The sequence below is a fragment of the Ammospiza caudacuta genome, chromosome 20 (assembly GCF_027887145.1).
Source record: "Ammospiza caudacuta isolate bAmmCau1 chromosome 20, bAmmCau1.pri, whole genome shotgun sequence".
In the NCBI taxonomy this organism is placed as follows: Eukaryota; Metazoa; Chordata; class Aves; order Passeriformes; family Passerellidae; genus Ammospiza; species Ammospiza caudacuta.
This window is the reverse complement of record NC_080612.1, coordinates 8,851,114-8,952,273: the sequence shown is the minus strand read 5'-3', so window position 1 is coordinate 8,952,273 and position 101,160 is coordinate 8,851,114. Positions and strand designations below refer to the sequence as shown.

Here is a 101,160-nt window from a genome sequence, read left to right as displayed (position 1 = left end):
CAGTAACAGCAAACTCTCCATATTTCCTTGGGCCAGCCCAAGACTTCCACATCCCTGAGCGAGCAAATATCCAGGATCTGCCTCCTCCCTTTCCTCTTCCTCTCCCTCCTCCTCCTCCTCTGCCTTGTGCCAGTGCTGTGGCACTCAAAAGGTGGTTACTCAGGAGCTGGGGCTTTTGCCTCACCACACTCCATAGTGCTTCCAGCCATGGAGCAGGAATGTGATTTTCTCCTGAAGATCAGCAGCAGATTGTCCCCCATGAACTGCAAAGATGGAGCAGCTCAGTCCTGGCAGATTCCTCACAGAGGGAGCGAGGGATGACCCCACAGCAGGGAAGTTAAAGCTGCTAATATTGTTTGGCAGCACTTCACAAAATCAAATCACCACTTGGTTTTCCAGCAGAGAGCACTTCCAAGAAATCCCACTGGTGATGAAAGTTCCTAGGTACACAAAAATATCCGAGGTCCAGGCTGTAGAGCAGCCACAGCAGAAGAGGGTGTTGAAAGAGAAGCAGCTCTGGGAATTCTGCTCAGGAATGTCCTGTACTTGCCATCAGCATGAAGCCGGCACCAGGTTTAGCAGCCTCCCCAGTCATGAGTGTGGCTTCAGCTTTCTACAGGATTTCCTGCCTTTGAGCTCCTGCCAAGGTGATCCCAGGGATCTCAGCTGGTTTCCAGAGCTACCAGGTGATTTTGCTTCCCTTCCGTGGGTGGGTACCCAGCAGGTGGCATCCACGTCCAACACTTGTGCTGGAGCCTCACCTTCCTGAGGGCTTCTCTTCCACTTTCTGGATCCCAGGATCTGTTTCTTCATTAATGCTTATTTTCTATTTGAATTTATTTTAAAATTTCAAAATATTCACTGATTTAGTATTTCTTTAGTTATTCCTGTTCCTTCCCAAAAAGTTCACTCATAATTCCTCTGTGTTCAGTGGCATGGCACGTGAACTTTTATATAAAGATCATCAGGAAATAGATTTACTATCAAATTTATGAAAATATACTTGAGATCTCTCCACCTCACCAGTGAGAAATATGCTGGATCTAGGCTGGGAGAAATCAGGGCACATCACACCTCCATAATGTTTTTTAAAAACATTGGAAATATAGGTTTGTGGGAGGGAACAGGAGTGCTGAGTAAGTTCAAGCAGCATTCCCGGACAGCCTCAGTTTCCAGCCCAGTTATCTGGCAAGGAGAGGCCCTGGATTTGGTGTTACAGTCATCCTCCAACAATTGAAATGTTGCAAAATATGTATCACCACATTTTAAGATGGGATTAGAAGTGGAGAACCACAAAGAGTAGGAAGACAGGAGCAGCCTTAGAGCAGAGCCTCAGGCACTATTGCAGAAATGTTTTCTGGAGCAGCATTACAGCCACGTTCCAGCCTTTGTTTGCTTGACAAAACCATAGATACAACCCTGGGTTTCCACACGTCTGTGCAGATCCTGCCATGCCCCTGACTCCAGGAGCAGCCACCAACCCCCACAACTGCTGAGGATAAATCAAGATCTCACCTGCCAGTGAGAGTGTGGAGGATTAGGAATTGTGCTTCCTGCTCCTGCAGGCACTGAGGAGATCCACACAGAACCCATAGAACTGCTGGGAAGTTTGGAGCTGGAGGTTAAGAGACCAGATGGAAAAAAAAAAACACTTCTGCTCAATCTCTATCATGTTCTAAATCTTCTCTGCTCAGGTTTCTAAGGCTTGGATTACACCCAGGAATAGACTGGTGCTTATTAATTAATTCCTTTGAGGCTGTTCAGAGTCATATTTAACAACAGTCTTATTCTGGGTTTGTTGGTTGCCATAAGGATGATGAGCAGGAACCGGTGTGGTGGATTACTGACTCCAGCCCATGGTCTGTCTAATCCAGCCTTGGCTGTGCAGATCCAAGTACCCCAAATGTGAGGGTTGGACCCTTTGCTGTGGAGAGTTATGGAGTTCTTGCCTCCTTGAAGAGGTTCCTCCCAGTCTGAGTCATTAGTGGCTGCTTTGCATTCTGGAACATGAGGTTTGTGTCCCTCCAAAAAACGTAATGGAAAGGTGGAGAATGCAACCCACAAAACTCTAGAGCTCAGTAATTAGACACCCACAAGATTAATTACACCCTGTATGAAAAGAAAAGTGTAAAAAGCCATTGCGAAAGTAATTCTTACCTGGTCTAAACAGCTGCCTTCCAGTGCCTCTGGCCAGGCAACACCTTGATTTTCTAGTCCCTCTTCCTTCAGCAGATCCTGAGCCCATTGCAAATGAGGACAGTGCCGTTGCTCCAGATGAACCTCAGCTCACCTCAGTGCCTGTCATGGACCTGCTGGGACAGAATCTGACCCAGGTCCCAGCTGGTGCTGGGTCTCACATCATAACAAACCCCCCCAGAACAGCTGTGGTCTGCCAATCTTCTCCCCTACTGCAATTTCTACATTAAAACTCCCAAATTCCACTATTTCCTTCTATACATCCTCACTTACTCCAAACCACCTCCTTCTTCTCCAGAGTCTCAATCAGTGCAGTGACCAGAGGGAGCACAGACTTCACTTTCCTGCCTTTGGCTCACCTTGTGGTGGGAGCACATGAGCCATTTCCCAGTCCATTCCTTTGAATCCCTCTCTATTTCAACTCAGTTTAATTCCAAACCACAGGGATTACTTTACTCCTAGGAAGAGCATTTGGATTAAAATTTGTACTGAATCATAAGCCAACATTTAGTTGAATTCTACAAGGACAGGACAGTTTTTTAGAAAGGGGACTGAGAACTCTCTCTTCAAGGGATTTTTGTACACATACACTTTTTAAACCAAGAATTATTTCCTGTTGGTTTTAAGGGTAAACCCATAAACACAGAAAGAATTCTGTTAAGAAACACTCAAAGGTGACCCTTGTTTGCAGCAGCCCCACAAATAAGCAGTGCTGTGTGCTCCTGTGCTGTGTGTGCAGGCAGCAGCCCCTGAGCAGGAGCCTTCCCTGCCCATTTCTGTGTCACTGAGCTGGGACACAGCGTCCACAGGCCAAGAAAACAGCAAGGACACATCCCAGGCTCCTCCTGCTTGTGAAATGCATTTTATGGCTCTGCTGAGCCCATTCCTGATGAGTGATGTGCCTGCAAGGACACTGGCAGCAGTGACAACGCGTTTGGAGGCTGTGAGGACCCTGTGCTTTGTGACCACGTCACCATCACCCTGCTGGGGTGCAAACAGCAACCCCAGACAGATTTCCACATAGCCAAGTGCTTCAGTTGTGCCCTGGACACACAGCCCAGGCACAGCTGTCCCAGCAGAGGGGACAGCAGGGACAGACCCCCTTGCTCTGTGCTGGGGGGTGCCCAGGGCTGAGCCAAGCACAAGAGCAGCCTGGGGGTACACACTGGTGAGCAGGACAGTGTCTGCTCTCTCCTCTGCCAGCATGCAGTTCAAAGTCTGAATCAGTGAATTTTCTCATTTTCCACTCAAAGGAGGGCATGGCAATGGGGCTTTGGGCAGAAAGGGACAAATCAGAGTCTACTCCTGCTCTAGAATAATCTAGAATAAAATCCCTGTGGCTTGAAACAGTGCTGTGAACACACGGAAAGCTGGGGGGAAAAAGGTATTATTTTTGGCTGAAAGTCTTTATGGCTGATGCAGGAACTCTCTCATTAGTTACTCATTGCCTCAGAAAGTCTCATAAAACAGCCAGCAGAGCCCAGCAAATACTTCAGTCTTGTGGGAGCTCAGAAATCCAGGAACTGAACGAGGCCTTGAACCCATTTTATAGACTCACTTCTTACTGAACGATCATAAAATATTAAAATTCAGACCTTATAAATAAGGAGGGGAAAGAACTGTCCATTTCCCAGCAGAAGCAGCCTCTCCAGAGACTCTTCCCAAGGTAAGTCCAGTGCTACCTGATCCAGAGATGGGTTCCCCTGCCTGACAGGTGATCAGGGACAGCAAACTCATGTAATGGAGATTAGAGACATAAAACCCCTAGAATCTGCTCTGGAGTGGAAAATGCCCTGCAACAATGGACTCAGTTCATTCCCTGGTGACCCTGTGCCTGCTGTGGGGCTCTCCCCGGGGTTCTGATGGCTGCAGGGATTAACCCCTGCGAGCCCTGGGCAGAGGCAGCAGTGCTGTGATTCTCTCTCCAACAGAGCCAGCTCTGCTCCGAGATGGTGCAGAGACACAGCCTGACCATCCCCCATGGAGTGCCCGTCCTGGCTGTTTCCTTCCTGGCATGTGTAGCCACAGGTAAGCAATGGAAAATCCATCCTGCCTTTGTCCAGGCCCCATCACACCAATTATTGAAACTGCCCAGGGCTGGGTGATGTGCCACAGCAGCATTTTTATGTTCTGGAGATCATCCCCAGAGGACTGTCTGAAAACTGACCTCTGATTTGAGAATAGCAGAGCAGGGAATGGAGAAATGTCAGTGTTTTCCAGCATTATTGCAGTAGGATGATGAAGCCACAGTTTCCAAACCTGCTCTAAGCAGTGATAAGTGTGATAGGTTTGGCCACCTGGGAACACCTTCAGACAGGGAACTTCAGGCTTCTTTATATTCACAGGACCTTAATACCTTTATAATCTGAGCTATATTTTTAATTTATTATTCTATGGCCCAGGTTGCAGTAGCAAGTTCCATCCCATTACAATAATTTATTTCCCATACTGCTTGTTCATTTAGGATGTCCTGAGGTTTGTACCTTTGACAAATTGCAGCTCTGCAACAGCCAGGATACAGCTGAGGGGCTGATGAACTCATTTATACTCCCAAGGGCATCCTGCTCCAGCTGAAAAACAGAGTATCAAACAGTGAGCACAGTGGGGCTGCAGCAGTGATTGGCAGCAGGAGGGTGATGGGATGGGAATGACCTTTTGCTGGGTGTCACAAGTCCTGGCTTCAGACATTTTGTTGTCACAGGTCAGGCCTTGTTCTGGCAGCCAGCTGCAAAAGGCTGATTTTTATTTTAAATAACTGGAGGGAGATTTGAGATGAAGACACCTTCTTGTCTCAAAAACTAACATTCCACCTGAAAACAGATTGAAACCTGAAAGTCTCATCCCTCCTTCAAGGTGGAGGCACGGAGAAGCAAGCATGGCAGTTTTTGTGGGAAGAGTATGGCTCAGGATGCTTAAATGTCCTTGTCCTCCTTCTTCTGCAGGTGTGGAGCTGTTTGTAAATAACCAGGCTGCTGACTTCACCCTGTCCACAGGGCTCAGCCCTGCCATCTCCCTCTCCTGCCTCGTGCACAACAGCAGCCAGGCCGAGGAGCTGCTCTGGTACCGCGGGGATGGGCAAGTGGATCTGAAGGATGGGAATAAAGTGAACATCAGCAACATCTGCATCTCCCCAGTCAACGAGTCTGACAACGGGGTCACCTTCACGTGCAGGCTGGCACGGGACAGGGCCGTGCAGGTGTCTGTGACCCTGGATGTGCAGTGTGAGTTGCTGTGGTGGATTCCTGTGTGGAAGGGCTGGGGTGGGATGGAGTCCTGGGCACAGCAGCTCTGTCTGGGGCTGGGCAGGTGTCTGTGACCCTGGATGTGCGGTGTGAGTCGATTCCTGTGTGGAAGGGCTGGGGTGGGATGGAGTCCTGGGCAGAGCAGCTCTGTCTGGGCGGTGTTTTGCACCCTTGTACGCTGTCTTCACCGAGAAAAAATGCGTTTAGGAGGAGATAAATCACGTGATAAGGCACTCCCTTCCTGCACTGGTGCTTATGGCTGATCTAAGGGCTCTTTTATAGGAGTGGGTGGGTACCTTAAGAAAGATACTCTGGATATTTCCCTGCCTCCACCTAGGTTATTTCCCAAGGATACAAGTCAGGGCAGAGGAAATACTGGAGTGAAAGTCTCTGCCAATGACTGCCCTCCTCATTCCCAGGGATCAGGAAAGGCTGTACTACTGTGATCTGTTAGACCACTGAACAAGGAGCACGAGGGATGTGAGAAGGGAACTTATTTTGTGGTAAATGTGGGCATTCTATGAAGTTGGAGCAAGGTGGGGTCAGCCTCTTCTCCCAGGTAAAAAGTGATAAGAGGAAATAGCCTCAAATTGTGCCAGAGGAGGCTTAGATTGGGTATTAAGGAAAATTCTTTTACTGAAAGGGTCATCAATTCCTGGCACAGGCTGCCCAGAGCAGCAGTGCAGACACCATCCCTGCAGGGATTTAAAAGATGTGTAGATGTGGCACAAGGGGACATGGTTTTGTGGTGGCCCTGGCAGTGCTGGGTTAAAGGTTGAACTCAATTTGAAGAGGCTTTTCCAGCCTAAATGGTTCTGTGGTTCTATGAGCAGCATTACTAATGACCTGTTGAAATGCATTCCTGTGAACAGTCCCTCCCCATCTGAGTGGAGAGGAGACCCTGCACGTGGAAGAAGAGAAAGATGTTACCCTGACCTGCAACTCCAAATCCAACCCTCAAGGCCAAAGCACCTGGTTGAAGGACAGCCAGAGCCTGACCCTGCAGCAAAATCGGCACAAGCTGTACCAGACCAGCGAGGTCTTTCAGCTCTCCATCAGCAAAGTGCAGAAATCTGACAATGGGACCTACACCTGCCTGGTGGAATCACGCCTGGGAAATGGGACAAGGGATTTCCACCTCATCGTTGAAGGTAGCAAGGCTGCTGCTGATTAATAAGCTTTACAAATGACTCTCTGTTCTCTTTTATAATATCAACAATCCATTTCTATTACGTAGTGTAAGTGGAGTGTGAAAATTCCCTGTGTGGATTTCTGAGGGCACAGCAACAGCAAGGAGCTCTCCCTGCACCTGTGCCTGGGACCACAGCACAGGAAGGGCCTCTCCTGCTCTACCTGTTGTTGTTCAAAAGCATTTGGCAAGTGTGACCTGGGGCAGGCTCATCCCACTGCTGCTCCTCCCACGCTGACAGGGCACACTCAAGTGTGGGTTAAAAGCACCTCAGGTCTTGTGTGAAGCATCTTACTGTGGCCACAGGGTTCTGTCATGCCCAAAGAGCTGCTGAAGGCAAGAGAAGTTGTGCTCCAGAGGTGACTCCAGGGGCTGGGTGCTCAGGGCTCAGACTGGTGACACTAAATCACCTCTGTCCCTTTCATTTCTGTCCTCCTGGCACAGGGAGGGAAGCAATGTTACCTGTGTCAGTGGTACCTCTGGGCTGCCTTGTTTCTGAGCGTAACACTGCCTGGGGGATCTTCTTCAGGATCTGATGTTTCAATCCTTCTTCAGTTCACTAAAACACAGGCTCAGCACCCTCCTCTCCAGGGGACTAACACACAGAGTCAGTCTCTGAACAGCAGGGAGAGCAACAGTTAATTCAGCAGTGACAGCTGTGGGAAATGTCTTTCCACAGTCCTGTGAAGTGTTCTGGGTTATGTGACTGCACAAATTTCTCACATATCCAACTACTTCTTTCCTGACAGATAAAAAACCTGTTTTTCCCAAGGAGGCTGTTATTGCTGCTGTCGTGGTGGTTACAATCACAATACTTTTTGGAATTGTGGCTCGAATAGATAAATTTCTTAAGGTATGGAAAGCTCTAATTTCATAGGAAAAAAAATAGTATTGTTTGCTGCAGTGCCCTGTGGTTTTTTCTACCTTTTCTATTCTATTTCATAATGTTGCTTTTCACAGTTAGAAAACTGCTACAAACTACCTCTTGCTTTAGAATTACCAGTAGACAAACCAAGCATTAGACATTTCATGTGGAAGGCATTATGTACTTGCAACATTTGTAACAATATCCCCACGGCCAGGAAACGTGAATGATAACAGGGCTGCTTTTTTTCTTTTCTTTTCAGTGCTTCAAGAAACCAAAAGAAACAGCTCTGTAAGTATTTCACTGCTTATTCACACCTATTCCAAATGAATTCCTTCTTTAAAATTAAGTATAATAAACCCACCCTGCTCTTGCTCTGGCTGGTGAACATCAGCCCTGTCCCAGCAGAAAGGGGTCCCTGGGAACATGACAGGACACACAAAAATCCTGCCCTTTTCTGTGTGTAACCACTGGAAGGGAAAAATCCCTAATATCATATCCTCAGCCTGCTGGCAGCTTTCTGGAGCTGAACACAGCCCAGATGAATTCAACTTACTTGTGTTTTTTATTTTTTTCTAGGAGGTGATTTTTCATTTCTTCTGTTCATTTTGCTGCAGGTAAAGAACACCCAGAAAACATCATTTCTAGTGGTCAACCAAAGCCATTGTGTGAGATGATGAGATAAAGCACCGAAACTGGTTTTTTGGGATCAAGTTTATAAGGTTTTTTTAAAATATAAGTGGTTCTTTGCATCTGTTGATTCTAAGCTGCTGCTTAGAAGGTCAGAACTGTTAGAACTGGTCACTGGGAACCTTTCCTTGGAGCACCATTCATGAGGTGATGCCAGCTCTTGCCCTCCAAGCTTATTCCAACAAGGAATGCATGTGCAGTCAGGCATGTGGGATGTGGATCAGTCTGCAGAGCAATCTCTACTGCATTGTGATGGACACAATAAAGTGAGGTGTTGTGCTGACAGCTGCTCTCTGTCCTTCAGTGCCATTCCACAGGGCATTGGGGTGATGGCCACCCAACTCTCTGCCCCTTCCCAATGATCCTCTGGGCATCTCAGCTTCTCTTGCCAGGGCAAAAGCTGCCTGGCACTCAGCACTGCTGCTGCATGTCCCATCTCTGTGGCTCACCAGGGCTTGGGGCAGCCCCAAGTGCTCGATGACACACGGTGAAGTCCCAGTGTGATTGCTCCAGCGGCACGATGGGTGGAAAACATCTCCATCCATCCCTTCCCCCAGCAAATGTGCCACTCAAGCACTTTTCTCAAGGTCCTGGAAAGCTGTTGAGGCCTCATCATGCCTTGGAATTGTCCATTACTAATGCTGTCAATAAACACTGCGTGCTGTAAATCAATTTGAGGCAGTGAAGCACCAGCATTCTTCTCAGAGGAGCAGGCAGTTCCTCAAGAGGAAAATTCAGCAGCTTGATCTGGAGTGTGATCCAGAGCCTGTCCTTGACTCCTCAGTGCTCAGGGAGGTTCCTCAAGGTGTCACAGCAGTGCCATCTCATGTTTCTGGGCTCTTGGCCTCAACACCACGAGCCGTGGAGAGCTGTCCCAAACCTTTCTGGTGACATAGTGTGCCCAGTCTGTGCCCCTGGCACTGACACGAGCTTGTGCCACAAACAGCCCCCAGCACTGACCCTCTGTGGGGCGGGGAGATGATGGACTGCAGGAAGCGTGGAAGGGTCTGGAGCCGGGGCTGTGTGGGTGTGAGGGCTCCCTGTGAGGGGCCCGTGTGAGGGGTCCATGCAAGCGGTCGGTGTGAGGGCTCCCTGTGAGGGGCCAGTGTGAGGATCTGTGCGAGGGGTCCCTGTGAGGGGACAGTGTGGGCGATCTGTGCGAGGGGTCCCTGTGAGGGATCCATGTGAGGGGACAGTGTGGGCGATCTGTGCGAGGGGTCCATGTGAGGGGTCCCTGTGAGGGGCCGGTGTGAGCGATCTTTGCGAGGGGTCCCTGTGAGGGGCTCGCTGTGAGGGGCCGCCGAGAGGGGTCCGTGTAAGGGGTCGTTCTCAGGGATCGCCGCCATGCACCGATATCAGGCGCCGGCGTGAGGGTTCTCTGTGGGGGACCGCCCCACCGGCACTAATCCTGTCCCTCGCCTCTCGCCGTCCGCCCTCCCGCCGCCGCTCCCCCCCTCGCCCCCGGCCGCGGCCCCGGGCCCCTCTTCCGGCTTCCGGTGCCGGCGCTATAAGAGCCGCTTCCGCCTGGGACCGTGCTGCCGGTGCCGCCATGAACGCCCGCGGTGAGGGGGGGCCGGGGGTCCGTCCGTGAGGGGCGGGTGCGGGCGGAGGGGGCACAGCGGCACCTCAGCGATGGAGGGCGGATACCGGGGAGGGGGGGATTTTGTCCATGGCGGGGATGGGGGCGGGGGGGCTCATCGGTACCTTAACAGCGAGTCAGGGAACGGAAATTCCCGGGGAAGCGAGGGGCTTACCGGCCATTACCGAGGGGTGGGAGACTCATGGATACCTCAGCAATAAGCCGGGCGGGGGGGGGGGGGAATTACCGGGGGCAACGAGGCATTCCGGGACCTTACCGGGGCTGTGGGCAGGGATAACGTGCCCATTGTTACGGGACCGCAGGCTCTCCGTTATCAGCGGTGGGAGGGTGTGTGCGTGTTACCGGGTGCGGTGCCGGTGGCCCGGCCGTGACCCTGCCCCGCTGTCCCGCAGGGCTGAGCACGGAGAAGGCCGTGGCCTTCACTCGGCGGCTGCGGGCCGAGCCGCAGTTCCTGCTGGCCCAGAACGTGGCCACATGCAACGACCCGCTGGAGGTGTGCCTGCAGCGGCAGGTGGTGCAGGACACGGTGCAGGTGTTCCAGCACGCCGTGCCCAACGAGGGCAAGCCCGTCACCAACCAGAAGAACTCCGGTGAGGGCGCTCGGGGCCGGGGGCGGTGTTTGGGGGCTGACTCCTAATGCTGATCGTGCTCCGGAGCCCTTTGTCCGGGCTTCGGGGAAAAGTCGAATTCCTGCAGCATCCCCTTGAGTTAATAACACACGTTAGACTCTCCTTAAGTTAATAACACACGTTAGACCCGCAGCGTTTGCCTCCTTTCCCTCCTGCATGGTGTAACTGAGAGATGTGCTTGCAATGAAAGATTTCAGAACACCTTCAGAGCTCTTTGGTGTTGCCAAAGGCTCGAGGCAGAACTGTGTCATGAATCTCGTGGTGAAAGGAATTGTCGTGCAGCTCCTGAGCACAGGTGTTCCACTTTAATTCCTGTTCCTTTGATCTCTCAGGGAGATGCTGGATCTTTTCCTGCCTCAACGCAATGCGTCTTCCTTTCATGAAGAAATACAACATTGAAGAGTTTGAGTTCAGCCAGTCCTATCTCTTTTTCTGGGATAAGGTACAGTTGTGTAGGTTGTTGTAGGATTGCTTATGCAATCAGGTGTTAGTGTTGGGACAGAGCTTTTTTTAGGCTGCATTGTTTTAGCATGTATGAGAGGAAACTTCAAAAGTTCCTTAAAAATGTGTTTTAAATGCAGGTGGTCGAGCACAGTGGGACTTTCAGCTTGAGAAGAAAGTTGTCAAGATGTTGATGTTTTGGAGTAGTAGAAGACTTTTTTGTCAAGAGTTCTGTATATTTGGTAGTTCAGGGGAAACATGACTGTAGCTCTGAGGTTTCAGTTGTGCTCGTGTGTGCCTGCTCCTCCCCCTAAGGGAAATTAAGCAAATCTAGTGCTGGTTTGGGTCAGGCTTCATTGCATAACTTCTGCTCCCCATTTCCTGTTCCCCTGTCCTCAAGCTCTGTGTGAAGTCACTCCTAAATATTTGTTCTAACAAAGAATTTTATAGGGTAGCCCCTGGAATGCTGGAGGGGAAAATGAGGATTTCATTGGATGAGCAGAAAGTTGCTTCATGTATTCTGTGCTTGCAAAGAACTGAATACTCAGCAATTAATTAATGCATAATATATCAGACTTACGAGGGTTGGGGTTGTTTTACCTGTGTGTTTCAGGTTGAGCGTTGTTACTACTTTTTAAATGCCTTTGTGGAAACAGCTCAGAAGAAGGAGCCAGTGGAAGGGAGACTGGTGCAGTTCCTGCTCTCCAACCCCACCAATGATGGTGGACAGTGGGATATGCTGGTCAACATTATTGGTGAGAGAACTGCTCACAGGGAGCCCTTCCTGAAACTGCAGCCTGCTTTGAGAAATGGGGGATGGAATAGAGTAAAAAATTGACCTTGAGACCTGGGAATTGGCTAAGGCACATGATGCCATTAACCACTGTGGGGTTTTTTTTAATCAAAGACTTTTTTGGGGGCTAGATTATAAATATTGGGTTTAAATCTTGTCTGGCATCGCTTTTGCATAGTTCTGTTGATGATAAAAGCTCAGGTGATGAACAAATAATTAGATAGCCCTGACTTTCAGGTTAATAACAGTGTTCAATCCCCTTTTCCTGCAGTCATCAACTCAACCTCATTTATTTATAGCCATGTACAGTCTTTAGGGCACATGGTAAGGGAAAAGCCCCTGCTGGACCCAGGTGTGTTTACAAAGCAAAACTGCTTGGAATTGCAGCCTGAAGTTGGTGTAAAGATCAGTGAGAAGGAATTGATGTGGAATGTGGCACTGCTGGTCTTACAGAGCTCCAGGAGGAACCCACGCTGCTGGAGATACTTAATTACAGCAGCACTTGCTCTCATTTGTGTTGTGAAGCAATGTGACACCTTTGTAAATCAACAAGGCAATAATATAAATTTAGAATCACAAAAGGAATTTGTTTCTTTGAAGCCTGGAGGTTCCTTTTTTTCCTCTTCCCATTGCTATAAATACTTAATCAGGGCAGAGATTTTGGCTGCTGCTGTTACATCCAGAGCCTTGCATGGTGAGATCTGTGAGTGGTGCTCTAATGTAGGAAGCCATGAGCTGCTGCTGGTGTTTTATAAATGTTGAGCAGGAAAGGAGACTGGGAAGTCAGTTTTGACCTTAGATAATTTACATGGAGTGATTCACAGGAGGCCCGGTTCTTTAGAAGGTATTTCAGGAGATTAATTTTAAAGTAATCAAGGTTTTGTTTGTTTTTTTTTTTTTGGTTTTTTTTTTTGTGTTTTTGTGGGGTTTTTTTGTTTTTTGTTTTTTTTTTTTTTTCCCAGGGCAACAGGACTTCTTAAAGCACTAATTAATTCAGAACTTTTAACTGTTGAGTTAAATAATAGTGAGTAGTTCAGGGATTCCACTTACTGGGATCCCTGTGGAATGCAGCTCAGAGTTCAAGATTCAGTCACAAATTAAAAAGTAAACTTTGGGTACTTGTAACCTTTAAGCAAGAGCCTTTCTGTTATAATCTCTGCACAAACCCAGACTCTCTTTATCGTTCATGTAGATATGAACAGTAGGGGCATCTATTGTGTGAAAAAGCCAATTGTTAACCTGTAGTTTTATTTCTTTTAGAGAAGTATGGTGTTGTCCCCAAGAAATACTTCCCAGAGTCTCACACCACAGAGGCTACCAGAAGGATGAATGAGATCTTGAATCATAAGGTAAAATTGATTTAGATGATAAAATTTAGGGGAGGGGATGGGAATGAATCTGCTCCAAATGTTCCTAACCACCTTATCCTTACTGGCCAAAGTGTTAAGTGCATTCAGCAACTTTCAGCAACTTAAATTTATTTACAAGCAGCCTAAAGTCTCAGCAAAGTCTGATGTTCATCTTGAAACATGGAGCAGGAAGATGAGATCATGGAAGTAGTCCATTGTCAGGCTTCAGTACCTTGAAAGCACCTTTTGTGGTTTTAGTAGCAGTTATTCCTAATCCTCAGATTTCCAAAGATTTCCTGACATGTGGCTGCTAAAATCTGTTTCTGCAAAACCAGCACATGGTGTCTAAGTGTCTCTTTCCCACCCTTTCAAGTATCTCAGCTCCCTGTGTGCCAAGGTTTCTAGAGATGACTGCCAAATGTGGTGAAAAAGATGGAGGAAAAAAATGTATTTTAAAAATGCTGCATGTTAAAAATCAGCTTTCAGTATAGAAGTGCACAGCTTTGTCTGAAGGAAGGTGTTAACTCCCTCCCTGAACTGCAGAAATGAATTAGCCTGGGAAGAGGCTGGTGTAGGTAGCTAGATGGAAAAGGCAATTAAAACATTTTTTACAGTTTGCTACATTTTTTCCAGTTCATATGCTGCATGCTCAGGGAGAACTGCCTGCTGAAATCCACATAAAAAATGCAAAATACGTGGTGGAATGAGCTTGGACATTTTAAATGTTGTCAGTGTTGTTCTAATCCCGAGCATGGCCAAGCAGCTGCTCCTGAGGGAGCCCCATCACCGTTCCTGGCCTTATGGATGGTGACACTAATGGGAAGCTTGTGCTGCTCTGACTGCAGCTGTGCATGCAGTGGGGAAATGCCCCTTTCTTTTCATCAGCCAGGAGATCAATTATGCATTAGAATTGCAAAATAAATGTGACAGTGTGAGGAAAGTGTGTTCTGTGAGTCACAGGCGTGCTGGTGTGTGTGGATGTTGTGGCATCACTTGTGGGACTGAGGGAAATCAAGCTTTGAGAGCTTAATGGCTGCAAGCCTCACATGGAGGTGGTTGGAAATGGTAATTGAATTGTGACTATTTGTTAATTTTTTAGTTGTATTTTACTTCAACAGCATTCAATTATCTTGTTATTTGGTAATGAATTAATCTCTAATGACACCTCTGAAAGGTCTTTTCATCCTGAAAACTTTTTGTGAAGAGTAAAATAGGTGCTGGAAACAAGCAGATGGGAAGTCCTGAAAATGATCAGGTGACACCTTTCACACCCTTTATAACAAAGTGACTTTCTCTTTAAACAGATGAGAGAATACTGTTTGAGGCTAAGAAATATGGTGGAAAGTGGAGGAAGCAAAGGAGAACTTTGTGCTGCCATGGACATGATGATAGAGGAGGTAAATAAAGTGGTGTGACATGAATCTTGGAACACAAGGCTGGAATGGATGAGATTGCTTCTTTTCTTGTTGTGTAGCCAAAACAAGTGCCTCTTGTTGCTTAACAAAGTGGTTTTGGAGCTGTTCAAGTGAATTTGTTTTGCAGTGGCTTGTTGCTTGCTTCATCCTGAGTTTTTCTAATCCTTCCAGACAAAGATTTTGAATCCATAGGTTTCAGAATGATATTTTACAGCCATTTGCACCTTGCTGTAGGAAAAGCAGCATTTTGTGCCTTGAGAGATCAAAAGGTTGCCCTGTCTGGCTCTTAGAAATAACAGGAAAGGCTGAAATTTGCATTCTGATGGCTTTGAATGCAAATCTTGTAGCACGAGTGTTGTGCAAGGATTCCCCACAAGAGAGCAGAAAAGAACCACAAAAGGGAGGTGCCTGCCCAGGGCTGAGCCCAGCTGAGGGCTGGTCCTGGGGGGCAGCAGAGCAATGAATTGCAGCATGGGTTTGGCTGTGAGCTCACTCCATCACTGTCAGTGTCTGCAGTGCCTCAACCTCCTCCTGCTCACACAAACCCACATAACTTTTCTCATCCTGTGCTGCTCATACTTGATTCCTAAACTGCCAAAAATAACTTAAACTTGGGGCTGCTTTAGTGTGACTGAGTTCATGCACTTTAAAAAAAGTATTTAATTTGTTTCTCAAACATACACTGCCAAGTGACCCAGTGGTTAATGTATGTCTTTAGATGAGTCAAGAAATCAAATGTTTTGGTGATGTGTGTTGGCTTTTTCTGCAATCCACTCAACATCACTGTTAGGCAGAACATACCTTGGGCTATCTCTGTAGAGTTTTAGTTCCACAGTAATGTGTTGGTTTAGGTTTTGAAAATTCATCTTTGCACCTCATGTAAAATTATGTAGCTTTTTATAATCTAATTAAGGTTAGGGTTGCAGAAGAAAACTGATTTGTGTTCCTTGGGTTTCATCAAAACTGTTGTGAAATTCATGCTTTAAGAATGCTGTGCTTTGAGCCTACCCCAGAATGTTGCCAATCTGCACTTGGTTCAAAGGTGAATTAATGCAATGTACATGCAGTGTGTGTCCAAAAGCCCTTGGGGATTCTGCAGCAAACATCAAAAGCTTCCTAGAGATGGTCGTTCTTAGGGCATGGACACACAGTTCACTGCTAAATATTTCCTCATTGATTTAGAGCTTCTTGCCCTCTGACAAGAGATGCTGGAACTGGCATGAAAGGTTCTTCACTGATTGCAGTTTCTGTTCTGTAAATGGTTGTGCTTCATTCTCTGAGGTTACCACAGCCTTTTCTCCTGCAGTAGTACAGGTGGTTTGCATGTGTTTGGATGTGTATGAGTGGTGTTGCCTCTGTATTTGGTTTTGTTCTGGGAGGTTCTATTTGCATAGCAAATCTTGGTTTGCTCCTGCTGGGAGCAGCACTCAGCTGAAATGGGGCAATTGTTATGGAACATGGGATTAAATATTCACTCCAGAACTGTATAAACATTCTTATCAAACCAGTGCACAGTGGGTCAGAAGCTGAAATCAGTGCAGTTCATGCAATAGAATTTTTCTTCCTTTGCTGTTCTCTTTGTAGACTCTTCCTTATCAGGAGTGTCCTCCTTTTCCCCTCCTCATTTGTTTTGGGGTTTAGCACAAGCCACTCTATCTTTGCCTTATCTTGCTTCTAGTTGTCACTAGGGCAATGTAAGTCACCTTTTAGTTTAAATATGCTTATTTTATTTATTGGCAGAGGAAGCTTGTGAGATCTGAAGAGAGGGCCTATGTTGGGTGTGGTGGCAAAACAATTGAGGGAGGCCATTCCAGGCTCCAGTGCCTCTGTTCACTGGAGACTTCTGTCTCCATCGTTTTCCTTCCTCTGGCTTGGTTGCTGCTCTCCTTTCAGGCATTTTTCTTGCTTATTTTGTGTTCATGGCCTCATCTCTCAGTGCTTGCAGTTATCTGAGGTAATGTGGGTGTAGCCACAGCAAATGGTGCCTTTTGTGCAGTCTGTGCAAAATAAAATATTTATAGTAGTTCAGGGGTTTATATTTGCTCTTTACCATATTTATTGAGAAATGTGTGAGTTCCTGCAGTAGAAGCCTTATGCCCACACCCTGGTTTCAACCTGTAATTAATCTTTTCACTTGTTTTCTTAATTTGCTCGGAGCAAGAACACCTTTATTTAGCAGGAGCACTGCACTCCTTTTGCTGCCAGCACAAAGAGCACATTAACATACAGCCAGTTCCCATGGATCAGCTCCAGAAAGAGTTAAATCAGCTTTGGGAAGGTGTTGTGTCTATTCTGCTGTGTAAGTGTGAAGATTGCCAGGCTGGGCAGGCTGGCACAGACCACAGGAGCTGGATCCCAGTGCAAAAGGTGCAGCTGAGATTTGACTCCCTCTCCTCTTATTTAAAGTAACCTGAAGGTTCCTTGCAAGGAAGAGGCTTGTGCTCAGGACATGGACAGAGCTAAAGATCAGTGTCAGCTGAAATAAAACAGATTCAAACCTGTTTAACTGTGATTAAATTCCCTGTCCCCAGAGTACCTGTGGCAGGTCCTGCTCTGTATCTTTAAAGACACTCATGTGGTTACACTGCCAGTGTTGGCACATTTTCTGATAAGCCCTGTGAGAAAGTACAGTAGTGGTTCTGAAGTGCAGCTTTATATTCTGATGTTCAGGGAGGCTGATGACTTGAAATCTGGTCAACTTTTTGTGCTAAAAATCCAAAGATAGCTGCCAGCTGCAAAGGATGTCACAGGCAGCAGGCAGGGAGATGGAATTAAATTGCATAACCTGCCAGCTCAGCCCTAAACAGATGCTAAATGTATTAAAAGAGATGAGGAGATTATTCTGGGGTTTTGAAAATAAGCAAAGGCCCATCTTTCAAATCCAAATGAACATTACAATAAAAAATGAATTAGTACAGGGAAACACTGGGATAAAATGCCCACATTAAAAGGTCTGGTTTGTCTCTGCATGGGGCAAACCAGCTGGTGGAGCAGGTGATGCTGAATGATCAAGCCTTTAGAGAATCAATTTGAGTAAGTTTCTCTGTCAGTGTTGGAGGAGCTTCAGAATTACTGATAAAATGTTGTAACGAGGCTGGGTAGTGTCCTGTTTTTGCTTTGGGCTGCTGCATTCCTAGGGTAACCTGGAATCAGTAAGCTTCTGTTTTGCCTGGCGGTTTACCTGAGAACATGGAGTGTGAGGGTGGAGAAAGAAGCTCTGTTGATTTTCCTGAGGCCTTTCAGATTGGTTTTGAACTGCTGAACCACCAAGATTTCAGGAGCTGAATCCAGATATTGATGTGTGCGTGTTCAAAGGCGACCATTAAGATCTCACTGGTTCTCACATGGAGAAATCCAAGCTCCAGTGGCATTGCTGTGGTAGGAGAGGCACAGCTGCATGTCCAAGCAGGCTCACAGCTGTTTGCTTCTCTGGGCAGGTATTCAGAATAGTGAGCACTTGCCTGGGCAGCCCTCCGGAGACTTTCTGCTGGGAGTTCCGCGACAAGGAGAAGAATTACCACAAGTACGGCCCCATGACCCCGGTGCAGTTCTACAACGAGCATGTGAAGCCTTACTTCAACATGGAGGACAAGGTTGGGCATGCTGAAAACTTTCCAAGGCCTTTTTTTTTTACTGCTAAGCCATTTATTTTCCACTGTTGCCAGTGTCTGCAGCACCTGGGATGGGCACAGCTTGCCCAAGTCAGTGTGTTTATTCTCCCTGTTTGTGCTGTTTGTGCTCTACCCCTCAATTATCTGGGATCTTGTGTTGCAGTCCACAAGGGTTTTGTAATGATAAAATATGCAGTGATCTAATCAGTTGTAATAGGTCATAAGGCAGGCATTAGAGAAGGAATTACACACAGAGCTGCTCTGCCACAGTTACGAGGTGAACTTGTGAAACAAAGCAAAAAAAGCCCAACAAGCACAACCTTAAGAAACCTCTTATTTCAGCCAAGTGGCTTGTTTGCTAATGGGGCAGACAGCTGGCTGGGACAAAAGCCATTCCCTGAAATCCTTCTAGGTTCAAGGATTGCAGTTATGTTGCACCGTATTTTATGACATCTTGGTTTTTTGGCAGATTTGTCTAGTGAATGATCCTCGACCCCAGAACCCCTACAACAGGCTCTACACAGTGGAGTACCTGGGCAACATGGCTGGAGGGAGGAAAACTCTCTACAACAACCAGCCTGTGGAGGTCCTGAAGAAATTGGCTGCAGCATCTATCAAGGATGGCGAGGTGGGTTTGGTTTCTCTTTGTGGGTGGCACAGTGCAGCCCATGCCATGTAAAGCTCCTGGGATTTGGCCCAGACATGACCCTTCCTTCTCTCTGCAGGCTGTGTGGTTTGGCTGTGATGTGGCAAAGCACTTCTATGGCAAGCTGGGAATCAATGACCTGAATATGTGAGTAGAGAATCAAACCAGGCTGTCATTTGGGATCCTCAGTGAGGATATGAACAGTGCTTTAGTTCTTTCTACATTGGATTATAAACCCCAAAAGAGTATATTTAAGTAATTCAGCAGCAGAAGAATTTTTTTACTTGTTAGTTTAATCTGAATCCTATTAAGATGCACTATGAGTAGCTGTAAATATTCTTACTTATATAAATGTCTAATATATGGTGAGCGAAACTCCTAAAGGGATCAGGTTTTGCATTTATTCTGACATTAAAATTGGTTGAACTTGTATGTTCCTGGCACAGGGCAGTCTCCTGATCCCCTGACTTTGTCAGCACTCCCCCTGCATCCTTTCTCATCTCTCTCACCAGGGGACACCCTGCTCTCTGGAAAGTCTTGCTCCCTGACTGTGCTTTGTGTTGCTCTGGGAGTTCCCTGGAAAAGTGCCTTGATAGAAAATCCCATCAGAGTTAGGAAGCTTGCCTCTATTTCAGACTGGCTTATTTGTCTTTCTGCTAGATTTAATCATGAGCTGGTGTTTGGTGTCTCCATCAAGAACATGAACAAAGCAGAACGATTGATCTTTGGGGAGTCCCTGATGACCCATGCCATGGTCCTGACAGCTGTCACTGAGAAGGTAGAGTCTCCCTCCTGGAGTTCTGGTGCTGGCAGGGATGTGTTGGAATATCCTGAGAGATTCTTTGTGTCCTGGGCTCACTCAAAGTGTGCCACAACCCCCTGGTGCACAAGGCTCGTTGTTTATTCCCTTTGTGTTGTTTGTGTCTGAGTGTTCAGAACTATAAATATTTAACAAGGAGTGAAGAATTTTAGACATCTCAAAGGACTTTTTTCCTTTTGCCCGCAAACTTGGATTGGACAACCACTGCATGGTTAGTCCAGTCTGGTTTAGAGCCTGAAGCTCCTGTTAAAATGCTGGCAGGAGGCATTTGCAGCAGGGTTAATCTCCTGCAGCTCCCTGGCATGTGATCTCTGACCTCTAATTAGGGAGGGGAAGTGGTGTCCAGCATAGCTCTGTGGCAAACAGCAGGCTGAGATGAATCCACAGTTAGATCTGCTCCTGGCACCATAACAAAGCACATAATGAAGTAAAAAGAAGCATTCAAAAACTTACAACTTGGGGTTATCTGCAGGGTTGATGTTTCCATTTATTTCCAGAAGCTGTCATTATTAAAGTTTCTTTGAAGTGATCTCTTCCTGTCCAGCTTGACCTTGGCTTGAGAAATAGCAGCTTGCACAGCACTGAACGAGTTTGCCTGAGCTGTGGAGTTTTGAGACTTGAGGTGGAACTGCTGAGTCATAAGAACGTTCCAAGTTACTTTTTACAGCTCAATTTTTTCCTGTTTTCTGCATTCTGAGCTCTTAATGTTTCCACCATGTATCAGATTGCACAAACACCTCTGTAAATATCCAACTGAAAAACAAGGAAAACTTTGTAGGTAGTGCTTAAAAACCTTAACTGAAGGTGCTTTGAGAATCTGAGTTGTAAAATGTAATATTTTGGTTTTACTTACTTTTTTATTAAAAGGCTTTGAAGATTTAAAAAAAAAATTACAATTTTACATCATCAAAAATTGATGTGGATTAAATGCACCTTTTTGTTAAAAAGTTATTCTACATGAATGTGCTCTTCCCAATTTCTGAGAGCATCCAGAGTTGACATTCTTGGTCTGGGAGCTCTCAAGTGTCCCACCTTAAGGAGTGTTCTCTTTTCAAGGGAGAATAGAAGCATTACACCAATAATCCATTCAATATTAAAAATGGATTTATGGGGTGTTTTTTAGGTTAGTTTTTTGTATTAAAATATTTTAATTGCACAGCACCAGACTTGGAGCTGTGTCCTTCAGCTGGATTCTTCAAGGGTTTGCACTTCTCTTACCAATGCTGTTCTGAATTCTGACATTTCCTTATTCCTTCCCTCTGATTTCCAGTTCAGGCAAGTTGTGCATCCTGTGTTTAATTTCCCTCATTCCCTGATGGGGGACAGGGACAGCAGCTGAAATTCTGTGAGTCAGTTAAGTCCAAACTAGAATTTAGTTAAATTTCAGCTGCCTGATGAAATAAATATTGACTGCAGACTCTTCTTCACCACATTTTATCTAAGTAGGTAGATGAGTATTTTATAAAATGGCATTAGCAAGAAACCATTGGGACTCTGAGGAGCAGAGCTCTGTGTGTTCCTGGTGCTGGGTTTGGAAGGGGTTGCCTGCTCAGGTGTGGCCTCTCCTTCACCACTGACTGTCATGGGCTTGTTTTGGCACAGGATGGGCAAGAAGATGCATTTGAAAAATGGAGAGTGGAAAACTCCTGGGGAGAGGACCGTGGCAATAAAGGTAATTTATAGTCATGAGAGCAGAAAGCTGAATGTTTGGAAATAAGGATGTGGCAAGGACAATGAGGCAGCTCTTCCTACGTGGAGTGGAGGGGAACTCCATGATTTTTATTATCTCCTGAGTGAGAGGAGATGTGGGCTCAGCCATGGCACAGCCTCAGTGGTGAGTGTGCCAGGCCAGACTCTGTGTCCCCAGGAATAAGTCACTGCTGGCCACATTTTTCTGCTGCACATTAATCCCAAACGTTGTGCTTGTAAGACTTGGTGTGGCAGAACTTTCCCAGGATGTCTTGGCTTTCTTCTGGGAATAGACTATTTTTGGAGAACTCTGTTTTAGGATGTGGTCTTATTTATAAGCTTTTCAATAACATGAACAACTCAGAGGAAAACATAGAGTATTCTAGGAAGTGTCTTAATTTATGTTGTGCCCTCTTGGTCTTGCAGTAGTTTCTGTTCTGAGTTAACTGTATCCATTCACAGCAAAGTATTTCAATAAAAATCTTCAGACTTCACAAAACAATGAAACTGTTGATGTCCAGCCTTCAAGGCTCAGCAATATGACAGCAGTGAAATGTTCTTTGGAATGTTGGATTAAGTGAAGAAGCCAAATCAATGCTGAGGGGTAACATCAATGGCTCAGGGCAGCAGCTGAACCCTGACACTGCTCCAGGTGGTGCCTGCTGGGCTGGGACTGAGCTGTGGCACTGCTGTGCTGCAGCATCCAAACCCACACTCACCTCTCCAGAATGACCTTTAGAGCTGTGAAGAGGAGCTGGTTGTTCCTTTGAAATAAATAAAATAGGAGCCCAGAGTGACTTGAATAACCCTGCCCTATCTTGTCCCCATGGCATCTGTGTGGCTTTGCAGGCTGAGTCACTGTCCCTTATGTGCCTCATGTACCAGGGGACACCCTGCTCTCTGGAAAGTCTTGCTCCCTGACTGTGCTTTGTGTTGCTCTGGGAGTTCCCTGGAAAAGAGCCTTGACAGAAAATCCCATCAGAATTAGGATGCTTGCCTCTATTTCAGACTGCTTTTTTTCCAGGGAACTGAATCCCTGAATGATTTTCTTGGGTATGGCCAAATGAGCTGCTCTGGAGCAAGAGGCAATGGGACATGTCCTCCAGGGCTGCTTCCCAAACCCTGGGAGAGGTAACTGAGAGTCACAGAACCATTTAGGATGGAAAAGCCCTTTTAAGGTGCAAAAGAGTCCAACTGTTCACCCAGCACTGCCAAGTCCCCACTGAACCATGGTCCCCAAATGTCACATCTACACATCATTTAAATCCCTTCAGGGACTGTGACTCAACTTGATGGGGTTTCTTCTCCTTGCTGCCCTGATTTTCCACTCTGCAGTGTCCAGGAGTAGCTGTGTAGGAGGGTGAGGACTCAGAGTTTGCCTGAGCTGTCTTTTAGTGCCACTGAGTCTGTATCTCACTGTGATAAGAGTTAAGATTTTTATCTTATCTGCCTTGTTAAGGAATTGGGAAGCTGTGCTTGGGTAAGTCCAGCACCAGAAACCAGAGTCCACATCAGTGAAGAGTCAGCCAAGAATGATGCTGAACTTGGCACATCCCAGCTGGGTGTGGGGATGGGATGTGCCCCAGCTCCCAGGATTTCTTGGCCAGGGTGACCATGGGTCCAGCCTGCAAGAGAACACCAGGGACTGCACTGGAGTCATTGAACAATGAGCAAAGAAATTATTTTTTTGTGAGGAAAGAGCAGGCTTTTTTCATGTGGGGTTCCCTGTTTTCCCAAGTACAGTCCAGGGTGCCAGGTGCCACCTGTTTCCCCTGACAGGAATGGTGAAAGACTGGAAAGGTTTGGGAATTATGGGATGGTGTCAGTTATATGCTCACACTCCAGAGTGGCAGAACTGAAATCTTGTGGCTTATCCTGGAGAAAGGGAACCCCTGTGAACCAGCCCAGCTTTGCCTCTCCTAAACATTTAGTAATTCCATTTATATCTGTTGTATAAGCGTTTCTGGAACCCTGTGTGTTTTTCCTCCAGGAATGAACACAGCTGCTGACAAACATTGCTTGTTTTCTGAGGTAAAAAAGTCACTTCCCAATCAAATATTTCCTTTCTGTTTTATTGGCTATTTTTCAGCCACACAGGCAAGTTGAATTATTCTGAGTAGTCCTTTGTTCTGGAGACACACAGGACGTTATTGCCTAACTTTGAACCCAGCTTATCCCATCGGATATCTGTTTTTAAAAGCAAGGAAGAGGAGAGTACTAAATCACACTGTGGAGAGGGGTCCATCTGCTTGTTTTGGCATGAGAGGAGCTTTTTTAGGATTCATCTCCAGCTAGAAGTCAGCTCCCTTTGGGCTTTTCATGTCTTGTCTTGGCTGTTGCTCCCCTGCAGGAACAGACACCCCGTGTCTGTGTGTGCATCTCTCATCCCAAAAGTGCCCTGGGACAGAGATGCTGTTTGTTTGCTGTCCCTGGGCAGGAGTTCCAGCTCCAAGGCTCTTTGGGGACTTTCAGGGGGTTCCCAGGTGTGTGTAGGGTGTGTGAGTGTGGGTCTGCAGTGCCCAGGCCTCCCCAAAGCTGAGTTATTTGCATGTTCTGCAGTCGTGCTCGGCGCTTCCTCCCGCTCAGACGCCGCGATCCCAATCGGCCGCGAGGGACAGGATGTCAGAGGCAGAGTTCATTAATCCTCTCAGGGTGCAATTACTTGTTGGCTCTTGGGAGTGAGAGGTTTTTGTGTGTCCCAAGAACTCATATCCTGAAGAGAGGATAATCAAGGCAGCTCCCTTTGGCAGTGTTTCCAAAATGGCTTCTAGCTCGGGTTACAGTTGATAGGGGTTTTAATTTATGGGATTATCTGATCTCTTGCTTTAGAAGCAAGATGGTGGAGATAGATGCATTTATTGTCCACATTCTTTGAACATTTTCTTGTTTCATTTGATTGTGTGATGATACAATATAAGGACACAAGGAACTTTATTACATAAAGCCTTCTCATCTCTCTCTCCTAAATGCTTCCTTTCTCACAGCCACTCTTATATTCCCATTTCACCTGGAATACCTTGTTTCCAGAGGCAGCTCTCTGCTAAAACCTCTGAAGTGACTTCCCTCACTCCCAGTTCAAGGGTGCTCACTGTCATTTTCATATTAAGGGAGACAATTTGCTTCAGCCTAAGTGTGATTTAAATGGCTTTCAGGAAAGCAGTGGCTGCCTCTTACTGCAAAAACTAAACCAAGAAAGTTTTCTTAGAACAGGTTGGTATTCACCTGAAAAATTCTAAAGCTTCAATAGATTCAAATGTAATGTTCTGTCTTAAAGGCTTTGTAATTCCCTTGAGTATTCTCAATGCCCATTTTAACAGAGCAAACATAAATTATGGATGTTCTGGCTCTTGTTTTTCCTGGTGGGCTTCTTGCCTGACCTTGAGGTGCACACAAAGTACATCCTGTATGTTAACTTCCTCGAGATATTTTTTGCTGTGTTTTGAGAGATAACCAGGGTGACCAGGCCCTGTTTAATGCATCACTCATAGGTGAGGCTTATCTGTGGCTGCTTTCCTGCAGTGGCTCTGAGCTGTGATGCTCTTTTCCCCCAGGTTACCTGATCATGACCGACGACTGGTTCTCCGAGTACGTGTACGAGGTGGTGGTGGACAAGAAGCACGTGCCCGAGGAGATCCTGGCCGTGATGCAGCAGGAGCCCATCGTGCTGCCAGCCTGGGACCCCATGGGGGCCTTGGCCAAGTGAAGCAGGGAGCATTTGCCTCGCCATGGCCATCAGAAGTAGCTGCAATAGAGAATTCCAGTGGTCGGAAGCCATAGCCAAACGATAACGAGACCGAGCCCTCGGCCTGGTCCCTATTCCTGAAATGTAAGTTAAGGATCCTTGGGAAATAGCGCTTCACTGATCCCAGCTCTCAGACAGGCTGCTCCAAAACTCACAAGGGAAAAGGAAAAAAACCTCACAATGAAAGCAGATGATAAGTGCTGTCAATGGCAGTTTGATTTTACCTGAAATTTTTAATGCGAATCACCGTAGTAATGTAGTAAAATTATCTTTACTGATGTTTTCCCTAGGAAAAATGGGCATTAAAGGCCCTTTGGAATTAATAGTTAGGTGATTGTTAGAGCAAACATATTGAGATAATTAACCAATTATGATCTGGCTTGTCCTATAAAAACTCCCCAAAAATATTTTATATATTTACAGTTTAGGTTTTGCTGAAGTTTTGGAGGGGATGTATGAATTGAAACTGCTAAAAATGACCTTTAGAAAACTTTCTCTTCCAGCAGAATTGGGAAGGGGAATGGTTTCCTTGAGGTATCCAGTTCCACTTGGTTTTATTCTTCCATTATTGAGCTGGGACTGGATAACCCCCCCAGGGGCCAGTGCTATGTCTGTGTGCACAGGAGCGCTATTTTTCAGTTATTTTAGCAAGAACAACCATAAATATGTTCACAGGTGGAGTTAGTGTCATGCTCAACAGAAAAAACAATGTTTTAATTGCTGCATTTTATTTGGTTGTTTTAAAAAACAAGATGGTGCTATGAAGCTTTTGAATAAACACTTTCTAAAGTGACTGGGACGGTTCTGGTTTCTTTTTTTGAAGAGGTGCATGGAGCTGATGGAATGGGAAGATGTTGGTGAGCTGCAGTGAGGGTGTGGTGCCTCCATCACAGACCTGGTGCAGAAATGGGTACACAAATGTCAGAAATGGCACTGGTGGAGCTGATCCTCCTTTGGGCAGGGGGATGGAGCAGATGATCCTCCAGGGACCCTTCTGGGATCTCATGCAATCTCCACTTTGTGCTGTTACTTGAGTGAAGGCAAGCAAACAGTTCTTGTACTCCCTGGTGGATCTGACACGGAGCCAGATCTCTTGGAAAGCTGTGCTATGCACAATATTTTCATTATGACTAATGCATGGGCTGTTTTGGGGGCTTTTTCCTCCTCCAAAAGGTCAGTAATTTTAGTCCTTCAAGATCTTTCTACTTATGACTTTAACACCAGTTCTTCTGTTTCCTCTCTGCTATCTGTGAGTGTGATATCAGCCAAGGAGAATTAACTTTTTCTCCAGAGTTTAACTGACATTTTTGTTGCTGGTGCTAGCACCGATGAGGATTGAGCTTGATAAACTCAAAACTGATTCCAAGCCAGTTTTTGTTGGTTTCAGTGTTTTAAGGTATTGTCCAGCCTGTGCTTATCTCCCCAGTTCTTGCCCAGATACTTCCCTGTACACTTTATACAATAGTGCTGTGATTTTTTTTCCTTTCCTTCAAATAAGCACAGAAAATCCACATGGCTGAAACACATTATGGGGAACGAAGCCAATCTGGCAGCAGCACTTGTGCCTTCATGCCCTGTGATTTTGTAAGTTCTTTCCATGGTGGAATTGGGAAGGGAAAGGGGGAAATGCACATGCCAAGGTGAGAGCTGTGGTTTTTTCCTCTGGGGACAGTTGAACAAAGAGGTTTTGAGGTTTGTGCTGGTGCCACCAAGTCAAGGACATTCCTCTGCCTGTGGGAGACAGCCACGGAAACTTTGGTAAGGATTGGTGCCTGCAGGCTCTTTATCCATAAACACCTTCCAGGTGGCTGCTTTTAACCTGTGGTTTGAAATGTGGGTAAAATCTGTGGGTGGAATGATTCCCCATGAACTGATTCCCTCCTGGTGTGACTTTCACTGGGTCCCTCTGCCCCCCTGTCCTGAGGGAGAGCTCAATGATGAGATCAGCAGCCCTGAGATAAGGCAGGAGGCAGCTGGGTGATGATGGAGCTGCCTGAGGAATTCTCAGGGTCCTGCTCAGCACAAGGCACAGCTGGATCCAAGGAGAGCCTCAGGCTCTCCCAGGTGTGTGGGAGAGACTTCACAGCCAGGGATTGCTCCCAGTGAATTGTCCCAGCGTTTCTGCTGAGGGTGTGCTGGAGGAACAAGCCACTTAACCCCTCTCAGTACACAGGAGATGCTTCAGAGATGATAAAAAATTAAACTTTCCAAGGGATGGAATAGAAATAATGTGGGAATAAGCCGGGCTTGCTGCTTTGTTGTCACTCAGCAAAGAAAGCTCTGTGAACTGTAAATCCAGACTATGAAAAAGTTAACATACTAAAAACATGCTTTGGTTAGAATAAAAAAAATTAGTGCCCACTGTATTCAATGCTGATTTCTCCCTTAGTTTATACATTATATTTATCCTTTGCTAAGCTTGATCTTTAGATTGCTGAGGAACCAGCTGACTTAATAGTTTCCATTTCCAGTTTGTCAACAAAACCATGCAGTTTTCATGTGAGAATTCGAAGACAGTTCCCCTGACAGGTGGTAAATATTGACAGATAATATTATGAAAGTCAACTCTCTCAGATTTGAGTGGCAGAAAATAACAACAATTCCTAATGAGGGAACTGAGGAGAGTTGTGTAGTGGTGCTTTGTGGGTTCTAGGAATCAGATTTCCCCATTGGAATGTGCTCTTAAAGCAGTTGTAGTGGAAATAACAAAACCTCTCCAAAACTCATCCCACTGCCAGATGTGCATCCCAGCAGTGTGGAAAATAGCAGGAAAGGGCAATCAGAATTTCTTTTATCCCAAAGCCAATTGTAATAGCTTCTAAATGCAGTCTGATTGCTAACTAAGGAAAGATATGAACAAACAAATATTGCAGGATTTGTTTGGTTTGTGTTATTTGGAAAATTGTTCCAACCCTTTTATTGGCAGTGAATCAGAGTCACTTGCAGAGCCATTGCTGATCTCACAGAACAGTTGGTACTACTTTTATGAGGTCATTTAAATGATGATTCCCATCCTTGTGCTGCTTTATCTGTGTGTCTTGTGTAAAGTCCATTTTCTTTCTCTTTTTTTTTTATACTTTCTCTAAATCATCAGAATTTCAACCAACAATGCCCAAATTTCATGAGAGTCCGGATCTGGCTCAGTTACAGCCCCTGAAAGTTTTTCACTTATGAGATAAATAAGGTGTTACAAGGTTAAGGGGTTTTGCCTGACATCCCCAGTCTGTTATTTCTATTATGTCCCAAAGGCTCCAGACTGTTTGGCAAGAAATTCAAAACAAAAAATCCCAACACAACAAAACCAAACCAAATAACTGCTGCTGAAGATAATGAAAAAAACACCTGAACCAAAAGGCCTGGGTAAGGCATAAAAAACCTACTCTGAGCAGAGACTGAGATGGAGAAAAACATCAGGCAAAGGTTACAATCCCTCTAAAATTTTTTAAAACCCAAGATATAATTATGCAATGAGCAGAAGGGCTTTCAGCAGAGAGAATTCATTTCTTGTAAGCAGAAGGAAAAAGTGATTTTGGAAAACCCCTTCCAGTCTCCCAGCAGTGGTGAGCTGGAAATCTGTTTGGAAAGTAAAGGTGCAGACTCCTTGTGCTGCCCATCCTCTCAAGAAAGAAAAATTCTGCTCTCCAGAGCCTGGGGTCTGACCCACAGCTGGATATTTGCACATTAAACTCTGTGCTGTGACCTCCAGAAAGGTTTGCTGGGTGAGGCATGGCAGGATCTGTCCTTGCAACCCGTCTGGAATAGCACAAAACAGAGGAGGAATATCAGAGGCAAGGACACGAACTGGGGGGGTTTTCCTGCCTGCAGCCAAGGGAGGCGAGCACCAATCCTGATGATTTTGGAAAGCAGGACACAGGAGGGAAATCCAGCCCAGCAGACAGAAGGTGAGTGTTGCTGTTTGCACGAAAAGATCAATGAATTTCTACAGCAAGTGAAGGGGGGAAAACTCAATTTGACGAAACGGCCTTAAGACAGTGCCCAGGGCGGTAAATGGGAAACAAAGCTGATTCCAGTGCGTTCCCGTGTGCGGAGCTGCAGTGCCCGAGCTCTCCTTGAGATGGTGCAGGAGCCTCGCCCTGCCTGCCCACAGCTCCGCCGGGGACCGGGGACAGCAAAGTGCGAATTGCAGCTCTTCCGTTTCCAGTTTATTTTATTTTCAATTGTTTGGAAGAAGTCTCTGAAAACTGGCAACTGCTTACAGCAAAGCTGCTGCTGCTCTAACAATCAGCTACTCCTACTTATTGCCCCTATTCTGCTTTTCCACCTTTTTTCCCCCCTAAATCTGCCCCCTAAACTATGGCATTGACCTGTGATTATGACCTTTTATAAACAAGTCGTGGAGTGCAGGAATGAAGAAATCCTGGATGAAAAACACTGGAGAAAAAAAAAAGTGTTAGAAGTGGAGTGAGGTATTTGAAGTAGTGGTAGGAAAAAAGGAAATTACTTGTTGAGCTTATTGAGGCAGCAAAACGCTTGTAAAGAATTTGTGCTTCAAGCTTTAGAACAAAACTAAACCTTATTTCTTTATTAAAATAATGTAGCTATTCAGGATTATTGAAAAGAAATTATTCTTTTCAAGAATTTAAGAGAATTGAAATTATTCTTTTCAAGCCCTTTTATTGTGATAATATCCCCGTCCTTCCTATCCCCCTGTAATCTACACAAATTTCTAATTCATTGACTCCCTCAAAACTTCGTTGTGTCCGTCCTGTTAATTATATTTATAAAAACACCCAGCAAAGCTGTCCCTTCCCAGGAAAGCTCCCCTTCCTTCTGCCTCTGCCTTCATTGGATCCTGCTCGCCAGAACAGATCAGAGCAGGCAAATGTAGCCACCCACCTCTAGGAGGAAAACTGAGCTGCAGCCCTGGTGAAACATAAAGTTTATTTGACTAAAGTGACGCAAAAATTCTTAAAGAGCTCTTTGGCAGCAGATTATCTGGCAATCAGACCATGTGAGGGGGACTGGTGTACAAAAAGCTGCCCAGGATGCTGAGGTGGCCACAGGCTGAGGTAAATGTGGCTGAAGGGGACTCGAGCTCGGATCTCCGCCAGGGCAGCGCTTGGGACCCACCCCGCACACAGGTACTGAATCGTTTTGTCTTTACACAGCCATGGCTCGGGCACTTTTACACTTTTATGAAATTCAGGCAGGCACAGAGAGAGCTGCTCCTCAGAGCTGCCCCCCTGCAGCAGCCGCAGAGTTTCATTAACTTTCCCTCCTCGCTGTGTTTCAGTTATAAAATCTGAAATATGAGTGACAGGCTAAAATCCGTACTCTGGGTTTTGTTTGTTTTTAAATCAGCTTTAAGGGCTTTGACAATTTCTAAAACATTTTTCATCTAACAAAGCTTTGGGGGCAAACAGAGATACATTGATTTTAGTTTGAGTTTTCCTTGAGTTTTTAAAACTTTTAGTGCCTTTTATTTCTTTCCTGCTGTTCCATGCTCTGCTCTGTCGTGTTCAGGCACTTGTCCAGCAGTTATGAATGTTGGGAGTCAAATGCCTGTAGCAGAACATGTTCTGACAATCTAAACTTCAGAGTTTTGGCAGTCCACATAACTGCATTACAGATGTAAAGTTATTTAAGGCTTACAAAAAAGCATTAATCTATAAGGAAAAATGAAGGAAAACAGCAGAATCTGAAGGAAAAAGAAGAAAAAAATAGGCAATTTGGGCTGTTATTTATTCTGAAAGGGTGAAGTGAGCTTTATTAACTATATTGTTATATTTTAAAAGGTAAATGGTTCCAGCACAGTAAATTATTGAACTCAATGGGACAGATTTATTGCAAGTAATAAATCTGAAGTGTATGTCCTACATATATTTATAGTCAATCACGTTTACTGAAACCAACAGGCTTGTTGGGTTAGTTCATAAGAAATATGGAGTTTAATTAAGGAATGCAATGCAACTGAATATATAAATAGGCAAGGAAAACATGTTTTGATATGTTGAGAAAGCCTGGGGGAAAAGGGATCAGGCATTTAATGGGTTTGGATTCTTGAAAATGTTGTGGCATTTTTTAATGTGGGTTGTCAGACATTTACCAGGGAAGGGCTCAAACACTTGGGCTGCATCTTCTGGTGATTTTGATGGTGAATTAACCATAATTTTCTTGGAGAATACTTTTCAAACTTCTCATATAGCAAGTGGCTGTTGTGACCATTTTCTAATTGGACAGGGTGTGATGAATTTCAGATGGTTAAATTAAGAAAAACTGCCCCAAAACTAGAATTTAATAACAACACAAAATTATTCCCACACATGGAAACGTGCAGTGTTTAAGTTTGTTCCAGCTTTCCTCCATGGAAATATAAACTGCTGAGTTTTCATCAGTAACAGCCTAAAGAAATGTTAATTCTGTGTCTTGATCTCCTTCCTGATGCCCATGTTTGAACTCTTTTCCCAGCCTGTGTGTTTGCAGCTCTTTATTTTACAGAACTGACAGAACACAATGAGCCCTGCCTGTGGGGTAAATGTTCCATACAGAACTTGAGTGGAACTTGGAGCCTGAATTCAGGGCTGTAATTTGCAGATAGCCATTAACAAATCCCCTTCAGAGAAACATCATCTGTTACCAGGGGATGGTGCTCCATTTATTTACTATTTAGCTTGCTGTGTTATGACCCTTCCTTCAAGTTTATATAAATAACTGGAGGAAGAATACAAAAGCAATATCATCCCCTCCAAGCTTATCTGTTTCCTTGCACTACACACAGACACTCTCAAGCCAAAAAAAAACATTTCCCCTCCTCCCTGTTCTTTACATGACTGACACCAGCTTGGCAGCACTCCCACTACAGTGCAGTGCCTGTCTTCTCTACGCAATTGTAAAGGTAAAAATCTCTCTGTCCTGATGAGTTTTTAATTTCAGACTGAGACAGGGACAAGATTGTGATGTAAAACTCCCAGTGCAGGTTTATATTTCCCCCAAAGTGCTGCTTTCAGAGGAATTATTTTCCCATCCCACTCATGTGCAGCCTTATCTGGGAATACAGGAGTTAACCTCTCCTTGTGCCTCTCTTTGGGAAGCAGCCTTTGAGGGCTTTCAGGGCCATTGTCCCACCAGCAGGGCTTGCTGAGCTCACTCTGCTTCAGCAGGAACTTGAGGGACCCTTGGAGCCCTGCAAATATCCACACAAAGGATATTTTGTCCATTTTGTCAACTGCGTGCTCAAAGACTCCTCTTAAAACACTCCCAGGTCACAGTGCTGCGCCTAAGTACCCAACTTTTGTAACATTTAAAATCATTGGCACAAGTCTCTTACAATTCACTGGACCATTAATTTCAGTGGGGTTTGATCACTCTTTATTTTGATTCTCTTAAACTAGAAAAGAATTTCTAAAAAAATTCCCCTGAATAAATCAATTTTCAGCTGTGGAGGGATGGTCTAGATATCAGCTTAGATCTGCTTTACACCTAATGCCCCAATTCTGTGGCTCCCAAGCAGTTTTGACTATCAGGTTTTGAAATCTGAAATACCGACTGTCACACTTGCTAATGAGCTAACAGGAAAGGACATTCTGGGTACTCATTTTTTAAAGAAATCAGTAAAAGTGAACACATTCAACATCAAAAGGCACCAAATTCTTTTTAGCATTACGAACCTAAATATGACTTGTGTATGACACACAGCAGGCAAAATCCACCATAATTGAGAGCAATGCAATTTAATTGGCTGAAATTTTAAATTTTTTAACAAATCCTCACAGTATGGGGACATCTATTCCGTGATACTTTGATTTAAGGGTTGCTCCTGACCTGTGCAAACTCAGAGGAAAATCATGAGACCTCTCTGGCTCATTTGTGGCTCAGGGGTGAGAACAGGTCCAGGCAAACAGCACAGCCCTCTCCTGCCTGGGGTGAGTGTTTCTATCTTGTCACACAAACTTCTTGCTTGATATTTGAGATAAAAGCAATGTCCTTGGCCTCCTTCCATTTCTGCACAACTGCCTGGGTGAGCCGCACGGTGTCAGGTGAGTCAGGCAGCTGTAACTTCAACCATCTCAAATTCTCTGTGATAAATGTGAGATTTAGGTCAAGTTAACAGGAATCATCCCAGGGTTTCATTCTGTTTGCCAACACCCTGGGCTGATTCTTCCTGAGGTTCAAAGCTTCAATTCCCAGCAAGTGCCTGCATGTGAAGGGCTGGAGGATGGAGGAGCAGGGGAGGGAAGGTGGGACCTGAGTTTTCCTTCAGCCCAGCGAGTGCTGCTTCCCCACTGTCACGGAATCAGCACATGCAATAAGAACTTCATTGGTGTGAAGTGATATTTGTACAAATCTATACATTCTGCAGCTGTGAGGGCTAAAATGGGAGGCACAGGGGTGGGTGAAGGCTCTGCAGCCCCACTCAAACTCAGGAACTCCTGGTGACTCCGGATTTGCCTCCCTTGCTGATTCTGCTCTTTGCTGCTCCTCAACCCCATCGCTTTGCTCTCCCAGACACATGAAAAGCCAATTCCTCCTTTAAAAAGTGCCGAGAGCAGGAAAATCCCGTTGTTGTGGTGTTGGGAAGAGTTGTTTACTCTGTGGCAGAGCATGAAAGGCGAGGGATTCCCGCACTGCCAGGAGAGGTCACTGCGAGCCTCCAGAAATAAACAGGAGATGCTCCAACACTTAAAACTTGAACCGGGCTGCAGGCCAGGGATGCTCCTCGAGGATTGCTCTGGTACAGGCAAAAGAGCCGGATTTGTGCATCAAGGAATATGCAGGGATTTTAATTCCTGCAGTGTTCAAGCTCATCTCCGTGAGGGAGATAAATAAATATAATTTAATTAATGTCTGACTGATGTGAACTGCGTTGGTGGCTGCAGCAGCACGTGTGGGAACACATGTCTTCAGTTATCACCCAAATGTTTTCAGCAAGGCTGGGACAGCTGTGCAGGACTGCGGGGTCACTCCTCTTGAGTCACTCTTTGCTCAGGGAGGTGACATTGCCAGGGCTGGCACCTTCCACGTGCTCCTGGAGGGAACAGCCCCAGCTCAGGGCACCGGGGCTCCCAGAGGAGCAAAGTCACCAAGTCTGCCAAGCACAGATCAAAGGGAAACGAAAGCACACGGCTCTGTCTTCTTCCCTTTTTTATCTCTTTTTCTCCTGCTGCTAATTAGGCCTGATAAGAAGCCAAGGTGCAGTTATGTAACAGCAACCTTTGTGACAGCTCAGATTGAAAATGGGTAATAAACTTATTTCTAAAATCACTGCTGCCATCATTCATTCACCTGAATTGGGGATCTGTGCAGAGAAGTGATGGAGGCTGAGGTGGGCAAAATTGGGGTCATTTTCCCCTGGATATCTTCCCTGTGTACGAGCATATTTCCCACTCCAATTTTCTCTGCAGCTCTTTACACTCTTTGTAGTGCTCACAGCGCCTTCAATCTTTTTTTTCTTGATTTGTAGCAAAGCAAAGAACAATGTACATTCTCCCACAATTTTTTATGGTGTAATGAAATAATCTGAAACTGTTCTGCTTGTATGTGCCAATTATGCCCCCGTGAATTCCACTGTGCAGCCGTGGACTCCATCACTGCAGAGATTTCCCAGGACAGCTGACAAGCTGGAACTCCTTTTTCAGAAATAAATAGTTCTGATTTCAGCTGGAGCCCCTGAACATTCACAAGTAATTTTGCATATTTGAGGCTCAAACTACTGAAAATTCAACCAAAGTATTTCAAACAATGTGATTTTTTTTTTCTATGTGGTGTGCAGAAGAACAGGAGAAGGAATTTAGGTCTGAATGACAACAATCCTGGTTGTCACAAATCTTGGATATCAACAATAACAATAACTCCTTGACCTCCCCTTAGTAAAGAAAGCACTAAAAATGTGCAGAAATAAAGAGTTTTACAAACACAGTGAGAGTTTAGCCTCAGATATGGAAAAATCAGTCCCATGAGATAATGCAGTTAAATCAACATCCTTTACTGTGTTCCCATTTATGAGTGAGAGGTGTAAAGTCCAGAAGGGCTCAGGTTACTTTTCCACATTCCCACCTGGTATTTACCATGCTCTGTACAAGGGGAGGATTGGCTGTGGCCTTCCCTTGGATTTCTCTGTGGCCACCAGGGCTGTTTCCATCTCCAGAACCTCTTTTGGGACATTTGGAAGGTTTTGGACTCCAAAGGCATTCAGGTTTTATAGTCCTGCAGGTAAAAGAGAACCTCCTGTTCTTTGCCCTGGTGTTTTTCTCTGGAACTTGAAGATGTTTCAATCTTTGTGGATAATTAATTAATAGCGGCAAAGCACTTGCTCTTGTAAGAATTCACATTAATGATGCACTGCTTGCTGTATGACAAAAAAGGGAGTATTTGAGTAGAGATAGAATGTAAACCTGAAGAACTAAATATTTCTGAAAGTTATAAGCAATATTTTCAAGTGAATCTTATCTCAAAACCATCCTCCTGTTTGCTCTGCAGCTCAGTAACTTTCCTTCTCTTTCTGCTTGCATTGAGAAATGTTTAGAAAAGGTTTAGCAAACTGTCTTTGTAAAAGGTGGAAAGCTGGGAAAAACCTGAGTTTTCATAGCTCTGATAATCAGCAAATTCTAGAAATAAGCAAGTGATATCCCTTCTCTGCTTTAGTTTTTTCCTGCAGTTAGTTATAAGTAAAATAATGCTTATTTTCCTGCTAGGATGTGGCAATGACATTTATTACCATGATAAAATGTTTTGAAAGGGAAAAATTAGATGTAACAATTTAATCTTGGCATGGTATAGCTTGTGTGACTCTTTGCTAGCAATAAAGCAGGGTTACTGCCCTGGGGAATTTACAGCCCAGGGGATCAGCTCCTGTTCCAAGGTTTTCTTGGGTAAAGGCAGCTGGGTGTTTACCTGAACAAATCAGCAGAAAACAAAACATGACCTGCTCCCAGAATCACAACTCCTTCTCTGTTATCTTTGTTCTGCAGGAAAAGTTAATTGTGTTATACTTTATTTCAGGATAGTTTATTTCCCTTGGATTCTGTTTTTAGCACACCAGAAGAGGGCAGAGCAGCCAGGGATCCTCCCAGGGCAGGAGCACCGCAGCTGTGCCCACCGCCCTTCCCAGGGCTGGGACCACAGTGTCAGCAGATCCAAACTGAGTGAAAGATGCTTTTATTTGCCCAGGGAGTCAGATAAAATCGGGGACAAGTTTTGTCCTTTAGACTCACATGTCAGTTCCTAATGAGAAGAATCAAATTGAAGTATATGACTTCTTTTTCTTATCAGTGTTGACTGAGCCTCAAAAGTTAGTTGATGCAAAACCACTGAGATTTAAATACTTTTCCAAAGTTTCATTTAAGCCTTCCACATTTGCTGCTAAACAAAGCAGACACTAGGATTTCTCAAGAAAGGTGGTTATGAAATGTAATTTTTATATCCTTAGTTATCTCATATTTGTTTAATGAATTCTTTTCCCTTCATACTGGGTGAATTTAGAAATTGCTACAAGATGAGTGGATGAGTTGCAGGATGAACTTAGGAAAATGACAATAAAAGTCCCACTAAGCTCTGCCCTCAGTTTGCAAACTGGGAGTCCAGCAGTGGCCAGAGGAGAATGTGATGCCAGAAGACAGCAGGACTGTGACTGGGTGTGAGGTGTCCAGCAATGCACAAAGTCCAGCAGATCCTCCTGAGAGGGTGTGATCCAGGTACACCAGGTTCTGCTTCTGAAAGAGGATGATTTCTTCCTGCCCTTCTCTGAGCAAAATCCCAGATGATCTATTCTGTGATCCACACTGCATGCTGTGATGGTTAATTACCTCTGTATTTTAATCACAGAATCTGCTGGCTGTAACTTGAAAATTACCAGCATCAGTAAAGTTGTAATGGATTTTCAACTCTTTCTCATTTATTAGATGGTGCTTGTGCCTTCAATCTGATGGATTTAAGTATGGAAGAGGAATTCTAAAAGTGCTGGGAATAAAGGAAGATAAACCCCAAAGGGACCCTGAGGTGCTGCCTGTCTGCAAGTGACCAGAACAAATCTCAGCAAAGATGGAAAAAAAGACCACAAGCAATGAGACAGAGCCCCTGACTTCCAAGAAAGACACCTCAGACTGTAGCAAAGGAGAAGATTGCAAAGAGAACGGACTTGTGGTCAGGAACCCCAAATCTGCCCTGCGGCTGGTGGAGGATGGCAACAAAGCCCACCCGAGCCAGGGGGACAAAGGGGAGGCAGCCCAGATCTCCAATGGCTATTCAGGGGTTCAGAGCTCGGCTCCCTGCAATGGAGAGGGGGAGGATGCCCAGGGCACGGCCCCAGCAGCCACCACCACCACCACCACGTCCACCACCTGCGGGGCCGAGGCTCAGCAGCAGCTGATGGAGCTGGAGGACAGGGAGACCTGGAGTAAAAAAATTGACTTTCTCCTCTCTGTCATTGGATACGCAGTGGATCTGGGAAATGTGTGGAGATTTCCTTATATCTGCTACCAGAATGGAGGAGGTCAGTGCCCACTTATTGTTCCTTAATGCTGAATTTTTTGGTTTATAAATGGATGATTTAGTGGCTTTTGAAAGATCTTGTGTAACAAATTATCAAGGAGAAATTATTCACTGAAAAACCTAAATATTGGGATAGGAAAATCACAGAAAAGCTGTTTAGCACAGTACAACTAGAAGCTGAGAACCAGGTAGGTGCAGACCCACACTCCAACACCTCAATCCCTTTCCCAAGGAGCATTTTAAAATAAACCAACATGTCTAAACCAACTCATGAGGAAGGCTGGGTCTTTGACTCACTGACATAAGAGACAAAATACAAATCTAAAATCTAATCAAGGAGATCTTAGAAAGGACTTTCGTCTCTCTGATGTAACAAAGGCATTTTATTGGAGAAATTAATAATTTTATCTGTAGCCCATCTCACAGGTGTGCGAGTCAGTGGAGTCTTGGTGAATCCTGTGTTGCAGAAATGTGAGAAGTTTGGGCTGGGTGTTGCTTCTTGTTCACACTGCTGAGGAGTTACTCTCATGAGAAACCCCACAGTAATTCAGAGGTGTGCTGGCTAGGGAAGGGACATGCATTTTCCCTGTGAGATAAAAGGAGCTCCTGTTTATGGAGTGCTGGTAATGCTGTAAGAGAAGTCTGTGAAGAGTTACAATCATCTGCTTTCTCTCTTGCAGGAGCATTCCTCATTCCTTACACAATCATGGCCCTCTTTGGAGGGATTCCTCTCTTCTATATGGAATTAGCACTAGGACAGTACCACAGGAATGGCTGTATTTCCATTTGGAGAAAAATATGTCCTATATTCAAAGGTAACAAAGGGAAATGGAACTTTCTGAATAACTGGAAAATCTTCCTATAAAGGTGGCACTTTGGGGGGGAAAAAGAAAATCTCATAAAGCCAAGTAAGACTTGTTCTAAACAAGATTTTGGCTTTATAAACAAAGCTTTCCTAAAACTCCAGGTACACCTGCACATGTGTGTGTACTCTTGTATACACATACACTTTGCAACTCAAATTGATTAGAGAGAGGCTGACCAAGCCTAAAATGATAAAGAATAAAAAGAACTGCTCTATATCCTCATTTAGTCTGGTTCCCAGTGCTGAAGCTCTAATCCTGTCTTTATATATTTACTGAGACTGCAAGATGCCTATTTCTAAATTGTATAAACTTAGGAACACATAGAAAATATCCCTTAAAAGAATGTTCTGTCTTGATTAAGGATACTTTGCTGGAATCAGAGTATTTCTGAAGTCACAAGAAATGCCAATGCTGTAAACACTTGGGAGGGTGTGTGTTCCTCCTGCAGAGCTGCCTTAGACAAATGGTTGTTGATGTGATAACCAATTATTTTCTCTTTTTTTTGTGCCTAAAACTTACACTGACTGAATGCAATTCTTTCCTGCCTCTCCAGGAATTGGCTTTGCCATCTGTATCATAGATCTTTACGTAGCCTCCTACTACAACACCATCATGGCTTGGGCTTTTTACTACCTCATCTCCTCCTTCACGGCGGAGCTGCCCTGGACCAGCTGCACAAACCCCTGGAACACAGGAAACTGCACCAACTACTTCAGCAAGGACAATGTCAGCTGGTCCCAGCACTCCATCTCTCCTGCAGAAGAATTTTATACGTAAGTGCATGTAAGTGAGGATGGTGGTGGTAGCCAGACTGCTGGAACACCAGCAAGGTTTTCCTCAGGGCAGCAGGGCTGATTGTTGATGGCATCCTCTTCAAATCACTGGATTTTCGGAGGGGGTCTAAGCTTAGGGTGCATGGGGTGCGCTCTGTGTTTTAGGAGTTTCCCAGTTGCTGTCTGCTGTCACTTATCATCACTGCTGTGCTGTTAATACCAAACTTTTAAGTAAAATAAAATGAATCCAAAATGTCATGACTTTGAAGGCTGCTTAACAAGACCTCAAGATTCCTTGTAATGCTCAGATCACGATATGGGACTGTTAAATGCACATTTAATGTAAGGATTTGTTTAAAAAGTATCTCTGCTGTGTTTCTCTTTCCTCTTGCAGCCGCCAGGTTCTGCAGGTGCACAGGTCCAATGGGCTGGATGACCTGGGGGGCATTAGCTGGCAGCTGACCCTCTGCCTGCTGCTCATCTTCACCATTGTGTACTTCAGCATCTGGAAAGGGGTCAAAACATCTGGCAAGGTGAATGCAAAAGCACAACACATCAGCTTGTCTTGAGGCAGTTCTGCCTGAGCCAATTAACTGCCAGGGGATCAGTTCAGGTTGTTTTCATGACAGGGATTATGGGCTGAGGTATTTGGGGAGCACTTGCTGTACAGTGACTGCTACTCTAAGCAACAAAATAAAATAAGTGACACCGCTGTTCTCTGAGCAGGACCAACCCTGCCAGGGAGAGGGTTCAGATGTGCAAACTGCCTCTTTACAGACCTGCAGAGAAGCTCATGTGAAGATGCTATAAATGCTAAGACATATTACATGATTAACTAACTTTTATTATCCCTGCTACCTTTCTCCCCATGGCAAACGCTCTCACCACGTTCCCCCACAGGTGGTTTGGGTGACTGCCACGTTCCCTTACATCATCCTCTTCATCCTGCTCGTGAGAGGTGCAACTTTGCCTGGGGCTTGGAGAGGTGTCCTCTACTACCTGAAACCTGACTGGCAGAAACTCCTGGCCACTGAGGTAAAGAACTTTATAAAAGGGAGATTTGCTTTCAGCCTGCCTGTGTGTGTGTCACCATAGATGCATAGAGCTGACTGAACAAATGTCTTAGCCTGAGCCCATGCTCTTTCCATAATCATAAAGAATTTTAAAGATTAGAGTCTACCCTCAGTTTAGCTTGAACTACAGGCAGAGCTCCCATACAGTGGCTGAACAGAATGAGTGATCTGATTAGAAGAAAGCAAGTGACCAAACACTTTTTCACCAGGAAAATGGTGACCAGGCTGGCACTGAGTGAGAAGATGTGAGTGCTCCTACACTGCAACAAATCCTTCCCCTGTGAGTCACACTGAGAAAAGTGAATTTATTAAACCCTAACAAGTGGTAGAGCTGCAGATTTTGGCTTAAGGGGATGAGTACAGCCCTACAGTGTCCACAGCTGCCCCCATTTAAATAGTGCAGGTTACTGGAGCAGAAACTTCTGTCTCCATCCTGTAACAATCTTTGGCAGATGAGCCCACAGACACCAACTAAACTCTGGCCCAGTAACTCATGTAAGTGCCTGTGGAGGAGGAATAAATCAGTCAGGCCTGCATGCACCACCAAAATTTGACAGGAAAGCAGGAATGAGGACAAACTGAGCTACCCAACAAAGCCCAGGCTCTCCAGTGTCTGATCCAGCCTTGAACTCTGTGGATGACAAGCAATCCATCAGGCTCGAGGCTGTGCTCACTCCACTGCCTGTGAAAGTGTCTGGTGAGGAGGGTGATGGAAAAAACCCCAATGCAATAAATACTACAAACACAAAGATTAAAAATTTCCAATGTTTGCAAGTCTGCTGCTGCCCAGCTGATATGGAGAGTTTTGAATGAAGAGGAAATGAAAAGACACCAGCCTCTGATAAAGCAGCATCTCCAATAAGGAACCACATCTTCTGAAAAAGCAATAAAGGGCATTGATATTGTATTGGATGTATCTGGAGTGAGGACAGCAGATTGCAATCTGTGTGCTGGGTGATGACAGAGCTCTGTCTGGGTGATACAGGATGGCCTCACACGATGGGAGAGAATATTAGAAATGAGTTGTAATGAACTCCATGTTTCAATCAAAAGAGAATAAATGAATGAGGACTTTCACCTTCAGAAAGAGAGCTGATATTGTACTTTAGAACATTACTCATTAGGGCTGTGGCCACTTTTCAAGTACAACAAGCTTTTCATAACAAGATCATCACACTTGCATCTGTCACAGCTACAACAAAGCTGAATTGAGCCCCAAGAACCAGAACTGCATCCACACAGCCAAAGGGATTTCCATAAATCCAGGAAAAGTCTACATAGCCTGGAGGACACATTGCCAAGCACAGAGCTATTCCATAACACACAGAGTTTGGAGGAAGATTTGGAAGACTTCAAAATCATGGGTATAAAGTTCTCCATACACTGCAAAACTTGTGTTAAATTGATTACAGGCAATTGACTGAATTAATCTAAGATGCTGGGAGAAGTGCAACAGCCACAACAGCTCTACAACAAACATTCATATTTCAACAGCTCTCTCAACAGTGTCTGTTAGACCAGGACTAGGACATAGGCAGACCAGTGAAATGCCCTTTTGTAGACCTAAGTGATATTCTGAATATGCCAAACTCACTCAAATCTGTTTCATGGCATCTTTCTTTTTGGCCTTCAATATTTTTCAGGTTTGGGTGGATGCAGCAGCTCAGATTTTTTTCTCCCTGGGACCAGGTTTTGGGGTCCTGTTGGCTTATTCCAGCTACAACAAATTCCACAACAACTGCTACCAGTGAGTGAGTTCTACCTTATTCCATAAGTAAAATTGAGTTTAAAAATATGACTGGTTATTTATGAAAAAGAAACAGGGTGTTGGTGAAAGGCACTAAATTGTCAGACCTGTGTACATAGAAATCAGAAGTAACAGAGAACCTGCAATCTCAAGCATTTCTCCTCTGTTGCCCACTTAAAGTAAGATGATTTTTACTAATTTTACAGCAAGAGGTCTAAAATGTAGAAACCTGCCACAACAAAACGGACTAAACCCCTGCCAAACCATCACATTGTGGTTATTTAATCTCAGTAGTCAGTTAAAAAATAACTTCATTGTCTCAAGCAGAAAGGCAATTTATGTTTTTTCCTTGTTACCTGAAAAAAAATCTATTTCTAACTTCTAAAATAAAATTCTCAATTTTTTAATATTCATGTAGTAATTCCTATTCTTTTAAAACAGCAGGATGCAGCCAGCATTCAATCCAGTGGCAGACTGATGTTACTGCACCTGTGTGGATTTGAGAAGAAAAAGTAGTCATGGGTTGTTGGGGTTTTTTCCTCTGTCTTTCAAATCTGCTGCTCATTTGTTCCTTGTATTCCCCTAGTTTTTCTAGGAGTGTGTCTAGATTGTAAACCAAGAGGTTGTAAACCCTTTCTAGCAGGTGCAGATGAGTCAGGTCCCTGATGAGAGTTAGGTCTTCTGTTGCAGAGATGCTCTGGTCACCAGCACCGTGAACTGCCTGACCAGCTTTGTGTCTGGGTTTGTCATCTTCACCGTGCTGGGCTACATGGCTGAGATGAGGAATGAAGATGTCTCAGAGGTTGCCAAAGACACTGGTAGGTAAAGATTTCATACACATCTCAAACTGCTTCTAAGATAGAATACATCTGCATATGTACTTCCAGATCGGGAGCAGCCCAAGAGATAAGAAATATTTAATATATTATTCAGAATGCTGACTTTATTGGGCACTGTTACAGATAAAAAAATTAGCCTATAAATATCACATATAAAAGGCAGATTTCAGATTTGCAGTTTCACAGGCATGGCAAAGCAGCCTGGGGGTAGAAGTTCTCCCCTGGGAGACACCATGTCCTGACAGTGATCCCATCTCTGCTCCAGGACCCAGCCTGCTCTTCATCACCTACGCAGAGGCCATTGCAAACATGCCAGCTTCCACCTTCTTTGCCATCATCTTCTTCCTCATGCTGCTCACTCTGGGCCTGGACAGCACGGTGAGTGGCCAGCAGGGTCACAGCCTGGCCCCCTGAGGCACCACAGAAACAGAATTACAAACACTGCACTGCCACTGAGGGGTTTGCAGTGCCAGGTGCCTTCTGTAAGACAGCAACTGTTACTCCAATTTTTATGTGAATAGGTTTGAATATAATCAATTATTTGTCACTGTCATGCTGTGACAATTAAGACCCTGAAATACAAGTAAATTGATTTATACATTCCTAATTGAATGCAGCCATCCAGTCTCCTTTCTTGCTTGTAAACTTACAAAGCAATTAGGAAAATCTGGAATTTTTTCACATAATTTGGATTTAAAAGGTGGGAACTGGAGATACACTGAAAAATTGTCATGTGAGTCTGGTTTTACAGGTGGAGAATCAGCTTCTTCCAGCAGGGCTGAACTCAGCTGATTTCAGTCTTGGTCCTACTGAACCACCTCTCATTTCTCCACATCCTGGTGCCTTTGGATGACAGTGCATCCCCACAGACACCTGAACACTAAATCCCCACCCTAAAGAGTTTTAAAAAGTTAGGAGGAAAGACTTGTCTAAAACCCCACACCAACTCTAGAGCAGAATAAAGCACCAATGTTTCAATGTTCCTTTAAGCACTCAAGCATACTTTAAAACAGGTAACACTGGCCTCTATTTCCCAGTGACTTTTCCATGCTTTTCAGTTTGCAGGACTAGAGGGAGTGATTACTGGAGTCCTGGATGAATTCCCCCACGTCTGGGGCAAACGCAGGGAATTGTTTGTCCTTGGTCTGACCATCCTTTGCTTTTTGGGGTCGCTGGCAACCCTGACATTTGTGAGTATTTCACCTCAGCCTCCCTCACTGGCAGCTTCCTGCCAATGACACCTTGGAGAGGGCAGTAATTTTTTGAAGAGAGTTTCAAGAAATCAGATTTAACCTCCAGGCTGTTTTCTCTATGCATTAGAAATCCATTACTTGGAATAAATGTGAATTAGATTTCACTAGGAAATATGTTGCAAAATGATCATACTGCAATTCATTATGTGCTATAGATCATAAATGGTGCTGCTCATCAGTCAGCAGACAACCAGCCACATTTTTATGTAGTTTATTTCTTATTCCCAAAAGCCCTGTGTTTAAAAATACCATGAATAGTTATTATAATCTTCACAATGTGTCAAATGTATTTTGAATTTTAAAAAAAGATCTAGTAATGAATTTCCTGGATCTTCCTCACTGTTTCAAGGCAGAAATCACCATTAGTCACATCAAATTGCTCCCATGGGCTTGTAGATTTCATTCCCACAACAAGCAATTTTTGAATAATGAGTGTAATGATCACAAGGGAAATAGAAAGAAATACTTGGCTTTCCTGTCATGTTTCACTCCACTTGCTCATTTATGTGTAACTTCCTTCTTATATGAAGTGTTTGCTGTACAAGGATGCAGAGTTCCTCTGCAAGAGGTCTCCTCCTTCGTGGTTCTAGATCCCAAACAGAAAGAAAGCAAAGCAACACTTTATTTATTTGCTGTTCAGTAGCCATGATCCCTGGTGGAGAGGAGGGCATGCACAAAGCCATGCTGTAAAATCCCCTTTTTTCACTAAAACCCAGCCAGAAGTGCCACTAGATTTTAGCTTCTCTTCATAGCAGCCCCCGGGTGAGGGGTGACCACAGAGGGTGAGCAGCTCACCAGGGTTTCCCTGGCAGGAACAGCCACCAAGTGACAGATCTGGGTGAATTCCCCACTTGAGAACGTTCTGCTCCAGCAGCAGCAGGGCAGCGTCCTGGGCACACTGACAGCTTGGTCTCTTTTCCAGGGAGGAGCATATGTGGTGAAGCTGTTTGAGGAATATGCCACGGGTCCAGCTGTCCTGACCGTCGTGTTCCTGGAGGCAGTGGCTGTGTCCTGGTTCTATGGTACCTCCAAACACCCCACCCCAAACTCCTGAGCTCCTGCAGCTCAGCATGGCCTCAGCTTCTGCAGACAACATCACACAATCCCCAGAAAAAAGTTTGCAAAAGCTTTTCATAGCCTCACTGATAACTAAGGCAGTGAGAATTAGTGTTAATTGCTCTCTGATAGCTAAAAGTAACAGGAGGTGTAATTCAGCATAATTAAAGATTTAGTAAAATTAAGAGTTATAGGAACAAAATAGTCTTCTGGGATAGATTCTGAATTTACTTGCTGGGCATAAGAAAGTGTTGAGTATCCACTTAAGAAAATCTTAGATCTGCTGTCATACCTCTCCTCCCACTTGTGTCCACAGGCATCACCCAGTTTTGCCACGATGTGAAAGAAATGCTGGGCTCTGCCCCAGGCTGGTACTGGCGAGTTTGCTGGGTTGCAATTAGTCCACTTTTCCTTCTGGTGAGTTTTCTTTAGAGCTTTTTCTTTCCAGCACCAAGAAAATCACCACTGAACAATGCAGCTCATTCTAAAAGCTTAATTCCAGAATTCTCTCCTGAAGTTCTTTAGTAACAATTTTTGTTAAACAAAAAAGGCTCAATTAGTAAAACACCCAATACCATGCTGCAAGGTCTTCGTACCAAATCACAGTTTTAAGGATTTTTATAGTTGAATTAGCTGAATAAATCTGGATTCTGAATAACTCCCCCCGTGCCCTCTGCTAAACAAATTTACTTTGTTTTGCTGCCTTATGTTTACCTCAGCAAAATGTAGCAATAAAAGCTGATGAAACATACTGTCAGAGGAGGAAAACCAAGATAAGTAAATACACTGTCTCAGCAACTGCTGATGGACAACTTTAGAATATTCCACTTTAAATTTCCAGCAGTTAATTGAAACCATTATAAATCTATAGTTCAGAATTGGAAATACTGTCCCAGTGCTTGGCTTGGCAGTGTTATTAATAACATTTGAACATAAAGTGTTCATTTCCTGATTCAAAATTAGTCCATGCTATCTATCTTTTATTCTGACTGACCTTAGTGGGAGCACAGCAGGTCAAGATGGAGTTTATGAAGCACAGAATGTAGATTTAAGACCTACAGAGTGAATTCAAAACACTTGTAATGATCAAGGCATAATTAACAGACCTTGATTTTATTACCCCTAGAAAGAGAAATCTACAAATTAAAATGTCACCACAGTAATTTTTACATTTCTGTCCTCTTTGTAATCCTAAACCAGCAAAATGGAGAGGCACAGAGCTCTGGGGATGTGGTTACCAGGCAGAGCTATTTGTATTCCCTGTGGAAACCCACCTAAAATTAGGAAAGCTCAGGATACAGGATGTCATTTCTGTATGGAAGTTTTGCTGGTAAATCCTGAGCTTCTGATGATACTCTGGAAAAAAAATAGTCAGAGACCCTTCCTGGGACAGTCACAAATATTATTCCTGTAGTATTCAACTAAAAGTGTTTGTTGTTTCCTAAGGAATTTTTCAGTCCTGAATGATATGCTCAGGAAGATGATCCAACAGCAGTAACTGAGCTGACTTTTTTCCTTTTCCTGTTCTGACAGAGAGCAGTGTAGAGTGGAGAGCATCTGTTTTGGGAAGGATCCTCTTGGTGTTTGTTTCATGATTTGTTGTTGATTTAAATCTACACTAATGTAATTTAGGATTCTTTTTCAGTGTCAACAGAGTTCCCCGAAGTGTGTGCCATGAAAATCCACATATTCACACTTTGCCCTTTTTCTCTTTCAGTTTGTCACTTGCAGCTTTCTGTCCAGCCCTCCTGAGCTGAGGCTCTTTGATTATGATTATCCTTACTGGACCACAGTTGTGGGGTACTGCATAGGAACCTCCTCCATCATCTTCATTCCCATCTACATGATCTATCGCTTGGTCATCACCCCAGGGACACTCAAGGAGGTATCCCTGATGCTCTCTTGCTTCTGTTTCACTGTTAGGAAGGAGGTGATCCCTAAAAAAATATCATGACTGGCTGTTCTGTTCCCAGATTCTCACAAATCTCCCCAGTTCTTGCTGAGGCTGCTGACAATTCTTATAAAATATTACATCAAGTAGTTTTTTAAGCTCTGATGAACTGGAGAGTCTTCCTAAAATTCACCCCAGACACTCAAAATCCCCCAGTCAAGCAAATAAGGCAGTGAAAGGCTGGTTTCCTGGGGTGTATCTGTAAGAAAAGCTTGTTTTTCTTTCACGCATTTAGTAAGATTTCTCTGCCATAAATCTGTAATGACAATACTGAGATTTCTTCTAAGTTTAAATAAATACCAGTTCATAAGAAAATATTTAGTAGGCTCAGGGTATCCAAGTAAACTGCAAAGTCCTAAAGCATTAATATGATCTGTCAAGCTTTGATTCCAATTATGTTACAAATAATTTTAAAAATCCTGCTGTGTACTTCTATAGCACTTTCCATCTTCATAGTGCTAACAGAGGGTTGCAACACTCCTGAGTAGCTCAAGAGGCGTAACTTAAAGTTATACTTTATTATTAATATCTTTCTAAATGGCTGACATGATTTGTACTGCCTCTAAAATCAATCCATTTCTGATTTCTTTCCAACAGCGTATTCTGAAAAGCATCACTCCAGAAACAGCCACAGAAATTCCCTTTGGAGACATCCGCATGAACGCAGTATAAGCTGCCCTGGTTCTGGGGGAGGAAGAGGAGCACAAAATGTCACTTTTTCCCCCTCTTCCCCCAAAGAACCTCCTTTCCAGCTGAGACAACAAACAGAGTTTTCCAGGGAGGCTGCACCACTGGCACCATTGGGAAAGGTGATGCCTCCAGCACATTGATCCAAGCAATTCAAGGACATGTACTGAACTGAGCACTCACTGAGGAGCACGAGGGAACATCCCTGCTCCGGGAGCGGCACCGAGCGCCTGCAGCAGCCCCTCCAGGACGAGCCAGGCACGGCAGGAGTAGGTGTAGACCCCCAGTGTGTGGCAGTGCTCCTGTAGCTCCTCCCTCCGTGTGATCGTTCGTACCGGGCAGTGTCGTATTCGCTTCTAAGGTTCTCTACTTGCTTCAACTGCGTGGGAAAATGCACAAATATTTCTGATAGCCATACATTACTCGAGTAACGCAGGGGTTTATACACTAGGAAAACAAAATTAGGAAGTTCCCTAGGTTTGTGGTGGCGTAGACAGAGGGAGAGGAAAAATGCTGAGCAGCACAGCTCTGCACACATCAGCACACACAGCTGGTAGCACCGGCCTCACGTTCACTTCCTCTGGTTTGTAGGTGGTAACAATTTCTATTGTTTCTTGCATAAAAAAAATTATAAAAATATTTTTTTGTGATGTTTGAGGCTTCACTTTCCTTTAGACCCAATCAAGCCACAAAAACTCATCATGAGTTACTCGACAAGCCACTTAAGCTGCCAGCACTTACTGTACTGTTTCCATAACCAATCATTGTCCTGGCAGAGCTACAGAAACTAAAGACCAACAATGAATCTTTTTGAGTTCTGATGCCAAAAAGTACAATCTTAAAGATCTCTTTCTCTGTTTCACTTCAATTTTTTTAACAGTTAATTTCACACCTAAAATTTGCTGGAGCCAGCCTGTGGGGTTTTCCTCCTCTTTCCTAGTACAGAAGTAAAATTTAGAATAATCCTTTTGGCTGGATGACAAAAGTACATTTACAACAATCCAAACCTACTGTGAAGGGTTAGTAGCTCATATTCTGATGTGACTGCATTGGGTTTTAAAGCTGAAGAAGAGAGGAATTTTTTTTCTTAGCAAGAAGCTGAATAGAGTTCAGCAGGATTGATTCTCATCAAAATATTTATATTAAATTTCAAGGCACTGACACACAAATTACCCCCATGTCCATCCAAAGCTCTTTACATGGCATGCACACCGGTGCTCCCCAAATGCAGCTGCCCTGGCCCCTGCAGGACACGAGTTGTGCTGCAGTGGGAGTGCAGGCCAACTCAGGAAAGCATCATTCCTGTACAAACCTGCACTGTATTTTTACTCTGGCACACAGATTATGACGAAAGTAAAATAAAATAGAGGATAAAAGTCTCTTTTGTATCCCTTTGCTAAAGTTGCCAAGGTTCCCTGTGCAGCCAGAGCAGGGGCATCAAGGAACCTGTGGGAGCTGGCCTGGGTATGAAGCACTTGCCAGGTGAGAGGGAAGCAGGGATGCTGTGTTTGTGTTCTGAAAACATTTCCACCACCTCTGCCAAAGTTTCCCCCCTCTGTGTACCTGGAGAAAGGTCTCTTCCACTTCCTCTTCCACTCTGGATAATGACTTTGAGTTCATCTAAGTCTCAATCCTAACTTCCAATGAAGAAATAACTGAAGAGGGACGAGGACTGTTCTTCCAGAACTAGACTTCTGAACTACTTTTAAAAAGGGATTATGTTCTTTAATTGCCACTAGAAAAACACAATAAATCTGTCTTACTGGACAGTTACTCATGTGAAAGTTTTGTAGCTTCTGCCTCAAGTGCATTTGAAACCCACTTCCAAGAGTTAAATTTTCTGAGCTCATTAACTGAAAAAACACATATGAAATGTCAGTGTAAGATGAATGAGGTATTTGCACACATCCAACAGCAAAGTGTGGGAAATAAAGGACAAAACCCTACCCCGTTTCTTTCCTCTTCAGACAGGGTTCAGCTAACAAAAAAAATTGTAACTTTAAGACACAGGATAGACACTGGCTTGCTGGGAGGTTTCAGAGAGATTTCCCAAGAAATATCACATTTTCCAGTGAATTAAGTCAGCCAGGAAGCCCTGATAATAACACAAGCCCTGCAACAGCTGAAATGTGAGACCAATGTGCTCTGAGTCCCGAGATACTGAGAGAGGATGAAAACTCTTAGAACTATTTGAAGATACAAAAAGCAATGTAGATTAAAAAGGCTTTTCCCTTCCTGAATAATACAAAGATAAAATACATCCATGTTTTCATGCTATAAATGCTGAACTTGAAAGGCAGTTTAGTCCTCATTACTTTTTTGTTACATGCTGTACTGGTTCAAATACCTTATTATGGTAAGTTCATTTTTTAGTATTTCTATTTAGCTGAGTGGTTGAAATATTGAGAAATTGATTTATTTATACAATTCTTTTTTTTTTAACATACCCATCTGATAACATGTAAAGCAACCAATATTTATCAGGTAGCTCAGCAAGCAGCCATACCTTAAACACTGGTTTTGTACAAAAACTACTTCTATTGATACCAAATGAACTGCACTGCAGTTACAAAGTGTTTTGAGGCAAAAAAATTCCTTCTCTTCAGCTCACCTTCCATCTACCATGAGTATATCCTACCCTCTGTTCTGAACAGTGAAAAGGGAGTCATGAAAATGGTAAATTAGGACCATCTTTGTCTTTTAAAGAGAATTCAACTGGAGTTTTAGCTGTACAGAACTAAGTATTCCCTCCAACTTGTACATGATGCACCTGTATTAATTTATGCAGCTGTTTAGTTACAAGTGTTGCAAGCTGATTGTAAGTCATCAGTATGTGCCTTGTACTGTAAACTGTTACTGTAATAAATTTAATATTCATAAACCATCTGCAGATGTCTCTTGTGCCTCTCTCTTGTGGGAAGAGCAAAGATAAAAATCTCAATTCTAAGTAACAGCAGAATATCGAGTCCAGCAAGGCCTCTGACAAAAAGCAGAGGATTTCCCTCAGTGTTTGACCCCTGCATTCCAACAGAAGAACCAAAGCTCATTACAGTTGTTTATACAGAACAGAAAACCAAACTGTTCCACACTGGAGTATGTGCTTAACTACTTGATTAGCTGACATATAAAACCCATTCCAAGCCTTTATAAAGTGGCTGCTTTTGCATTTAATTTTACTCACACTTTGTATCATTCTCAGTCTGCTGAAAAAATCATTTGGGAAATACCAATCTCAAAATATTTTTTTCTAAATATAGAAGTACAACTTACTCTAGCATAAAAGTGATAGGCTTACAACAAAACAAAGAAACAATTATAAAAGTGTTGAAAATGTATTCTAAAAGCTATGACCACTGTCAGACATCCTACTTACCTAGTTGGAAGATAATTTTATTCTTGAATATCAACCTTTGAACAGAAGGTTCATATGACCAATCTAAAATATCACTTAACAAACTGATACAACTGTAATACATGAAAACAGACTCATCTACCTTATTCCATGCAAAAAATATGCAGTAAAATAATGTACACACAAAAAAAGACCCATACATTTGATCCAATATGTATCTTACACTTTATTAACTGCTTCTGTACATCAGGTCCCCGGACCAAAACCCACACATAATACAAAATTCATACCTCAATATGCATATATCTTACAGAACTCCACTCTACATACAGAAATCTCCTAGATCATTACTCAGGCTGGTTTTCTTGCTTTTTCACCCACTTTTACAGGTTTGCTCCCCATTTTTGAGAGCAGCAGTGGGCAGTGAGCCCTCCTAAGGGCTGAGAACACCTTTGTTTCAGCAAAGCTCACTGTTTTGGCTGCTGAAAGGATCAGGGGGATGCATTCTCACCTTACACTGTTTAACACTCCCAGGTCTGTCCAAAATCTTCATGTACCAAGGACATGCTACTGAAGGGCAGGGTGGACAGCCAGCCACATTCAACATTTCACCTGCACACACAGACTAAGGGTGTGTGTCAAGAGACCCACTGATCCATCCCAAAAGCTGTTCTCTTAAGGGACACACAACTTCTCAAAGGAAAGCCAAGAATAATAGGTGGGATAACCTTTTCTGTACAAGGATCTGCACAGCAGTGGCCTTTGCTCCTGGCTGCCAGCCCAGGTGTTTGTGCCCAGCCCAGGGCCATCAATCAATCCTCCTCCTTCTCGATGTAGGGTTTGCTGCTGACCCGGGCCATCTGCCGGGCCAGGTACCGGTCCCGTGCCGACATCACCGTCTCCTCGTTGCTCCTTTTGGCAAATTTGCTCAGGGTCTCAGGGGCTTTCTGTGCTTGTTCCTTTTCATCCTTCTCCCCTTCTTCTCCAGCTTTACGTTTCTGCTCAGACATTCCGGAGCTGGAGCTTCCCTTCTCATCCACCTCTCTGTCTTTTCCTTTTCTCCCTTTTCCCAGATCACTCTCTCCATCTTTTTCCAAAGATGTAGGAGTACCTTCTCTCCTCTCTCTGTATTTCTTTTCCTCACTGCCATACTTCTCTCTCCTTTCCTTTGCATGATCTTCCCTTTCTCTGTATTTCTCTCCTCTCTCCTTCTCTCTGTCATTATATCTATCTTTATCATTTCTGGTTCTTTCTTTCTCTCGTTCCTTCTCTGAGCCCTTCTCCTCTCTGTCCTTTGCCCTCCTCCATTCTCTGCCATGCCCCTCCCTCTCTTTTCTTTCCTTCCCCCTTTGTTTATCATCTTGATCTTCCCTCCTCCTGTGGTGATCTCTATTAGTGTGATCCCCATGCCTGTACCGCTCTTCCCTTTCCCTCTGGTGATCCTTTTCATGGGTCCTGCTTCTCTCATAATCCTTTTCCCTGTACTGTTCATCACTTCCCCTTTTGCTTGGCCTGCTCTCTCCCCTCTGGTGACTTGTTTGGGCTTTGGTGCGTGGTTCTTCCTCCACACTGGATGAGCTTGGTGACCTGGAATGCCTCTGGCTTTTGTGATGTTTCACCTCCTCTTCACTGCTCACAGAGTCCTCCCTTCTTTTCTTCTTTTTCAAATTTACTTTACTGTGCTTGTGTCTCTTGTCATCATCACTACTATCAGTTCCTAGGTCGGTATCAGCATCTGGATCATTTTCTTTCTTAGAGGGCTTCACTCTTTGTCTTTCTGAAGGGCTTTTGCTCCTTTCATTGGGTTCTTCCTCAGTGTCAGGTTTTTCTTCCTTTATCCTACATTTTTTACATTAGAAAAGAATAACAGCATTAAAAAGCCTGAAATCTTGGACTTTCCTACAAAGTGACTCCTGGTCAGGACTTAGGCAAAAGATGCTGCTGAAAAGTCTAAGAAAGCAAATCTGTCTGTGGCTCAAGTTCCAGGATTCCAGCACAAAGTGTCCATATCTGTCTCACTCTGTGAATGTGAGCTGAGGAATTTATCTAAAAGAGTTTGACAATGGTAAAGTATGTGCAGCCTCCATCTAAGGAAAAAACATTAACTTGTGTTCCTGTGTAAGCCTGCTGGCAAGTTACAGGTTTTCCTACATGTTTGGTCTTCTATTCACATCAAATAATTATCCAGAGAAGAAGCAGGTTGTGTGTTTTGTGGACAGAGAGAGGAACGTGGTTTTGTTTGATCCAGTATTTCTGAAGATCTCACTTGTGGCTGGACAGAAATTAGTAACTTTGTACAGCTCAAATATTCTTACATGCAAAATGCTGACTCAAAATGCTGAGGGGGTTATGCTTTGCCATTCTCCTCTGGCTGATGAGGAAATCCATGTTCCCTCACACAAACCACGACTCTTCCATTTAACCACAGAGCTCCAGGAACAGCCTGTGGGGCTCTCTCATGAGTCAGCACACCACCAGTGACATTCTGTGTCTGCTGAGTGCTTGAAGGCATGGACAGCCTATCAACAGCAACTAAAAACTACACTGAAAAGTTTGGTAATTTACTTAGTAATCCAACTCAAAGGTGGGGCTCACTTTAGGGACACTTCTGAGATCTAAAAATGGAGCTGTTTTCTCTCTGTATCCTGCTGTATCACCGTGAATAAGAATGAAATTAAAATATACACCTGAGTTTACTTGAAAGCCTTGCTGGAAACACCATCTACAGGACAATTTGTTTCCTCTGAATTAATTGTATGTGCCACTAAAGGAAATTTCCTTAATTTATGTTCTAACAATACAATCTCTTGATGAAAGCTGCATTTTATTTGTGATAGCAAACACTTAACTAGTGACATCCATGCTTTAAGCCTCTATCAACCACGGTTTAACCTGAGTTAATTGTCTCAAATGATCAATTGCTGCATACAAAAAATATCCCCTTCATCACATTTATCCACAGGGCAGAATGTTACCATGTTAAACACCTAAATAATTCAGTCTCATCTCATTACATTGCTTTGGAATGTTCACATATTCAGATTTCAAAATACTCCCACTGGATTTCCTGTATATTTGACTCATTTCCTTTTACCACAGTATCAACACTCAATGTAGTTTTTATGCAACTAAATGTGGAGTAAGTACAAAGTGAAGAGAACATTCTTTACAGGAAATTCATAGCATATTAATTTCCTATAACTGACTACTATGCTCACTATTTTACCTCTTGTCTTCCTCATGATTCAAAATGTGTAACTTATACAGATTGCTAAATACTATGTAAACCAAACAAAATGTAGGTTAGAATAATAACAAGCAGGATTACAATCATAACTGTCCTCTTGATACCTTTCAGACAGCATCCTTGTCCTGCTTGTTTCATTTCTGTGTCACCAATGATGTTCATTAGTTATTTACCAAATAATTCAGTAATCAGCTGTAAAATTACCAGTTTACCTTACCACAGTTTTAGTGCTCTGTCTAATCTTCCAGTGAATACAGAATCACAAACAGCCAGTACTGGTCTTCATACCTGTAACCCTGCTGGAAACACATCCTACCTGGCTTCACGGAAGCTGCATTTTGGCATCTCTTCTTCCCCCACACGCTGGTTTAAAAGATGTCTGTAGAATCCACTGAGATCCCTCTGTTTGGTCACATCCAGGTATGCTGAGAGACAGAAAGGGAGGTTGGATTTACTGTATCACAAATACTCGTCACACACAACTCACAACTGCAATTTCCATTTTCAAATGGGGGTTTTCAAATTCAAAATGGAAAAAGCTCAGAGTAACCTGATCTGGTCTCACAGCAGACCAAGCTTGGAGCAGACAGCTGGAACAGGTGACCTTCAGAGATCCACTCCAGCCCAATATAGCTAATGATCCTACATCCTGTGCTTCACACCTACTCCTGATGCTGACCAGAATGTCTGAGGTAAGGACTGGAAATATCTCTGTACCTCAGGCTTATGAATCTTCCTGCAAAAACTGATGCTCCCTCAAAAAATAAATCACCAACCCAAACAGAACTGACACCCAAACAGAGGAGCTTCCTCTGTTCCATGTGTAACACATACAAAGGAAAGTAACAGACCAAGGTTGATCTGATTCAGGATCTGCTAATCTGGTTCTCTTTGATTTTAATTATCAACTCTCACACAGAGACCACCAGAGGAATATATTGTACATCATGTACAAGGCCCTACTTCTTTTTCAGAACAATTACTTCACTATGAAACTCACCCTCGAGAGCTGATTCTCTTCTTTCCCTCTCCTCCTCCTCAGCTCTTTCTTGCAGCTTCTTCTTATAGGCTGAAGTCACAAAAGCCTCTTTGTGTGCAAACTCTCCTCCTTCCATTTCACGCTCTTTCTGAATTTTTCTTTCCATTCGTCTTTCTTGTTCCTTCTTCCTAATCTCAGCTGCTTTGAGGATATTGTGGATGTATCTGGGCTGAGATAGAAGGGAAAAGAGTTACCATGCTGAGAGGTAATTGTGGTGGCTGAGAAAACACAAATTGGGATTGATGGAGATGTTGAATTAAGTTGGTAATGGAAGAAAACTGTCAGGAGCTGCTCTAATATTCTCCCTCTGACTGACAGCTATCCAAAACAAACTGCCATTCCTCTCAGACCCCTAACACAGCAGGTTTCCCAGTACCAAGAGAGGCTGCTGTATTCATTCAAAAGTCATCCCACCTTTGACTAGGAGGATTTTTACTCCTAATGAAAACAAATGTTGTGGGTTTTTTTGATTTCTCATCCCTCTGTCTTCCTAACTGTAACAGCCTTGCCCTTCTTTTAAGGACTGGGAGGCTTCCTTTGATCCAGAACCTTACAAGAGCCTTGAAATGAACTGGAATAAGTAACAATGAAAGCATCACTCGCCAGGATAATCCAGCAATGCTTTGAAGCTTACAAAGTAACCACTCACGTTACCCCAAGCAGACAAAGTCGAACAGACAGGATACATCCTTAGGTACTGACCTTTTTGTCATCGTTTCCAGCTAGCAATTTGGCACTGCTTTCTTTCTTCTTCTGCTGCATTTCATCATAAATACTGTCATATTCATACACTGTAGCATCTTCTTCTAAAGCCTTCTGAATCTCCAGTTTAGTCTAAAACAAAAACAGGGAGGAGGAGAAGAAAATATGTCAAAATAATAATAATGAAATCTTTACTATTTTCAAATAGTTGATTCCTATATTATAATTTAAACAGATCTATAGTATAAACTCACCCATCAGAACATTCGAAATAAATTAAAAATAGTCCCTTACCTGTTTCATTGCTTGCTTTTTCAATGCCTCTTTTTGAAGACTTTCCCCAACAGTTGGCTGTAGGAAGCACACATTGCAGAAACAAAATTAATTACATTAACATAGGTTCTCTTTCTACCATTCTAACAAACAACCAATTACAGACAGGTGTGATACAGAAAATATTGAATTCTTCCTGCATGTCCATCAGAGATGTAGCAGTAGCAAGCAGAGATACTGACAATCACATGAAAAAAGAAAAACTGTATTCATAGTTAAATAAAAAATTCTGCAAGGATTTGGTGTTTATTTCAAGTCTCATTTGTATCATTAGTTGTGTATTTTCAGAAATAAGAACACAGCTAAACAGCATGTACTTCAAGTGTTACTGTTTCATTTCTCAAGATAAGCATGCTACAAAATAGCCATTCTAATCTTTCCTAAGAAGAAACAGATCCCTATTGAAAATGTTTTCTAATCATACTGTCTAACAAAAATGCTTTGCATTTTATTTACTTTTTTGCTTTTAATTAGTTTTGACCTAAACTACATATCTATCTTTTCTCAACCAATAGATAATAGATAATGTTTATTAAACAGATTCACTATAATGGCAGGACTTGTATCCTTGCTTATGTAATTAAATATCTCTTAATCTTAAAAAGCAGAAATAGGAAGGAAAAATCCTTTTGCATTTTGGCAACTTCCCAAGTTTTGCAACTTTGACTAATACATGCTTTGTGTCACATTTAAAAAAGGCAAAGAGATTCTGTAATTTGTAGTTGCTGATTATTTGGACTAGAATTGGATACAGTCATTTATTTATTTATGTGGCTGGTTGGTTGGTTAGTTGACTGGGGGAAGTAGATAATGGATTATTTAGTTTAAAACCTACAAGAATCCTGGCTTCATTCATCTCATGTTTACCTCTGCTTTCCACACTGAAGAACTCTGAAGTTCTGAAGAACTAATGTTCAGAAATAATTTACAATGCTGTAGTTAATTTTATAACACACAGCATCTTTTGAAAAGGCCATAAATGAGTCAGTATGAACCATAAACAGCCATTTTAAACTAGCATAGAGCACACATCAGCATTACACAGAAAACCTCCATTTCCTCCAGGTTCTTGAGAAAGAAGATGCTCCTTTGTTTGACACCCTGAGGGTCACCCTGAAGGTTTCCTCTGTGGGAAACTCTTACACTGGTTTAACCAAAAGGTCCCTCAGCAGTGAAGAATCTCCCCTGCACTATTCCAGAAAGCAGGGGCTCAGTGAAAAACACAACAGATTCTGCAGTTACATTTACAGAATAAGCTCTATTCCACCAAAATATCTGAAACGCTGCTTAGAATGTTTTCCTTGTCTGTCTACATGTAATAAATGCACTGATCTACAAAGATTAGGTAAACACTAACATAATACATAATCCTCATTATTGGACACATGGTGGTAAAGAAGCCCATCTGCCATTTCTCCAGACTGGCAGTAAGTTTACAGAAAACAAACACCTTCCCCAATGGTTTATGGTGGACAATTTCCTGTTGTGCTCTGAGCTCTGACAGATGAGAACTTCCTGTCCTTTTGTATTGTTTTACTTATCAACTGCCCATTTATTAAAGGCCCTGTAAGCTCAGCAATCTGTCTCATACTTTTTCCCTCCCTCTAGTCAAGCTATTCTTCTGGAGCACAAAGCTTATAGTTCAATATTTTCTGAAAGGAGGAAACATTTTAACCCTATGCTGTGAAAGGACACAGAATCCATGCAAATCAAGGAACTCTGAGAAATGAGGCTCTCCAGTCCAGCACTGCTACCAGACCATGGGAGACAGCTTGTACACAACTGAAAGTTATTAAAACAATCAAACAATGAATTGCACCAATCTGCTAACATTTCTCAAGGTTCTCTCAATTTTTTAGCTCCTTCTCACTCTAAAATGAGCCACTTACACCCTCATGTACATGGATTTAGGTGTGAATCCTTATGGCCTGCCCTCACAGAGAACTGTACAATGCAAGCACAACCTGCACATGAGACTCCAGCCTTCATGGAGTTAAAAACAAAAATCACATCAGGCAACAGATTCCTCTCAATTCACAGACAGTATGAGCCATGGCTACTAGTAGAAGATCAAGAGAATGAACATGAAAAACAAGTCAGGTACACAGAATTAGCTTTCCTCAGCACTCCATCCTGGTTTCCAGAAACCACACCAAGGAGTTCCTGAACTGTAGGATGCACCTGAACCATTGTCTGACAAAAAAGAGCATCCCTTAATTTGACTAATCCATTTCTCAATCCATTTCTATTTCTGGCCATGCCACAGCATCCTGTGGCAAGGGGTTCCACACCTTAACTACAAAATGTCCTTTTGTTTATATTAAACCAGTTACCTGGTGATTCCATAACACAACCCAGTGTTCATATTATGAGAAATGGCAACATCACCTCACTTCTCTGAATTATTCTTGATTTTACATACATCATCTTGATTCTTTTCCACTTTCTCCTTCTCAGAAAACTCTTTTCTAGGAACCCCTTTACCCAGTCTTATTTTGCATGCAAACTGTTGCAAAAACTCTGGTCAGCACCAACATCAATTACTCAGCAAATCCTTTTAGTCAGAATTTTCCTTTGAAAAGTTGCAAAGGAATATCCATTAGCAAAACCAAAAATCTGAGCCTGCAAGACAGAATTTCCTGCTTATTTTCAGCTTCTGCCTGCTTAAACATTCAATTTATCTTATAGGTGGTCACTAAAAACCCACCAAATCCAGCTGATACATTCACAGAACTGTTCACACTGGCTCCACAATTTCCCTCCCAAATTTAGCACCTACTGAGGTCTATTTGCAGTTATTTTTTTCATCCTTTATTAACAAATCAGTTTTGAAAGACTGGTACAGTACAGGAACATACACTGGGTAATTCTGGTGCAACCACAAACCCGAAATTTTATTTGCTGTACCACAGAGATAATTTCAATTAAACTCCAAAGATAAAAAGGAACAATGAACACCACACAGACTGACAAGCCAACTTTTCCCATTCGACACTGTATTTCCAGAAAATTCCCATCCCAGATGCTCTGTTTCTTATGAATTAACACAAAGACCAGCAACTAACAGCCACTAATGCACTTAACCACAAGGAAAAAAAAAATCCAAATTCCTTCAGCAAGAGTAGAGGCAAAATCTGAGTAAAAAATGCATAGTAACGTTAAAAAAAATGGAGCAGAAGTTTGGTATCTAATATATAATCACAGACAAGTCAGGTTTGCAGATTTCCCAGCACAAACTTTATTAGAGTTCAGTTAAAAATACATAATCTCCAGACATTTGAGATGTAGTTCTGACTGATAAAGTAGCAGACAGGAAATGAAACCCCTCCCAGATGCTGCTCCTTATCTTGAAAAGCTCTGAAATCATTACTGAACTAATAAAGTAATTCTGATTTTTTTAAAAAAACAATCTTCTTTGATAAAGGCAGTTATGAGATTATTACTTTTTGCTGGGTATGTACCATACTGATGAGCACAACAACTTTTAAGAGGTTTTATAACAGACTTTGACAGTGAATCTGTCAGTTTTTCTGAAAGGGAGGATACTTGAGATGTTAAGCTAAAAGCTGGCAGACAGCATCATCTATTATTTTTACTAGAAGTACTAACATTCATTCTTTTGTTTCAATGTTCAGATATTAAGGAAAAAAAATGAAGAAGTGAAAAAATACAAGACACCCCTTAGGGAGGTTCCCAAACCTACCACACAACATTTAATGACAACAGATGAAATGAAGTTTATTCCTGGGATCTGGAAAATGTGGGGTCAGATCCTGAATGAAGAGAAAGACACCAAACCCCATCTGAGAGGGGAAGTGCTCCATTAGCACCTCCAGCAGGTGAACCTAAAGGAAAGCCTCTCTTTACAGGGATGCACCTCTGAGGATCACAGCTAAGTGAGGGAAGAGATGGGATTTAAAACACATTTGTGTCCTGTAAGCTGCACTGAGGCAGCTTCATGTTGAGGCTTGAGTGGACATCACTAGAAAGGTCCTCAGCCCTTTTCTGCCCTGTAAATCATGAGCTCAGACACCTTCAACAGCAACATTCCAGATTTTCTAATGGAACCAGGTACACACAGGCTGGGAATTGCTAAATTCAGGCCTTCTGTGGCATAAAATTAACAACTGCTAGTTCATTAAAATAAAAATAGATTTTAAGAGTAAATATTTTGGTGAGTCAAAAACCGACCAAAATTATTTGATGCTTTATTAGCATTGTTTTTCTCGACCACACAAAAGAGCAAGCATGGAGTGAAGCTCTAGGGAGGAAAGAATGTGTTTGTAGCACAGGGTTCTGTAAGTGCCCCAGCCCATATCCCAGCCTGTCCTGGCACTTCCCCTGCTTCCAGCAGCACATCCAGGTGGGATTTACACAGCACACAGTGCCCTCTGCTGGGGCAGGTACAGGCAGTATTTTGAATCTAATACTTTAAAAGAAATTAAAAATTAAAGATTGTAGAAAAGAACACTCTCACACAATATCATACACCTTCTCTTGCTGTAGAACTTTTGGGTTGTATAGCTTTGCTTTTGTTCCCTGTATGAACACCATAAAATCAATTACATCAAATTTGGGGGGAATGAGCTCAAGGATAAAACACATATAACTACCACACTTAGTATTTGAGTGAGACCTGTTGATTATTACTGGTCTTTCTATTTGCAAGCATTCACCAGTGACAGTCAACAAATCTCTTTACAAGCTACAGTTAACTCTGGCAAACAGACTGTCACCTGTGCTGAATTTCTGGAAGAGTTGACAGAAAGTAACAAAAAATCATCACTTCCATGTAATGTGTACTAAAGAAAATACAGATCATATTTCACACTCAAATCCAAAATGACGACACATATCCTAATGACTGCCAAAACCTGATGCAGCCATTAAGGGTTGGACACAAATAAATTTGCAGAATACAGGGCAAATTTCAGAAGAAAATTGTTGAACTGACCTCTTCATCTGACTCATCTGCAAACACCGAGAGCTTCTTTGAAGCAAGATTTTTCTGGGGCAACTTTTTGGGCATAATAAGCCCATATCTAGAGAGAAAAAAAAAATACCTTAAGCATCACTTACAACATAGCAACAAACCAAAAATCTGACATTTATCATTTGAGAAGTAAAAGATCAGCATCAACATAATGTATGGAAGTTATATGCGAGCAGCCTTTGCAGCAGAGCACACTGGACAGCTTCTCCCAGAGCTACTGCTGTTTTTTGCCATGCAAAGTTTCTGGATGCAATGATTGTCTTATTAGGATACAAATCTCTCCTGTCCAGAGTTCTCCAAGTAATTACTTTTCTTTCTCAGAGAAGTAAGAAATTACTGTTTAATCTGAAGGGATTTAGTTTTAGTCTATACCAAGCACTATTCCATGCCTATGTTTGCAGTGCTGTAATTTCATGTTTTGCTGGCAATGTAACCACAGGTGCTATGGCAAAGGACAAGATTTACAGTCAGATTGTGTCACGCTGCAATTAATTAACCACACACAAACAACCCTTCTGCTGACAAAGTCCATCTCTGTGCTAAAACCACTTCCTTTGGGTGCTGAGCAACCTCTAAATCGGGGGTTTCTCGCCCGATTCACAGGAACATACACTGGGTAAAGCTGCCTTTCCCTGAGTCCATCACTGAATCAATAGCTCGCCACAGGGTGTATGGCTGAACCGAATGGAACACCCCCTCATTCTGTACCACACATGGGTACACCCCAACATTCTGGGGTACCACACATGGGTACACCCCGATATTCTGGGGTACCACACAATTTCTGTGAGCGCTGTTTGCTTCCCTGAGCCCGCCCTCAGCTCCGTCTGACCCGGCCGCGGAGGCCGAGCAGCAGCCCCGGCTGTGCCCGAGGGTGGGAGTTGTGAGGGAACACTGAGGAAATTCTCCTGCGTAAGAGTGAAAAACACCCCCGGGCAACACCCCCGCACCCTCAAGCGCCTGACCGCTACTCGAGTTCTGCTTGTTTTTAATAAACACAGTTTTGAAGTCAGACCAACATAGCGAGGCCTCAGGGCGGACACCTGGGACAAGCGAGTCCCTGGGCAAGAGTTTTCCAGCGCTCGCCCCTGCCCTCAGCGCCGGCCCCGAATCCCCCCGAGCGCTGCCCCCAGCCCGGCTGAGCGGGGCCCGCCCGCCCCGGCCCTGCCGGCACTCACTGCTTGCCCAGCGCCGCCATCTTGTCGGGCCGCCTCCCCCGCGCAGCTGCTGCCGTTCCGCGGCCGCAGATTCCTCACGGCCGAGTCCTCCCCACGCACTTTCCCCGCCCGCCCCGGCGACCCTCACGGCACCGCGCCGCGGTCCCGCTCCGGGAGGGAAGCGGAGAGCCGGCGGAAGGGGCTGGAGGCGGCGGGGGATTTTTTTTAACCGTTCGTTGTGGAGGGGCGAAAGTGCTGATCAGGGAAGGGAGATGGCGGGCGCTGCCTGAGGGAGCTGGGGGCGCCTGAGGGCAGCGGCGGGAAAGGCTCTGAGGAGGGAGAAGCCCTGAGGGGGAAAAGCCCCCGAGACGCTCTGGGGCCGAGGCTGAGGAGCCGCGCTGGTTCCTCCCCCCCACCCCCCATCACAGACCTGTCGCTTGTTTCCCGCTAAAGACTGAAAGAGGAGTTTAATTTCCCAAAATGTTATTAAAAAAGTGATTCTGCCAAAAGGGACGTTATTGGAAAGATTAAATCTCACTGTAGACAGTGCAGTTGCTGTAATCTCAAGCTTTATCCCAATAAGAAAGCGTTTTGTGTTTTATTAATAGTGTTAGGCTTTTCTGCAACGTGTTCAGAAGAACGTTACAAAATGCTGATTAACAAGCTTTATTTAAAATTATTCCTAAAAGGTCCTTTAAGGAGACTGAACCTTGAAAATTAATGCTGTATCATTTATGAGCCTTGTAACTTGGGACCCATAAAGATGTCCCTTCTTCTTGTTTTCCCACCAGAATTAATTTAAAAACCCATAAAACTTTTATTAAGCCTTTAAAATTTGGTAGCTATGCTGGCAAAATTCTTCCCTTTAATGTTTTTATTGCTTTTTCTTGGTAATCCTTAACAGACTCCCTATCATCTTAACTAATAATCCCTAACAGATTTAAGCCATTTTAACAACAAATACTAGTGCCTATGCATAAAAAATAAAAAATCAACAGTTAATTTAATAAAAGGTGTGAAACACCAGAATCACAAGGGTTAGATGAGAAATTAAGAGATTTAATTGGAGGCACAGTAGATTCCAAAAGGGGCTAAGGATGGTTTTGTTCAGTGTGTTGGGTCTTTGTGATCTCCACGAGTGCCAGGCAGGTTTGAAGCCACTGGTACAGGTATTGGGCTGGAACAGACAACTGCTGCCACTCTGGTGCTTGAGGGAAACCTGGAACAAAAAAACAGCTGGAAATACAACAGGAAAGGTCAAAACCACGAGCAGTGTTACCACAAGAACAGAAAGTCATCCCCTCAGCAGAGTTTACCCTGAATCCAGTAATTCCAGGAATGGTGATGCTTTGAAAACCACAGCTATATTGTGACAGCGACCTGTCAAGTGCTGACTTTCCACTATAATTTATCTTCTTTTGTGGTGGGTGGACTGCTATATTTTAGTGCTAAACCAACACTTATATTTCAGCTATATGGACATTACCTGATTTCATTTTAAAGAAATTCTCATAACTGTGAGTTATACCTGCATTCACACCCCTGATCTGACACTGCTCTCTCAGGATAGGTTCCATCCTGGGAAACCAACCTCTCCTAGCACATCTGCAGTTTCCAAAGCTACATTCTTTAATCTAATTACATCAGCATCCCTAACTGCCAGAAAACTGGATGCTCTAGGCCTGTTTTGTTCTTTCCAGTGAATTAGTTTAATATATATGAGGAGAACACATGAAAAGGAACTATCACTGACTCAAGTGTTTACTCTTTATCAGCAGGCAGGGTACTGTTGATAAATATCCCCAGCTAAAGCAATAACTCTTGTCCACGTTTGGCTTTTAACAGGCCTCTCAGACTGGTATTAGATCACAAAGAGAGAGATCTCAAAGAGAACAAGTAATTTCTCTTACAGAGATATTACAAATAATAATAACAGCCTCTTGACTGCTCTGGCACCAAAAAAGCTCACATTCATTAAAGGAGTAAAAGACAGACTGACAAAGAGCTCCTGTCTATGGCCCGTGAGTACACTGAGCACTTGGCAGATGGTGTTTATGAAGAGGAGGGCTCACACTGTGTGTTCCTGTTTGGAGATGGGTCAGTCCCCAGGGCAGGGCACAGAGGTCTGAAGCAGACTCGCTTGCCAAAAGGACTATCATTCTTCATATGTCTTTACATGCTGCTTGCCAAAAGAACCCTCATTCTTCATGCTTATCGGGAGCTTTACAACAAGATCACTTGTTCTGGAAGGTTTCAAAGCTGATCTGCTCCCCTTTCCCGAAGGCAGTGCATTTTGAGTCTAAATTTAACAGGTTGATTTCTATTGACCAAAAAACACTGCTGATATTGAGGACCCATTACCTGTTGTTTAATCTGTTGTGAAATCAAAGTTAATTTCTGAAGCAAGGCCCATAAAAGCATTCAGCTGAATGTTGCCATTGACACAGTTTCATTGTTGAACTGTACCTGGTAACCTCCCAATGAGTTTATGATATTTACCAGTGATGAGGTCCAGCAGCAGCTCTGCTTCAACTTGCACAGATGAAGCAGTTGGATCAAAGCAATAAATCTCCTGAATCAAATTGTCATCGAATTTCTGCAATGCAGAGAACAAAAAGATTATGATGTTTGTGAAAAGCTTACAGAATAAAAGATACATGAGAAACATATAGGAAATCTATAGGCAATTAATTATTTCACTGCCATTTCCCCCTTGGCAAATTCCACTGCGTCTTCCTGGAGGGGGAATAATAGAAAGCAAACTCTAAAGAATTTGAATTCTCACCATTTTACAGTGAGTCCAGCACTCAGTGTCCTCTGAGCCCTTCCAGTCTGGATGCAAAAGCAGCAGCACAGCCTTAAGCACCTCGTATACCAGAGCTGGGGGTTCTGCCCAGCTCTTTATTCCATCAAAGCTCTCAGCACCGAGTTTCAGGACACACTCACGCAGATCCTGCAGCATGAACCGGTGGAACAGAATCCCTGCGTGCCTCACATTTGTCACACGTTCTGCCTCTGCAATCAAAAACAAACCTCTCGAGAAGCTGCTCAGAAACATCTCAGAAACATCTGCTACTGAGGACTTACACTACTGACTGACAGTCACTGTGCTAGATCCCTGAGGGCAACAAGGTGTCTGCTTCACACCTCTGATTTCAGCGCCAAGCACCCTGTGAGCCAGAGTTAAAATCTGCCCGTTCTGTTTAACTCCACTCTGCTAAGCTCTGAGGCTTGCTCGGGAGTAGTTTATGTATACCAAGGATTTGTATTTGTCTTTCCATACTTGCAGGAAGGATACTTTTAATATAGTTTTACTGAGATTCCTAATTTCACCCCAAAAACTATCTCACATCTGTATGCACAATACCCAGCACTTGTGTTGGTTCTCTTTCCTCTAGAAACCTCTGCAGGATCTCTGAGCAGGCAGCTTGGGCCATCTTTAGCATTTTCTGCAGGTCTTTCTGTTCCTGAGGTGGTAATTTCTTGTGCTCGCCGATGCTGATATCAAATATGCCAAGAGTGTGTCTTGATAGGTCATGGAGAGGTACTGCAATGTGGTGTTCTCCATAGATAGAAGTGAGAGTGACCTCTGAACTGTCTGTGCACTTGAACAGGTAACCTCTGAAATGAAATGTGCTAGAGTTTACAATCCTGGTTTGTTTTGGTGATTTACTTAGTGTATATAAGATGTCATTCATCTCTTGTTCTTAAAATAAAGGTGTTACATTACTAAATCATAGTTTGCTTCCTTGAACTGAAGTTTGCATAGCTCTAAGTATCATTCAAGGCATGTACACAAAGGAAAAAATAGCATTGGGAACATGATATGACTTAGTCAAGGTGATTGCTGAAAATCATGAGAATTTAACAAATCTTGCTTTAAAAGCAGTTTGCTGTTTCTAACTGCATTGACGTTTGTTCTAGACAGTTTTATAAAAAGTAAAAACAGCTGCTGGAACTGCAAATGGCTGTTCAACTTTGACAACAAGGATGATACACTTAAAAGACAAGTCTGAGGATCTTGGCAGTGGAAGGAAGCAGAGAATTGAAGGAAATGACACTAATATGGCCAGGAAAAAATACAGATTATTCTAAAGAGCAAAATGGTTCAGTGTAAGCTGCAATCCTGCAAACCTTGGCAGCCCAGCTGGTAAACATTAAATCAGGAGTTTTTGCAGCCTACAGTCAAAGAGAAAATACTCCTCAGCCCTTCACAGTTCAGTGCCCTGTGCATACACACCAGAAGCCTTGATAGTGAGAGAGCTGCAGCCAGACACTCTCAGGGCTGTACCAGGGGCTTCAGGTAATGTGGGTCAGCCTGGTGCAGGTTACTCAAGGAGCAGAGGGGAGCAGTCCCATTGCAGGTGCTGGAGCCTACCTGAGGATGTTTTCCTCTCTGAGGAGAACAACAGGAGACTTGTGGATTTCCTTTTGTCCTGTGTTATCTGTAGTGATCATCTTGCACAGAACATAGTTCTGCCAGAGAGAAAAGAAAGGTTTAGCTGCATCCAAGAAAAGAGCAGACATTTTGAAGCTTGGAGAGGGAGGAAATGGTTTCTTATAGGAAACTCACATGTACATTCAAGAGTAATGGGATTGTTTAAAGACATCTCCCAACACTGCTAAGTTTTCTTCCCAGAGATGGGTGAAGAATGTGCTCTGGACCTCCCTCAGCCAGACTATTTAATCCACCCCAGGCTCTACACTGAGGAACACCCACAGGCCTAGAAGTTTCCATTCTGTTTCCCATCCTCTTGAGTCCTCTCGCATGTCACGTTTGTGTCAGTGTGTCTTGACACATGAAAAGCACAGAGGGGACCGAGTGACCTGGCTATCAGGCAGCTAACAAGGGAACAGTGCTGAGCCTGGAATGACAACAGAACACTGCCAACATAAACCATGCTTATCAGAGGAAGCAGCTGAATTATGACTGCAGCAGATGTCATACAGAGTTTGGGATGACACGGGATCAGTCCTAAATATTGCATACACTTTTTGTGTTCTTAACTCACTGGTACATGAAGTGACAAGCTTCCCAGGGCCTGAGTGCCTGCTGAACAACTGGAATATGACCTTCATGGAGCAGGGCTGCCTTTACAAGCTGGCTAATTGGGAACCAGTCACTTCCTGAGCTGTATTTATATCTTGGCTGCTGACATAAGTTCAGGAGAAAAAGCTAATATATTAGCTGGAACATTCTCTTGTCCCTGTAAAATACCATAATTTTGACATGCAGAGGGTCTCCAGAGAGAAGCATTTCCCTTAGTGGAAATCCCAGAGAGCAAAGCTATGGATGGATGGATGGATGGATGGATGGATGGATGGATGGATGGATGGATGGATGTAGGGTTCTGCTATTGGTTGCTATGCAGCAGTGAGCACTGAAGTAGGAGAATACACCCTTTTCATATGGAGAAAGGATTACACTAGCAGTGCTCTTGAATTCTTTTACATGGAAGGATGAAAAGAATGAAGAGGGATCTCCTTTACAGAGGGAATCTTCCATCTCTACCTTTGTAGCCCTTTTGTTGCATGAGCATGCACAAGAATCTTGTGCAGGTTTCAGCTTTAATGATAAAACCACTGGAAAAACACAGGCAGGTGGAGATGGCATTTCCTCTCTAAAGCAGCCTTTGAGCCCCTGATGATTCCAGAGCTTTTCTCTGCAGTACCTTGTCTGTGCCAGGTTCCACCAGATAGATTGTGACAGCGTGGATGCTGGGTGTCCTGGGATACAGCCAGTCCAGAGCAGTGACAGCCACTTGGAGGACATGTTCCCTCATGCAGATGTGGTGGTAGGCTTTGCTGAATGCATGGCAAACTCCCTGTGAAAGCAGAATCCTCCAAGTGAGCCAGACAATTTCACACAATTTTGGAGAAAAAAGCTGGGGAAATGTTCATGTTGTAAGAAATTGCTTTAGTCAGAATTTGTAAAGTGGAAAAGTGACTGTGAAATGTCCCTTATCAAAGGATGCCCTGAAGTGCTCAGTACCCAGTCACGGCCGAGTCCTTAACCAGACAGAGCTGATTTTTAGTGGAAATAGCCAAATGGGCCGCTAAGGTTGGCTTGCTGCGCTCCCTGCTGCCCAGATGATGCATCCGCAGTGAGGCTGATCCCAAAGAGCATTCCAAATAAATCCGGGGACCTGTCACTTTTAATTATTCCACCACAAGTAAGGTTTTGTGTCATTTTATAAAAACGAACACAAATATGAGATCGAGAGCTTGAGGAAATAAAAGCTGCTACCTTTGGACTTTGCACAAAAGGTCAATTAACATCCTAGTCAGGAGAAGATGAAATAAATTATTGATGAAGTGATACCTCATAATAAATTTCAGATAAGATGCTAATCAGGAGGATACTGATAAGGTACTCTCCTTTTACCATATACTGCAGAAGGGGACTGACAGATATGTTTTTAGTTGTACATCTTACATTTACTCAGAACAAACATGTAAAATTCACAAATTTTTTTGCAGGCTGGAGTAACAAACTGCTTTCTGATGGTGCCCACCTCATAGAAAGTGATCTCATGGGTCAGAAAGATGGATGTATGAGTCTGGTCCCAAAGAGTGTCAAGTCCTAGAATACCAAAAACTCTCCAATGAGCATCATGCAGGGGCAGCACCAGGAGAGAACCTTTCTTCTCCTCCTCAGGGTCATCAGAGCTCCAGAAGTGGATGTTTCCGTGGTGCTGAACTCTTGGAACATAGATTGGCTTTCCCTGGTCAATGGCTGCAAAGCTGAAATATAAATTTATGACAAGGTTTGTCAGGAGGAGCAGAAAACCTTTAGTGAAACAGTAAATACTGCAGCTTTGATCTCTCCCTGTTTTCTGGCATCAGAGAAGGAAGGTGTGAGCTCCCTACCCTGACCATACTCAGCAACACCACATTTACCACTTGCATCCCAAAGGCAGTGGTAATAAAGAGGCACTTTTCATCTTTAGGACATTTTAAAAACATCAGCTAATGAATGGAATGAGAAGGAATACAGAAGCAAGCAGCAGTTACATTTAATAGGTTAGAGGCAGCAATGTTTAAAGAGACAAATACATCTGGCTTTTGGAAATGACAAATGAAGAAGCATGAAATCTGTTTATAGCATAAACACTAGGGAAGGAAAGCCATTGTTCTCAAAAATATCCTGTGGATATAAATTGGCATAAGGGAATTAATTTTTAAAGAAGAAAATGTAGGCCCAATGCCACAGACATTTGCTAAAGGATGAGATTTATTAGACTGTGAGCTAATCTCCCCAAGGAAAGGAGTGAAATCTCAAACAGAGCAGTTCTAGGCAGACCATGTGGAATATGTATAGGATATTGGATCATTCCACAACAGTCTCTTGGGAGATTTCCTCTCTGGAGTACTCCATCAACCTCAGTTTCCAGAGCATCCCAAACACTGCCCCATCCATTCCAAGCAGTTTAGAGGAAAAGGAACAGGTATTTGCAGCTTTTCTTACCTGATTCCTTTCATCTCTCTGTGCAGTACTCTGTTGAGGATGTAGGGAGCATTGTCTGCGGTGCAGGCCATGTAGCGCAGGAGAACCTGGCCCTGCTCTGGGGAGAGCTGGTTCTCCTCCAAAAGGGCAATGTATGCACTGATTGTCTTGTTATTCCCGTGGGCTTCCATGTCCTAGCAACCAAATGTTCCCCATTACAGCCTGTACATTAGTCACTGGCACTTAATTAATGCACTTAGCAATTGTTTAATTTTTGCTGAGATGCTGCTCTGGGTCACCGAGTTTGTGTGCCACCAACCCCATGACGTGGCTGTGTCTCTGTGACAAGCACAAACACTCAGTATTTTGATTGGCAAGGGAAACTGATTTCCTTTTTCCTGTTGCTAATGGAAGGAGTAAATAGAAAAATAATCCCTAACTATAATCTGTGCCTAAGAAAATGTTTTATGGATTTCTTCTCCAATAGGAGATTTCTTTAAGAAAAAAAAAACAAGTACCAGAGTTGCCACATTTACAAACCTAGACAATACTGCAAGAACACTTCAGCTACACTGAGAGAAGTTTGGCTTTGAGGAGGGCTTTAATGTTGATAAAAACATCTAAAGTTGCAGCTATAAACTAAAAATGAAACTATTTCCACTACAAATTAACCATCTTTTCCCAAACTGACTCTGGTGTGTTTCATCTCAGAAGCTCCAAAACTACAACTATGGATTTCCAGATCTGCCCTGAATCAGCTCTTCCATAAGTGAGACAAAATTATCCCTGAGATTCCTTCAGCACTGGGAGAGCAAGGATACCTACCTGGTACAGGGCCTTGATCACTGCTTTGTACACTGGTTCCATGTTTGTTCCACTGGTCTCAGCCGCTTTCTGGATATCCTGCAGCCATTTCCTCCTGGCTGAGCTTTGCAAGCTCTTGATGTGACTTTGTTCCACACTTGTGGTCAGGAAACTCACCAAGTTATCCATAGTTTCATCCTCATTGCCAGTGAACTTGGAAGCAATTAATTCAAGGAAAATCTGGAATGCCTTTGGGGTTATCTTCCCCACTTTACTGAGCTGTGGGTATCGGGAGCAAATCTCTTCCTTTGCTAGTAGGAAAAAAAAAAAGAAAATAAGAGGGAAAATTTAGTTGATTAATCAGTTCTGCAAAATAGGAAACAAACAAGACTTAAACAGGCTTTGGATGGAGTCTATGCAGCCCATCCTTCTAGGCTTCTTTTCCTACATGGAAGTGGGCACATTGCCCAGTAATCTCCAGTTTCCAGACTGGACGCATCCTTTTCTCTAGATGCCTGCTTCCCTCCTATGAGAAAGAGTCCCGCACAGCCCTGGTTTAGGCTCCGCAGCGGGTCTGTCAGGGCTGTCCCAGCGCGGGCAGGCTCTGCCCGGCCCGGCTCTGGGCTCACGGGGGTGCTCTTGCACAGCCTGAGCAATGTGCAGGCGCTGCCTGGCTCCGGGAGAACGGGGTTCACGCCGTCTCTGACTGATGCTTCCATCATCCTTTCTGCATCCTGTTTTCAAATTCTGTTGGACCCGAAGATGTCCCTGCTCATGGCAGGGTGTTGGACTAGATGATCTTTACAGGTACCTTCCAATCCAAACCATTTTGTCATCATTATCACAGATTTTAGCTGAAGAAGTAGCAAGTACTAATTTGGCCTCAATTACGGTGGGGCCTTGATGCTTAATGCTGTCTTATCCAGCCCATCATCTAAGGAACATTCAGTATTCTAATTTAATTTCTGATTTTCTGACAGAACTAGGATGGAGAATTTTTTTGATCATATAAAACATTTGGATTTTTACCTCCACTTTCTCCTCACTTTGAAGAAAGGGATATAGAAAAAAATAGACATGAAGTTGAATGTGGTATGATCACTTCTTCCACTACTAAGCCACAGCATAATGAATTATTTTTCCCTTTATATCCGATGTTACACTTTTCACTTGCAAGGACAATCAAATAACTTTACTCACTTTTTACTCTGTGTTTCCATCCAGGAGAAGTGCAATATTTGTGAACCCTTCCCCCAAACCTGCTTGTCCCACACCCTTGAGACATTAGGTTGAGGCTGCTAGAAATAATTCATGCTGCTGCTAGGTGGTATTGATTTTGCTATTCTCTCTTTCTATTTATTTGTCCTTTAGTTTATGAGCCCTTCATGGAAGGGACTGTGTCCTTCCATATTTCCATGGTATGTTCTGGCATGCTTTGAATGCAAGAGAGCAGTGAGCTGCCAGTTTCTCCTGGCTGGACAGCCTGGAGATTATTTACAGTGACATACTGGTGTGCTCCCCACCCCACCAGCTGCCTTCAGTGAGCTAAAGGACAAAGAGATTTTGGTGGTTGCCAAAGTGAGCCATTTTTAGTGCTTTGCAGCAGAACAAGCAACATGAAGATGAGCATGGAGATAAAAAAACCACACCTGTCCACCCAAGCACTCATGCAGAGATGTTTTTAATTGCTAATACAGTGTTTCAGAGCACCTTATGCCCACATGTTAATATGCACAAGGCTGCCAGACAGGTTCAGGTGAACATGCAGCATTTCTGCTGGACTAAAGTCTTTTCTATCAAGGACCAAATGTGCTGAGTTTATGCAGTGAAACAACCAACAGAGAAGTGATACTCAAAGCTGCTCTGTAATTCATAAGAGCTGTGTGACAGTGTGAATAACTACAGGCTATTTGAGATCTATAAGGAAAGCTGTTCTCTCCTGTGAGGTACATTCCTGCTGGAAGCACAGCAAAATGTATCTATTAAAAATAGCTGGATTACACAGATGGACTGGACTAAAAGTGCAAACACATCCTCAGGCTTTATGTGTGCTTTTTCACTGCCATATCACATGTATACATTGCATGTTGCAGCTGAAATAATTTTTCAACTCATCTCCAGGTCATTAAACCATTGGACTACTTCTCTGCCTGGGAATCTTGCACAGGAGGAGGGGATGGAGCAAGGCATTAACAAATAGGTCTGGGTAACTGTTCCTTCCCATTTTACACCTCATAGTGTGTATGCTTGTGACTGCTTGCAAAACCAAACTGGTGCTTGCAGCAGCCTCATTAGCCCTGTCACTGAATGGTTGAAGGCCTCCTGTGTTGTTCTGACAGAGCAGAGATTTCTCCTTACCCTCCATCAAGGCCTCTTTTCCCTTGTGTCCCTTGAATGTGCTCAGAACAGTAATCACCTCTTCCAGGTCCAGAGACCCACATGCTTTGCTGTCCCACTTTTCAAACAGTGCCTCCAAAAGATGTTTCCTTTGGGCCATGTGAGAGAAGCGGTGAATCTGCAACAGAGGAACAAGTGTTTGGTAACTCCTGGACACTGATGCTGGACACTACACAAATGGGGACACTACACAAGTGTAAAAATTCAAAATTCTGCAGTGGTTGTGCTAATCACATCATTCCTGTGGGCCAGGCCAAATCTGTACATACAGGGCTCAGACTTAAGAGATGAATCATTAAACCTGGGAGATAACTTAAAAACACTAAACACAGGTGACAGTTCAGTTTACCAGGTAGGACCAGCACTGCAGAGAGTTATTTCACAGTGAACAAATGAAGCCTGTGCTGGATTTAAGGTGATGTCAGCTCAGGTAAGTGCAAGTTTCCCAGAACACAAATGTCTCCCCAGCAAGAGCTAACCACAGTCTTGTGAGTGACATCAGAGATGTGACAGTTCATATTTCTGCACGCTGTTGTTTTACTGGTGCTGCCCTGAAGTGTGTGGGCTCCAAGCAAACACATGTTACCATTTGTCCTCTAAACCCAGCATGGAGGGATAACTGGCTGGAGTGGAATTCTCTCAAAGGCCAAAATCCTGGCAGTGTGTGCTGTGTTCAGTGAGGACTATGGAGCCGTCAGATCCAATATCTCATTCAAATTAGGTCAGCAGCACAGAGGGAAACCAGAAGGATGTCTGGGGAAAACACAGCTAGAGAAATGCACCACAAAACAGACCTGAAGTGATATGAGGCACACTGATGCTGGGCATGAGGAAGGAGAATATTTTTTTTACAACACATGGCAAGAGCACATTTTAACTTAAAACCAAATAAGCCTGTGCCCATTCACATCCAGCCATGCACATAGCAAACCCAAACACACTTGTTTTAAAATCCTCCCCAAACATCCACAACCTTCCATGTACACGCCAGTGCAGTAGGTCAGAGATCAGGTTCTTGGCTATTATAAAGGTGAATAAGCAGAATGGAATGTTTTGGGCTCTTTCACAATTAACTATCAACTGTTGTCTCACTGAGTCCAGCTCTAGGACAGACAGACAACCTCTAACAGGACGAGTCTGTCATCACTTCCAGAGCTGAGGGCTAGGGAGGGAGCATCTGTATGAAGACAAAGGGGTAAAAGGTCTCCTGAAGGAACAGGGGATGCAAGGCTGCAAATAGAGAGCTCTACCAGCACCAGATTAACAGTTGACTTTGCAAAGTGTTTGTGGGCATTTGCTTGATTTTTGTTTGGACATGAGATCAGCAAAACTTATCAATATTTACTTTTTCTCGTTGTTTAATTTTTTCCTCTGCTGTCTGTTTGAATTCTCTTTTCATAAATGCAATAAGCCTCTTCAAAGTAGGCAGAGAAATGTCTTCACCAACAAAATTGTCCATGAGCTGTACAAACTGTGGCAGGGTGAGGCAGCTTGCAGCAAAGCTGCAAGGATCCTGATGGTCCTGAATCTCTGCCACACTGGAAGCTGAGTCTGAAAGGCAGAAAACACAGTGTGTCACAGGAAGCCAAATGCTGCCCTAAAGCCAACCACGTGGCGGCTATCAACACAGCCCTCAATCCTGCACTTCCTATCCAGGGAAATTACAGCTGAATACAGACTGACTCCATGCTGAGTAAAGGCCTTAATCTGCTTATACCACTCTAATAGCAGCTCTGCAGACCCAGTCTGGCATGGATGCCATCCTGCAGCCAGGTCAAACCCTGACTGCAGGTGAGCTGGAATTGCTGTTACTCAGCAGGGGGCTGTCTGAGACAAAGGGACTGCTGTCCCAGACAGACAGGATGCACACCCAAGGACTGACTGAAGGACAGGGTAGTGCTGAGCACTGGAAGTTAGCACAGAAAGTTGTAGGTCCCAGGGGGCTGTACCATCAGCTTTACATGGAGAACCTTTCACTGGGTTGTTCAGACAATGCAGGCCCAGTTCTTGCAGTGTTCTAAACACTGAGACACAAGAGTGTTCACAGAGTGCTAGCAAGGAGGTTGGCCCTTCTAGGATGTTTAAGAAAATACCTCTTTGAAACACAGTTGTCTGATCACAGCCTTCCTAGAACAAAGGCCTTTGTAGACAATGAAGTAGGATCATCCTTTGGAAACACAGTGAGAGATTAAAATAAAAGGTTCCTGCTAGATGATCTCATAGCTCATCTCCCTATAGGCAGTCATAGTCTAAAAGTTATTTAAGTAATTTCTAGATGTAATGTGCTCAGGTTCCTGTCTTGCGATGGTAATATTACAGAGTGAAACAGAACATAAAGTTTCTCCTTATTATAAAAATGCTGCTGCTTCACAATGTCCCTACTTGAATTAAAGTGTCTGCTCAGGGCCTTGAATACAGATCACCAGCAAAGTAACTCACCTGTCTCCTGTGAGAGGAATAAGCTCTGAAACCTTGGCAGAAAACACCATGCTGAGAAGACAGCAAAGCTTATGGTCTTCTCTATTCAGAAATCATTCACATGATTTTGAAATGGATTTAAAACACCCTGTAGTTAAACCAATCTAAACATATACATAGAATCTGATTAAAGTCTGTCAGAAAAAAGAAAATACTTTACCCTGGTCATGCAGTCTTGACTCTGAGGTTGTCTGTTGGTCAGACTGGCTCTCGCTTGCAGAGGTTTCTTTCATAGCCTGTTGGGAATCAGTGGCATCTGTGTCTGTCACAGCTCCCTCTCCTGAGGCTCCTGTGCTTGTACCTTCATGTGAGGCTCCTGTAACTCCACTGCCCTCTCGACTCACTTGCCCTTCTGATCCAGGTTCTCTGTCTGAGGTATAATCTTCTTCTGGTTTTGTTTCTGTCTCAGGCTCACTACCCAGGATGGCTTCCTCTGCTTTTCCAGATCCAGGTTCTCCATCCAAATCAGCAGCTTCAAGGCCAGTGCTCTCCACTGCTGAAATGGCCTCCTCACCCTCCTTGCTCGCTTCAGGAACACTTGGCTCTGCTGCTTCATTTTCCTCCTTGGAAATTCCTCCAGTCTCAGTTTCACTCATGTCCTTTTCTTCAACAGCTCCTTCTGTAACACTGGTGCTCATTCTGTCAGTCTCTTGCCTATCATCATCTACAGATTCATATTCTAAATTCTCTGCCTCAGAAATTTCCGTTTCAGACCAGATCAAACTTACACTGACTTCCTCACAAACGTCCTGGTCATCAAGGCTTCCCCAGAAATCAATAAGATTAATATCTTGCAGCTCAATTATTGGCCCTAAAACAGAAAAAATATGTGTAAGCTGATAGTGTCTACCTGTTTTATCTTCTCTAGTATTGCATAAGAAAATTTAAAGAAAAAAGGTAATGCCAAGTAAATACAAACTACCAGAAAGTATCTTCTGCAAAAGACACATCTCAGGAACACAAAACTTCAGAATAATGTCTTTGCCTGCAGAGATCTACTCTTCTGGCTAAGAATTACACCACTTTTCCTTTGAAATAAATATTTAATCATTCTCTACACTTAGAAGGAGGGATGTAATTCACCTTGCATTTGATCTCAGCAATTAATAAATGTCCAATATCTTTAAAATATTTTACTTTCATGCAGATGATTCCCTCAGTTTTTTCTTTCTGGAGGTATTTTAGTGCAAACCCAAAATTAACTTCTAATAATCATTTCAGAAATAGTCTTTCTTTAATTCTATTTCCCAAAAATTACTTCAGAATTTTGTAGCAAGGAAAACTTTTGGATGCTGAAGCATTTCTGAACATTGCATCACAGTTTGCCAAATGTGCTTGCAAATTCTGGTGTATAGATCATAGAAGTCATTTTGGTCCCATTTTTGGGCTCTGTTCACATCTGGTAACACTTATAAAACATATCTGAACCATCCAGCTTTGTGTGGACTCTCAATGTTTTAACCACAACTGAAACATTCCATGTGCTCACATTCTCTGGGGTTCCAGAGTTGCAACTTATGACTCGTGGACCTTCTGTCATAGAAGTGTCTCAGCAGGGACAGTATTTTTTTTCTATTCAAGACACCAACCTAGACAAAAAGATTACAATTATTGGGTTTTTCCTGTGGTTCTTTGACTTACATCAACATTTGCAGCACTACAAAGGCACCATAAGCCAAGAATTACCCGTGGCTGATAATTATCCATTACCAGAACATCACTACAAATTCCAAAGAAGTTCATTTATTTCATAGAGGCAAAAATTTCTTCTGGGCTGAGCTGGAACTCTCCACACATATTACTTTGCAGGCTCTTCCTTTTCCATGTCCTTGACAAATTACAGTGAGATAATTGTAACTGTTCTGCCAGAGGAGTTCTTGGTGTAAAGATCAAAGCTTCAACACTTCATACTCTCAGGACAGATATTGATTGCCTGACAGTACCATGGAAGAATTTCCATCTATTCTGGGCTGTGCTGTGTTACCTTAGTGACTGCACATTGTAGTTTGGTTTTGTGCCCCTTCATCTCCTTTGAAGTGTGATGTATTGGCCTGGAAACATAATTAGTCCAAAAATCTGAGCTGTTATGACAACCTCCCTAACTTCCTTTAAAAATTCATAGACATTTGACCAGAGAGGTGAGAGAGGCATCAGCAGTTCCAGTGCAGAGGAAGGTGCAGAGTTTATTAAATCCTTGTTGCTCAGGGTGAGTGTACACAGATGATAAACCCAGGAAAAGGCAATGAAATGGGTCATTTCCAATCAGGAAATTGTGGGGTTTAAAAAGTAAAGCAAACTAAATGATTGCAAGTTTTCCATTTTATGATGTATTCCCATTGTCATTATTTAAATCCTGTCACCTTTGTAGTCTCCCTCCCATTAGTGAAATAAAGTAGTTAATTAGGAAACAGATTTATTTAAGTTCATTATTTGTAGTGAATAGCTTTCCATCTGAATTATTGATTTCCTTTTCACATTTTGTTCTTAGATTAAAAACTGCAAAATGTAAATTTCACCAGGCTTTTAATTTCTTGTGAACTTTGCCTGCCCTTAAACTAAAGAAATAAAGGAAGAACTTTGCTGTTCTTTTCTGGAAATTAGCTCAAGATGACTGCATTGTTTATAACCTGAAACTGTAATTATTGGCAGCAATAGTTAAAAACAGAGGATATGGAAACAACCCAGAGATACACATCTCACCCACTGGTGAAGTTAATTCTGGAGCTAAGTGAACACATCACATTTGCTGGTACAGCAGCACCTTCCTCTACAAGGAAGGGGTTTTGCCAGTTCTGCAGAAAGGACCAGAACTGAAATGTAAGAAGCCATCTGGTACAATTTTAGTGCTTCAGTATCTGGTAATTCAATTCCTGCTGGTAAAAATAATGCTGGAAGTCAGGGTTGAATTTCAGCTATGGGTGGGTTTGGAACAACAAACATCACAGAATTCTGTCCCTACACTTACAAGATGTAGGTCCTGATTCCCAGTATCTTGACATTAAAATACAGATACCTTGCACACCCCTGTGCAAACATTTCTTCTTGTTATTTGTCTTTCAGTTGAATATATCAGATCAAGCTCTGATCCATTTAGGAGATGCACAAACACACAATGTTTTAAAGGTGTTCCCAGATCACTGTGGAATATTTGGATCCTCCATTCAGTATTTCCATTACACACACTTAATTTTCCATTCAAATTTCCTCAGCTGTTACTCATCACAATCATCTGCTGGTTGCCCAAACTTTGCAGCACTAATGCATAATTTTACTTCATTAAAATGGGAATAGATGAATGAAGTACTATTAAAAAGAAAATTAGGATGTTGTTTTGGGATTCAGTTACCTTTTTGTCATATTAATATAATTGAAGGATTTAAATAACTCAAATTCTTGAAGAATTTTTTGTTCTTTAGATCCCAAAATTTTATTTTTATATAAAAACAGGTAAATATAAAAAATAGATAAAATAGCTGAAATTGTCAAATATTAATAGGGATTTATTTACTTATTTAAACATTTCCAATTTACACAGATTTGCCATTTTAGCAGGGGTTCCTGTTATTTCAGGACATTTTCCTTACAACTTACCCTGGGAGGAAAATGTCACAGTACAGCCACCTATAGAAGAGAGGAGCACTTCAACAAGAAACCATTTCCAACTCCTCTCCCCAGCTGTGCTATTCTTCCCAGTTCCTAAATTTAGTAGAAAAGGTGACTTTTCTTTGCACTTGGTGTGTGACTAAGGAGGCTGATGACAGATTCCTGCCCACCTGCCCTTCGTGCTGCACCTTGTGAGCAGGGCAGGTACAGCCTCTCCTCTCTACAAGAGAAATCCATCTGTGTTTGTACAGCTGCCCAAAACTCGGGGCAGCTTTAGTGCCCAGGGAGTTGAAACATGTTGACCTAATTTTTTGTCACCTAGATATTGGCAGGTGATGATTCTCAGCTGTTTTCAGCAATGTTCTGTGACCTGTGAGTAATTCCTTTGGCAACACAGACTAAACCAGACTTGCCATTTAATCAGGGATAGGTCAGTGTTTAACCATTTGATTGTTTTTCTGGAAATGTGATGTGTGTATCCTGAACCCTTCAATGAGCTTGTTAGTGAGCAAGAGGGTAGAACAGACATTTAGAAAAGGTCATGAGAAAGCAGACTTTGTTGTTGCTGTATGGCAAGAAAGATAATCAGGGGTGTCTCAAACTACATTGGCTTGAAAACTAATCTCTGACTAAATTAAATTTAATTTTAAAATCCCTTGTTTAAAACATCCTTGGAAATTAGTGAAGAGTTATAAAATAAACTGATACAAGTGAGCACAGGGACAATAAGTTAAAAATTCACAGAGACGTTGCCTTTTGGGGTATTATAGCAGTGATCCAACTGTGTTCTGGGATTGTCTTGGGAATTTTCTGCTGCAGTGGATAGCCCAGGCTGTCCTTGTGAGCTGCCATCCTTCTGGATGCATGCATTTGAAATCATAATAATGATCATGTGGATACCTTCTAATTTGACTGTAATTTAAACACTGCTTTCTCAGCTCCCTGGCCCTAATTGCAGCTCATTGAGACAGCCAGCCACACTCACCATGCAGACTGGAATAACTGCCTGCTACCAAACAAATGGAAATTAGGAACTGAAACAACTGCTTTGCTGTGCTTTGCAGAATGGGCTCTACAGGTAATGGATCACATTCAAGTGGTAGAAGTCCTTGGGTTACTTTGCGTTTTATCTCCCCTGTGGGTACAGTAGAACTTTACAAAAGAAACCAGGCCAGGTTTAAAAGAGCTGCGTGGCCCACATGACACTTGAGTGAACTCAGTTTGCAGGGCAGGGCTACCTCGGAGCCTGGAAACCACAGCTCTGTGCTCTGATCAGGTTTTTTTCGGCAGCAGTGGCGTCATTGCTGATAGCTGCTCACTCCTGTTGTGTCAGTGTTTTTGGCTCTTTGCCCCTGAGATTCCACTGGGATTAGCAGCATGGAGATGGTGATTACTGCCACAGAAATAATAGGAAGAAAGTCACTTTAAAACATGAAAGGAAAGAAGGGATCCTTTGGAAATCCATGGCAAAGCCAGGACTCAGGTTTCTATATCCTTGTAGGCAGGAGGATCCATCCCAGCCCTTCTTGACAGAGCCTTAGGAAAGTCAAATGTCTCCTAGCTGGGAAGCAGACACATTTCTTCTCTCATCCCTGAAACAGCAGCTTGCCTGCTATTCTCTACAACACACTATTGGTGTTGAAATGAGCCCTGTAATTCCTTTCTCTTGGCAGTAATGACATTATTAGCATGACATTGTAGAGCACAGCTCACTCTGGGTAGGCTCTGCAAGCATAGCTGGAGGAGTGCTGGGTGGAATATAAAATTTATGTTGGGGAGAAAACTGAGGTTAGGGCAACTGCTTGCTCTGTAGGAGCCAGCAACTGCCAAACTGAGGGTACTCATAACAAGTACCACACTTTTTGGATGAAGCCCAAGTTTTTAGCAATAGTTTATGCCATTGATTCTTCAGTTCTTACTATTTACTGGTTTTCTAATGAGTCTAGCACTTTTTTTGTTTGCTTTTTAATGGAGGTGCAGGTGCACTGAGAGGATGATAGATAGAGTCTAAAGCTGCTGAAAACCAAATTATGGCTTTTGAGTTTCAGTTCCAGCTCTGTAACTGACTTACTGTATTTTAATTTCCTGTCCATAAACTGTGGCTGAAGTTCACAGTACTGTTCTCAGAGAGGCTGTAAAGGTGGATTATTTTGCATTTTAAATTTTAACTATGAGATTTATTGATAGAAGCCCTTCTGATCTACAAAGTAATGCAACATAATTAATGCAATATATGTAATTATTGAAGTAATGTGCACATTTGTTAAAGTCAATCTACATCAGATTAGTTTTGCTGAAATGTGGCTGAATAGATAAATTAGCACTCAAATATTCTGAATGTGCTGTGGAAGCAGGTAATTTTTTAGAATTAAAGGCCATGGTTAATTTTTTCTCCAGAATCACCAAACTTCAGTCCCAAGTCATCAATTTAACTAATTCAGTTTCTAATTAGCCATCAGTTAATAGGCTGTTGGATGTTTCTGTGTCTAAGAACTATGAATTTAACAACAGTGCAGCAGCTATTGTTCTCTAAAATACTGCTGAGTAAGCACAAAGAGAGGATCTAGAGCTGAGGAAAAGAAAAAGCAAGCAGTGACCCAGAGAAATACCAAACTGGGAACATGCCCACATTGAAATTAGGCTGAGCTGCTTTGCCTACCTTGCCACGATCACAAACTCGGAAGAGATCAATAAAAAATTGCCTCCGTGCGTCAAGTCTTGTTGCTTCTCGGAAGTCCTCAGCACACTTATGGAGATATTCCACAATTTCTTGGAACTTGGCACTTGAAACATGTTCAGCATAGGAAAAGATAAGCTATAGAGAGAAAGCAGCAGTGGACATGGTTATCTTTCTTCAAGTATTTTCACCTTTAGTTGAACTCCTAAAAATCTATTATGTGCAATCAAATATTTGGGAATTTGTAATTTAATCTGCCAACACAACACAGACTTGGTGCCTACTTCATTCTCCCCTTCAGAAGAAACAATATTCTCCAAACAAGCCTGGCACACTGCAGAAATGTATGCTGATCAGTTCCTTTCCTGGTCCAGAGACCACTTATCAAGCTCAAGCAGAGATGCTGGATCAGATCCTTCCTATGAAAAGTTGTGGCTTAAGCTCAATTTTCTTGTGGAGGATTTAAGTTCTCCATGGTTTTCTGCAGCATTTAGTATTCTTGACTTCACCCCCAAGGAGGCATTTTGAGCCATTACATTTCTGCAGGAGTGACACTCAACTCTCAAATGCCACAAAAGGAGCATTGCCTACAATTTCAGTGTTTAGAGAAGCAGTTGGATACAATAAAAAAAATGGAAGATCCTTTTGAAAATGAGCCTGCTGTCACCCAAGTTCTCTGACACTGGGAATATTCCTGACTTGAGATTGATTTTATGTTCCAGCCTTGGAGACACCTTAACACTTTGGATTTATAGCCATGTGGCTTTTATGAGCAAAAGCAATATGGTTCTAAAAATGTGGTGTGCATGACATAAATAATAATGGCCATCAGAACAAACCACAATCCCAGAGCCTGGGCTGAATTATTACAGTAGGTTTCTTGAGCCAGCCACACTAACAGGGAGCTCATACAGTTAAAAGGAGGAATTTCCAAAGCACAGAATGTTTCCCATTATCCCATTTTGAGAGTATGGATACCTGACATAAGTGCTAAAATATCTTGGGCTTGTTGAAATGCCACACAGGCAATAACCAGCTGAAATATTAATATGTGTTATTATTATTCATGTCTATATTGTGTAATTTCCAAATATATGGGACAAGTGGAGAAGAGAGGAAGAACAGAAAAAAAGCAATGGCCTGAGGGATGGCTGGTAGGAAAGAAGAGCTCCCAATGCAATGTGGGTTTTTTCTTCATTTCAGCATAAAAAAGGATGTAGATTGGAGAGGAGATGGCACATCTGGGGCTATGAGTATCCACCAGCTTCTTGGGGTTATTAGAACCCAGAGCCCTGTGACAGAGGAACCTTAAAGGTGAGGCTGTTGGGGTCAGGTAGGTTGGACAAGCAGTTTGTTATTCTGAATGTCACCTTGATGACACATCCAAAGGCTCCTGCACTAATACTGTCTAACAGCTTCACAGGACACTGTTTACAAGCACCATGTGGGCACCATCACAGGCTTAAGCCTTGCTTGGCTGATGTGTAAATTACTGTACACATAATTAACATACATTAATTTGTTATTAACCGAGAGATTTTGACACCTCTCCAAAGAAAGCTGGCACGCCTCCTTCTTGCTACACAGAGTCCTTGGTATAGTTTGTGACCACATTATCATCAAAAACAATGGATCTGTTCTTGTTCCTGCTGATCTCACTAGAAATGGAGAAAGCCTCATACAATCGTGGAAAATAATCTCACCTTTAAAGCCTGACTCTGACCCTGCAAAGACAATGTGAGCATTTCCCTTGGTGTCAATAGCTTTGTGCCAGACTGCTGGGGCTTCTGTGTGTTAGAGCACAAAGCTTGTGAAATAAACCATTAAGGGCTGGTCCTTGGGATTTAAATGCTTTTCATATAAAAGACCCCACGAGGTTGTCACAAAGGATATAAGAATACAACAGCCACAGTTCTGCATTTCTGAAAAAAACCTCCAAACCTGAAAAACAATGATGTGTGAGGTCTCTCTACTGAGTTTCTAACAGCCTTTAAGTAACCCAAAGCTGCACTAAATTCAAGAAAGAAAAAAAAAGTGCTTTTTAATTTTAAGGTCCATTAAAAGCAATGCTTTCCACATGGGAAAGGGCTGTGACCAGCGTGGAGGAAGATCATCTCTTTCTGGGTTTGGTGGGTGATGGAAAGGGGTGAACAAAGGTAAATTGTAGTTGAGGATTAGAAGCAGCCCTGTCCTGATGATGGAACAGTCCCCAAGGGAAGTGATGAAAGCCTCATCAATTGATTCAATTAAAACCAGACTGGAAAAAGAATCAGAGAATATGTTCTGAGAGAACATTCCTGGCAAATCACACAGCCTGACAATCCATGTATTTCGTGCTTCTGATCTCTGTTGTCATATCTTTAATTGAGTTAAAATAAAGAGTACACAAAGTACATTTTAAACAGTTTTCTAATGCTAATGGAGCATGAATTCATTCAGTGATTATATATATGTACCATAGGGGTTATGGACTGATGCTTCATTGCAGTGACAAAAGCAATTCTCTGGGCTCTCATTATCCACAATAGTCTTCTTAATTAGATGCAATAATTCTGAGGTTAAATTCAAAAATATCTCATTTCATGCTTAAAAAAACCTTCAACAAGTTACCATAAAAAAGCATCTCTGTGCAAAATACCAAACATGTGAGTCTCCTGAGAGGGAAGAAGGCACAAAAAAATCACACATGGTTGCTTGGAATTAGTCTCTGCACAGCTGCTTTATACTCTGGTTTTAATTATTACAACAGTACCCACTAGCACTGCTGCAATGAGGGTCTGCCATTATTCCTATTCTAAACACCCCTTTTTACAGGTTTCATTACCCAGCCATGAAATCCAGCTCTGTTTCAGGTAAAAATTGCTGGCAAAGCCTTGGCCTGGACAGCTTTCAATAAAGAGAGTTTGAAACAATTTGGTTGTTTTCAGCTTGAGGAACAGCAGAGTAATGGGGTGAAACTTCCAACTACATTTATGATTTTGATGAGTTGAAACCACACTTCTGGTGTTTCCCAATGACAGTTTTGAGATTAAAACTACTTGGTTATGCTTCATGAATATTTATGAGACTTGTTGCAGTTTGGTTATGGCTCAGACCAGTGATAGTTCAGGACAAGGCTTCTCATCCCAGCTCTTCATGACTTGGTTCATCCCGGTTAATGGAACTTAGTCAGAAATAACAATATGTGAGGATGTTACTAATTACCCCAGGCTAATGGTTGTAGTGGGACACCAAACCTCCTGTGAGTCTGAATTCCCAAGTGATTCAGGGCTTTGACATTTTAGAAAGGGATGGGGAGGGGTGTCCTAAAAACCACTGCTCCAGGAGTCACTTCCCAAAGAGCAGCAAGGCTGCAGCTCTGAGGAAAGCAAAGCAGTTCCCTCCAGCTGGCCAGAATGGAAGTGTGGTGAGAGCAGAGGATGGAGATGGAATGTGAAATGTCCAGATACAGCCAGTTACCTGGGATGCTGGAGAAGGGAAGCCCTTCACTTACTCCTCTAGGCTGTCCCCAAGGAAATGCTGACACTTTGTGATAAGTGCCACATTCTGAACCAAATGCTCTTATTTCATTTCTCACCTTTGTGAACTTATCTAGATATACTGGTTTTTCCAATGTGTTCAAGATTTTCATCTTCCTGTCATGGGTTGCTGGTAAAAAAATGAAGGGATATTGGTTTAGAAAGCAACAGTTGTGATTTTGCATATTGTACACATATTTTGCAGGATGTGCTGTTACATTATTTTTCTTCTCATGTTGGATGACATTTATTTGAGGTTATCCCACAGTAGCTGAACCATCTGACTGTATACAGAGCATCTAAATCTGCTTGCATTTCTCTTGCTGAGAATCTCCATTTAGCTATTCAAACTGTAGAGTCATATTTATTCTTGACATAAGTTGGTGCAAATTGCAACAGTACTTACAACTAATTATGTGAGGGTGGAAATGATTTTTGATTTAACAAACAGATAAAACTGCCTTAGAACTCTGAAGACATGGATTCTGCTTTGCAAGAGAAGAATCTGAAAATCATAGTAATTTTCTCAAGAATATGGGAATATTTTAACTGATGATGATATTCAAAAGTATGTTTTGGTCAGCTTCTGGGTTGCTATAATGGAACTGAGAAGAGACATCAAACATCTATATAGGTTTCTGAATAAGTTCTTTGAGAACAGACATGCTATTTCTGTTGGCATTATTTTTCTGTTCTTTCTTCTAAATATATCAGTAATAATGAGAAAATTCATTATAGAATGCATTTATCTCTTGTTGGTTGATATGTTCCTAAACTGTACATTATCTTTATTGAACTATAAAACAGACTGCAATGTTCTGTTAATGTACATTGAATGCTATTAAGTAAAATAAATTAAGAAATGGAGCCTATTAGAGAAATAGTACAGAGAGCACCCCCAGCATCTGGAGAGCAAATATCTGGGCAGGAAATTCCTTCTCAATCTCATGTCCCAGGGTCTGTTTGCACTGGGGAACCACAGCTCCACAGCAGGATCACAGGGGCTTTGTTTGGCAGCCGCACAACATCCTACCAACATTGGATGATTACTCAGAGGAACAATTCTGTAATACAGACAGGGTGAGCTCCAGGCAGAGGTGACTCCAGCAGCAACAGAAACACTCTGCAGTGTCCTGTTTATCATCCCAAATCAGCAAAGACACATTTGTTATCACTGATGATCATTACAGGCCCTCAGTGTAAAGGGCTGGCAGCAGGCTCCTGTTACCACTTAAGTTTTCTGGTTCTATTCAATTATCATCATCTGGGGAGGTCAGGTGTGAGCTGTGTAAAGTGGACAGGAATTATGGAAATCTTTCTGAGCTGAGTGCTCTGGTACAGAGGCCCTGGGCTGGGTGTCACTGGATGCCAGGGACTGGCCAAGGGAAGGGCTTGATGAGATGAGCTATTGGGTGGAGCATGAGGTAAACCTCAGCAACTCCCCTGAAACCATCACAGGTAACAACACTGTCAGTTTGTGGATCCCACCTTTGTTCCATATCTCCCAGTATGCCAGTATTTCCAGGACCTCTCATGAGACAAACTCAAAAAGGAGGAGGTTGGTACAGTGACTCTTAAAAAGAGCAACAAGCAAATGGCAATGTGTGGCTGCTAAGGGATGTAAGTGGAGAAGGTCTGCATCTGGTCTTTCTATCTCCCTGAAAGATTTTTTAAACATTTTCCCATAATTTTCAAGATCATATTAATGAATTACATGGTGGTTCAGTCTCTTTCCAATCTATCTGAAGATTTGACATCCTGATGTAACTGCCCTTGGAGATTCTTTCTCTGTTATCAAATTCATTTGCTGTTTGCTCACTGTTCACATCAGAATTCAGATCACAGCAATAAAACTAAGGAAGACACATTGAAAACTTGCCTTTTCTCATATCTTCAGGAATAGAATCAGTGACATCTGGAAAAAACCTCAAGGCACTCTGAACCTAAAAATCAAGGTAATAGCCTGTGTCATGCAGACAACAGTAGACAATTACTAAAATAAATCACCCAGAATAATCAGATATATGGGCCAGTCATGGGTCTTACACATAGGTAAGATTTGTGAACAATGCCCTGTCCCCTGACCCTGTGGTGGCAGAGTCATCACCCATGCTTGTGCCCCATGCTGCCATGCCTGGGCACAGGGCACTAGCACAAATGTCCTTTTCATCCTGTCTGCAACATCCAGAACAGGATCTCCCCCAGTTACCAGGGCTGCTGGGATTCTTTCATGGGCATCCACTGTCCACTCCTTCAACAGAGCTGCCAACACCTCCTTTCTCCTTGTTGTCTCCTCAGCCTTCTGTCTTTCCACCTCCTCCCTTTCCTCATACATCTTCTTTGCCTCAGCCCTCATCTGGACCAGCCTGTAGGACATGGGAACATGGATTAGAAAGAGACCATCACAGGCATACTTAAGAGTGATTAAGCCTACCCTAAAGAACAAAACAAAAGGAAGCAACTCTTTGCTGAAATTCCTGTCTATGTGGAAGACATTTAATGGAAAATCATCTGTGCAGCTCTCCTAGTTTTGTGTCATTTCAACAGTGACACATTTTACCTTCACATTTATAATGACATTCATCATTTATTGTGTAGATGCCCTTCAAGTTCCTTTCAATTCTAGCAGGGAGACAGGTGCATAATTTTGCTACACTTGATTTACCAACAAAATTGCATCAGACTTCTTTGTCTCCAAACTCAAGTACCTTTTCACACAAGCACTTCACTGGCAAAGAACAATGTTCAATAAAATTTCTGAAGCAGCCTCACACAATAGAGCCCTCACTGCCTCAGGACAGGGATAATACCTCAGCCTCTCCATCATTTTCAACACATGAATTTTGCAGGTTTGCACTGCCAGTCAGCTCCCTTTCTTCCTACTTCTGTTTTCTTTGCTTCTCTAAACACCCAGCCATGTTTTTTCCCAATCCTCCATTTCACACAACAAAAGAAGTGAATAAAATTGATCTTGAACTCATCTGCTTTGATTTCGACTTTGTTAATTTATGAAATGGGGAAAAAACCCTTTAGGAAGGTCAAAATGCTTAAAGCCAGATGATCAGTTCATATGGAGAGAACAGCTCCTGTTCATGGAGGCTGCTGGAATCTCTCTGCACTGAGGCAGCTGCTCATCTTCATGGCCTTCACACCCTCTGTAGCTATTCAGAGAAGGGGGAATTGCTCCTCTTTTGTACCTGACAACTCCAAAAACTACATTTTAGCTAAGGATTCCTGCTCCCTTCTTCCCCCTTTGTGTCACATGCTGTGAAATGGGCTGATCCTCTCCCTGCCCTTTTCCTTTCCTCTGGGGTCATCCTACAAATTACAACCCATCAATATTTTCTTTAATGGACATAAAGACCTGTTTTACATGTCACAGCAATACACTTTGATCACAGTCAGTTTTATCACAAGGTCCTTGTTCTTCATGGCCATTTATCACAGAGGTTTCTTAATGAATCATTTTGTTCCTTAATCCATGGTGGGCATTGCACAAGTGCTGCTGAGGCAGCTCAGCCTCGGGCACTTTGATAGCAGGGGGAGGGTAAAATATTTTCCCAATTTCTGACTCCCTCCCAGAGCTGGAGAAGAGAAGGAATGCAGCAGGTACCAACCTAAGTGGACAAACAGATTTTTCTCCAATGCAGCAGAAAGAGAAAACCAGACCATTTGTAGAAGTAGCTCCTCCTCTGTCTGCAAAGTGGAAGCAGAGCCTGGGTTGTGCTCAGGGCTGCCCAGGTGCTCTGGTGATTAATTTGGGCAGTGTCCAGCACAAGTTACATTCTGTGCTGCGCCTGCACTGGGCTGCACTTTTGCATTCATTTCTAGGGTCCTAAAACTGGGCACCTGCATCCTCTGCCTGGTGTCCCCCAGACAATAATGGCAAAACAGGGGTAACAGTACCAGGCACCACCCATTGCAAAGTGAGCTCATTTTGGATCAGACATTTCCAGAAAAGATGAGATGGCAGCGAGGTGACTTCTCCCTGCAGAACCAAACATGTTTCCTCAGGAAGAGAGCTGCCTGCCTCCCACACAGGGCTGGGTGACTCAGCCTGAAGGACTCCCATCCCTGGACAAAGGCTCTGTTTCAGGTATCAGTCCATGTGCATAAGGAATTTCTCCCATCTGTTCTCTTTCCTGCCTTGACTCCCAGTCAGGTGGCAGCTAAGGAGAAACTGGAGGAAGTCCAAGAGGGCTCACTGAGGATAGAAAAGTGTTAGATGGGAACCTGTGATGAATCCTGCCTTGCCTGAAGGTAATGCCGAGGCTCCCAGGACCTTCAATTGGGCCAGAATTTCATTCCTCACCTTTCTGCTGCTTATGTGAAAGGTGTTAAGAACAGACTGGCATTGCTCTTGTAACAATTCCAGCCTGTTTAAATCCAGTGACTCACATGAGGAGTCTCACTGCTGTGTTGTGCTGTTAAAATCCTGTGTTGCTGTGATTTAAGAATCCCATGCAAATCCCACAATACAGTCATCACAAATATGTAAATCCTGAGCTGCTGTGAATGCAAATCCCATGGTACTACTACCAGTGGATATGCAAAACCTGCTACAGCCATGATTACAGAACCCCCCTGGCAATTCTGTCTATGGAGATATTTATTTCTGTAAGTCTTGACAGTCACTTCCTTTGACTCAGTTCTGAGAGCTACAAATGCAGAACCTGTCTCCAAATGTAAAGATGGGCTTAACAGCCAAGGTCAAGATAACAGGTCATGGGTAGCCAACACTTTGTATTCAACAAAAGCCCAATCCAAAACCCCAGGAAATTTTATACATTTTAGTTCAATTACTTTTTCAAAATAAAAGAGAGATATCCAGGTGTCCCTCTGTGAAACAACAGGAATGATAAAACTGTTCCCAAAGCAAAAGTCTGGCAAGGCTGACATCCTAAACACCCCCCAGAACAGCCTGTGCTTGAGTGAAAACTCACTGAAAGACATGTTTCCTCAGCTCATTTGTTATACTGGACCAACATTTAAAAAATAGAAAATGAAACTGAAATTCTTTTATCAGTGACTGTATGAAATTCACTTCTCACACTGCTTTGTTGTATTCACATCAGGCATGTTCCTACAAAGTGCAGCAGTATGTTTAATGGAAATGTGGAGACAGAAGCTCAGATAGAGAGACTTAACATATCCTTTTAAGCATTATAATACTGGGAACTTTAATTATCTTCATTTAGTGTTTTTGCATAAGACATGTCAACATTTTACTTCCCTAATTCCTGATATTGAAACCAATTTTCAAGGTGTATGCACTATTTATGCAAATAGAGAGTCATTCAAACAGAAGTCATTATTCTGCAAACACAGATACAGAATAAAGTGATCTAGTAGTGAATGAGTAATTTTAACATTAATCACAATCACCTCTGGATCTTCTGTGAACTGAAAAGTTCACATCTATATATTCCTGAACAGAGAAATGAAAATAAATTATTGTTCAACTAATGCTCTTACATTTTAACCGTAGCATTTTGTAAGGTGCCGTGGAACCCCATTCCAACATTCATTAAGTATTATACTAAAGCAAACAGCCCAGAAATAAGCAACAGAACAAAATACAAAACTGTTTCTACTTTAAAAGGAAAAACAGAATATGAAAGGAAAGCCTAAATAAAAATCCTGGGTGAAGGAGTTTCTACAATGTGTCAGGACAATATTGTTGGCTTAGTCAAGAGAAATCATCCTGAAGGAGGAAAAAAAGGTTATGTTTTTATTAAGTTTGGAAGACTAGAGAAGAAACTATCTGAAGAGTCTCCAGATCTTTCATACTAACACCTGTCCCAAAGAGCTGCTGTCACTAAGCTAGACCAGTTTGGAAGCAGTTTGCATTGCTCATGTGTTATTAAGGTAGAGTCTAAGGAGCAATGACATCCTTGTGAAGGGCAGAATATTGCCTTAAACAGGAATAACTAGTGTTTCATTTTGTGTGCCATGTTCTGGTATTTGTCCTGCCTCTCAAGTTTTTATGAGACAAATAAATTTCTGGCACTGCACTCCACAAGGTGTGTTTTGCTCAAGATTCTGCCAGCCAGGCCACAGGGACTAAAACAGAGACCAAGACACCAGCTGTGGCCTTGTGCCCAGCCACCCTGTCAGTGCTCTCACCTCTGTGATGTTGAACCTTGCCTCAAAGATTTGAGCTCCTCCGAGACCGCCTCCATTTCTCTCAGGTATGGGCCTGGTTTTGTAGGAGCACTGTACTGAGGGTTGTGCCTCATCAGGTATTCTGCAAGATAATTAGTGGGCTTAAATCTGGTTGGGTCTTGGTCTGATACAAGCACATGGTTTCTTTCCACTGCCGTTAACAAGTTTTCTGCTCCTGGGATTAATGTAGGGAGGAGGTTGTCGAGCAAATAGAGGCGAGTGTCGAGTGTCTTCTCCTCCTCATTGTACCAGTCTCTGGCCAGGCAGTCCCCAGGTTCTCTCCTCCTCACCTTTGCCTCTTCTGCCTTTTGTGTTTGAACCAACCTCATCTTTGTCTCCTGCAGACTCAGACACCTCTGCTGTACCTTTTCATGAAAACACTCTTTCCAGGAAATGTAATGATGAGGATGTGGCAGTTTGTGACCCCCCTGATTGCTTTGCATCTCTGTTGCAGTCCCATCCTTATGTCCAAGTTCAGGAGCTTGTAGATCTGCAGACTGGGCTGATTCTTCTGGCTGAGCAGCCATACCTCAATCACTGTGACACAGAAAAAAAGGAGCTGTTATGTAATGCCAAAAGATGCAGCAGTGCCCTAACAGGTGACACAGGAATAGAGTCTATTGTTAGGCATTAACTAATATTTTTTCTATGTTCCTTTTTTATTCTGTTACTGCTGCTTTGTACTCTTAAATAAATACAGACCCTTTACTTCAAAGATCAGTAAATGATTTATAAAGATTAATTATGTATCACAACAGCCCTTGGAGACAGAGCAACTAAATTAATGTGTTCCTTTCTTAGGGCAGAAGAAACTGAGACACAAAAGGGGAATGATTAATTCCAGGTCACTTAGAGACTCAGAAACCAATCAGTGAACAGGGCTTGGAACTTGTCCCCCTAGTTCCAACCAGTGAAATCCTCTTACCCCCAGCACATCATTTCTGTTTAGGTCCATTCCCTGCCTCCAGGAAATTCAGTGGATATGAGACAAAGGAAGCAAGTAATGGAAAATTCCAGATACCCAGGAGCAAGATTCCTCTACATGCTTCAGCTTTTCTGAGGCTGTGAAGAACAGTGAGGAACTTGTCCCACAAACTGCTTAACTTCGACTGTGGCAAATATTTTTTGCTCAGGACATTTTGTTAAGGTAGCAAGGACACAGGTGCATGGGTCAGCAGAGCTTCTACAGAAAGGAGAAACCTATACCATTAATTCTGTGATTCAGTTGCTCACACAATAATGTTGATGTTGTAGATCACTCTGTAAAATAATAATCCCTTTACAATTTCAAGAACTTCACTGCTTAAAATGTTCATTCTGTGAAATATCAGGAAGAAACTGAGCTGCTCACAATTTGAAAAATGTCCCTATATATCTCCATGCATAACTGTCTGCATCTGGAATGGGATTAACCCACACAGAATGGAGCAGAAGTCTGGCTACTACTTGATTCAAAGCATGAAAAATCCCCAGGTCGGTGTTAAACAACAGCAAGGGAAGGGTTATATTAAAAATAATTTAAAACCATTCCAAATTAGAGATGAAACTCCACTCTGAACTTGTTACCACTCTACCCTCTTCAAGTTTTTATTTAAAAGTGCTTTTCACTGAGGCCTTTCAGTATCCATAGCAATAGCACTGCTTTTGATATGCACTGCTCTTCCTGTTTAAGCATTTGTAGCTGTTCTGAGGCAGTTCAGCTTTCCAGGAAATGCATAAATGTGCTCTACAGCCCTCCTGGCACACAAATTTAATTATGGATATGTTGACCTTCTGGTTCATTAACACTGATGGAGTACAAATACTGCCTGGATGGGTGGGATGCATCACAGCATTAAATTTCTAGGTTTGTTTTCTCAATGGGCTTGTTGGCAGATTCTAGTAAATTTTTTCCAAAGGCACATTCCTGCTGGGGATGGGATGGCTGAAGCTGCCTACCTGACCCACAGAGAAGGTTTTAGGTTGGTGGTTGGTTTTGCCACCAAAGGACATGAGCTGGAAAGGATTTACAATGGTAGAAAGGGAAACCTGTCCACCCTGTGGAATTGTTCCTTGCTTAGGTGAGTTCCTTTCAACAAGCTGTAAAACCAGAGTCCTTGGTTCAAAGCAGGGTGTTAACCAAATGTTCTGGTCACATTCCAAATCAGCTGGTTTTGTTGTGCCAAAATAAACTGCTCTTGTAGTTTCAAATACTTCTGTTATTTCTTAAACATCCTTTATGAAACCCTCTGCAGTTTCTGTGCAATGTTAAAGTGACAACTGCACTCTGCTTTATGAGGTGGCTGATTCTCAGAGATGATGAATATGTTTTCTACACTGCTCTCAACCTTTTGTTAGGATGGTTTTGAGGATTAGTAAATGTTTGTGAAAGATCTCCATGTCTCTGACCAAAACAAAACACAAAACAAGCAGTGTGACTGTTCTGTCTCCATTCCATGGCATCCACGTAACTCCAGGAATGGAAGCAGAGCATGGAGAACTGTGCCCAGGGCTTTAATGCAGCACAGATGGAGAAGACTAAGAGGGTATGGAAGAACAAACAAACAAAAAAAAAAAATAAACAACAAAGGAATGCTACAATCAGGTCATGAAACTTGGCATTTGTGGAGGATTACAGAGACACACAATGGATAAGACTCCATTGGCTCATAACCTTCAGTGATTTTCATTAGCTGAGAATTTGGCCCATAAGGAAGAATTTCTCCACTGAAAGGGTGGTCAGGCAATGGAAGGGATGGAGCCATCCCTGGGAGTGCTCAGGAAACAACTGGATGTGGCACTCAGGGCTATGGTCACATTGGCAATGTGGTGTTTGGTCAAATGTTGGATTCAATGATCTTGGAGGTCTTTTCCAAACTTACTGATTCTACAAGTCTATGGTTTTACAATAATATTGGGAGCTCTCAGGGCCTGTGGCATTCCCAACTGGAGCCCAAATAACAGCGAGCATGGAGCAGAGAGGAAAGCTCCAGAAACACTCAGGAAATTTGAAGTGTGATATAAAGTTTCCTGTAAGCCTTTGTTCAAGCTGAAGGCAAGATAAGCTTTCCATTATTTAGTAGGATGCCACTTCCCTGGCTCCTTTCCTGTAAGAAAAATATTCTTGCTGGAATCCCTGCAGGTACAAAAAGATTATCTCAATGTTTCCTGTAGAAAACCCAAATGTGCTCATAAACAATATTCTTATGGCTTCATTGTTATTCTGTTAGAGAATTTTGATGGGTGGGATAAAGCCAGGAATTACTAAAGTTTGTTCAGGTAAATATTTTCTAGATGTTTGAGTTATAAAAGTCCTTTCAAAAACAAAGTTCAATCTCTTTGACATTCTATTGCTCAGAAATAATTTTGCCTTTCCCTCATGTGTTTCATAGAGCATATTTATCTCACCACAAAAAGCCCAATACACTTTTCATACATGATCTTTTCAATACAATTAAAATTTAGAAACATTTTCTCCTTTGCTTTCTGAAGCTTTGAAGAACTGTTTTTCTTACCTTTGGAGCAGGTATCAAAATAGATCTTATTCCTCCTGCATTCAAAGTGGCTTTGCAAATCAACAGGGATTTCATATATGCCCATCAACCATTAAAAATCTTGAAATGAATTAGGGATTTCTCAGACCTGCTGTGGAGCTGGGCTGTGAGTTTTACTCCTCTGTGTGTTTGCAGTTGCTAAGCAATAATCCCAAAGGTTGCTATGTCTTTCCACGTTCAAAATTGCTGTAGGTTGTCTTTTGGCTGTGGCACAGCCCAACAGACTCTTCTGTACTGAACTTAGAACATTGCATCACATGACTGAAAGTAAAATAAAATCGAGAAAAGACTATGAATAGCAACAGAGAACATTAAGGGCACAAACAGAGAATCTGCAGGTGCCAGTGACAAGTTACCTTCAGATTCAAGGCTCACAAAGTCCAGAACTGTCTCCAGCCCATTACCAGCTGAAGGGAGGACTGTGTTAACCAGATGTGAGGATCTCAGACATAAAAAGAAATTAATTACAAACTCAATTTAAACATTTTCAGGCTTTCTTTCTTGTGCTGCTTTGAAGCAGCCTTGAAGGAAAGGCACACAAGCATTAACAAGGGGGGAGAGCACGGTGCCATTTTGTCAGACTGCTTTTAAACCTGAACTAAAGGAATTTGATGAATCCCCTTTCATAATCTCTCCTATATTCTTTGAAGAATAATATGACAGGAAAAGGAGAAGGCAAAAGACAAATACATCTACAACAGGCATTCTGCACTCATTTACAGGAATGTAAATCAGGTGCCTGTTCAGCAATTCCCTTGGGTAAGGCACAACTTCCAACTGAGAAACTTATGGCAATTTCTGCCAGGAAATGAGGTTTATCTAATGCTGTTTCTTTCTTTGTATTTTACAATGGAAGTGGCAAAACCTTTGGATTGCCTACCTGCAGGAAAACTGAACTGTGACTTTATCTATGGTATTTGTCAAGGTGCAAGGTGCCCTGCCCTCTATTAGTCTCCATTTCATGGGATGGCCTGTAAGAAACCTTGAAATAGAGGAGGTCAACTTTCATGTGAAAAATACACTGTAACAAATTATCATTTCTTTGCTATGTATTTGGAGAAACGTAGCAGAAGGAAATATGCTCATTGCAGTTCATTTCCAAGATGTGTTGAAGTCTAGCATCAATTATGTTAACAAAATGAAGCAGAAAATTAGAGCTCAGGAGTAATTTAAAATGAGGCTTTAAACTGGATTGTGCACTTTTTCCTCAAAGCAGTTTGCTCATGATTAATTCCTGTTATCTCTTCTCCCAGGTGGGCTTGGTTTTTCCCCTTTGCAATTCAGAATTCTGTTGCTATTATGATTAACTTATAAAACTTTTTGAGAATGAAACATAAATTAAAAAAAAAAAAGGTGTTTTTTTTTCAACCCCCAAACAAGAATATACAACTAGAACTTAGAAGGATGGATCAAAACAGCTCTATTTTTATTTTTCTGGAAGTGGAATCCCATGGGTTTAGCAAACCTTTAATTGTACTCTAACTTGGCTGTTATTCCTTGATGTTTTTGCTAAGCAAAGTGTATCCTTTTATTATGCCACCAAATACTTGCACTGTTGACAAAATAATGGGCTGAATATGTCATCACAGATGTTTTGCTGGAATTGCCTCTTCTATCTTTTTTTTTTGTTTTGTTTTTCTCTGTAAGATACATTTTGGGAGCACTCTGTTGTCTTTTGCAGCTGATGCCAAGATTGTGCAATAACAGCCCTAACATGTAGTAATAATAAGTTGTGTTAGCCAGGGAAATGTTTGCAGTGTATTAAATAGTCAGTTTTGGAAATGTGTACAAAACCAGCTCATGTACAGCTCCACTTCTTTGAAATGCTACTCTGGGCTGAAGCAGCAGGTGCTGACCACAGCACAGGAAGGAATAAGGCCACAAGCTTCCAGTCTGTTTTTTGTACCAACCCTGATGCTGTGACCACAGCCTGCCCTCTAATTGCTCTTTTCAATCCCAATACATCTGTCTTATAGCTTCCTCCTCCACATTTAAATTCTGCTGCTAAAAAAACCCCAAAACATTGCACATGCAAATTACACCCTCCTAGAGGCTGGAGAACCGTCACAACTTGTGGTTGTTGTAGCTAATAACTGATATGTCAGACTTTTAGTGAACTGTAGATAGCAACTCCATTGTTTACCTGTGGTAAATGTTTTTTAAAAGTGTTTGCTGTTCAAATACCTGGAAGGTCTACGGGATATATGAAAATTACACAAAAATCTACTTTGGAACATGGTTTAAATAATAATTTCTTGATAGTAATCCCTGCATGACTTGATCAAAATCCAGAATGAAACACCAGCCTCAGGTGAGGGAATAGCTACAATATTCTGGGTACTTTAGTCTTCCATCAATCCTCTCTATCAATGCAGACATACCTGAACATGAGCTGTGGGCATGAAAGCAACCCCACATTTGCATGTTCAAGACTCTGGCTTGCACTCTAAACTCAGTTTAGTCCGATTTAGGGAGGCTGTCCTCCATCCTTTATCCTCCATCCTCACCCGTCCACCAGGAGGCAAAATGCTCCATTAGCAAGCCTGACTTCTCCACTGCAGCCCAGCCCAGATACAGGAGCCTCCCTAATCATTATTTTAACTTGGGAATAACCTAAAGAGAGACCATGTGGCCTCTCCAGTTCTTAAATTTTACTGGGAAAAAGTGCTGTCAGCATGAGGAACAGATTGAAGCAGCATCAGTCACGAATGGAATAATGGATAATAATTGGAATCTATGGGTTGATACACACTCCTGACAAAGAGTTTGCTCTGTTTAACGTTTAGAACAGTTTCTGGTTATCATATATAATGTTGTCATTCAATGCCCAAGAGACAATTCTTGATCCCAGTCACCTCCTTCCCATGAATTTTGTAGATTCTTGATCCAAATTACCTCCTTCTGATGAATTCGGTGGCACCAGGCTGAAACTGCAAAGCAAATGAAGTTTAATAGCACTTAACCCTTTGTTTCAGACCCCCAAACACCCAACAGTTCTGCATCTGGGAATATTTGAATGCTTAAGATGTAATCAATAGACTTGGTTTTTGGTGTTTGGGCGAGTGCATTGATGTATGAAGAGGTGTTATATGCTACTTTCACTATGGAGTTACTGTAGCTGCCTAATCCAAGGAAAAGCTCTGTTATGTGACCATTAATGCCAACTTTCACCAGAGGTTGCCATACCCACCATCACGGCTCCCGATGGGATGGGACTCCACAAACCGTCACCAGCCAGGAGGCACACTGGGGGTGCCCTGCTGACATAAATTAATAAAAGCCATCTATGAGGCTGAGGGACTGGGGGGGGGGCGATGCCGAAACCCCTTCAGCAAGCGGGGGAAGAAGCCGGGGCACCCCAGCTCCCTCAGGAACGGGGTGGGGATGCGGGAGCCCCCCTGCCCATCGCAGCCCCCTCAGGGATTGGGGTGAGGATGTCGAGCCCCTCCAGCCCACTGCAGCCCCCTCATGGGCCGGGATGAGGATGTCGAGCCCCTCCAGCCTTCTGCAGCCCCCTCATGGGCCGGGGTGAGGATGTCGAGTCCTTCCAGCCCATCGCAGCCCCCTCATGGGCCGGGGTGAGGATGTCGAGCCCCTCCAGCCTTCTGCAGCCCCCTCATGGGCCGGGGTGAGGATGTCGAGTCCTTCTAGCCCATCGCAGCCCCCTCATGGGCCGGGGTGAGGATGTCGAGTCCTTCCAGCCCATCGCAGCCCCCTCATGGGCCGGGGTGAGGATGTCGAGTCCTTCCAGCCCATCGCAGCCCCCTCATGGGCCGGGGTGAGGATGTCGAGCCCCTGCAGCCCCCTCAGGGACCGGGGCTGGGAGCGCCGGGACCCCTCAGGAGCCGCCGGCGCCGCGGGGGTTAACGCGGCACGGCCGCCAGGGGGCGGCGCCGCGCGCGCGCTGACAGCCGGCGCGTGCGCGCTGGCGCCTCATTGTGCCCGGCCGGCCCGGCCCCGCCGCGCCTCAGTCGGCGAGAGGCCGCGGGCGCGCGCGGAGCTGCTGCCGCTGCCGCCCCCTGCGGCCGTCGCCGCCGCGCCACCTCCGCTCCGCTCCCTTCCCCTGTCCCCGCCATGGAGTGAGGCCCCCGCCGGACGGCCGGACGGGGGGGCCCCGCCGCGCCTCGATGGCTCTGGTCACGGTGCAGCGCTCGCCTACCCCCAGCGCCACCTCCAGCCCCTGCGCCTCGGTGAGTCCCGGCGGGCACTGAGGGCAGCGCGGCGCTCGGCGGCCGTTGGGGTCCGGCGCGCGGCTCTGCGCATGCGCCGCACCCCCTCCGCCTCACCCCCCGGTGCCGCCGGTGTCCGGGCCCCGGGCCGGGGGCGATGCGGGCCCGCGGTGCCCGGGAACGGGGCTCGCACACCCCCGGGCTGCGGCCTGCTGACAGCCGAGGGGACGGGCGGGGGTCCCGGTGCCCGTCAGCAGGCCCGGGCTGGGGTAGGGCAGCTCCCTGCCGGCCCTCGTGGTATCGCAGGGTCCCGCTCATGCCCAGCCCTTCTGTGAAGGATGCGGCGGCGCGGGGCTGCTGCCATAAATCCGCCCGGTTTATTCTGTGTTCATTGTATGCGGTGGGAGAGGCGGGAAGCGTGGTGTGCAAGCGACCTGACACGGTTGGGGCTCCGGCCGTGCTCAACTGATCTCATCTGACAGCACCCTCTGGGTATCCCCAGTGCCTGCTCTGCCTTTGCGGGCAGCTCAGGTGCTTTTCTGCCCCTTTTTTTTTAGAACGGTTCATGTAATCTCCATAGGGCTGTGTCAAGCTCAGGAGAGACACAACGGCCAGATTCCAAATCCCTGAGTGGGATGTGCGGCAGGACAGATGTTCCCATCGCTGCCCTGGGTTGGGCAGGCAGCTTTGAAGGCTTCTGCCTTTCCATGCTCTTTAAACTTGGGACAGGCTGTTGCTTTGTTTGTTGTTTGTATTTCTCTATTATAACCCCCTGCATGTTAACCCTTTAAGCTGCTACCTACCCCCCATGTGCTGTTTCTGATGCAGTCAAGGATGAGAATGAAAATAGCTCTGCTTTCACTTCTCTATGCTTAGTTCTAAGTTAGCATTTATCCTTAAAAAACCCCATGCATTATCATACTGCTGTTAGGCCTGATTTGCAAATGTTTGGAGGAAGGGAATAGTTGAAATCCCAGTGGCTTCCATCCTCAGTGGGGGGGAATGAAAAAGCCAACTACTCTGAAAATATTTCTCGTTGTGTTAGGTAACCTCTTCTGAAACTGGATCAGCTGCTTGACAGGTCCTGCCTGCCCCAGTGGCATTTTAGCTGTCAGAACACTTACTTCGTTTTTTCCCCCTCTTTCATTCCCATGTCTCTCCTAAGGTATGTTTACTTAGCAACACAGATTAATTTCACTTATACTTACCTGCTATAAATATTAATGTGCTGCATTACTTCAGAGATTTCTTCCCCCTCTGACTTCTTTACCCTTTCCACTATTCCTTTTCCCATGCATTTATAGCATTGAATGCATCTAGTGAGAATAGATGGGTCTCTCTTGGCATCTTCCTTCTTTCTCCCATTTGGATGCATCTTCCTTCTTTCTCCCACTTGGATGCATAGACCCTCTCTTTGTTAAATATTTTATATATATATATATGAACAATTAGTTGTATTCTCTAAAGCTTTTCCATCTGCAACAGCCAGGCTGTTTCCCAACCAATTAAATTAAATTAAAATCGTGCTGATATTTGGATACTACTTAGTTGTTAAATATATAAACAACTCCCTGTGGAGCCTGATAAATCCAGAGGGTGCAGCCTTGGGTTTATGTGTCTATATTCTCTTTGTCCCATGACATGATATGGAGGTGTATTCTGTACCAGAAATAAGTGTGTGGCATATTCCTGGCCTGCTTTTGGGCTTTGTAATTACTTCTGCTTTCTCAGACTCCTCTTGCAGTGTAAAGTGAACTTGATTTTCATCACGATCTTAACTGCTATTGTTTGAACACTTCTGCATTTCTTGTTGCAGCTTCCTAACCACACTTGAGGGCTGGGCTGCCCTTTTAGCCCCTTAGATATCTGGGGTGGGTTGTTTCTCCCTCCTTCTGTTAGAGCTGTGTTCCTCCTTTGCCACAAACTTCTTGTTTCTC

At 43.4% G+C, this 101,160-nt stretch overlaps 5 protein-coding genes across 5 annotated transcripts; 3 read left to right on the top strand and 2 right to left on the bottom strand.

Moving 5' to 3' along the window:
• Positions 1-4,145: 4,145 nt before the first annotated feature.
• On the top strand, positions 4,146-8,234 carry TMIGD1 (transmembrane and immunoglobulin domain containing 1). The gene is made up of 6 exons (XM_058817633.1): positions 4,146-4,224; positions 5,139-5,417; positions 6,311-6,589; positions 7,377-7,480; positions 7,755-7,783; positions 8,110-8,234. The coding sequence occupies exons 1-6, from the start codon at positions 4,146-4,148 to the stop codon at positions 8,111-8,113; spliced, it is 774 nt and encodes a 257-aa protein (XP_058673616.1). The 3' UTR covers positions 8,114-8,234.
• Positions 8,235-9,689: 1,455 nt separating this feature from the next.
• Positions 9,690-25,710, top strand: BLMH (bleomycin hydrolase). Its single transcript, XM_058817759.1, has 12 exons — positions 9,690-9,744; positions 10,175-10,372; positions 10,744-10,853; positions 11,466-11,607; positions 12,906-12,994; positions 14,299-14,391; positions 17,847-18,002; positions 18,490-18,648; positions 18,746-18,813; positions 19,327-19,444; positions 21,089-21,158; positions 24,727-25,710. Exons 1-12 carry the CDS (start codon positions 9,732-9,734, stop codon positions 24,876-24,878), a joined length of 1,368 nt encoding a protein of 455 aa, XP_058673742.1. The 5' UTR covers positions 9,690-9,731; the 3' UTR covers positions 24,879-25,710.
• A 4,045-nt stretch (positions 25,711-29,755) lies between these two features.
• On the top strand, positions 29,756-50,485 carry SLC6A4 (solute carrier family 6 member 4). Its single transcript, XM_058817706.1, has 14 exons — positions 29,756-30,019; positions 36,776-37,365; positions 38,045-38,179; positions 38,784-39,003; positions 39,398-39,536; positions 39,904-40,038; positions 41,720-41,823; positions 42,514-42,641; positions 42,928-43,040; positions 43,721-43,852; positions 44,838-44,937; positions 45,288-45,388; positions 46,689-46,856; positions 47,520-50,485. Exons 2-14 carry the CDS (start codon positions 36,915-36,917, stop codon positions 47,592-47,594), a joined length of 2,001 nt encoding a protein of 666 aa, XP_058673689.1. The 5' UTR covers positions 29,756-30,019; positions 36,776-36,914; the 3' UTR covers positions 47,595-50,485.
• Positions 50,486-51,151: 666 nt separating this feature from the next.
• On the bottom strand, positions 51,152-62,487 carry NSRP1 (nuclear speckle splicing regulatory protein 1). Its single transcript, XM_058817791.1, has 7 exons — positions 62,454-62,487; positions 61,237-61,324; positions 56,244-56,300; positions 55,950-56,081; positions 55,209-55,416; positions 54,525-54,633; positions 51,152-52,800 (listed from the first exon to the last, which is right to left on the bottom strand). Exons 1-7 carry the CDS (start codon positions 62,471-62,473, stop codon positions 51,774-51,776), a joined length of 1,641 nt encoding a protein of 546 aa, XP_058673774.1. The 5' UTR covers positions 62,474-62,487; the 3' UTR covers positions 51,152-51,773.
• A 673-nt stretch (positions 62,488-63,160) lies between these two features.
• Positions 63,161-95,105, bottom strand: EFCAB5 (EF-hand calcium binding domain 5). The gene is made up of 19 exons (XM_058817941.1): positions 95,016-95,105; positions 91,483-92,058; positions 87,566-87,722; positions 87,236-87,299; positions 85,416-85,486; positions 81,821-81,976; positions 77,048-77,147; positions 75,719-76,369; positions 74,426-74,631; positions 73,042-73,198; positions 70,705-70,994; positions 69,901-70,073; positions 68,948-69,176; positions 68,105-68,257; positions 66,811-66,908; positions 65,800-66,053; positions 65,218-65,447; positions 64,932-65,028; positions 63,161-63,651 (listed from the first exon to the last, which is right to left on the bottom strand). Exons 2-19 carry the CDS (start codon positions 92,046-92,048, stop codon positions 63,524-63,526), a joined length of 3,780 nt encoding a protein of 1,259 aa, XP_058673924.1. The 5' UTR covers positions 92,049-92,058; positions 95,016-95,105; the 3' UTR covers positions 63,161-63,523.
• Positions 95,106-101,160: the final 6,055 nt, after the last annotated feature.

Bases quoted from the DNA above. Each gene is read 5' to 3' on its own strand.
- TMIGD1 (XM_058817633.1), top strand. From the start codon at position 4,146: ATGGTGCAGAGACACAGCCTGACCATCCCCCATGGAGTGCCCGTCCTG. The intron at 6,590-7,376 runs GTAGCAAGGCTG...CTTTCCTGACAG, and splicing joins TTTCCACCTCATCGTTGAAG to ATAAAAAACCTGTTTTTCCC. The intron at 7,481-7,754 runs GTATGGAAAGCT...TTTTCTTTTCAG, and splicing joins GAATAGATAAATTTCTTAAG to TGCTTCAAGAAACCAAAAGA.
- BLMH (XM_058817759.1), top strand. The intron at 14,392-17,846 runs GTAAATAAAGTG...TTCTCTGGGCAG, and splicing joins TGGACATGATGATAGAGGAG to GTATTCAGAATAGTGAGCAC. The intron at 19,445-21,088 runs GTAGAGTCTCCC...GTTTTGGCACAG, and splicing joins TGACAGCTGTCACTGAGAAG to GATGGGCAAGAAGATGCATT.
- SLC6A4 (XM_058817706.1), top strand. From the start codon at position 36,915: ATGGAAAAAAAGACCACAAGCAATGAGACAGAGCCCCTGACTTCCAAG. The intron at 41,824-42,513 runs GTGAGTGAGTTC...CTTCTGTTGCAG, and splicing joins TTCCACAACAACTGCTACCA to AGATGCTCTGGTCACCAGCA. The intron at 45,389-46,688 runs GTGAGTTTTCTT...TTTCTCTTTCAG, and splicing joins TTAGTCCACTTTTCCTTCTG to TTTGTCACTTGCAGCTTTCT.
- NSRP1 (XM_058817791.1), bottom strand. From the start codon at position 62,473: ATGGCGGCGCTGGGCAAGCA. The intron at 55,417-55,949 runs GTCAGTACCTAA...CTTCTATCTCAG, and splicing joins CTGGAAACGATGACAAAAAG to CCCAGATACATCCACAATAT. The intron at 52,801-54,524 runs GTAGGATGTGTT...TAAAAAATGTAG, and splicing joins TGCAGCTTCCGTGAAGCCAG to GATAAAGGAAGAAAAACCTG.
- EFCAB5 (XM_058817941.1), bottom strand. From the start codon at position 92,048: ATGGCTGCTCAGCCAGAAGAATCAGCCCAGTCTGCAGATCTACAAGCT. The intron at 68,258-68,947 runs GTGGGCACCATC...CTGCTTTCACAG, and splicing joins ATGAGATCACTTTCTATGAG to GGAGTTTGCCATGCATTCAG. The intron at 66,054-66,810 runs GTAGGCTCCAGC...ATTTCATTTCAG, and splicing joins AGAGAGGAAAACATCCTCAG to AGGTTACCTGTTCAAGTGCA.